This window comes from Hyperolius riggenbachi, chromosome 3 (genome assembly GCF_040937935.1).
Source record: "Hyperolius riggenbachi isolate aHypRig1 chromosome 3, aHypRig1.pri, whole genome shotgun sequence".
Lineage (NCBI taxonomy): Eukaryota > Metazoa > Chordata > Amphibia > Anura > Hyperoliidae > Hyperolius > Hyperolius riggenbachi.
In genome coordinates, this window is record NC_090648.1 from 68,241,313 (window position 1) to 68,360,589 (window position 119,277).

The 119,277-nt window shown below is 45.8% G+C and overlaps 2 protein-coding genes across 6 annotated transcripts in view; one reads left to right on the plus strand and one right to left on the minus strand.

Annotated features, from left to right (window-relative positions):
* YIPF2 (Yip1 domain family member 2) overlaps nucleotides 1–15,130 on the plus strand; it is an 18,984-nt gene extending 3,854 nt beyond the window's left edge. The window contains exons 3-8 of the mRNA XM_068274326.1: nucleotides 2,432–2,512; nucleotides 4,421–4,508; nucleotides 7,587–7,703; nucleotides 7,790–7,956; nucleotides 11,024–11,206; nucleotides 14,830–15,130. Coding sequence (XP_068130427.1) covers nucleotides 2,432–2,512; nucleotides 4,421–4,508; nucleotides 7,587–7,703; nucleotides 7,790–7,956; nucleotides 11,024–11,206; nucleotides 14,830–14,928 — 735 coding nt within the window. The 3' untranslated portion in view covers nucleotides 14,929–15,130. The remainder of the gene's footprint in view (nucleotides 1–2,431; nucleotides 2,513–4,420; nucleotides 4,509–7,586; nucleotides 7,704–7,789; nucleotides 7,957–11,023; nucleotides 11,207–14,829) is intronic.
* An 11,713-nt stretch (nucleotides 15,131–26,843) lies between these two features.
* Nucleotides 26,844–107,971, minus strand: CARM1 (coactivator associated arginine methyltransferase 1). 5 transcript variants are annotated; one of them, XM_068274329.1, is made up of 16 exons: nucleotides 107,799–107,971; nucleotides 81,974–82,096; nucleotides 78,833–78,939; nucleotides 75,693–75,797; nucleotides 75,496–75,606; nucleotides 73,369–73,546; nucleotides 69,423–69,513; nucleotides 68,669–68,750; nucleotides 68,482–68,567; nucleotides 64,127–64,216; nucleotides 60,810–60,947; nucleotides 60,632–60,721; nucleotides 57,036–57,148; nucleotides 54,273–54,350; nucleotides 44,895–44,963; nucleotides 38,074–39,153 (listed from the first exon to the last, which is right to left on the minus strand). In XM_068274329.1, exons 1-16 carry the CDS (start codon nucleotides 107,932–107,934, stop codon nucleotides 39,020–39,022), a joined length of 1,731 nt encoding a protein of 576 aa, XP_068130430.1. In that variant the 5' UTR covers nucleotides 107,935–107,971; the 3' UTR covers nucleotides 38,074–39,019. The 5 variants fall into 5 exon arrangements, with proteins under 5 accessions (XP_068130428.1, XP_068130431.1, XP_068130430.1 ...); XM_068274328.1 differs by having other exon boundaries at nucleotides 54,201–54,350; XM_068274327.1 differs by lacking the exons at nucleotides 38,074–39,153; nucleotides 44,895–44,963 and adding an exon at nucleotides 26,844–27,483.
* Nucleotides 107,972–119,277: the final 11,306 nt, after the last annotated feature.

Here is a 119,277-nt window from a genome sequence, read left to right on the forward strand (position 1 = left end):
GTAGTGTCTGAATCACACCAGTAACAAGCATGCAGCTAATCTTGTCAGATCTGACAATAATGTCAGAAACACCTGATCTGCTGCATGCTTGTTCTGGGGCTATGGCTGAAAGTATTAGAGGCAGAGGGTCAGCAGAGCTGCCAGGCAACTGGTATTGCTTAAAAGGAAATAAACATGGTAGCCTCTAAATACCTCTCTCTTCAGTTGTCCTTTAACCACTTGACGACCAGCTAACGCCGATCGGCGTAAACTGGTCGTCTGCGGGTTACCATGGAAACGGCCGCTCGATCGAGCGGCCTTTCCATGTCAGTTCACGGAGGGTGTCTCCGTGAACAGCCGGAGAGCCGCCGATCGCGGCTCGCCGGCAAAATGTAAACACGCGGGGAAGAAATCCCCGCTGTTTACATCATACGGCGCTGCTGCGCAGCAGCGCCGTAAGGCAGATCGGCGATCCCCGGCCGGGGATCGCCGGCATCTGATAGGCGGAAGCCTATCCTTCAATGCGCAGGACGGAACTCCGTCCTGCGCATTACGGAGAGAGGGAGGGAGGTAAGGAGGCAGAGGGCGTAAATGGCTGCGGAGGGGGGCTTTGAGGAGCCCCCCCCCCCCGCAAAACGCAGATGGCCGGCGGCGATCAGACCCCCCCCGGCAGGACATCCCCCTAGTGGGGAAAAAGGGTGGGGGGAAGTCTGATCGCCCTGGCATAATACTGATCTGTGCTGCGGGCTGGAGAGCCCACGCAGCACAGATCAGCCAATACAGCCCTGGTCGGCAAGTGGTTAATATATATGGACGGTTATTGGCCTCAATTCACTAAGATCATGCTGGAGATCAGGGAAGAGAAAACTTACCTCCACACAGTCAGAGAGTTATCTTATCTCTTCATTCCTTAAGTTACCTCCTCTGTAGTTATTTTCACACGCAGTTAATTAACAGCCTGTCTTTAACTTTAGAATTCTGGAGTTATTTTAAGGATCGAAGAGTTAACTTAAAGACGGAAGAGATAACTTTAGGTTTGCCTGAGGTAAAATGTTTCCTGAATACTACATGCCTCATCACCATGGTGATAACTCTAGAAACGTTATTAAAGGGTAACTGAAGAGAGGTATGTAGAAGCTGCCATGTTTATTTCCTTATAAGCAATGCCAGTTGCCTGGCAGCCCTGCTGACCCTCTGCCTCTAATACTTTCAGCCATAGACCCCGAGCAAGCATGCAGCAGATCAGGTGTTTCTGCCATTATTGTCAGATTTGGCAGATTAGCTGCATGCTTTTTTCTTGTGCTTTTCAGACACTTCTACAGCCAAACAGGCCAGCAGGGCTGCTGGGGAACTGGTATTGTTTAAAAGGAAATACATATGGCAGCCTCCATAGTCTTCTCACTTCAGTTGTCCTTTAAAGACAGGAGATAAGCTTAGTGAATTGAGGCAGGTACAACTGCCTACTATAATGTGTTGCAGCTAGCCAGCTCTCACATAAAGGCAACCTGCCAATATCAGCAGGATATAGGCGTCATAAAATACCGTACATCTGTTCTACTTTCTTAGCCACACCCTTTATCTTTTTTGCTTTGTACTTTTATATTTGACATTTTACAATGTTCTCTGACTATTATACATCTCTAGATAATTATCTAGCCTGTATATGGGTGTTCCCCTGACATCAGTGTCCGCCACAACTGGAGAATCCTCAGTCAATGATTATTGTATCTTAGTGGGTCTCCTGCTCGTCCTTCCTCTTACCTCTTTCATAGGCAGGACAGGCTGCTCATCAGAGAGTCTGGTAGAGGGGGGGGGGTGATTATGAGTAAACTGACCACAATGATGGATGTTCAGTTGGTTTGTCAATCAGTGATCAGGAAAGACTGTTCTGTGGAAGAGAGGACTGGAGTGTGAACAGGGGGGGGGGGGGGGGGGTTTCAGCAAGCCAGATATTTAGAGACACCTGAGCGACCACAGAGCGCGTTGCTCGCTCCTTCTGAGCTCTGTCATTAAAGTGGAGATGCGCACACATCGGTGCATGCAATCTCCTGCAAAACCCTGCCCCAGGACTGTACGCCATTTGATGTTAGGCCGTCCTGGGGCTGCCCCCGCGCTCTCGCCCATTGGCGTTAGGCGGACGTTAAGTTGTTAATTGGCTTCCCCCTAAATTGGCCCTACACTATGATACATACACTACACGATACATACATACGACTATGGTAGGGATTCGATTGTGAGACCCTCTGAGGGACAGTTAATGACATGACAATATACTCTGTACAGCGCTGCGTAATATGTCGGCACTACATAAATACTAAAATAAATAGCCTCCTATTGTCCATCGATCACTAGTGATTGAGGGTTGTGCCTCTCTAAATAGAGGACTCTGGTTACTGTTGCTATAACATTGCCGCACACTGCCAGACCCACCATTTCTCTTCTCTCATTCCAGCTCCTCGCTCCAGAGAAGAAACCTTCTGGATTCTGGACTTTCCAGTACTATCAAGACCTCTTTGATGTAGACACTTACCAGGTAATGGGGAAAGAGCAACTTGCTAATTTAAGAGGTTGGTTATGGGTTCAGTATAGCGTTACCATTATCAGTCCACTTGTCTGTTGTGGGACTTGGAGCCCCCCCCCCCCCTCCTCTCCCCAGCTCACTAAATTGTAATCCCTTCACCTAAAGCAAAGAAATGGGGAGGGTTTACTGAGTATAATTCATATCCTTTCAATCAGTGCTAAGCCGGGGCCCAAGTTCAGTTTTTGCCACCTGAGTGGTATTCATGCAGGAGGGGGCAGCTGTCAAGTGACTTCTACATGGAGGCAACATAGGGGTATAGCGGGCTCAGAGTGAGGGATGTGGTTTGGACTACCCAGTGTCCAAACAGGAACCTAATTAATATTGAGTGGAAACCTCAGAGTTGGACCTTTCTTCTTGTGATGGTCCTGTTGGATTATCCTTCACATGAACCCTGTTAGCTTATTCTCCCCATATACACTACTGGCTTATCCTCCCTACAGTGGTTTGCAAAAGTATTTGGCCCCCTTGAAGTTTTCCACATTTTGTCACATTACTGCCACAGACATGCATCAATTTTATTGGAATGCCACGTGAAAGTCCAATACAAAGTGGTGTACATGTGAGAAGTGGACCGAAAACCATACATGATTCCAAACATTTTTACAAATGACTGCAAAGTAGGGTGTGCGTAATTATTCAGCCCCCTTTGGTATGAGTGCAGTCGGTTGCCCATAGACATTGCCTGATGAGTGCTAATGACTAAATAGAGTGCATCTGTGTGTAATCTAATGTCCGTACAAATACAGCTGCTCTGTGACGGCCTCAGAGATTGTCTAAGAGAATATTGGGAGCAACAACACCATGGAGTCCAAAGAACACACCAGACAGGTCAGGGGTAAAGTTATTGAGAAATTTTAAAGCAGGCTTGGGCTACAAAAAGGTTTCCAAAGCCTTGAACATCTCACGGAGCACTGTTCAAGCGATCATTCCGAAATGGAAGGAGTATGGCACAACTGTAAACCTACCAAGACAAGGCCGTCCACCTAAAAACCATCCCCACTGTCAAATGTGGTGGTGGCAGCATCATGCTCTGGGGGTGCTACTCTTCAGCAGGGACAGGGAAGCTAGTCAGAGTTGATGGGAAGATGGATGGAGCCAAATACAGGGCAATCTTGAAAGAAAACCTCTTGAAGTCTGCAAAAGACTTGAGACTGGGGCAGAGGTTCACCTTCCAGCAGGACAACAACCCTAAACATAAAGCCAGGGCAACAATGGAATGGTTTAAAACAAAACATATCCATGTGTTAGAATGGCCCAGTCAAAGTCCAGATCTAAATCCAATCGAGAATCTGTGGCAAGATCTGAAAACTGCTGTTCACAAACGCTGTCCATCTAATCTGACTGAGCTGGAGCGGTTTTGCAAAGAAGAATGGGCAAGGATTCCAGTCTCTAGATGTGCAAAGCTGGTAGAGACATACCCTAAAAGACTGGCAGCTGTAATTGCAGCAAAAGGTGCTTCTACAAAGTATTGACTTCTACAAAGTATTGACGCTGAATAATTACGCACACCCCACTTTGCAGTTATTTTATTTTTTGTAATGTTTGGAATCATGTATGATTTTCATTCCACTTCTCACATGTGCACCACTTTATTGGTCTTTCACGTGGAATTCCAATAAAATTAATTCATGTTTGTGGCAGTAATATGACAGAATGTGGAAAACTTCAAGGGGGCCGAATACTTTTGCAAGCCACTGTATATTCCCAGGTCGGGCACATACATGTGTGACGCTTCCAGGCCTGCAGTGCCCAGCTCTGCTCTGACAGGAAGTGCTGCTCTAGATGTAGCCCAGGAAGATGAGCTTCAGCTTGCTTTTTGAGAACTGTCAGGAAATCTATAATTACTCTCTTTTCCTTTAGGTGCTGGACAGGATCCGAGCTTCCTTTATCCCCATTCCTGGGAGAAACTTTGTCCGGCATCATCTGCGAAACAATCCAGATCTTTATGGTAGGTTGGACACCTGCTGGCTGAGGTGTACTGTACTGTTGTCTCGCTCTCACAATTGGATCAGCCGCTGTCATTAGATGCAGCAGTATTACAGCTACAAGGAGGATGACGCCTTCTGTCCTATTACATGAAAGCCCTGGTTTACACTCCCAGATTTTATATTTTTAGTAAAGATGGGTAAGGGACCATGTCATTACACAATTTCATATCTTTATTGTAAGATTGCAGAGAGAAACAATATTGCATCATAATGTATATGTTTCAAGATGGTGGCAATCTGACAATTATACAATATGTGTAGCGCATATAATGTCTAATAAAATAGTATATATATATATATATATATATATATATATATATATATATATATATATATATATATATATATATATATATATATATATATATATATATATATATATATATATATATATATATATATATATATATATATATATATATATATATACATGAAACATTGGTCGGGTACATGGCATTTAGTGGGTCATCACCCTATATGGTTACGATATGGTACAGTTCAGGGTCTGGTCTTAAGTATAATATATTTTGCAGTCCTTGAATATCAGCATATTGGATCCAAGGATCCCACGTCAATCTGTCACACATCGTGGCCAACATGCGTTCATATAGCAATAGTCTGTGGATCACGGGTGTAAGGGTTGGTTTGGTCCATTGAGAGGCAAGATATGATTTGGCTGCCATGACTATAAATTGAAGTAGCCTATGAACTGTGTATTTAATACCCTCTTTTTTTTATGGCCCAGAAGGATGCACAGTTTCATATTTGATGCAGCTTGTCCCAGGGCTGTGGAGTCGGTCCAAAAATCCACCGACTCCGACTCCTCAGTTTAAGATTCCTCCGACTCCGACTCCTAATTTGCATATTACAATTTTGTTGATTAAAAGTATGTAACATGAAATTCGTCTCTTAACTGCCAACGCTTAGGAATTTTACAAGACAACTGAAGTGAGAAGGATATGTAGACTAGTATATTTATTCCCTTTAGACTAAAACTAATCCTTGGTAAGAGTACTTGTAAAAGGTACAACCGGAACAAAGAACATCTATCAGACCCTAGGCAATGTAAGTGTGGGTACATGTAAGAATGATGTGCAGGTACTCTGCAGGGGAATGAGGAGATTGTAAACAGACAACACCTCTGTGTTCAATGTGCACAGCATTCTCAGTGGATTCCCTGCAGCTCTGTGGGGAGTGCATATGTAGAGTATAGTACTACTGTGTAACAAAGTAAACCTGAGACAGATGAAATAAAGTTTTATACATACCTGGGGCTTCCTCCAGCCGCCTTCAGGATAATCAGTCCCTCGCTGTCCTCCTCCACCACCTGGATCTTCTGCTATGAGTCCAGGTACTTGAGCCAGTCAGGCGTAGTGCGCATGCACACACTCCGCCGCCAGGAGCATACTACACATGTGCAGCACTATTGTGCAGGTGCAGAATGTTCCTGGCGGTGGGAGCGGCATGCGGCCGGACTGCGCTGACTGGCTGAATTACCAGGACTCATAGCAGAAGATTCGGGTGGTGGAGGACAGCGAGGGACTGATTAGCCTGAAGGGGGCTGGAGGAAGCCCCAGGTATGTATAAAACTTTACTTTTCATCCGTCTCAGTTACCCTTTAATTTGTAGTCACCAAACCAAATTTTAATAACATATCAAATTATTTGATTTCATGAGCAAAGGGAGTGCATACATTTGCATAAATCAGCATCAATGCAGAATTATCTCCATCTCGTTGACCATCTCTATTAGTGACACAGCTACACATCAGGCTTTATTCTTACAGCATAGATGTTATTTAGTATATATAAGAGATTCCTGTGTACACATCATATATACAGTCACAATCAGATATGTATATCTGACCTTAAAAATACGGGGACTGCTTTATTGAAGCAGCACAAGTAACTAATTTTGATTGGTTTATTTCATTTTTGTGGACAAAGCACAGCTATTACTGTATATATACTGTATATATACATTATTTTTAATGACTATTATCTGAGAAATAGAACATTTTATCATATTTTCTATTTTAATTACAGTTACAAATTCATTAGGAGTCGGTGCATTTTTTTCCGACTCCGACTCCAGGCACCCACAATTGCCCGACTCCACGACTCCGACTCCACGACTCCGACTCCACAGCCCTGGCTTGTCCAGAGACATTCCCTCTAGAAAAGTCAGTCATGTGACCCAGACAGCCATTCAAAAAGGCTTGTAGCTGCAAGGAGATTGGGTGTTCCCTAGCTAGGCAGTCATTCCCATTGCTAAGAACAGAGATGCCTCCACTCCCCCCTGATGCTTACAGGTCAGCGTTGTGTGGACAGTATTATAGCTACACCAGATTGGTATCATTCATTTCTTACTAGCAGAGGAAACAAGCTGGGTCAGGATATCAGTGCTGCTATGGAAAGACTGACTGGCGCCCCCTACCTGTCTACTTTATATGGCTATTGATGGTGTAGGGCAGGGATGTCAAACCGGTCCTATGAGGGCCGAGGTCCTCACACATTTTTGACCCAGATCAAAATAATTAATGGGTCTGAATCAGGAAAGGTGTGGTCCATCAGGTAGAACACATTTCTCCGTCCATCCTAAACACTGGCATGGATCTGGCCCTCCAGGCCGGGAGTTTGACACCTGTGGTGTAGGGGGAGGAGTCTGGCCAGCTGTTTTTCCATTAAAATTGTTCTGGCGTCTCAACAGAAAATGAGCTACAGAATGCAGCCAATCAGGTTATTTCACAATAGTAAAACATCCAGATGTGCAATGCACAAAACACTGCATTGCTGATTAACACAGACTTACTTTCATATACATTAAAAGAAATAGGAGGCTTAACTAGGGCATTAACCTGACCCTGTATCAAGAGGGATGGGCAGCAGGTGCGCACAGACTTTCAATAGATGTCAAGGTGAAATCTGGAAGTCCAGGAATGACAGTATTGTGATTGGATCTGCATTGAAGCTCTCCTCGGTCACTGTTTGCCTGAATTGTCACCTCTGCCATTGTTCAGCATGTCCATCTCTTTGCAGGGCCTTTCTGGATCTGTGCCACGCTGGTGATCACCGTGGCCGTGGTGGGGAATCTGGCTACCTTTATCCAGGAACATGACAAGCGCGAGTACAATTACAGCCCGCAGTTCCATAAGGGTGAATGTCGCTATTGTGTGTGTGACTTGGTGTCTCCTCCACTCTCAGAGGACAGCATGGCTGACGTCTTCCATTCTCCATTACAGTGACTGTTGCTGGGATTGCCATATACAGCTATGCATGGCTGGTGCCTCTGGCTCTATGGGGGGTTCTGCAGTGGAGGAAAGGAGTAAGCCAAACCGTTGGAACCTTCACCTTCATGGAGACCGTGTGTGTTTATGGCTACTCTCTGTCCGCATACATTCCTTCCACAGTGAGTATGGCCTGATGCCGCGGTAGGTAGAATCTATGCCGCATCTGCAGCTCTCAAGTTCTGATGTGTGGTAGCTTGTATGCCACAGCTTACCGCTGTCCCGGGCAGATCGCTGTGACGGCAGGCTCGGCTATCATATCACAGCTGAGCTACCTTGTCTTGGTAAGGAGCCAGTTTCATTGGCTTCTTACTAGGTGATCACTGTGAGCCAATCACTGTGATCAAAAATCGGCTGCATGAAAAAGGCTTTGGTCCTTCAAGAGACTGAGATGAGTGCAGTTTTTTACTTACCCGGGGCTTCTTCCAGCCCCATAAGCAGGGATGTGTCCCTCGCTGTTCTCAGCGCCGCTGTTGTCACGCAGTCAACCCGCGGTAAGCGGCTCAGTCAGACTCAGTCTGACTGATGTCAGCCGGGCCCCTCTGTGCTTGCGCAGAAGGTCTGCCGCTGATGTCACTGAGCCGCTTACTGCGGCTGAATGGGGCATCGTAGGAGGATGGCAAGGAACACAGCCATGCTTAAAGAGGATCTGTAACGTCAAAACATCCCCTGGGGGGCACTCAACTCGGGTGGGGGAAGCCTCCGGATCCTAATGAGGCTTCCCACACCGTCCTCGGTCCCTCAGGGGTCTCGCTGCAGCCCTCCGTGCAAGATGACGTCAATATTTACCTTCCCGGCTCCTGCGCAGGCGCTCTGACGGCTGTCGACTCCGAAGTAGGCGGAAATACCCGATCGCCGTCGGGTCTGCTCTTCTGCGCAGGCGCAAGTTTCCGGCGCAGTGTTTTATGGCTGTAATTACTTATCAGTGAGGGTTATGCCATAGTCTGACCCAGTTTGACCCGGACAGAAACTATCACTTACATACCTGATATTTAACTCTTTCAGGCACAGAAAACAAAACAAAAAAAGAACACAGCCTAGTTATGTGTGTACTTGGCACTGTACATACACGTCTATCTCATCATGTCACCTCGGGTATCCTTTAACCTCTAGCTGACTGCGTCACACTGATGGGTGTGGCCATGGCAACATCCCTAGGACCTCCTAACGCCGATCAGCGTAAGGTCCCGCGGGCCGGTTTTGCAGGAGATCTCTGCTTGAATGACTGAGTTCCGCTCCGTCATCCGACTCCCAGAGGAGATCGCCGCTAGGAGACTGTTAGATGGCGAAACCGCCATCTAATTAGTCTGTACAGCACTGCGATCCATGGCAACGCTGTACTGGGGACAGCCGTGCGACGCGGCTTCCCCCCTGGGGGAGACAGACGTGATTGGCTGTCATAGGCTGAAGCCTATGACAGCAGATCATGGGGATTGACTGGTGGGCCTAGGGAAAAAAATAACAAAGGGAAAAATGTATTAGAAAAATAATACATTTGTGAAAAAAAGCTCTGTTGGTGGGGAGAAAAGGAGGGGAGGGGATCACTTGTGTGCTGACATGTACGGCGCTGCAGTGGCTTATTAAGTGAAAAATGGCCTGGTCTTTATGTGGGTTTAACACTGCGGTCCTCAAGTGGTTAAAGTAAACCGGTGAGATCCACAGGAAGAAAAACTCTGATAGTCTCCTCTGTAGAGGAAAGTCTCTGGATACTCCACTGGCTCCCCCTCGACCCATCCAGTGCGGAGACACTCTGGAAGTTTGCGGCCCATCCCACCCTGGACGCTCTGCGCAGGATGCTTTGTGTCTGCACTGTAGCACAGAGTCACTCGGGCTCAGCGGAAAAAGCCATGCCCGACTGGCTCTGTGGTGCAGCGCATGGCCTCCTGATGGGAGTGCGGGAGCACGCACTGGCAGACAAAGCCCTTATAGAAGTGGTTCGAGGGAAAGAGGGACTGCACAGAAGTGCGGCTCACGTACCACAATGGATTCCACTCATCCATTGCAGATTGACAAGTGTGAATGGCTCTGATATATAAAATAGGACCTGTCGGTTTTGCGATGAGCGAAGTACGAACAAAAAAATTTCCATTCTCGGCTTAAAGGGACACTTAAGCCAGAAAAAAATGAGTTTTACTCACCTGGGGCTTCTACCAGCCCCCTGCAGCAGTCCTGTGCCCTCGCAGCCACTCACTAATCCTCTGGTCCCCGCTGCCAGCTAGTTTCGTTTTTGCCGACAGGCCCGTCAGGACTGGCGATGCGTAGCTTTGTCCGCATTCCCGACTGTAATTAGCGCTATTGTACGCGTTGCCGCATTACACACGCATAGATATGCGGCAATGCGTATTTTGGTACGCGTTGCGTCCCGCAATAGCGCTAATTACAGTCGGGAATGCGGAGAAAGATACGTGTGGCCAGTCCTGACGGGCCTGTCGGCAAAAACGAAACTAGCTGGCAGAGGGGAACCAGAGGATTAGTGAGTGGCTGCGAGGGCACAGGACTGCTGCAGGGGGCTGGTAGAAGCCCCAGGTGAGTAAAACTCTTTTTTTTTTTTTTTTTTTTTTTTTTTTTTCCTGGCTTAACCTGCCTGGCGTTCTATTAAGATCGCCAGAGAGGCTGCGGGAGGGTTTTTTTTTAATAAAAAAAACAACTATTTCATGCAGCCAACTGAAAGTTGGCTGCATGAAAGCCCACTAGAGGGCGCTCCGGAGGCGATCTTCTGATCGCCTCCGGCGGCAAGAAATAACACGGAAGGCCGCAATGAGCGGCCTTCCGTGTTTCGCTTACCTCGGAGTGACGTCATGGACGTCAGCCGCCTCCGATCCAGCCCTTAGCGCTGGCCGGAACTTTTTGTTCCGGCTACGCTGGGCTCAGGCGGCTGGGGGGGACCCTCTTTCGACCACTGCATGCGGCGGATCGCCGCACTGCAGCGGCGATCAGGCAGCACACGCGGCTGGCAAAGTGCCGGCTGCGTGTGCTGCTTTTTATTTCAGCCAAATCGGCCCAGCAGGGCCTGAGCGGCAGGCTCCGGCGGTACTGGACGAGCTGAGCTCGTCCAGACCGCCCAGCAGGTTAAGGTTCACTTGAAGTGGGAACAGAGCCTTAGTCCTGTAACTATATTCTCTATTCTTTTTGTTAATCCTGATTATTGGGGGTGAATGGCTGTAACTATACTCTGTATTCTCTCCACAGCTACTTTGTGTATTCCCAAATGAGATATTCCGCTGGATCATTCTCCTGCTGGCCATGTGCCTCTCCGCCATGGTCCTTGTCCTGGCTTTCTGGCCGCACGTCAGGAAGGACAACAAGATGATGGCTATAGGCATAGTGACGAGCATGGTGCTGCTGCATGTGCTGCTGGCTGTGGGCTGCAAGGTGCGTATATCTGCAGAAAAGGGCTGGGGGCTCATTGCACCGCCACTGGCGGGAGGTTTGCTTTACATATGCAGTATAATCTGATTATAGTAATCACTAAGGGCTGGTGCACACCAAGAGCGGTTCTGAGAGTTTTTAAAAATGCTTGCGGGTTGAAAAGTGCTTGGCTAATGTATTTCAATGGGCTGGTGCACACCAGAGCGGCTCGTTTTTCCCCAAACGCAAACTCTGGTCCTGCAGCATTTTTGCTGATTTGAGGCGTTTCTGCCTCAATGTTACGTATAGGAAAGTGGAAAACCGCTCTGAAAAACGCTAGATCAGAGCGGTTTTCTAAGCGGTTTTGTTACAGTAGCTGTTCAGTTACAGCTTTACTGTAACAAAATATAAAAAATGCTACACAAACGCACCACAAAACACTAGGCATGTGTAGAAAATCTCTCTAAACATGCCTAGAATCTCTGAAAAACTGCGTCAAAAACCGCTAGCATTTGCGGATATGCAAGAGGTTTTTGGTGTGCACTGGCCCTAAAGGACCAGGAAAAGTGTTTTACTAGATCAGAAATTGTCCTAGCAATGGCCCAGCATGCCCTGGTACATTCTCTGCTGCAAAGGACCAACTCTGTCATCTCATTGGATGTACAGTACAAGCACTTGCACATTTGGTGGACTACAAGGTTATGTATACCTTAGGGCTGCATAGCCAGGCTGGACAAATTGCTGGTACAGTATATAGGGCTCTTTAAAAATTGCAGCCATCACTGAATAGAGGCAGCCACTCACTTCCTGTGAGGAAGGGACTTGCAGCACATATCCTGCAAAACTTTCTGCTCACACTAAGGCCTAGTGCACACCAGAGCGGTTCTGCTGCGGTTTGCGATCCGCTTGCGGGTACGGATCTGCTAGGGTAATGTATTTCAATGGGCTGGTGCACACCAGAGCGGGAGGCGTTTTGCAGAAACGCATACTCCCGGGCTGCTGCAGATTTTGGATTGCGGATGCGTTTCTGCCTCAATGTTAAGTATAGGAAAACCGCAAACCGCTCTGAAAAACGGCACTTCAGAGCGGTTTGCCAGGCGGTTTTTGTTACAGTAGCTGTTCAGTAACAGCTTTACTGTAACAATACATGAAATCTACTACACCAAAAACGCTTCACAAAACCGCAAAATGCTAGCTGAAACGCTGCAGAAAAATAAGAAAAAGCGTTTCAAAATCTGCTAGCATTTTGCGGATCTGCTAGCGGTTTTTGGTGTGCACCAGGCCTTAGAGTCAATCTTGAAGCCTCTCTTAAAAATGCAGCCAATCGTGATAAGCCACTTGTATCTTTAATGCGAGTAGCTCAAATACCTCTGTGGGCGGGACTTAGCACTCTCCTCTCCACTCTCCTTAGTTTTGCAGTGAGTAGGCCCACTCTAAACTGCACTTCTAGTGACAGTAGCCTGTATTGCACTCCACACGATACCGGGAGTGTCACTGCTAACATAGGAAGAGATACCTGGGAGTGCGTACAATCCTGTGGGAGAGCTGTGATGATACTTTTATCGGTGACTGCAAAGTGGAATTGGAACCCCTCATCCTCTTGTTTATATTTCCATTATTCCTCAATTTCCCCAGGCTGCTTATTGTACTGTATACCCAGCTCCGGTGCCATTCTTCGTGTCTTACAAATGTTATCAGGCATCAATTCGCTTGCAACCAGCCTGAAGAGAGCAGCTGACCATGGGTTTCTCACTGACATGTGACGCATGCTCTGCCCACTGACATGTGACGCATGCTCTGCCCACTGACATGTGACGCATGCTCTGCCCACTGACATGTGACGCATGCTCTGCCCACTGACATGTGACGCATGCTCTGCCCACTGACATGTGACGCATGCTCCGCCCACTGTTACTATAACCAGTCAGCATCACGTAGGGGCCAAAAAACGTTTACTGTAACAGAAGTTTTATTAGAGTTTACTATACCAGGAGTTGCTCCCATAGACTTATAATGGAGATTGGCCGGGACCTGGAGAGGTAGTTTACTATACCCAAATGTTTACTATATCAGAGTTAATTATAATGAGATTATACTGTTCACATATTTGCACTGCTCTAACTTACAGTCCTGCTGGAAGCATTTGGGAATACTGGATGTGCATCCCTCTCCACTGTGTTGTAAGAGGCCATGCAGCACACCTCATTGTGACTTGGCAGCCAAGCAAGCCTGCATGTCTCTACAGCGCTGCCAGTGGGATCCAACCCCCAGAACTGTAGCTCTAATAAAAGCCCCTTTATTGCACCTGTAGGGGAAAAAGTGCCCTAAATACATACTTACCTCAGTAGAAAGCTAATCCAGTGGCTTCCCCCGTTTCCCTCCACTTCGCTGTTCCAGCACTGAGACCCTCTGAAGCTGTTCCGCAGGGGCTATCCCATCCGCGATCCAGCACGGCCGCACTGCACAGGCATAGGACAGCTCGCGCCAGGGCAGTAGCACGAGGCCGCTAGTGCCTGGCTGTTTCCATTGTGTGTCAGTGCCGGCACCAATTGTCAGTGCGCCTGTGCAGACGGGCGGTGGAGCACAGTGGCAGGGGATGAAACGATGGAGCGGATATGCAGAGCCGGCCTTAGAGTACGCGGGGCCTGGGGCGAGCGTCATATGCGGGGCCTAGAGGCATAAGTGAAGGCCATGTACTGTACCACCACAGTCACGGGCTTGTCCACCTCTAAAGCAGTATGCCTTATTATTGTTTAAAAACTTGTTAAAGGCTCCTAAACCAACCAATACAGGAACAATTACAATACATAATGTAATCAAACTGTACCTATCCCTAGCTCCCCATGAAACCTAGCACCAATCCCCAGCCAGTCTGGAAGCTCCAATCTGAGCCCCCTCTCTCTCCAGTCCATGCTTGACTGACCTAAATGCCCCTGGGGCCCTCAGGCTGAGGCTCTTGCACGTTACCTTAATCTGACATTTGGCAAGCTTCATGTCAGTGCAGAAATTTATTACAAAAATGCAAACAGCATAGTACAGTAAAGCATGCTGAAGACGAAAACCTAAGCAATAAAAGGGAGGTTGGTGCAAAGTATAACGTGTAAAACAAAATAGGAAAATCTGAGTATTTGTAAATGACACACTGCTCAGAAAACAAACAGCTAGACTTCTGTAGACCTTTCCTTCACCACCACCAAAATGAGCATGGTATGGCGGGCATGACATGCGGGGCCCTCTTCATGTGCGGGGTCTGGGGCGATCGCCCCACTTGCCACCCCCAAAGGCCGCCTCTGGGATATGCAACGGAGTGAGGCCTGAGCCAATGGGCTTTTACTGCACCATTCTACAGCCGCTCCTGTGTGAACTGGAGTATTAGTGTATTTGGGGTATACACATTCAGGATACATTTTACCAGGAATTATGTTTTGTGATTGTTTCGGGTAAAAGTGCACCTGTGATCTGTCCTAGCGGCACATTTAACCCTATCGAGAGGGAGGGTGAGGAGTCCCGCTGTAGCTGACGGTTTCATCCAACTCGGCAGTCCATAAATGATTGTTTAAGGTGACCGTAATCTCTCCTGTATGTAGCTAAGGTGTTGCCTTGGAGACACTGCACTGTGTCTAATAATGTTGTTCTGTCTCTCACAGGCATACTTTTTCCAGACTGTAGAAGCAGGAAGAACAGACCCCTCTCTTATCACTCCCACAACGAAGTCTCAGATTACACAGAAGCATACAGCGGCATAATGACTGGGGAAGGCGCTGCGTGTAGATCCTGCCAGCCTGTTGTAGGGCACTGTGTACACCACAGCAGGGGGAGGATTATGGGCCGAACAGGCCCTGCTCTGCACTCATCACATTCCCATCTTTATTTTCATTGGTCCAGATGATTTACTGATGTAGATAATTTAAGGTTTGGATAATAAAGAATATTCTTTTTCTCTTTTAACTCTTTAGCAGCCAATTTATTTAGAGGCTTGAAAGTGCTCTAGGCCAATTTATTTTAGCACATTATTTTAATGTATTTGTTACATGCCTATCTACTGGGTGGGGATACCTATCTAAATGTGCCCCCCCCCCCCCATATGTAAAAATGCTCTGGTCCTTAACATTCTTCAAACACACCTCGGGTTCTTTTTATCTGCATACAGAGGCTGGATCTGCCTATACAGCCCAGCCTCTGTTGCTATCCCAAACCCCACTAAGGTCCCCCTGCACTCTGCAATCCTGAATAAATCACAGCTGTGCTGTGAGGCTGTGTTTACATCTGTAGTGTCAGTTTCAGCTGTTCCCCCGCCTCCTGCATAGCTCCGGTCCCTGCCCCCGTCCCTTCTCTCCAATCAGCAGGGAGGGAAGGGATGCAGGCGGGGACTGGAGTTCTGCAGGAGGCGGGGAGAGCAGCAGACTGACACTATAGAGATAAACAGCCAGCTCTGACAAGCTGTTTGTCAGCAGCGTGGCTGTGATTTATGAGGGATTGCAGAGTGCAGGGGGACCTTAGGGGGGTTTGGGATAGCAACAGAGGCTGGGCTGTATAGGCAGATCCAGCCTCTGTATGCAGATAACATTCTTCAAACCCACCTCGGGTTCTCTTTAAAGAGACTGTACTAAAAAAAAGTGCCCCAGGGGGCTACTTAACTCAGGAGGGGGAGGCCTCTGGATCCTTTCGCGGCTTCCCCTGTCCTCCGTCCCTCGGCGGTCTCACTCTGGTCCTCGCAATGCATAGCCTACAATTTGTCAGGCTGTGCAATATTTACCTTTCCTAGCTCCAGTGGGGGCGTTGTTGCGGCTCTCGTCTCAGAAATAGGTGGAAATAGCTGATCCCAGTTGGGTCCGCTCTGTGGAGGCGACTTGCGCAGTAGAGCGGAGGCAACTAGGATCAGCTATTTCCGAGCTGCTACTGCGACTGAGATGGAGCTGGGAAGGTAAATATTTACATGGCCGCCGTTCGTGGACCTCTAGCGAGACCACCATGGGATGGAGGACTCCCGAGGTGAGTACCCTCAGGGTTTTTTTTTTTTTTTCTAATACATTCTCTTTAACCACTTGCCGACCAGGGGAATTTTCACTGATCGGTGCTGCGTGGGCTCTACAGCCCGCAGCACCGATCAGGAGTGCAGCAGGGCGATCAGACTGCCCCCCTTTTTTCCCCACTAGGGGGATGTCCTGCTGGGGGGGTCTGATCGCCGCCGGCCATTAGTGGGTAGCGGGGGGGGGGGGCTCCTCAAAGCCCCCCTCCGCAGCGTTTTGTGCGCTCCCTCCCTCCCCTTACCTCCCTCTCCCTTCCTGGGCTGTGCAGGACGGATATCCGTCCTGCGCATTGTGGGATAGGCTTCAGCCTATCATATGCCGGCGATCCCCGGCCAATCAGAGGCCGGGGATCGCCGATCTGCCTTACGGCGCTGCTGCGCAGCAGCGTCGTATCATGTAAACAGCGGGGATTTCTTCCCCGCCTGTTTACATTTTGCCGGCGAGCCGCTATCGGCGGCTCTCCGGCTGTTCACGGAGACACCCTCCGTGAACTGACATGGAAAGGCCGCTCGATCGAGCGGCCGTTTTCCATGGTAACCCGCAGACGACCAGTTTAGGCCAATCGGCGTTTGTCGTCAAGAGGTTAAGGGGGGGGTTATGCTACCGGTCCCCAGGAGGTTAGGTCATGGTGTCGCTGACTGAACATGAGATTGGCTAGCCACGAACTGGCTACTTCCAACACTGTTCCATTGTGGAGAATCCAGGGGTGTTTTTCTTTTCTAACTATTTGGACAATTTTGCCGTTATGAGACTTTTTTGTTTGGGCTATACAGGAGCCAACAAGGAGAAGTAGCAAAAAACTCCCAAGTATTTCACCTGAATCTCCTTTATGGGGTAATGCTGCTTATCCTCGACCTCTTTGATTTGCCTAGCCCTGGTTTCTGGTCTATGACAGGAGTTACTAATGTGTCCCATGTCACCTCAGACCAGGGGCGTTGCTAGGGTCCAAAGAGATCCAGGGCACTTTTGGGCACCTCAGCTGGAAAATGGGTGTAACCACTCACCAGAATGTGGGTGTGATCATGGGTGGAGCCAAATTTACCTGATCTATGGGGCTAGCAATGCCCCTGCCTCAGACACTCAATGCTTGATTTCTATTGATGAACTTTCTCTTAGTTACCAGGGGCCCAGCTCTGCCTTTCTTAGGGCATTCCAACTCAGATATTGCCTGAATGCCCAATTGGGTAACACCGATCTGCCCATCCCTCCCTGATAAGAGTCCTGCAAACTCATGAAATTAACCCTTGAGCCCCCATTTATACACTCACTTATTGAATAAAAAAAAAAAATCAAAGGACAAATGACAGGTATACTCAAGTGGGGCCAATCTAATATTTTTATTGATAAGGACATCTTCCTGTCAGTTAAAATTTCCTCACATATAGCACACAATACTTATTCAACTGTATATTCTTCACCAAGCCTATTGGACAGCTGTTACTATGAAGAACAGACAGCTGCGTGAGGATCAGATTGCTTTAAAACGTGTTGGAGTGATGCCAATTTCGTACATTTAATTTGGCATTGTCCACTGGTTGCCTCCTTTTGGAACCAAGTTGTGTTTCATCTCTCCCAGTATCTCAGTCCCTCACAAACAGTAAGGCCTAGTGCACACCGGAGCGTTTCCGCTGCGGTTTGCGATCTGCTTGCGGGTGCGGATCCGCTAGAGTAATGTATTTCAATGGGCTCGTGCACACCAGAGCGGGAGGCGTTTTGCAGAAACGCATACTCCCGGGCTGCTGCAGATTTTGGATTGCGGATGCGTTTCAGCCTCAATGTTAAGTATAGGAAAACCGCAAACCGCTCTGAAAAACGGCACTTCAGAGCGGTTTGCCAGGTGTTTTTTGTTACAGTAGCTGTTCAGTAACAGCTTTACTGTAACAATACATGAAATCTACTACACCAAAACCGCTACACAAAACCGCAAAACGCTAGCTGAAACGCTGCAGAAAAATAAGAAAAAGCGTTTCAAAATCTGCTAGTATTTTGCGGATCTGCTAGCGGTTTTTGGTGTGCACCGGCCCTCTGTTCTGTATGTTTGGGGTTATGGATGAGGGCCAGCACTATTTGCATCAGACTGGCCAAAATTATGGGACCCAGTAACGGAGATACAGGTGGCTGAGGATGGCGGCGTGGGAGCAATTCGTGCGCATGGGGCTGGAAGAAGCCTCAGGTAGATTTACATCTTTTATTACATCTGTTTTCCTTTAATCCCACATACGCAATTCCTCTACTCTTCTTCAGAGGATACTGAAAGATTGAATCCTACACTCTTTATTCACTAATTGTCTGTACCCTGAAAAGCTGTTAATTTTTGCATAATAAACAACAACAAAAAAATTACCTATAAACTTCACACTATTCTCAGCTCCCACAAAGACCTCTAACGGGTTTTTTTTGTTTTTAAAGGAGAACTTCAGCCTAAACAAACATACTGTCATCAAGTTACATTAGTTATGTTAAGTAGAATAGATAGGTAATATCTCTTACCCACCCTGTTTTAAAAGAACAGGCAAATGTTTGTGATTCATGGGGGCTGCCATCTTTTTGGTTGAAAGGAGGTGACAAGGAGCAGGAGACAGTTCCAACTGTCCTGTGTCCTGATTACCCCTCCCAGCTGCACACGCTAGGCTTCAAATGTCAAATTCAGATTGTAAAAAAAAAAAAAAAAATTGCACCAAAATAGCAGAACGAGAACAACATCAGAAATCCCATCATGCTTTGCACAGCATCAAGGGACAAAAGCCCGGGCAGTTTTCTTCTGTGCAGCTAAAAATGAGGCTTGTATAAGAGAAACAATGTTCTGATGCTGTGAAACTGATAAAGAAACACCAAGCGGTTTCAGTGCTGCTGAGTCAATTTTTAGTCCGGAGGTTCACTTTAAGCACACCTAAAGTGAGAGGAATAGAGGCTGACATTTATTTCATTTTGCAATGCAAATTGCCTGGTTGTCTTGCCAATCCTGAGGCTAGGTTCACAGTGGAACGGCATAATGACCGATCTGTAGCACACTGCAATGCACCACTTATATGGCTAACCTTAGCACTCCAGCTGTGGTGGGACTACAAGTCCCATGAGGCATTGCAGTACTCTGACAGCTCTAAGCATAACTCGGGGAGGCAAAGGCATTATGGGATTTGTTCAAAGAGTGTATGGTCTGCCAGCACTACAAGACTTAAAGGGATACTGTAGGGGGATCGGGGGAAAATGAGCTGAACTTACCCGGGGCTTCTAATGGTCCCCCGCAGACATCCTGTGTTGGTGCAGCCACTCACCGATGCTCCGGCCCCGCCTCCAGTTCACTTCTGGAATTTCTGACTTTAAAGTCAGAAAACCACTGCACCTGCACGCCCGTGTCCTCGATCCCGCTGATGTCTTCAAGAGCAAACAGCGCAGGCCCAGTATGGTCTGTGTCTGAGCAGTACACTCCTGGTGACATCAGCGGGAGCGAGGACACGGGCGTGCAGGCGCAGTGGTTTTCTGACTTTAAAGTCAAATTCCAGAAGTGAACTGGAGGCGGGGCCGGAGCATCGGTGAGTGGCTGCGCCAACACAGGATATCTGCGGGGGACCATTAGAAGCCCCGGGTAAGTTCAGCTCATTTTCCCCCAACCCCCCTACAGTATCCCTTTAAGCCCCATACACACAAACAGCGTTTTTTATGCAGCACAATTGTTGAACAACTTTTGTTGTGAAACAAGTTGATACAGCTAAAAAAGTCTTGGTATTGTTCAAAAAGCTGATAAGAAGTCAATCCAACTGTTAAAATGACTTTTTATCAGCTTTTTGAACAATAGCAAAAGACTTTTTTTTTAGCTGTGTCAACTTGTTTCACAACAAAAGTTGTTCAACAATTGTGCTGCATAAAAAGACTGCTGTTGAACGTGTGTATGGGGCTGTACAGTACTTTAATTGACAAATGAGATATGAGAAGGCTAATTCAGAGGCGGGAGAAGACATCCAGACACCACCTTTATTAGAATTACTGCACGCTCGGGGGTGTAGCAATAGGGGGTGCAGAGGTAGCGACCGCATCGGGGCCCTATAGGACCCTTCATCAACTGCAGTATTTGCTCTCCATTGGTCCTGTGCTCATAATAATCACTTCTATAAATGCATTCAATAGTGGTAATCATTAAACTGCTCCCCATCACCTTCTTGCACCTCTGACACTGTAGTTGCCATTGGCAGGTTATGGTGTGCAGTATCAATTATTATGTATTGAGTGTTTGGAGGGCCACATTGTAAAGCTTGAATCAGGTTCCACAGTTCCATAGCTACGCTACTGTGCATGCTCATGATGTTAGCAGCTGATATAAGGCATGGATCAATGAGGGAAGAAACAAGTTCCATTAGGCACTGCAGATGGTTCAAATTTATTCAAAGTTCAAATATCGTGTGAACCACAATGTGTAAATTCCTTTCATTCAAAGGTAGGTGCATAAGTCATAAGCAAACAGCTTGTGCCAAGATGACAAAGTAAATATTTCTGAATAAGATAGATGTCCTACCATATCAGAGGCGGGTGGTGGTGGGTGCAGGGCAAAGAGGGTAGGCTGCACGGCAGTGCTTCTTCTAAGGCTGATCCACAGCGACCTTGAAAACGAACTGAATGTTGTGTTCCTTCTTGGCGGTATGGACAAGCTCAGCTCGTCCATGACCGCTGCTGTGCACCGCTCTGGCCCTACTGGGCCGATTTGCAGATTTAAAAAAAAAACAAAAAACATGCAGCTAGCACTTTGATAGCTGCGTGTTGTACGCGATTGCCGCCGCGTAATAGCCCCCCCCTGCCCGCGCAGCCTGGCCAATCAGTGCCAGGCAGCGCTGAGGGGTGGATCAGGACTCCCTATGATGTCATCGCGATCGTCACCATGGCGACGGGGGAAGCCCTAAAGTTCAGAACGGGATTTCTGGATGGGCTTGATCGCCGGCGGCGATCGGAGGGGTGGAGATGCCGCATGGAGGGGGGAATTATGTAGCTAGCGCTAGGCTAGCTACAGGATTTAAAAAAAAAAAATTTCAAAAAACACTGCTGTGCAGCCACCCTGGCGATCTTAATAGAACGCCAAGGGGGTTAATGAAGCCCTGTGTAAGAATCGGGATGAACTCCTTTTTAGAGATCGCAGCGGTTTTGAGCTACATCCCATTGGTAAGCTGCTATTCAAAAGTTTCTATACTGATAGGTGGATTTAACAGTCATATAATTCCCCATCAGGCAGGTTAGTGTCTAGCTGCTGGGATCGGTTGTGGGATATGTGCGCGTTTTATCTCGTATATACTGTCTGATATGTGCACTGTGATTTTGTATGTTGTCTGCTGTTTCGGCCATAACAAGGCCTTTGTCAAGTTGCAGTCTGTCGTTGCGATTGGATGACAGAATAAAGTAATTGCGCTACACTACTCTCTTTGTGGTTCCGGTGTTTGAAGATATTTACTGTTGTGACCCCTTGGTACTGGGGTGTGACCGTGGCACACTTTGTCTTCTGGAAGCCAACATTGGTGGTCCTGGGCTTGTGTTTTTTTTTTTTTTGCTGTGCAGCCACCATGGCGATCTTAATAGAACGCCAGGGTGGTTAATGAAGCCCTATGTAAGAATCGGGATAAACTCCTTTTTAGAGATCGCAAGCCAAAACGCAGTGATAAGATTGCCGTTACTTTCAACTCCACGCACATAGCTAACATTGTACGAGCTGTGATTGAGAAGAATTGGTCAATACTGATAGGGACCCCATCCTGAAATCCCTGTTGCCACCTAACCCCCCCCCCCCCCCGCGGCATTCAGACGTACACCCACCGTTGGTGACTATGTCAGCAGGAGTGAGAGCACTCAGAGTTCCACAGAGAAATGGTTACTGAAATGTCAGACAAAGAGAAACCACAGGTGTCAGTTATACTCCCTCTGCCAATTGATGCAATCCAGTACCCTCTGCTATGGTAGGACATCTTATTCAGAAATATTGACATTGTCATCTTAGCATGAGTTGTTTGCTTATGACTTATGCATCTACCTTTGAATGAAAGGAATTAACACGTTGTGGTTCACACTATATTTGAACCAACTGCAGTTTACTGTCAGATCGATTATTTCCAACATATCCAATCTAATTTCCGATCATTTTATCTGTCAAATTGCATTGTGTGTACCTAGCATTAGAAGGCTTGGAACCTTACATACAAGTTTATCTCAAATTACACATCACTTTAGATACTCTTTAGAGCAGAGTTCTCCAACCCTGTCGTCATGGCCCACCAACAGTACATGGCTTGCAGGAAACCAAAAACATGCAAAGGTGAGGTCATGTGTGTCTCAGCAGAGCTGATTAACTGCCTTTGTGAATTTCCACAAAACATGTACTGTTGCTGGGCCTTGAGGACAGGGTTGGGGAAAACTGCTTAAGGCCCCATTCACACTAGAGCATTTTGCCAGCGATTTTGGCAAACCGCTCAAGCACTAGTGCTTTAATACCCATATGGACCCGTTTTTACTTGGGCTATTTGCGTTAATCACCGGCAATTAACACAAATCGCCAAACGCAAATGCGTAGCCTGCACCATTTTCAGGCATTTCCCGGCGATCATACATGATTCCAAAGATTTTTTTAAAAATAACTGCAAAGTGGGGTGTGCATAATTATTCAGCCCCCTTTGGTCTGAGTGCAGTCAGTTGCCCATAGACATTGCCTGATGAGTGCTAATAACTAGAGTGCCCCTGTGTGTAATTTAATGTCAGTATAAATACAGCTGCTCTGTGACAGCCTCAGAGGTTGTCTAAGAGAATCTTAGGAGCAACAACACCATGAAGTCCAAAGAACACACCAGACAGGTCAGGGATAAAGTTATTGAGAAATTTAAAGCAGGCTTAGGCTACAATAAGATTTCCAAAGCCTTGAACATCCCACGGAGTACTGTTCAAACGATCATTCAGAAATGGAAGGAGTATGACAACTGTAAACCTACCAAGATAAGGCCATCCACCTAAACTCACAGGCTAAACAAGGAGAGCGCTGATCAGAAATGCAGTCAAAAGGCCAATGGTGACTGGACAAGCTGCAGAGATCTACAGCTCAGGTGGGAGAATCTGTCCATAGGACAACTATTAGTGGTGCACTGCACAAAGTTGGCCTTTATGGAAGACTGTTAACCTCCCTGGGGGTAAGCCCGAGCTGAGCTCGGGCTATGCCGCACAGGATTTCTCCAGCCCTGGTGGGGCGATTTGGCCCATTCAAAGTGCTGTGCGCGCAGCCAGCACTTTGCTAGCCGCGCGCACAGCTTGATCGCCGCCGCTCTGCGGCGATCGCCCGCACGCAGCGGCGAAAGAGGCCCCCCCCCCCCCCTCGCCAGAGCCCTGCGCTGCCCAGACCAACGAGTTCCGGGCAGCGCTATGGGCTGGATCGGTTGCGCCTGACATCAGGACGTCGGCTGACATCCATGACGTCATTCCGATCGTCGCCATGGCGACAGAAGCCAAACAGGGGAACGCGTTATATACGCACTCCCGTTTGCTATTAGTGCCGGCGACGATCGCACTAGAGGGACACATGCGCCCTCTAGTGGTGTTTCATGTAACTACCACTCTGGTAGCTTTACATGAAAAAAAAAAAAAAAAAAAAAAAAAAAAAGATTTTTGCCGATTTGAAAAAAAAAAAATTAACCGCCAGGGAGGTTAAGAATAAAGCCATTAACAGAAAAGCATAAGAAGTCCCATTTGCAGTTTGCCACAAGCTATGTGGAAAACATGTGGAAGAAGGTGCTCTGGTCAGATGAGACCAAAATGGAACTTTTTGGCCAAAATGCAAACCGCTGTGGCGGAAAACTTACACTGCACATCACTCTGAACACCCCATCCCCCTCTCAAATATGGTGGTGGCAGCATTATGCTCTGGGGGTGCATCTCTTCAGCAGGGACAGGGAAGCTGGTCAGAGTTGATGGGAAGATGGATGGAGCCAAATACAGGGCAATCTTGGAAGAAAACCTCTTGGAGTTTGCAAAAGACATGAGACTGGGGCAGAGGTTCACCTTCCAGCAGGACAACGACCCTAAGCGTAAAGCCAGGGCAACAATGGAATGATTTAAAACAAAACATATCTGTGTTAGAATGGCCCAGTCAAAGTCCAGATCTAAATCCAATCGAGAATCTGTGGCAAAATCTGCAAACAAACGCTGTCCATCTAATCTGACTGAGCAGGAGCCGTTTTGCAAAGAAGAATAGGCAAAGATTTCAGTATCTAGATGTGCAAAGCTGGTAGAGACATACCCTAAAAAGACTGGCAACTGTAATTGCAGCAAAAGGTGGTTCTACACAGTATTGACTCAGGGGGCTGCATAATTACGCACAACCCACTTTGCAGTTATTTATTTTTTAAAAATGTTTGGAATGATGTATGATTTTCATTCCACTTCTCACATGTACACCACTTTGTATTGGTCTGTCACGTGGAATTCCAATAAAATTGATGCATGTTTGTGGCAGTAATGTGACAAAATGTGGAAACCTTCAAGGGAGCCGAATACTTTTGCAAGCCACTGTAGGCTTTAAACCATTAACGTTACACCGCTCAGGAGGTTTTGCAACCTCAGAGTCCCCCAGTATAATTTTAACAGATCGCACATTTGTAAAACCTTTAGCTAGCCCATGTGGCTGGCGTCCCCCCCCCCCCCCCCCCGATAATAAATTACCCAGCCTAGATCCAGCAATCAGCACAGCCTGCCCCAAGCAGCTCCGCTCTTCTCTATGGGGAGGATCATACATGACATCATGCGCAGGTCCGATCCTCCCCATAGAGAGGACCGGAGATGTGCAGGGAGGTTGTGCAATCGCTGGATCCAGGAGCAATCAGGGGGATGCCGGCCACATGTACTAGCTAGCCTAGTGCTAGCTAAAGATTTTACAAGCATGCGATCTGTTAAAATAATACTGGGGGAATCCTGGGGCCAGCGAGCGGTATACAGTGTCGGGCATACCGCTAAGGAGGTTAAGCATAGAATAAAAGAAATACAGTTCTTTAGTTAAGTTAAAAAAAACCACTAACACCGGCTGAGCATTGAAGCAGACTCCCCTTCTGCGAATGATTTGTCCCAATAGAGCTAAATCCTACACACAGTTAATTAAAGCTTTTGCCTCTGATATTTAACAGAAAAATAGGAAAATGTTTACACAGCTACTTAGATATTATTTGTACATTGTCATTGTATAACACTTGGGTATTGATAGTATTCATTTATCGAGACACTGAAGCAAAAAAAAAGATATAATGAATTGGTTGTGTAGTACATATAATGGCTAGAAGTTTAGTAGTAAAGAAAGTATTCTTTTTTTATTTTTAGCTATATAGTGTGTTTTTTTTTTTATAACATCACATCATTCTCTAATATTTGCAGTTTACACACTACTTAACATTCCACTTTTTTTACAGAGCAGTCTTGTGAACTATTGACCTGTCCTCTGGCGAGAAAAACAAAATACAGTCCCAGACAGTTGACATACCAAGCTTCAGAAGACCGAACTCTCTGGTGGAGCTCAATGGCTTTTTTGCGTAGATAACAACTGGAGTTTATTAACTCTTCCTGTATTGGAAACAATATTAGACTTGTGTCTCTGCTCCTAATGTTTTATTTCTTAGCCGTACTACACATACACATCATATCTTTTTTCCGCTTCAGTGTCTCTTTACAAATCCAAACTTATCATTTAGCTTCTGAATGAAGAAGCTTGAACTTTTAACCCTTCCAGTAACTTGCAAAAATATTTATCCCCATTAGTTTCATGTTGTGTTTGCTTTAACCACTTAAGGGCCCACAGGCTTTACCCCCCCCCCCCCCCCCCCCCCCCCGTGGCCAGGCTATTTTTTCACAAATTAGGCCACTGCAGCTTTAAGGGCTCACTGCAGGGCCGTACAACTCAGCACTCAAGTATCCCCCCTTTCTGCCCACCAACAGATCTTTCTGTTGGTGGGGTCTGATCCCTGGTGGCATGTTAGTTTATCATATTTTAAATACATTTTACTTTTTTTCATATTTTTTTTTTTTTTTTACCAGCCTGCCGGCCTTCCCCCCGCCAGCCAATCACTGTGATCAGCTGTCATAGGCATTAGCCTATGACAGCCGATCGCGCCTGTGGGTCCCAGCTTGCCGCTGTACGGCAGTTTCACCGTCTAACAGTCGGCGCGATCTCCTGCAAAACACGCCCCCATGACTGCACGCAGATTGGCATTAGGTGGTCCTGGGGCTGCCGCCACATCCATGCCAATTTGTTGTCAAAAGGTTAAACAAGGATGAAATTTGAATTCCATACAACTAAGGACATACATGAAAAACAGCATCGGGAAGGAAGTTTGGGCGTAGTGTGAAGCCAAAAAACAGCTCACTGCTCCTGCAAAAGTCGCTGTGGCGTTAATTACCATTTCCTCTTTAGGCCGCCACGGGGAATTACGCTGTTTTTAATGTAATTTGGGCTAAGTCTTTTGACGGCACCCAAATTACTGTCTGATCGCAGCTATAACTAGAATTTATATTACGGCCTATGATGGCACAAGGTGCACCAAAATTTCCCTGCGCCACTTTGCACGGTTTTGAAGTAAAGGACAAACATACATACACATCGCACAATAGGACTCAAAACACCACACATGAAAAAAAATCCCTCCCAATTTTATTGAACACTACAGGCAGAGTTAAGAACAGCAGCTGTGTTAGCAATGGTTTCCTATGTGTCTTTCCATATTACCCCTGACAATCCATCAGTCTACCATCCCACAGAGGACATAGAGAACATGTCAGATTTCTAACAACTGGATCTTGTATTGGAAAATTTAGTTCCTCTGGGGAGGGAGACAAAACAAAAAAACAAAACAAAAACCTAGTTAAAGGGAAGGAAGAGGACGATGAGAAAATATTAAGCAGGGAGGTAAAAAGAAGAGCTAGAAAACACGCACACAGCCCTAATACTATAGGAAATCCCGCCAGAGAACAGGGAGCTTCTCCAAAATAAAAAAAAATAAAAGGACGGACATTCATTACATGCTCTGACCACTTTGCAGCAAAGTGATAAAAACAGAGGTAGAAGGATGGGAGATGGCGAGGAGATAAAGTCCAGCATAACGGAATCTGGCGACAACTCGAAGTCTGTCCAAGTCCAGCAAGTGAATTCACATTTACATCTGCACATCCCGGCCCTCTGTCTGCGGACAGGTCCAGCTCCGGCCGCCGCCACAGTGACAGAGAGGAGAACAGGGGCCATCAGACTCGGCTTAGTGCTCTGAACATCAAAATGAGCTGCGGATTAAACACAAAACAACAAAAGACAACTTTTCATCAATATCAGTTTCCTGAGCAGATAGCGGGTCATCCAGCAAAGGGTATTCCAGTGGCCTGTTTTTTTCTTTTTAAGCAACCACCCGAGAAAACGGGATATTTGAAAGGCTAAAGGTGGCCACTAACTGTCCAATTTCTAGCAAAAAAATCATTCGAGCAATCAGAAATTCTGATCGGATTGGTTGTAAATCTCAGTTGACGGGCACAATCAATTATAAAAATAGTCGTCCAATTGGATTTTCGTCAAATCAAAATTTGGATTTTCTTGTTGGTTGTGATAGGAAGCAAAGATTGCTTCATTGATGGTGTAAATAAACGATTCTTCCGATAAGAATTTTCTGATTGCTCGAACGATTTTTAACTAGAAATTGGATCATTAGTGGCCACCTTTAGATGGCCAAGTCCCCTGCCCTGGTTACAAAACTGCCTCAATAAATACTGGTTTCTTTGGGACTGGCCAACCACCCGAAACGCTGAGAAGTACAGAATGACCACTTGTGCTCCTCAGAGGCTGGTGGTGTTATTTCAACATAACCCAAGTGGCGAGAAGCCTTCTGCAGCTGTGGGGGGAGGAGGAGAACGTGAGATGACCTCACAGAGAAGGTAAGAAAGCCCTTTATTGTCGATACATCTCTCCAGAAGTGATCAGCACACTCCCTGCTCTAATCAATTCATCAGTAAAGTCTCCACATTGTTATTTCACAAGTGGATGGACGATCATCTTATATTACAATATTCATACTTAAACAAAACTTAATAAATAACTTACACATACTTTGTCACGTTGATACGCGGAGTCAGTCCGCCCACCCCAGGTTCAGTTCTGCTGGTCTCCAACATTTGTTTTTGCGAGGAAAGCAGAGAAACAAAATAACCCCATTCATGCTATGCTTGTACAAGTCATTTAAAGAACCACTATAGCGAAACAAATGTAACATTTAAAATGCATAATTTCTTCCAGCGCAAAATGCACTCTAAATTACTTTTTTCCTGTGTTGCTGTCGCTTACAGTAGACTGTAAAAAGCTGACAGATTTTGGACTAACCCATCTCCTCATGGGGGATTCTCAGTATTACCTTTATTCTTTACAAAAGCACTCACTGGAAAGGGTCTATACATAAACGTCCACAAGCTTCCCTTCTCGGTTCCACACTATATTTTGGCAGTTGAAAGAAAGAAAGAAAGAAAGAAAAAAAAACTGCCGTTCAGTAAGGGCTAGAACCCACAGGAGCGCTTTTGGCAGCGTTTTGGCAGCACTGCGATACGCTAGCAGTTTGCCAAAACACTGGGCTAATAATGGATGGGGCAACTTCCACAGGAGCGTTTGCGTTTCCCAGAAACGCAAACGCAAGACCTGCAGCATTTTGGGAGCGTAGGCGCTTCAATGTAAAGTATTGAAACGCTAGCAGAAACGCTCAGCAAAACCTAAACTGAGCGGTTTTGATAGCGTTTTGCTGTTAAGCACACTGTAACAAAATGAAAAATAATTCACAGGACCAATCAGGATAAAAACGCAAAACGCAAAACGCTAGGCACCCGCTGGGGAAAAAAATACAATGTTGCAAAACACGACCAAAAACGCGCATGAATCCGCTTGCAAACCGCTCAGACAAAACGCTAGCGGTTGCGTTTTGCGTTTGCGGTTTTCAGTGGGTTCCAGGCCTAAGTGCTTTTGTAAATAAATATCAAAGAATCACCCATGAGGAGGTGGCTTAGTACAAAACTTGTCAGATTTTCACTACCTTTATAAATGACTAACATTGGAAAAATGTAATTTGCAGTATGAGAATTATACATTTTATATGTATGCATTCTAAATTAACATTTTTAGTGATGTCATTTAAAGGACTTCTGAGGCAAAGTTAAAAATCTATTTTTTTTACTCACCTGGGGCATCTTCCAGTCTCTCGCCACAGCTCTGGCGTCCCCACTGGCCACCTGCAATGATGGTGACCCGCCAGCAGGGTCAGCCCTCTGCGCCTGCCAGCACGTCCACGTCATCTGCCACGTACTGCGCCTGTGCACAACTACAGAAGAGCCGACCCCACCGGCGGGTCGCAATCATTGCGGGGCAGCTAGCGGGGACACCAAAGAGGACCAGAGCTGCTCGGGGCTGGCAGAAGCCCCAGGTGAGTAAAATAAAGATTTTGAACTTTCGCCTCGGAAGTCCTTTAAGTATCGAACCAGAAATATTTTAGCTATGGGAGGAGTTAGACTGTAGATACAATGAATTCTCACTACAATGACAAACTACCGCCCTGATTAATCATGCAATATATTTTTGTGTTACTGTTCTTGTCCCCATACAAGTAAAAACTGTAGACTAAAAATACCGTTCAGTGGATTTACTGTGGCTTGAGAACTTCCAGGTTAGATCAAATTTGGGCTTTTTATTATTAGTAAAGGTTTACAGCCCTCTCCTGAGTAAGGCCTCGTTCACATCATACGCGCTTCCGTGCGCATTTGGAAGCGCGTATGATGTGCTGAAACGCAGGAACGGCAGAAGGGCATAGACAGCCCATCTACCGTTCACATCTACTGTGCTGCACAGCAGTACGATGCACCAGGTAGCGCTTGCGTACTGCTGCCTGCATTCTGCCCGCAAGCGCAGAGCTGATCCCATCACTGTCAATGGATGGGATCAGCGGCGCAGATGGCGTGCGATTGTACGCGCTGCGTTCCGATCGCACGGCCATCTGCACTGAAGAGATGTGAACGAAGCCTAATATTAGAATATAATGATGGGCCACTGAAAGGTTTGTGAATAAGATGTAGTATTTGCAGCCATGTGCAACACCCACAGTTAGAAATTCCTGGACAACCTAGCTTTATTTTAACCACTTCAGCCTACAGTGTTGGTTCACCTTATGCATCTGAGCAACTTTCACTTCCCATTCATTCGCCAATAACTTTATCACTATTTATCACACTGAAATTAATATCCATCTTGTTTTTTCCACCATAATTTAGGATTTTTTTGGGTGGTACATTTTGCTAAGAATTATTTTATTCTAAATCCATTTTAACAGGAAGATTAAGAAAGAAATGGAAACAATTTATTTCTCAGTTTTCATCCATTACAGCTTTAAAATAATACATGCTACCATAATTAAAACCTATGTATTTTATTTGCCCCAGTTATTACACAATTTAAATTATGTCCCTATCACAATGTGGCGCCAATATTTTATTTGGAAATAAAGAAGCATTTTTTCAGTTTTGTGTCCATCACTATTTACAAGCTTATAATTTAAAAAATGTTTGCAATATACCATATTCACATGCATATTAAAGAGTTAAGACCCTTAGGTAACCATTTATAAGTTTTTGTTTTTTGAATTGTAATTTTCTTCATTAATTTTATTTGGGTAATTTTTGGTGAGGGAGGTAAGCAGTTAGTTTAAAACGTAATAATGTGGATTTATTTTATTTAAAAAGATGTATATACCGTATTTTTCGGACTATAAGACGCACTTTTTCTCCCCCAAAAGTGGGGGGAAAAAAGTCACTGCGTCTTATAGTCCGAATGTAGCAATTTTACCAATGTAGGGGCTTCCATTCTTTGTGCTGTAGTGATGTCCGCGGTGGTAAGGCAGCAGCAGCGCGATGCTAAGTGTTTCTGATTCACACCCGCTTAAAGAATACTTGACCTGACTAATCGGTAGCCGGGCTGATCCACCACCCCAGTGGGGAGGCAGCTGAATCAGCGCGATCCGAGTGTTTACTAAGCGGCATAGCAGCAGTCGCTGTGATGATAGGAAATGCTGCTCCTGGTTGGGATCTTCTAGTCTGATCAGCGCGACCCCGCAAAGAAGGACAATACAACTTCAGCCGCTATAGCGGCAGAGTCCTCATAGACTTCCGTACTGCATTGTTTACTCGTGTCATCACATGACCTAGCGCACGTGCGCCATGGGTCATGAAAGGGCGCCAGTAAACAATGCAGTACGGAAGGACTCTGCCGCTATAGCGGCTGAAGATGTATTGCCCTTCTCTGCGGGGTCGCGCTGGTCAGACTAGAAGATCCCAGCCAGGAGCAGCATTTCCGATCATCACAGCGACTGCTGCTATGCCGCTTAGTAAACACTCGGATCGCGCCGATTCAGCTGCCTCCCCACCGGGGATGCCAGGATTACAGTCAGGTCACGTATTCTTTAAGCAGGTGTGAATCAGAAACACTTAGCATCGCGCTGCTGCTGCTTTACCTCCGCGGACATCACTACTGATCGGTTGATGCAGGGAGCAGTTGTGGCAGGGATGAAGAGTCACTGAGCGTGAGCCCCGTGTAGACACCTAACCACCTATGTGGGTGGTCACAACGCAGCTCCATTTTACAGAGAGAAGCCCCACATGCAGCAACACTGACACAGGCTCACTCTTCCCAGAGGCAGAGATACTGATCTGTCAGGAGGACACCTGCTGAGCATCTTTGCAGATCCCCAGGATACCTGCAGGACTAGGAAAATACCCATAGCCTATGTCCCTGGCTGGAGAGGGACAAAGCACTTCCACTGACTCATAAGGGCAAGTCAGCAACACCCTGAGGTGAGATTACTCCACAGAGAGGCTTGCCAGCATTGCTTTGAGAGTGTGCTCTCTCCCATTTTGTTTCATCCCCTCCCCCACCCTGTGTAAATAGAATTTTAGCACTTCTAGTGGCACACACAAAGCAGCACCAGGGACCTTCAACTGTCCACCATTTACTTACTACCATCCATCCAGATTGCTCCTCCTATGGTTCTAGGAGTATCATATACTTTACAGTATATTGGATACCTTGTTCTACCACTCCTGGACCATGGACGCACCTAGGTTCAGTATTCTTTTTTTTCCCCCTGGTTTTTGCCCCCTAAACCTAGGTGCGTCTTATAGTCCGGAGCGTCTTATAGTCCGAAAAATACGGTAGATGTAGTTTGACTATTTGGCCACAAGATGGCCACAGTGAGGTTTTTTTTTTGCCCTGCTCACTTCCAGGAAGCATAGAGGAGGGGAAACTTTTTTTCTTTTTTTACCAGAAAGACCACAGAGACTGATAAAAAGCCGTAGGTTTTTCTCCCAAGGACTTAGATCAATTAATGGAAACAATGTTCCCATTCATTGATCTCGGGGCTAATGGAAGGCGGCGGGAGCGCACGCGATCACACACGGTGCAGCGGCAGCAGGGCAGGGTATCTGGACGGATATATCCGTCCAGATAGACTGAAGTGGTGAAAAGCTCTCATTGTGGGTGTGGTCTCATGACTGCAGTCATACAACCTTACTAACCTCTCAGCAACTCTTACTATATTCTGAAATGGCTCGGGTAAGGGTTGCAAACTTTTTCAGCCTAGCAGAATACACTTAAAGTGGATCCGAGATGAACTTTTACTCATTGCATAATTGTGGTCCTTTCCTATTGTTTATAGGCCATTCCTCAAGTCAAATACGTTTTTGTTTTAATACTCTAATTCCCTATAAACTGAAGAAGCCTCTCCCACAGGTTTTCAGAGAGCCTTGGCAGTAGCAAGGGCTCATGGGAGCTCAGTCTAGGCAGGAGGAGGCGGGGGGGGGTGTATTACTAGCCAGAGATTCCAGAGGCAGAGGAGAGGAGGGAGGAGGAGGGGGGGGGGGGATTAGGTTTTTTTCCGAGGCTGAGTGCTGTGTGTAATGTTTACGAACATGGCTGCTGTCATTGCATCACAGGAAGAAATAATCTTATTCTATTAAAGCGGTTTTCAGCTAGTTTTGCTGTGTAAACTATCTAAACTTTAGATAAGATGTATAGACAAGTTACTTGTTATAGTTTTTCATCTCGGATCCGCTTTAAGAAAAAATGAAATCCTTTCTAGGTTTGCTGGATCAGTTATGTTATCCAGCCTTTGTAAAGTCAACACATTTGTACAGGAGGCTGCTAGCAAGTAAACATTCATACCGTTACTATGCTGACACTGTAAACAAGGGTAATTTTTCAATTGATCATATACAAATGAAAAACTAGTATAATGGTATGCAAACTTGTCTCTCATAGTCCACTGAGGGAGAACATGCGGGTGGGGCTCAGGGTGTCCAGGGAACCAAGCCAAAACAGGAAGGAGGAGGAGCCACAGCCAGACTACCTAGCAGCTGTGTCCAGCAGCAGTGATACAATCGTTCAGATTTGTACCCTAGCACAAATCACTGTACTGACCGTCACTTCAGGAAGTCAGTCCTGCAACAAGAGCAGCACTGTACAAAAACATCTCCCCTGGCAGGAGCAGAAGAAAGTTCCTGGAACTGCAGGTAGAGTGGATGCTGGTGTTCCCCAACTGTTGGTAAATACACACAGTGCTTACAAATTACACTAAAGCCTCAGACATAAGCCACATTGTGGGGGCCGCCTCTGCTGAGAATCTAGCGTGCATCTTCCCCCACAGTAGCAGAAGCCTCCCGACATCTCTACAGCACTCAGCCCTAAACTGTTGCACAAGGGACCAAGTCGCAATCACTGCAGACAGTAACTATGCGGCTGGTGGGACGGCTTGCGGCAGCTTGTTTAGCCGATGCAAACTGTTTAGGGTGCAGAGTAGAAAAAGCTTCAGCATCGGTTCCTAGTGTTTCATTGCCGCATTGCATTAGAATCCCTTAGGAGGATTCTAAGGAGGTATGCCTGACAGTGTCATGCATACCGCTAAGGAGGTTAAGAGGGTTTAACGCAGTAAATTATGGGGAATTAGCAGCAACTACTACCATACAGTATCACGACAGCAGCAGTATAGGAAAATGGACCGGCCATAATCAGCTCATACTGTTTATAGAGCACTGGTATCTTACAATGGGGCCAAGATCAAGCACACTTGTATTGCACTACTGTACTTTATTTCTTTCATTGACACCTAGTCTAAATAGTGGTGATAAGCTAAGCTGCCACAGGCACTGCAAGAGACTACAGAGGATCTGCAACTAACATTGCCCCCCCCCCCCCCCCTTGCGCCTCTGGTGAGGCTTCCCCCATCCTCCTAAGCCTCAGTGATCCAGCACTGGCTCCCCCGAAACAAGGTTGTCCGCTGTGGGGCAGTGCTGCCTGCAATATTTTCCTACCCAGATTCTGTGCAGGTGCACTAGCACAGCTTTCTGATCAGGCTCAGGCAGAAATAGCCAAGCTTGATCTGGTCCAGTCTACTGCACAGGTGCGGCTCGCCTGCACAGTGGAGCGGACCCGATTGGAAGCAGCTATTTCCGCCTAGACCAGGCATGTGCAAACTTGGCCCTCCAGCTGTTGAGGAACTACAAATCCCACAATGCATTGCAGGAGTCTGACAGCCACAGTCATGACTCATAAAGGCAAATGCATGGTGGGACTTGTAGTTCCTTAACAGCTGGAGGGCCAAGTTTGCCCATGCCTGGCCTAGACCTTATCTGAAAGCCACTGCTGCACCTGCCCTGGATCGCGGTAGGTAAATATTTACATCACCGATGTCCGTGGACTGCCAGCGCTGGATCCTGGAAGGTGAGGAGGATCCTAATGGAGGCCTTCCTCTTGGAGGTAAGTATCCCACAGGGCGGGGTTTTTTTTTTTTTTTAGTTACAGGTCCTGTAAGTATTTTGCTGTCTCTCACCACACTATAAAATTTGCCACACAAGAGGAAATTTCCTTTGAGGAGCGTAATAGCCTCTGTCAGTACACCAGCATAAGTCACATCACAGTGCGTTGTGTCAACCTACACTGTCATATATTTACTAGTATGCCGAGTTATCTTAAAGTGGATCCGAGATAAACTTTTACTCATTGCATAATTGGGTTCCTTTCCTATTGTTTTATTGGGCATTCCTCAAGCCAAATACTTTTTTTTAATACTCTTAGTCCCTATAAACTAAACAAGCCTCACCCACAGGTTTTCAGAGAGCCAAGGCATTTTCAGACAGTAGCAAGGGCTCATGGGAGCTCAGTCTGTGCAAGGGGGAGGGGGGGGGGGGGGGAGTGATTACTAGCCAGAGATTTCATAGGCGGAGGGGAGGAGGGCGATTAGGTTTTTTTCACAGGCTGAGTACTGAAGATGCAGATAAGCCCGCATGTGTGTAATGTTTACAAACAACATGGCTGCTGTCATTGTATCATAGGAATAAATAATCATAATCTATTGAAGCTGTTTGCAGCTAGATTTGCTGTGTAAACTATCTAAACTTTAGATAAGATATATAGACAAGTTACTTGTTAGTTTTTCATCTCGGATCCGCTTTAATAGTCAAGGAATGAATCCTAGCCAAACGAGCGCTCATTCTTAAATTAATACGAATGTGCATTCTTATTTTCAAATATGCACTTTCCAGTAGACCTATATTTTGCAACAGAATGTCTCCACATGTGGGGCAGCCAAAGTTAAATAGCAGCTGCTCACAGCAAGCACAGGTTTGCTTTTGATGGATAAAAAGCATGCCTCAATCCAGTGTAGCCCTGTCCTGCAATAATGCTGACGGATGACTTGCCTACTCTATTGGCTGACAGGAAATGATTTGCAGTCTAGCTTTCTCTGCTCGCTCAAGCTTGCCACTCACACTAATCATGCTAAAAGCACACCGAGAATTTTGAGCGATTCGGGCAAAAATAGCACTGGAAATTTGGCCGCAATGTGAATTCTGGCTATAGTGATGCTCAGACAGTAATTTGAGTGCCGTAAAAAAAACTGAGCCAAATTACAGTCAAAACTAATTAGGCTGCCAGCAAGTTCACGGTGGCCCAGGGGGCTTCACCCTGAGCCCAAATTTCCCAGCGCCTTAATTACATGTATGCATGGAGCAGCCTGAGCTGCAGTACCCAGTCTCCTCTATTGTGTATGCTTAGATCAGTGGCAGGAAGCAAGCTTGAGTGAGCAGAGAATGTTACACTGCAATTTCCTATTAGCCAAAGGATTCAGCAATAGCAGAATCACCACAGGGCTCCATTAGTACATGGCCAAAAATAAAAGATGTAGGCTCTCTTTTTGTTTACTGTAATAGGTAAACCTTTGATTGCAGTGATCAGGTCCCGATTCAGTTTGGCTGCCTCACATATGGAGTTACTTATCAGGTTGCAGGCACAGTTTAAGGTACCCACACTCTGTTCAACAAACGACTACTTCTCAGATTCAAATCACTTTGATCGACGCTGCATTAAATCTTCTATTACACTCAGAAGTGATCGCCCTGGATAGATTTTGATGATCTGGTTGATCGAAGCAGGTTGGTGCATCTCTACCCAATTTCATCCAAATAGGTAAATCTACGGCGTAGGGCCAGGTTTGATTCTACTAGGACTCTGGGATTTAGGCTTTGTACACATGAGCCAGTGATCAAATGGATACATAATCTGATTTAAAAAAAATAAATAATCAGACTGTCCTATAAGCCCTAATATGAGAAACTAGTGAACATCATGCATGGCTCACATAAGCAAGTAACCATAACAATTCGTTTTGTGTAGCAGCGGCAGGAAACTACACAAAGCTAAAGAGGAACTCCACATCAGATGGGAAGCTTAATCTGCATACACTTGCTTGGCATTCATGTTCAACTGATCTGGGGGAAATTCATACTAATAAAATATCCTGATGGTTACGTTGGCCAGGGACCTGACTACGTTCACAAAGTATTAAAGGATACCTGTAGCCACCTATAAAAAGTTATGTACTCGCCTGAGAGGGAAGGTTCTGGATCCAAGAGCCTTCCCCACCGCCTCTGTCTTCTTCTGAAATTTCCCCTCGGCTGGGTCTTCAGGTCTCCTCAGAAGGCTTTGGAGCTATTCAGGTCTCTGAGTATTTCCCAAGAAGAGTGGATCTGTACTGTGCTCGCATGTGCGCGGTACGGAGACTTGGGTACTTTTGAGAAGACTTGAAGGTTTCTTCAACATTCAAGTCAGACCACTGAAACGGGGGACGAGGGGATGCAGAGAGCAGGTAAGTGGATCTTAGAGCCTTCCCTCTTAGGCGAGTGGCTACAGGAATCCTTTAGTATTCTCAGCTCGTACTCTGTAACCTGCTAGAGCTCAGACACGCAATTCACCAGCTCCGGAGTGTGAATAACATTATTACCAGAGCCTGCAGTGAAGCGTTATGTAAACAGCTGCAGACCTCAGTTCCTACAGGTTATGCACACTCAGGAGCACCACGCCACGAGGCATGACCTCCTGCAGGTCACAGGGTAGCAGCTGTCAGGACTTGGGAGGATAGCGAGGCAAGACCTCCTGCAGGTCACAGGGCAGCAGCTGTCAGGACTTGGAGGATATCAGAGACGTGAATCTCTTCCACCTACTCAGTCATTTTCAAACACACCACGATTACACAAGGGAGTCCATATCATGGCGGAGCCCTTACAGTAGCACTTTAAGAATTAAGGTTAAACATTCTTGAATTAGTCTAAATGAGTAGCTCCGCTTAAGCATAATAAAAAAAAGAAAGAAAGAAGTAAAAAATCATTGCGATGTCAATACTTATAAGAAAGGATGGGCTGAACCGATTGACAAGTAGCTGACGTTACACCGATTTCCTCCTCTACTGACCTGGGGTGACAGCATACAGTGCTTCGCTGCTAAAACTTATTTACAATTTTGACATTCCCAACTTGTCACAAAACCTTCCTTTTAATTTTTGAGATTAAAAACTGTAATTTTCAACAAAATTACAGCGAGACAGACAGGCTCCCTTTCTTTTTTCTTCTTCCAAAAATTCCCCACCACTGGGAATTGAACATGCAATGTTTTAACGCCAGGGGGGGCGACAGTACACAAACAGACGAGGCCCAATGGTTCCAGAGTCCAGATTGACGACATTGGAAACGCTACGGCGGATCTGAGGTCGAGGCGAATCCAGTATTGGTCAATGGCGAATCTGCTTCCCAGAGAGGACGAAAAACAGCAGCTGCGAGTAAACGAATAAAAGAATTCCCCAAGCGAGGGATCGTCCTATGCCCACTTTCCATGAGAGAGAAAAATAAAGGGCCAACGTAATTCCATGGATGAAGCACAGTGCTAGAATAACTGCCTCTACCCATTCTCCCTGCCCTAAATAAAAAGACGCTAATTCACAGCAATGCCCGGCGGGGCCTCTAGACAGGAGGAGGAGTCCACATAAGACATCTGTGCAGGCGCGCAATACATTATCTGCTTTCCTTGGTAATACACAGGCTGGGGCCTGTCACTTAAGTAAATTCCTTTTTTTTGGACAATGCATGAAATTTTTTTTTTTGTTTTACTATTTCTTAAAAAAAAAAAATGTACAAGTCCATTCTCAAGAAAGCAAAGTGCCCTACTTTGCTGTTATGGTACAAATGGTAGTGGGGGAACGAAAGGGGCGGTGGGAGAGAGGGGGCGGAGCTAACAGAGGAGTGGGAGGCAATGAGGAACGGATGTCTGTTTAAGATTCAGCAAAGAGGTGAATAGGCAGCAGACCACTCTGCAGCATTTGGTATTCCTGTTGCTGTCAGTTTTGGGTTGGAAAGGGGGTGGGGCTAGATGAAAGGTGGGAAGGGGAGGAGCAGCTGAGGTTACATGGGGAGGAGTGGGCGGATTTTAGCTCCCGTAATGCATTGTGTTGGTGTTGATAGACATGGGAGAGGCCATAGAAATGGCTGGGCCACCCATGGTGAACTGGTTAACAGCATAGTGGCTGGTGGCGTTGGAACCAGCTTGTCCTGAGCCCGATCCTAGAAAACAAAAAGACGAGACATTTTTATCATATATAGATATCACAGTTAAGTGGTATGTCGATATTAAAGCAAATCTGAAGTGGCTTAGAAAAGGCAAAAAAAAAAAAAAAAAAAAAAGGGACACCGGTTGGCACTGTCACATTTTTGTCCATGTGTCTTGACCCCTCCCAGTAACTCCTGGCCAATCATAAGGACTGAGTGCGCAGAATGAGTGAGAAAGTTACATGCATATACAAAGTTTTGCTTCCGGCAATCTGCGTGTACAAGATTCACATTACAGTGACCACTAAGTGTGCATTACCACAACCCGCGGATCGTAGTCTAAAGGCAGGCGTTATGCAATCTGCAAGCGTGTTTCCCCACTGCAGGTCCATAATAGCAAACCCACAGTAGCTAGGCCTGAACGATTTTAAGAAAAAATTGAATTGCGTGATTTCTGCCTGAAATTGCAATTTCGATTCACGATTTCCTTCAAATCAAGCTTTGTTCCCCCTCTATCCCCGTGTCTTTCTTTGTGCCCCTTTGCGCCTTCTCTGGGTCTCCATCTTGCCCCTATTGTGTCTGTGCCCGCTGTTTCTGTGCCCCCTCTGCATCTCTCTTTGTGCCCACTGTCTCTCTGTGCATCCTCTGTCCTCCAAGTTGTATCAGTTCTGGACATAGACTGGCATCACCGGACTCGTGCTTGAAGCTGTCTACTTAGCCTCCTGCAGGCTCTAATGCACGGAATTCTTCCTGTGTATTATGAGACATACAGGAACTCAGAGTTTTGGCAAGCAAAAGAGCCAGCAGAGGGCGATAGTGGACGGACAGCGTTTCGACTTGTGCAGAAAGTATGTCCAACACTGAGGGCCGCATGCGCCAAGAATTTGGGGAAGTTTAAAGCCACTTCTTCAAACTTCCCCATGTGGAAATGACGTGATTACGATAATTGCAGCTTTGACGATTCTGAAATTGTGATCTTGGTGATCATGATTTCAGTTTAAATTCGATTCATCTTTCAGGCCTAACCTTCGGAGTGCCATTTTTTTTTAAAACCACTTCAGATTTACTTAAAAACAAACCTGACTCAGATCTGGCATAGAAAGTAAAGGTGTGTGTGTGTGTGAGAGACAGTGTGTGTGTGTGTGTGTGTGTGAGACAGTGTGTGAGACAGTGTGTGTGTGTGTGTGAGACAGTGTGTGTGTGTGTGTGTGTGTGTGTGTGTGTGTGTGTGTGTGTGTGTGTGTGTGTGTGTGTGTGAGACAGTGTGTGTGTGTGTGTGTGTGTGACAGTGTGTGTGTGTGTGTGACAGTGAGTGTGTGTGTGTGTGTGTGTGTGACAGTGAGTGTGTGTGTGTGTGTGTGTGTGACAGTGAGTGTGTGTGTGTGTGTGTGTGTGTGACAGTGAGTGTGTGTGTGTGTGTGTGTGTGTGTGACAGTGAGTGTGTGTGTGTGTGTGTGTGTGTGTGTGTGACAGTGTGTGTGTGTGACAGTGTGTGTGTGTGACAGTGTGTGTGTGTGACAGTGTGTGTGTGTGACAGTGTGTGTGTGTGACAGTGTGTGTGTGTGACAGTGTGTGTGTGTGACAGTGTGTGTGTGTGACAGTGTGTGTGTGTGACAGTGTGTGTGTGTGACAGTGTGTGTGTGTGACAGTGTGTGTGTGTGACAGTGAGTGTGTGTGACAGTGAGTGTGTGTGACAGTGAGTGTGTGTGACAGTGAGTGTGTGTGACAGTGAGTGTGTGTGACAGTGAGTGTGTGTGTGTGTGTGTGACAGTGTGTGTGTGTGTGACAGTGTGTGTGTGAGTGTGTGCGACAGTGTGTGTGAGTGTGTGACAGTGTGTGTGAGTGTGTGTGACACAGTGTGTGTGAGTGTGTGCGACAGTGTGTGTGAGTGTGTGCGACAGTGTGTGTGAGTGTGTGCGACAGTGTGTGTGAGTGTGTGCGACAGTGTGTGTGAGTGTGTGACACAGTGTGTGTGAGTGTGTGTGACACAGTGTGTGTGAGTGTGTGTGACACAGTGTGTGTGAGTGTGTGTGACACAGTGTGTGTGAGTGTGTGTGACACAGTGTGTGTGACAGTGTGTGTGAGTGTGTGTGAGTGTGTGTGTGAGTGAGATAGTATGTGTGAGTGAGATAGTATGTGTGAGTGAGATAGTATGTGTGAGTGAGATAGTATGTGTGAGTGAGATAGTATGTGTGAGTGAGATAGTATGTGTGAGTGAGATAGTATGTGTGAGTGAGATAGTATGTGTGAGTGAGATAGTATGTGTGAGTGAGATAGTATGTGTGTGAGAGATAGTATGTGTGTGAGAGATAGTGTGTGTGTGAGAGATAGTGTGTGTGTGAGAGATTGTGTGTGTGTGTGTGTGTGTGTGTGTGTGTGTGTGTGTGTGTGTGTGTGTGTGTGTGTGTGTGTGTGTGTGTGTGTGTGTGTGTGTGTGTGTGTGTGTGTGTGTGTGTGAGAGAGAGAGAGAGAGAGTGTGTGTGTGTGTGAGACAGTGTGTGTGTGTGTGTGTGTGTGACAGTGTGTGTGTGTGTGTGTGTGTGTGTGTGTGTGTGTGTGTGTGTGTGTGACAGTGAGTGTGTGTGTGTGTGTGTGTGTGAGACAGTGAGTGTGTGTGACAGTGAGTGTGTGTGACAGTGAGTGTGTGTGACAGTGAGTGTGTGTGACAGTGAGTGTGTGTGACAGTGAGTGTGTGTGACAGTGAGTGTGTGTGACAGTGAGTGTGTGTGACAGTGAGTGTGTGTGACAGTGAGTGTGTGTGTGTGTGTGACAGTGTGTGACAGTGTGTGTGTGTGTGACAGTGTGTGTGTGTGTGTGTGTGTGACAGTGTGTGTGTGACAGTGTGTGTGTGACAGTGTGTGTGAGTGTGTGTGACAGTGTGTGTGAGTGTGTGTGACAGTGTGTGTGAGTGTGTGTGACAGTGTGTGTGAGTGTGTGTGACAGTGTGTGTGAGTGTGTGTGACAGTGTGTGTGAGTGTGTGTGACAGTGTGTGTGAGTGTGTGTGACAGTGTGTGTGAGTGTGTGTGACAGTGTGTGTGAGTGTGTGTGACAGTGTGTGTGACAGTGTGTGTGACAGTGTGTGTGACAGTGTGTGTGACAGTGTGTGTGAGTGAGATAGTATGTGTGAGTGAGATAGTATGTGTGAGTGAGATAGTATGTGTGAGTGAGATAGTATGTGTGAGTGAGATAGTATGTGTGAGTGAGATAGTATGTGTGAGTGAGATAGTATGTGTGTGTGAGATAGTATGTGTGTGTGAGATAGTGTGTGTGAGATAGTGTGTGTGAGAGATAGTGTGTGTGTGTGTGTGAGAGAGATAGTGTGTGTGTGTGAGATGGTGTGTGTGAGAGATAGTGTGTGTGTGAGAGATAGTGTGTGTGTGAGAGATAGTGTGTGTGTGAGAGATAGTGTGTGTGTGAGAGATAGTGTGTGTGTGAGAGATAGTGTGTGTGTGAGAGATAGTGTGTGTGTGAGAGATAGTGTGTGTGTGTGTGTGAGATAGTGTGTGTGTGTGTGTGAGATAGTGTGTGTGTGTGTGAGATAGTGTGTGTGTGTGTGAGATAGTGTGTGTGTGTGTGAGATTGTGTGTGTGTGTGTGTGTGAGATTGTGTGTGTGTGTGTGTGTGTGAGATTGTGTGTGTGTGTGTGTGTGAGATTGTGTGTGTGTGTGTGTGTGTGAGAGATAGTGTGTGTGTGTGAGAGATAGTGTGTGTGTGAGAGAGAGATAGTGTGTGTGTGTGAGAGAGATAGTGTGTGTGTGTGAGAGATAGTGTGTGTGTGAGAGATAGTGTGTGTGTGTGAGAGAGATAGTGTGTGTGTGTGAGAGAGATAGTGTGTGTGTGAGAGATAGTGTGTGTGTGTGAGAGAGATAGTGTGTGTGTGAGAGATAGTGTGTGTGTGTGAGAGATAGTGTGTGTGTGTGAGAGATAGTGTGTGTGTGTGAGAGATAGTGTGTGTGTGTGAGAGATAGTGTGTGTGTGTGAGAGATAGTGTGTGTGTGTGAGAGATAGTGTGTGTGTGTGAGAGATAGTGTGTGTGTGTGAGAGATAGTGTGTGTGTGTGAGAGATAGTGTGTGTGTGAGAGATAGTGTGTGTGTGAGAGATAGTGTGTGTGTGAGATAGTGTGTGTGTGTGTGTGTGTGAGATAGTGTGTGTGTGTGTGTGTGAGATAGTGTGTGTGTGTGTGTGTGTGTGTGTGTGAGATAGTGTGTGTGTGTGTGTGTGTGTGTGAGATAGTGTGTGATAGTGTGAGATAGTGTGTGATAGTGTGAGTGTGTGTGATAGTGTGAGTGTGTGTGATAGTGTGAGTGTGTGTGTGATAGTGTGTGTGTGTGATAGTGTGTGATAGTGTGTGATAGTGTGTGATAGTGAGTGTGTGTGTGTGTGTGTGTGTGTGTGTGTGTGTGTGTGTGTGTGTGTGTGTGTTTTACATGGGAGAATATCAATGTGTTGCAGATATGACTACTTCATGTATATTTTAAGGTAATTTAGTGCAGCTAGAAAATCTATCAAATGCAGCAGAGGTTGCAAATGACTATCCATTTTCAAACGGTGCAATATTACCATTACCAATTGGAGGGCTTGTGGCACTGGATTACATTTGGCTCTTATTGAAATGCATTTTTTTTCTCCCGAGTTTTCTCCTGGGAGATACTTTTTCATCTTCTCTTTAGTTTTTCAGCACTCTGCAATTGAAGTACTAAAAAGTAGGTGAACAAGTACTATCAAAACTATTTTGAGTATTTCCCTGCTTCTTGGTGGCTCAAAATGTATTTTATGTACCAAGTGTGTAAATAAGACCCTGTAGAAGACTCAGAAGAAAACAAATGAATAGGAGCCCAAGTGCCTGTGTGAGGAGGTCCCCTTTTTGTGCATCTCAGGAAACAGGCGAGACCAATTTAAGACCATGAGGTCTTAAGTAGGGACGAGTGAACTTTCTTACGAAAAGCAAGATTGTCCTGCAGTATTAGGAAGATTGTCCTGCAGTATTAGGAAGATTGTCCTGCAGTATTAGGAAGATTGTCCTGCAGTATTAGGAAGATTGTCCTGCAGTATTAGGAAGATTGTCCTGCAGTATTAGGAAGATTGTCCTGCAGTATTAGGAAGATTGTCCTGCAGTATTTGGGAGCAGAGACCTGTACATCCCTGGGTTAACACACCCAAGCCTCCCTTCCGATGAGTTCTATGCTGCGCTCCATCTTCTTCCACTTCCTCCTTCAGAGCGGATGCTCCGGCTTAGAAGGCAGAAGTGTAAAAAGGTGGAGCGCAGCATAGAACTCAGAGGGGAGGCAGTGGATTAGGACAGTTATCACTGCAATACTCTCCTGCTTTCTGCAAGAATGTTCTCGCTCATCCTCAGTCTTATGTATGGACAGGTGCAGGATCAATTTGAAAAGTTAGTTTACACTACAGCAGGATGGCTTCCAGAATTTGTAATGCTAAATTTTGGGTTAGAGGGTTGTACGCTACTTATCAATGCCATCACCCATTCCAGAATAATAGTCTACCAAGGGGGTGGGATCAAAAAATAAAGCAAACAGCTTGTTTGGGTTCCCTGAAGTCTTTGCATTAGAAAAGCAGTGGAGAGATGAATTTGGCTTATTTCAGTAATCAGCATCTCGGAGGCTGATGACAGCCCCGACATGCGGCTTATACAGCAGGTAAGGCCTGTGTGTTGGTGGCCATCCTAGGCTTAAGATCCTACTTGCCCAGATCTGAGTCAGGGTTGCTCTTGGAGATGAAGCTGAGGAGACTCACCTTGGACGATGCCCGTACTCATGATGGAGCCCATTCTGGAGTGTGTGTGATTTACAATTCCCGTGTTAGCTGCAAGGAAATGGGGGGAGGAGGTGGGAGTGGAGACGGGACAGTTATAGGAAACATTGCCTACATACAATTCTCTACAGTATTCTAATCAAAAGTGGGGATATTAGTGATGCCCAGAGGACAGTCAGCAGCAAACACAGGGATGTTGCCCACGGCAACCACCAGACTGACAGGTCTGCACTGCCGCTCACAATGCAGACACAGCCAGCCCCAACCTACGGCTGTTCAGACACAGCTTCACACAAGTTGTTCATCAGTGTAGCTCCAGTCAATTTTCATCCTGGATAAATTTCAAACCTCTCAGGTCATTATTGCTGTCAGAGTCTCAGTTGGAGAGATTTCCCCTCAGCTCTGGTCCCAAGGAAAGGGTCAGAAAGAGGATGTGAGGAGAATCAGCGCTTGTGTAGTTGAGGTGAGCCAGGGAGAAAGTCCATAGGGAAATTCCACTAACGTGATTGGGTGGAAAGCACCCTCTCAAACTGCTGGGTTTCAAATAGGTTGCAGAAACTATTCAGCCAATGAGAATGCTTCAAGTTGTAGCTGTTGCTGTGATTGGAGGACTGTTCCCTATGGACTTTGTTGGCTTACTTCTACCATACTAGCTTCAGGGGATCTCTCTGAAATTGAGAGGTGTACAACAGCAACAAACAGTGTCACAAAGTAGTCCTGCCATGTTTTCATAAAGCAATTCTGTTCACCTGACAGAAAATTTAACCCCAAGAGGGACACAGACAGAAATAAGGAAAAAATATTTGACTAGAGCACCACAGATTGCTTTGGAGCATTGGTTGCTATGTGCAACACCACATTAAACAAATGCATTTAAAACAGATAAAACAAAATATGACAGAGGGATGACACTGGCCATTAGGTTTTGCGTCAGCAACCTTCTCTTCTGGCTTAGGCTGGCATTAGGCAGATCTCGTCCTTTCTCAGGACACTATTCTGCCTGCATTCCTTCCGATCACAGATCTAACTATTCACTTCTGGCAATGACCCCAAAATAGCTGAAGAAATATTCCAGTGTGACCTGAAACCGTTGTATATTTCACACCATCTTAAAAGCCTTGTACACAGGCACCCCCAATAATCATTAACCCAATAGCAACTTCAATAGAGCTATCCCGTTTGAGGTTAGGAGCAGTGCACTTATCTCAGTCAGCAGAACCTGTTGTGCTGTAAATTCTTAGAACTCTTTAATCTCTCTCTACCGAGCAAAAAAATATAGAAACTGAAAGCAGAAGTCAGTTATTCTCACACTGCCCCCTAGTGACAAGTGGCTAAAAATACACATTACAGCAGTACTAATTAGAAGCGGGTAATGTAACAAATAATAAAAAAAAAGTGCTAAAATAAATTAACCTGGAACACTAGCAAACCTCTAAATTGGCTGCTAAAGGATTAAAGAGTACTTGAAGCAAATCAAAGTTCCTAAAGCTTATGGTGAGTGCTCCCATAAGTTTAACCACCTTCCGGTGGAGTGCACATTGCGGCAGCAGCACTGCTTGAGTTGGGCGTCAGGTGGTGCTGCTAGCAGTAAAATATTGGTAATTTAAATATTTTTTTTAAAATGTAGTCTACCTGGCATCCATTTTAAGCGCCTAAACCTACCCCCCCCCCCCCCAAATGAATGCCTAAACCAAACCTCACCCCAGTGCCCAATCAACCCCTAGTTTTAGCAGATTCGCTACAACTATTTAGCCGATAAACTACTGTTCGCATCGGGCGCCTAATTTACTGCTTGGGTGCCTGATTATACATTTAACAAAGGCATCAAATTAGGGGTTTGTTGTGCAGACAAGTTTCTTGCAGCAGTTGTGTTCATACAATGGACCATTGCGAAACGCGTAGCTCTATCCATTAGTAGACATTACTAATCAAAGGATGCTGGTTATAGCTTTTTTTTCTCAGAATTTATCCTTCCATGCTTAGAGGTCATCCTTTGCTCCTGCCAATTATCTCATGTCTGTGTGATGCCAGCCTAAGCCAGAGCTCCCCCGATTACCACTTTACACATATTGTATTGTGGACACACCTCTATGTACTCACAGTGCTGACAGAACACTTTGTGCAGGCAGAAGGGAACTAAAACCCTCCCAGCAGGAAGGACGTCTGCTATGGATAGGGTCATTTCAGACAGCAATATACTGTGTGTGGGAAGGATTATGGGTATAGCAGAGGGGCTTCAACAGGTGACTGAAGTGCACACTGAAAATATGAAAAGCTTCATAAGCAGAGTGAACACTGAGCTACACTGGATAATTACTATGGGCGCTACGACTGACAGGAGAAAGTCCTCCAGTATCGGGAGAAAGTACCTCCCCTTTGTCCTTTCAAGCTTCCCTATTAGGTCCTTTAATTGTGATGGACTGCATCACTGACCTACAGGGAAGCTAAATTACACAGGAGTACTGCTGACACTTCTAATGTGCAGTGCAGACCTTCCCTCACTATCCATGAGACCTCTATAAATATGACATGAACCCCAACGACTCCAAGGACAGAAAAAAACAAAACCTATGAATATGAAGAGAGTACTCGCTCTTCCAATACCAGTAATATTATTTGTTATTTTGCCCTGGATGGAGAGATGTGCTTAAAGAGAAACTCCAACCAAGAATTGAACTTTTTCCCAATCAGTAGCTGATACCCCATTTTACATGAGAAAGACAATGATTTTCACAAACAGACCATCAGGGGGCGCTGTGTGACTGATTTTGTGCTGAAACCCCTCCCACAAGAGGCTCTGAAGACCGCGGTACTGCTGGCAAACAGCTACAATGTAACAATGTTCAGAGACAGGAAATAGCTGTTATTAGCTGTCTAACAGCCAGAGCAGCTAGAAACAGCTAAATAACCTGCCCACAGTAACAATGTCACCATGTAATAAATGTCAGAATGTTAATCTGGGAGAGGAAAGATTTTACAATGAGCAAACACTGACTAAATCATTTATACATAATTATGGTAAAAAATGAAGCACTTTTTTTACTACATTATTTTCACTGGAGTTCCTCTTTAAATGCTGTCAGGACAGGAACAGAGGGAAACGTTAGGCCCTTCCTCTAAGGGAACAGTGAGGGTCAGAAGTAGATCCATTCTGCTCCAAAGTTGTGATCTGTCAGCAACATGTGACTTGTGCTTATAAGAGGGATACCACTATAGCACGCTATCTAGCTAGGACTGGTCATGTGACAGCTGTATGGGTGGCTTGTTTCTTCATCAGTGCAGCTAACCCATTCACCAGTAACCTCTAACACCTGTCTGTACTAAGTGAACATTCACAAAATAACTGCTTATACAATAAACAGGGAGGGAAGTGCAATGGGCGTTATGTACGCAAAGTGTCTTTTGAAAACTAGAAGCGTTCTAATGCTTTCAGCTAATTGGCTGCTGTAGGTCTAAAGCTTGGTACACGCGAAAAAAATTCTCATCCGATTGACGGGATCAAACCGATTATTTCAGACATATTCGTTAGGCTCCCGATCGATAACGGGATCGATTGTGGGAGGGTATCAGAAATAAGACCCCGCTATCGATCAGCAGCAGTTTGGACATGTACACAAGATGCAACTTCCTGTCAGATGACCAATGGATCTGACAGGAAATTGCATTGTGTGCACCCTGCATAAAAGGTTGGGTACACATCATGCAATTTTCACTTCAGATCCTATTTTTGATCGAGAAAATAATCAGATCTGGGGGTAAAAAGCCAAAATACAGCCCACCGATTGCCAGCGACTGTTTCTTGATTGGAAGCCGATCGGACATGCTGAAAATTATCAAAATACTGGATATTGTTCCATGCGTTTGTCCTTTTAAATTTCGATCAATATCCAATTATAAAAATTGGAATTTGGGGGAAAAAATTGCATATGTGCGTACACTGGATTTCTTCTTATACATCGATTGATGTCAGAGCTAATTATCTATTGGATCACTCGCTTAAATAGGATCTGGAATGGAATTTGCATGGTGCGTTCACCAGGCCGAAAGCCTGGTACAAACATAGGAGGCATGTCGCTTAGCGGTCAGCAGGACTTCACATACTTTAAAGAGGAGCAGAATGGCGCCCTCTGCAGGTGGAAACTAACCAGCCACCATCTACGCAGTGTGGCGAAAGATCTCTTTCTCATGTAGAGCTACAGGCAGCACAGAGTATAATTTGTTTCAGACACTTTGATAAATATGGCCCAATGCTGGCGTTCCACTCCTATGCATACAAAACATTCCTGATCACAATTATGTCCCACCAACAGAATAGTGCCCCACTGCATCATGTACTGCCATAATCACACGTGTCTAACACAAGCCCATCACCCAACAGAAAACCCAGGAATGACCCGGTGACCCGTAACTTCTCCTAGAACAGTTCTGAGTGTTAGTCGCATGTAGAGGTTAATGAGAGTCAGTAAGAAGGAGGAGTAAAGAATGCCATCTAGAATATTCACTATTAAATGGAGGTTACAATTTTTTTTGGGGTTTATTTTGTGGTCCATGATCCCCTTACAGCTTCTATTGACCTCTACGCTTTCCCATTTATAGTTCACTGACCAGGAGAGTGCTTTTAAGTACTTACCAGACGCAGATAATGATAAAGAGCCTGGGGAGAGAGGAGGTAAGCTAGCTCTGTCCACTGGAAACAAGTCAGTAACTAGATAAAGTCTGGGGCCTGTTTAGATGCTGCCACTAGGTGGTAAAGGTTTGCAGCCCTGCCCGAGTGATATCAGAACGTCTAACTCTAAAAGGTTATGGAATTAGCATTTGCAAAACTACAGCCACAGCAAGGTTTCCTTTAAAGGAGCACTATCAGGAAAGACTGCGAAACTTAAAATACATTTAAAGAGAACTAGAGACAAAGCACCCTCATGTATTTTACCATATATGTCAATGGGAACATGACAGTAAACACCTACCCTGCTTTCTGTTTCATTCTTATCTGCTAAATCTGCCTGTTATCAGCTCTGATAAGAATCCCAAACTGAGCATTCAGTCTAACTTTTCCCAGAATGATTATAGCAGTCTTCTGTGATGTCTGTTCAAGCCCAAGTCCGCCCCCTTGTGGCTCTGATTTCCTGCTATATATCCTCGTAGCAGGAATGCAGAGCCAGTAGGGGACGGACTTGGTCTTGAAAAGACATCACAGAAGACTGACTCAGCTATACTCATTCTGGACAAAGCTAGACTGAATGCTCAGTTGGGGATTCTTATAAGAGCTGATAACGGGCAGATTTAGCAGAGAAGAATAAAACAAAGAGCAGAGTAGGCGTTTACTGTCATGTTCCCATTGATATACATGGTAAAATATGAGGGTGCTTTGTCTCTAGTTCTCTTTAAACACATTAGACAACACTTAACATAAAAGGCTCCAATAGTAAGCCTCATATGGAAAATCCGGTAACGTGATTGGGTGGATGGCACCCTCTCGAACTGCTAAGTTTCAGATAGGTTGTAGTAAACTACACCCACACCATTTGGCTAATCACAACGCTTTATGCTGTATCGGGCGCCGTGATTGAAGGACAGTTCCCTATGAGGTTTCCTGCTTCATCCCCTAAGCTAGACTAGCACCAAGTCAAATGTGCTTCAAATTACTTTTTTTTCACCTCTATATTGCAGTCACTTCCAGTAAGCAGTAGAAATCTGACTGGTTGCGGTCCATCTGCTCATGTGGGATTCTGTTTTATTCTTTACAAAAGCACTACTTGGACAGAATCTATAAAAAAGATGCCATCTGGCCTTATTTGAACACAGCCCTGGATTGAGCAACTGCCATTCAAGTAAGTGCTTTTGAAAGGAAACCATTGAGAATTCCCCATGAGGAGACGGACTAGTCCACAAAAGGCAGCTTTAATAAATTTCTACCACCTACTGTGACAGCAACATAGGAAAAATAATAAAGTGCTGTTTACTCTGGGACAAATGTACATACTGGCGCTTTGAGTCCGCAAGGAGAAAAGCGCAATATAAATGTTATTTGTCTTGTCTTGTCTACTTACATCCAAAAACATGCAAATGAGTATGTTGTATGTATATACTTTTTTTTTAACTCCGACATCCTTTAACATCGCACAGTGTGGATTTATTGAATAAAGCTCTTTCTGCCTGTGAGCACATGACTGAAAACCTTTCACCGACTTTTTGGCAATCCTCCCTATCTTCCAATCTGACCCAGGTAAGGGATGCAAACCTTTGGCACCGATAGTCTTGGTAAATTAAGCTTGTACACACGTTAGCTGAATATCTGTGAAAATGAGCAATGTGCAACGAGACTGATAATCGGGAGGAGCACGTCGGGTAAACTATATCATGCACACACTACAAATGAGTGCAGATTCGTCTGACGGCGATGTGCGCACAGCTGGAAATGGCAATAGATGGAAGCCACGCTGAAATTATGCGGCGGATGTAAACAGATTGAAACTTACATAGATGGACGCATATTTTGTAAATGGCCGCACACGAAGAGGTCATACAGAAATTCCCGCTGAAATCTCCCCATTGCTGTACACATCTACAGACCAGACAGGCCTTCCACCCACATGTACACATTATTCCCGGGGTTGCACACATTCTTTTCATGCAGCCGCAACTTGCAGGTATGTGATGGTTTTTGTACACAGTCAAGTGACCTGCTGAGTGGATCAGTCAAAGTGGCAGAGATCCATCACTTAGGAGTACAGTAAGGGGTGGAAAAAAAAAAGTTAAACTTATTTGACTTCTAATGGTCCCCCTCAGACGTCCTGTGGCGGGACATAATCCTCTGGGGTCCCCTGCCGCCGGCTCACTTCCGGAATTTTTAAGTCACAAACGCCTGCGCGGCTGCGTTCTTGCTCCTGCCGATGTCACCGGGATAGAGGACGTGGCCGTACAGGCGCAGTGGTTAGTGAGCCGGCGGCAGGGGACCAGAGGATTGTTATGTCCCAGTGGAGGCACAGGATGTCTGCAGGGATTCCATTAGAAGCTCCAGGTACGTTTAACTTTTATTTTGTCCCCTTTAATATAATTGGTCATTCATTTTCACAGATGTGTGCACAAAGCTTAGATTTAAATGTGCTTCAGAAAAACTATATTCTGCCCTTCTCCCATTACAGCGAGGTCAAATCCTCACCAGAGTGGCTAGTGTGTAGCAGAACTTATGGAGAACACGTGACCAGTTTGAGGTGATTTTTTTAGGATCTGATTGGCTGGTCATTATGTGTTGCTATGTTTCCTTTGTAGGGTAAAAAGGAAGTGATCACAGAAAATCAGAGCCCTTGCTGGTGTGTAGCAGAGTTCTGCTACACACCAGCAAGTTCTGGCAAAGATTAAGTCTGGCACCCACTGAATCACTAAAATGCATGCATCTTCAACTTTTAACTTCCAGAGCATAACAACTCAAAACATTTCAAAATAACTATCTTCCCTTTAAAGTAACCTCCACCTAATATTCACTTAAAGGCTAATCCTACTTAAAATTTAAGGGTTGGATTTATTACTTGCTGTGCTGATATTTCTGGGTTCCTTACTCACTGAAGGGTCCGAGACCCTCATATCTCCCACCAACCCTTTTATGTGTGAAATCTGGAGTTAAAATGGCTGCTGCCAGTGCTACCAGTTAATACAGATGTGCAGATCCAGACTAGAACAATTCAATCTGGAGCACTAGAAAAGCTAACAGGTGATCACATAGAAACCAAACAAACTGAAATAGGGGACTGTTGTACGGACTTTGCCTTTAAGTCTCTAGAAGAATTCTTCCATGGATCAGGTACAAGATGCAAGGCTGTTTAGTGACTGGCGTAAAAGATAACTGGACTGTCAACTCATTTTAGGCTTTCAAAATGAATGCAGGATGGAAAATAAAGTGTTTTATATAAGTAATATGAAATATCCCATATGCATATTTCTCATGTACCCGGTATATCCAGCAGGTGGCATGCTCCCTCGCCAACCATTACAGCACCTACTTTGCTTTGTGGCGGCAATTTGTAAAACCAGCAAAAATATTTTTCTGCCTGACATGGAAAGACTCCCTTTTCCAGGTACTCTGATCTCACAAGCAGTAAGTTGAGAAAATAAGTTTTAGTTATGTTTGGCAGCATACAGTACATAGGAAATATTCATAGGCATATATGTTTTTGTATACAGAAAATATGTATACTGAATATAATAAAGATAATAAATGAAAAACCCTTTACATTCCCTTTAAAATGAGTACACCACATTCAGAAATTCCAGCATTCAACTGAGGACTGCAGGTGGTCTTGAGATAGCAGCCTGCTGTGCCTCCCTCCTACCACTAGAGGCTGCTGTTGGGAGACAGAATACCAGAAAGCTGTACTCCCAAAAACAGCCTCTAGTGTCCAAAAGGACTGGGAAGGGGCTGCTGGTTAATGAGATGCTAATGCTGCTGTCTTGCTTGCAAACTGAATGCAAATTGTATGCAGCGTGGAAATGGACCAATAGAAATGCATCCCCAAGCAACATACAATTTACATTAAATTTGCATGCAAGACTAAATTTAAAGTATTAAAACATCTCATTGACCATCGGTGCCGCTTACCTGCGGTCTCATTCACAACCTAAGCGTATTCCTAGTTCATTTTGAAAACCTAAAAATGCGTACATTTAAACACGTTTGAAATCTGATTTATCCACCGATCCAAAATGGAGTTATTTAAACAAACTAGCTGTTAACTAGCTGGCAGCTAGTTAATTAACGAGCTCGGTTTCCAATTTGTGGAAGATTGCATGGAAACTCGGGTTTCAAGCTCATCTCCAGCTGACTGCAGTTATATTTACCGGCAATCACTAGACAGCAGTTAATGAGTTAGCATCTGAGTTTATGATGTATCGGCACGGTTAACTCAGTCGTTCAGTGGTGGGTTTTTAGTGATGTTTTGGAGGTTCGGTGTTGAAATGAGAATTTTATGGCCAGAATATAATGAAAGGCTGACGATTTCATGCAGCATTCTAATACTGGGGGGAAATAAGGTGACATTCGGTGATGTTGCCATGAAGAGGAGGTGTTATTAGGTTAGTGCTTGAAGAATGCAAATGAATGATATTGAGTGAAAGCGTGCGAGTTAAACTGCCTGTAGGGGGAGCTAGAGAACCATAAACCCTATACCCTTCTTGTTATCTACTAGCCTTCAGAGAGAAAGAGAGCGAGAGAGAGAACTGGCTGACAGGCCTAAGGCAGTGTGAGGGGAGAGGGGAAAAGCAGTTATGAGAGAATGGAGATTATGGTATTACTGGAGGATCCGTGTGTCAGGTCTCGGGGCTCCGGATGCAGTGACGCAGAAAACGAGGCTGCAGACTGCTCACCTAGAGGGATGAGGTTACTGTGGCTGACGCCTGAGCTTCCGGCTATAACACTGCTGAGATCATACGCCGTGGGCATGCCTGGCAAACAAGAGGCTGACCATTAGAATACATGCAACATTATCTCTCTGCTTAACAACCAAACAAGATATTCACAAGCAGGCAAGCTGGTGGGAGGAGCTGGATGTGCAGTGCCCTCCCCCTCTTCTTACATCGCTATGGCGAAAGTCATTTACATCAAGCTTGTGAGAATTGTATGACACTAGTACAGACACTGCTAGACCGGAGATCCTCAGAATGGCAACGCTGCCAACAGTTGGGCACCAAAAGGAAAAGCATGGCTTCAACTGAATTTAGACTTACAATACTGCCTTCTAGTGCCTGGATGATTGTTCACATTTATTTCTGTGTGCCTTGGGAGACCCTGCAGCCCAGATTATTACTTCATACCAACATTAGCCTAAAGACACCGACAGAAGCACACAGAGGCATGTCACTGCGCACAGGACATGCCTATGTGTCTTATAAAGATTTTTTAAAAACCGCCTTGGGTTCTCTTTCAGAGAAATACATTTGTTGAGAGTTGAGGTACACTACTGTGTCTCCTAGGTAATTACGCTTTCCAGTGCTCCACTCCAATTGACAGACCTGAGCACTAAGGAACCTTTATATCCTGAAGGCATAGAGCACCAAGCTATGTACATGGGGCTCTACAGACTATGCACATCTATAGCTATCCACACAGGAGTCCACTGAAGTACAAGAGCAACATAGAACCTATAGGAAGTGCATGGAGTGATCTTAACACAAAACCTATAGGAAAGAGAAGGACCGCCTTGTGGTAGGGTACTTCCTGGGCACACAGAAATAAGTTGGTGGAAAATAGGCACTCACAGGCATGAGGGCGTTTACACTATTGGTGGCAGTATTGTTACTTTTGTGACGTAACCTATTCAAGTAACCGAGACAAGACAACTATCGCCTAAGGTATCCTTACACTGTTAGATCATTAACAGATCAAATAAATAGACTGCAACCAAAACCGATGAAAGCCAACTGAGCACCTGGGATTTTTTTTTAAACTAACCTCATAATAGTGTGCCATGAGTTGGGACGGGAGTTGGGACGGGCGTTGGGGGGGGGGGGGGGGGGGGGGCAACAATTCCCTACGGGGGTGCTGCTCCTTTGCACCAAACCCCCCCACATGGCATCCTCCATATTCGCCACAGAAAGCCCAAACTGTGCCGCATTTTCATTTTTCCAGTGGTTTCATTGGACCCTGCTGCAATGCATGTTGGGGGATGTAATCCCCTCTCCTCACAGCCACGGTCTACATGTCCCAGCAGGCATTGCAGCTGAAGTGTGCTCGACTTTGCTGGTGGTGGGACACAGAAGTGCAGCCCCCCCCCATAAAGGAAGGACGTGCACCACAACCCCTGACCCCATCTAACAGCACACCATTTCAAACCTCACTCGTGGAGAGGCTCATTTTAAAAATAAAATTTTATCCCAGGTGCTCAGTTGCCTCTATAAACAGACTTCTCTATATAAATTTCCAGAAGCATAGAGTGCGTCTGGTGCAAGACTGGCGCCTTCACTTTACACTGCAAGGAGTTTAAATCGTTCTGAAATTTGATCAGATTTCAGCTAAAACCTTATAGCCAAGCACACACGACACAATTTTCTGTTAGATTTTCCTGCCAAATCGACTTTTTCCAACATGTCTGATCTTAATTTCAAATGATTTTCCGATCCATTGCCGTTCACTTCGATAGAAAATCGATCGAAATTAAGATCCGACATGTTGAAAAAAAAAAACACATCGATCTGGCAGATAAATCTAACAGAAAATTGTATTGTGTATACCTCACATTACCGAATGTCAGGTGTTTGCATGTGGTAATCCAGGCAAATAATCATAATTGTATCAATGGTTCTCCCTGATCTGCTAAAAATCTAACAGTGTAATGCAGGTATCAGAAGGATCAAAATGATCAAATGCTCTACCGTGTCCAGAAATATAGGATGCTTCTTCATGAAAATTACCTCAGGAAAGTGGATTATGTGAAAGTAAACCAGAGACGAGGGGAGGATTTTTGCTTACCTGGAGGTTCTTCCAGTCCGCGCTGTTCGCCGTGGTAGAGTGGCGGAATACGAAGCATGCTCAGCCCAAGCTGCATGCCTCCTCCATTGCACGCCTGTTGCCGGGGGCACTTTGCGCTTGGCTATGGAAAAACACTCAAGCTGGTGTGTGGCGTGGGCTGTACATGAGCAGTAGTCCGCGACTTTACAATGGCAGACAGCGGCGGAAGTACCTGGAGAACGCCGAGTGAGCTGACAGACTACAGGGGGCTGAAAGAAGCTCCAAGTAAAACTCCTGTGGTTTCTATCGTCTCAGGTACACTTTATAGCAAATGTAAATTTTTAGCTAAGGCAGTGATCTGCAAACTTGGCTCTCCAGCTGTTAAGGAACTACAAGTCCCACAATGCATTGCGGGAGTGACAGCCACAATCATGAATCATAAAGGCAAATGCATTGTGGGACTTGTAGTTCCTTAAGAGCTGGAGAGCAAAGTTTGCAGATCACTGAGCTAAGGAATAACAAAAAAACAAAATCAAGACTGTTTCCTGTAACAACCATTTTCATATCCCTCATGTGGGCAGGACAAAAGAAGGGAGCTGACTGGTTACTACAGCAACAGGAGTGGATCTTTAGTGTTGCTGCTGATAAGAGGGCCAACGTGGGTGTGACGCCCTTTCACTCACCTCCCATGGCCATCCCTGTGTTCATGTTGTACGCCCCCGCTGTGTTCCACATGTTCTCAGAGGGAGAGGTGTAGTGTGAACCAGGGGGAGGGGACGGCGTAGTGCCAGTGTACCTGGAAGAAAGACACCATGATGAATGACCTTGCTACTGGGTGCCAGGTGACAGCCCAGTAACACACCCTATCTGTAGCATAGTAAAGGGAATGTAAAGCGTTTTCTTTTATAGTCTTTCAATAAAAAACAAACAACAAATACTACCCACAGTTATTTCCGATTTACCATGTGCAGCCAGCAGGAGTCAGCTCTGGCATATCCAGACCACCTTCCATGTCCGTTCACATTACTGCGGTGAGATCAGATGACCTAACATTGCAGACATATTACGCATACACAAAAGCCGCCTCCTCCCCTCCTGGGACAGGTCCCGATTACTGGTCCAGAGGGTGCCTCCAAGCATACAGCCAGTGCTGAGCTAACACTACAGAAAACCCAGTAGTCACAGTATTAAAGTGAATCTCTATGCTAGGAAGGAATACCACCATTAACTCTCCCTCCCCCCCCCCCCCCCCCCCAACGCATCTTTAAAGTGGACTCTTGATCAGGACAGAAGAAAAATAGAGAAATGCACCCTGTATGTAGTGTTTAGCCTGTCTAATCCTCCCTCATCTGTGACTAATCACAACTGTAGTTTGATCTCTCAGCTGTCTGGCAGAGCAAAGATCTGAGTTCAGGACCACTTTAACAGCAATTACAGCATTACCTACTCGGTCACACTCCTACCACACTTCAGTACACTGCCTACACCCTGCAACCAGGTACTCAATCAGCTGTAGTATTCTTCAGGTGGCAGATACATACATATGCCACTTCCTATGGCTGCATCTATACACATAGGTGGCTGTGCATAGATTAGGATAAAGTGAGTAGCATACTGTCTTACGGCACAGCTTGCCTAGTACAGATACTGCTGCTGGAAGAATGATGTAACTCGGTGAGTACCTGGGCAATGGCTAGCTCATGTACTGAAGTTTGGCAGGAGGGTGGCCAAGTGGGAGTGGCATAGTAGACCGCTGATTCCCACATAAGACTACAATTTTACTTTAAAAGCCCCAGTTCAGTCTCCCATTATATGCATGCATATTTTGTTCCTGTCATTTTACCCCTTCCAAAGACTCTCTGCAGCAGCACCAAGGAAAATGCTCTTTAAAGGGAACCTTAACTGTAAAAAAAAAAAAAGTTTGGCATCTACCAGCCCCCTGCAGCCATCCTGTGCCCTCATGGCTCCTCTGGTTCCCCGCTGCCAGCCAGTTTTGTTTTTGCTGACTGGGAGTCGGCAGGCCGCCATGCGTACGTTTTTACGCATCCCTGTTGGTGCAGGGAGCTATTACAGACATCAACAAGTTACATTTTACGCGTTACGGGTGTAATGCATAAAATTTTACGCATTACACCCGTAACGCGTAAAAATGTACTTGTTGATGTCACAATAGCTTCCTGCACCAGCAAAAACGTACGCATGAAACTAGCTGGCAGCGGGGGACCAGAGGAGCCATGAGTGACTGAGGGCACAGGATGGCTGCAGGGGGCTGGTAGATGCCCCGGGTAAGTAAAACTTTTTTTTTTTTTACAGTTAAGGTTCCCTTTAAAGTGTAGCAGAGATGGTTCGCTAGCGCTAATTTATACTTAACCAGCGCTTCCTCCAGCGCCATGAGCATCGTGGCCTCCCCTTGCTGCCATCCTTGGCCCCTCTGTTAAACCACTATGACTCCCGGTAATCCAGGCAGTCGGGGGGAGTACACCCCTCGTCGCTCTCCTTTCCCCTGGAGCATTCTGCGCCTGCGAAGTAGTACTGCGCAGGCCCAGGCAGCTTCAAAGGACATGAATGCAAGGGAAGGGGGGGGAGGGGGGGGTTGGATAGGGGTGACACGCGGCTGAGCTGCGCATGCGCAGGAGACCTCGACTAGCGGCAACTGACTGTATTGCCAGCAGTCATAGCTACAGAACAGAGGGGCCGAGGACGATGGCGAGGGACTCAGTGCTGCTCATGGGGCTGGAGGAAGCCCCAGCTACATATAAATTAAGCCTCGTGTACCATCTCTGGTACACTTTAAAGACAGTGCTAGAAAGCAGTGCTGAACAAAAGTTATAGTAGCCATGCACTGGGTTATTAGAGTCCATATCCTGTTCCATCAACATTCAGGTCCCTCTGTCCCACCAACGGAACCCCGCCCTCCATGCTGAATAAAGATTTCATGGCAACCACGCTGATGCAGTCCATGAGTGCATACTATGTGCAGATACTGGCAATGCTGCATTAAGTCTCTTAGTTTGTCAGAGACCGGTGAGGTAGGTGTGGCCTCAGCTGGGAAACAAGCCCATCATTCATAACCCCCCCCCCCCCCCTTTTCACATACAGCTACATGGACTTTGCACCCAAAACAGTCACTTCTCATCTTATCGGTGCACAGGGCTGGAGCCCGATGCAGGGAAAGGAAGGAGGAATGACCAGGCATGTGAGCAAGAAATGAATTTGGGCAATCTTAAAAAAATCTGTGCAAGTGAACAATTCTACGCATTAGGCCTTGTACACACGATGGATAAAAGTCTTTTGAAACAACCGATAAACCGCAGGTATCCCCGTATCGGAACACACACGGCCTTAAAACAATGCAGCTAAATGATAAACGACTAAACCGATATCACGTTTCCTGTCCGATCCAACTGTCGCATCAAATCTGGAGACTTGAGAAGTCGGCTGGTGTGTACGTTGTTCAAATGACACTGTTCTGGATCACGCGCGTATGTGTAGTGTGACACGTCACTTCTGCTTGTGAGCGCAGTATTTGGAATATTGATGTGTGTGTAAATAATGCCGTATAAACTACTTGTTTCCTTATGCTGGGTAACGTAGTTTCAGCAACATCGCTTATTTGCATCCGCCTGATTGGTGACTGCCAAGCTGGGGGCAGGCCAAAGCTAGGCAGGTGGAGGTTTCCGAAGACCTTCGACAGTCTTCGTAAACATGGGCGCCGCACTTCCAATGAGGGAGGCAGAGCGTCACTTGTGCCCTGCAGTCGGATCAGGAATTTATTGAACCCCGCAACCCCAATTTCATTCAGACAGAGCCGGTCATTACGGAATCTGTCAAATTTAACCTCAAGTACAAGTTAAATTCTCCAGCGACATCTGACGAATGTGTCGCTCGGTTCAAACGCCATTTCCTCCGTGTGTGTACAAGGCTTTACAGAGATCGCAAATCATTCACACAATCTACATGCATAAAACTGGAGACCAAGATGGGGCTTTAAAGCGTTTGTAAAGCTAATTCTCAAAAATATAATCGGAAAATAAAATGGAAAGCTTTTAAAAATGTCAGGAACAGCAAGGTGAAGTGTCAGAACTGTATGCATGTAAATAAATAATTTTACTACTGAGTTTATGAAAGAAACCAGAGGCAGTGCTTCCCCAGCCTGACTATCCCATACAATGTTCTCATCAACACCTGCAACGCAGCGACTGAAAAAAGCAGGCCATGCTGGACTTTGTAAATTAATTAAAAAGAAAAAAAACATCTTTGGAATTATCAGTATACGCACCTAAAGAATGGATTCTTCAGATCCAGAAGATTACTAGACTTGGATCCAGTCTGATCCACCTGAGCAACAATACTGATATCATAACTCTGCCTGGAAGTGAGAAACAGAAGTGTGTGAATCCGGAAGCAAGGGACGAAGAAGCAGGAACAGGAAGGGGAGGGGCAGCAGCAGCTCCCACCTTTTATTAGCAATTAGCATAACTGTCCCAGATAAGGTGTCTCCAGCTTTGGTGAAGAGAGGGGACTGCAGGAGGCAGCGGACCTGGTACCAGTGGGTGAGGGGTTCAGTAGGAGCTGTGGAAAGCCACACTGTCATTCTGAACGGAGAAAAAAAAAAACACTAAGAAAACATGCAACATCACATTTATTACAAACAGATGTACAAGCAAGAAAGTTTTTCTGTATATAAAATTACATAGACATGCATTACACTCCATCCAGAGAAAAATGAAAGTTGTAAATAGAATGAAACCCAACCATAGGTATGTAGCCAGGGCAGGGGGGCTGTGGCCTTTTCATCTGTGCAGACCAAGAGCTAAGGTGTGGCTAGTTGTGCTACAGAAAGAAGGAGCCAAGATCTGGCTAGCTGTGCAGCGAGTGAAGGAGCCAATGTCTGACTAGCTGTGCAGGCCAAGGAGCTGTTAACGTGTGGCTAGGAGTGCATGCCTAGTAAACTGAAAATGTGTGGCTAGCTGTACAGCCCGAAAAGCTGCTAAGGTGTGGCTAGCTGTGCAGCCCGAGAAACTGCTAAGGTGTGGCTAGCCGTGCAGCCCGAGAAACTGCTAAGGTGTGGCTAGCCGTGCAGCCCGAGAAACTGCTAAGGTGTGGCTAGCCGTGCAGCCCGAGAAACTGCTAAGGTGTGGCTAGCCGTGCAGCCCGAGAAACTGCTAAGGTGTGGCTAGCCGTGCAGCCCGAGAAACTGCTAAGGTGTGGCTAGCCGTGCAGCCCGAGAAACTGCTAAGGTGTGGCTAGCCGTGCAGCCCGAGAAACTGCTAAGGTGTGGCTAGCCGTGCAGCCCGAGAAACTGCTAAGGTGTGGCTAGCCGTGCAGCCCGAGAAACTGCTAAGGTGTGGCTAGCCGTGCAGCCCGAGAAACTGCTAAGGTGTGGCTAGCCGTGCAGCCCGAGAAACTGCTAAGGTGTGGCTAGCCGTGCAGCCCGAGAAACTGCTAAGGTGTGGCTAGCCGTGCAGCCCGAGAAACTGCTAAGGTGTGGCTAGCCGTGCAGCCCGAGAAACTGCTAAGGTGTGGCTAGCCGTGCAGCCCGAGAAACTGCTAAGGTGTGGCTAGCCGTGCAGCCCGAGAAACTGCTAAGGTGTGGCTAGCCGTGCAGCCCGAGAAACTGCTAAGGTGTGGCTAGCCGTGCAGCCCGAGAAACTGCTAAGGTGTGGCTAGCCGTGCAGCCCGAGAAACTGCTAAGGTGTGGCTAGCCGTGCAGCCCGAGAAACTGCTAAGGTGTGGCTAGCCGTGCAGCCCGAGAAACTGCTAAGGTGTGGCTAGCCGTGCAGCCCGAGAAACTGCTAAGGTGTGGCTAGCTGTGCAGCCCGAGAAACTGCTAAGGTGTGGCTAGCTGTGCAGCCCGAGAAAATGCTAAGGTGTGGCTAGCCATGCAGACCAAAAAACTGATAAGGTGTGCCAGAAAAGGGGCTAAACACAGAGCAACAATTTTTTAGCCAAAGAAGCAGTTTTAGGCCGGGTTTCCACTGCTGCGAATCCAGGCCGTTTCCCCGCCCACGGGTTCGGATGGATTTCAGCAGCCTATAGAAGTCTATGGGAGCCATCCGAATTCGTGGCCGGGGAAAAATCTGAGGCCCTGCAGCATAATTTCGTCCGTAGCTGTCCGAATCCCATAGCCGTGCATAGCACGGCTAGAGGGATTCGGCTGCGAGAGGCAACAGCTGTGCCGGCATCGCGTCTCGCAAGACGCATGCCGCCGCACAAATGGAAACCTAGCCTCAGGCTATATGGCTGTGCAGGAGAAGATGGGTTAAGGGGTAGGGTGTGTGTGTGTGTGTGTGTGTGTGTGTGTGTGTGTGTGTGTGTGTGTGTGTGTGTGTGTGTGTGTGTGTGTGTGTGTGTGTGTGTGTGTGTGTGTGTGTGTGTGTGTGTGTGTGTGTGTGTGTGAGAGAGAGAGTTAGTGTGTGTGTGTGTGTGTGTGTGTGAGAGTTAGTGTGTGTGTGTGTGTGAGAGTTAGTGTGTGTGTGAGAGTTAGTGTGTGTGTGTGTGTGAGAGTTAGTGTGTGTGTGTGAGAGTTAGTGTGTGTGTGTGTGTGTGAGAGAGTTGGTGTGTGTGTGTGTGAGAGTTGGTGTGTGTGTATGTGAGAGTTGGTGTGTGTGTGTGTGTGTGAGAGTTGGTGTGTGTGTGTGTGAGAGTTGGTGTGTGTGTGTGTGAGAGTTGGTGTGTGTGTGTGTGAGAGTTAGTGTGTGTGTGTGTGTGTGAGAGAGTTAGTGTGTGTGAGAGAGTTAGTGTGTGTGTGAGAGTTAGTGTGTGTGTGAGAGTTAGTGTGTGTGTGTGTGTGTGTGAGATAGTGTGTGTGTGTGTGTGTGAGATAGTGTGTGTGTGTGTGTGTGTGTGAGATAGTGTGTGTGTGTATGAGATAGTGTGTGTGTGTGTGTGTGTGTGTGTGTGTGAGATTGTGTGTGTGTGTGTGTGTGTGTGTGTGTGTGTGTGTGTGTGTGTGTGTGTGTGATTGTGTGTGTGTGTGTGTGTGAGATTGTGTGTGAGATTGTGTGTGTGTGTGTGTGTGTGTGTGTGTGTGAGATATTGTGTGTGTGTGTGTGTGTGGTGTGTGTGTGGTGTGTGTGGTGTGTGTGTAAAATGGCAAAGGTTGTACACCTGCATCATCTACAATCTTCATAAAATCTATATATTCAAAAGAAAACAAATTCCACACAATAGCTCTTCCATGGAATATATGACTAACAAGGGCAACGCACAGTGTTACTTCCGAAAGCCATAACACATTATTGCTATTGATTTATACATGAACGGACGCACCTGCGTGTGCACACTAACTGCAGGCTTTCAGCGGCGGTTGAGGTTTGTGCGCACACATGTACTTCCAGGTGTATGATTCTTTGGAGAATTGGGGGCTTACTGGTTGCAACATAATACAGAAGTGGTAGTGACTATATTATAGGTTATAGTGACAATTGTGCAATTAAGAAAAATGTACAACTTAAAAGACACAAAAAGGGAAAAAACCCTGTCCTTGTGAGCTTATAACCTAAAGGTAAGGGAGTAAAGAAGAGGTGGGGTAATGTAGAATGTTTTCAACCAGGATCGTTAGCTTAGATTATATTCAGGAGCACAGCTTGGCCAGAGGATGAAATTTGGAGTGGCGTGGGGTAAAAATCGTATGCACTTGTAGGCTTGAAGAGTAGCAGGTGTGTTTAAGAATGGCATTGCAAAGGAGGGGAGATGATCGGGAGAAATCCTGTATATGTGTATGAGAAGAGGACCGAAGAAGGTTATGTGCAGAGTTCTTGCCATGACTTACATTGAGCCAATGAATGCCACATCAAACCAGAATGCCAAGCCGTGTACTAGGCCAGAATGAAGCATGTGGAACATGAAGGGGATCTCTATCCTGTTGGAAAACAGACCAGATGGATGATATAACAGTATTCTCAATAAACAAACAACACTAGCAGACATTACATTTATCAATGCAGAAAGCAAGGCTGTAAAGTCACAGCAGTCAATCAGCAATCCTGGTGTCACAGACCTGCATCAGATTTTTAAATAGAACTGAGCATCAGAATAATAATAAAAAACAATAATCGTGTCCTTAAAGTGAACCTACAGACTAAAAATCTACTCGGCAGAACTGAAAAGGCTTGGTGTTTCTTTAACAGTTTCACAGCATCAGAACTTTGTTTTTCTTTCATTTTTAGCTGCACAGAAGCTAAGTGCTGCCCCATCAAAGAAAACTGCCCAGGTATTTTTCCCCTGATGCTGTGCAAAGCATGATGGGATTTCTGATGGTTTTCTCATTGCTTAGCAACTGGGAAGGGTGATCAGGACACAGGACAGTTAGAACTGTGTCTCATGCTCCCTATCACCTTTCAACCAAAAAGATGGCTGCCCCCATGAAATCACAAACACTTGCCTGTTCTTTTAAAACAGGGTGGGTAAGAGATTATATTACCTATCTATTTTAATCAACATAACTTATGTAACTTAATGACAGTATGTTTGTTTAAGCTGAAGTTCCTCTTTAAAGAGGAACTTTAACACAGGATTGAACTTCATCCCAATCAGCAGCTGATACCTCCTTTCCCATGAGAAATCCTCCTTTTCTCAAATAGATCATCAGGGAGATCTGCATGGCTGATATTGTGGTGAAACCCCTCCCACAGTGTGACGTCATGACCATGGCCCTGACTGTTTGCTGTCTGTGAACCTTGTTGCATGTGGGAAATAACTGCTTTTTCCCCAACTGCCAAGCAATATCTCCCCTCTGTGCATGGAACTCTCAGTAATGAACACTCCGTACAGATCACCTGGCAGGACTGAAGATGTCACCACCAAGGATACATTTCATTAAGGTTTGTGCCACAGGGTGCTACTCTTCTGACCCCTGGGTGGTACATATGCCGCTATCTCCACCCGATCGGCAACTTCTGCCAGCCTTTCAAATTCCTGGTGTCACTGCAATGCATGCTGGGATTTGTAGTCCATGGACAGGAGTAAAGAGCTGTACACACATCCACAGACTATCTTCCAGCAAGCTTTGCAGAGCACGAGCAAGATGGAGAAGATGGCACATCTCGTATGGGCAGGGGGGCCAGAGGAGCAGCACCCCGTGGGTAATGACGCCCCCCATGTTAGATACCATTATGAACCACCCTAACGGGAGTTTTGTTTAATAAAACTCGTGATTGTAAAAGGTTACCGCCATATGAAAGCTATGCTGACCTAAGTTTCTAAACAAGAGTTACTAGAGTTAAAGAAAAAAAAAAAAAATCTAAAGAATTTCTGGTGTGACCTTTACATATTTGCAAACTTGCTCTTCCAGCTTTTTCTAATTTTCCTCCCGCCACGCACGCTACTCTGCTGCTGACAGTCTGCACTTTGCCTACAAGCTGAGAAAAGCAGCGACCGCGCAGACATGTGAGGGTTCCTGCCAACATGGGATCGCAGTAGTTTGGCACGGGAAGCCATGTTTGTGAATGTAGCGAGTACGGCTGAAACTAGGTCAAGTGAGCATATAGTAGCTGCTGCCCTGTTAAAAATGTACTAACTTATTTTGGTTGTACAAATTCACATGTACGCTATATCCTTTTCAATTTGACCTCCATCATTTTTATCAATTTAAATTTTACCAATTTAACCAAAAAAACCCCCCCCCCAAAAATAAAGCTATTTGCATTACTGATCATGAACAGATGTCAACAGCCCCTACTCCATAAAAAAAAGCAAAAAAAAAAACCAACAACACTACTAGGCGGCACTGCAGAGTAAAGTTAAAGCGGATCCGAGATGAAAAACTAACTATAACAAGTAACTTGTCTATTTATCTTAGTTTACACAGCAAATCTAGCTGCAAACAGCTTCAACAGAAAATGATTATTTCTTCCTGTGATACAATGACAGCAGCCATGTTTGTAAATATTACACAGAGGCAGGCTTATCTGTATCCTGATCACTAAGCCTGTGAAAAAACCTAATCCCCCCTCCTCCCCTCTGCCTCTGAAATCAATGGCTAGTAACACCTCCTCCTCCTGCTGCCCAGACTGAGCTCCCATGAGCCCTTGCTACTGCCAAGGCTCTCTGAAAACCTGTGGGCACCAGGTTAGTTTATAGGGAGAGTATTAAAACAAAAACAAAAAAAGTATTTGGCTTGAGGAATGCCCTATAAACAATAGGAAAGGAACACAATTATGCAATGAGTAAAAGTTCATCTCGGATCAACTTTAAACTTCCCTGGGGCTTCTACGGGCCCCCCGCAGACGTCCTGTGCGCGCCAGGACAAAACAATCCCCCAACCCCCACCACGGCTCACTTCCGGCATTTGCGACTTTAATGTCACAAGCCACTACACGGATTTCGGTTTAACTTTTTTTTTTTTTTTTTTTTTAACTCTTACAGTAATCCTTAAAGATGTAATAAGACCCATGGCAGGGTTGTTACTTTTGTTCCCCGTTAAAGTCTTTCTGGTAAGCGGATGTCAAAGATAGGTCAAAAAAGGTGGCAGACGGGACCCTTGACTCCCACTAGGCCCCAGGCACCTGTCTAGGTTGCCTTGTGGATGATCCTGCTCTGTAAGGATCACATGGCACGATGGAGGCAGGAATTACTGGGGGGCTACAGTGTACAATTTAGCTAACTGCACTTTATAAATACCGTTATACCAGTAAACCTGAGTAAGCCCCTCGCATGCGCAGAAGAGTTGACTGGCGTAATTGAGCCACATTACCAGGACTAATTCGCGGAGAACGAAAGCACTCGGGAGGGAGGGCGAGGGACGCCTCAGTGCTCATGGGGCTGGGGGAAACCTTGGGTAAGTATAACATTTTCTTTTGAAATCTCACGTACAGGTTAACCTCCTTAGCGGTAATCACGACTTCAGCTCGGGGTGCAAAAAACAAGCCAGCAGCAGTAACCCCGAGCTGAACTTGTGGTAGCCGCCTGGAGGTCTATACAGGGAAATACGCGCAACAGGCTGTGTAACTCACCTCCCAAGGGATGCTGATGTTGGCCGCCATTCTTCCTCTCCTCTGAAGCTCTGCTTCCCCCTGGTGAGACAGCCAGCAATCTCGCTATAGGGTTACAGCGCCACCCGGAGGATGGAGGGAAAACTGCAGCGCTGGATCCCAGGGAGGTGAGTTAGTGCTGGGCTGCTGCCTAACTCTCTAGTAGCACGATTTTTTTTTCCAGGTTTTAGGATCTAAAAGCATGCAAAAAAAATTTCACTGCTTTTAGACCCTAAAATCCGGAAAGTATAATAACTCCAAGGGGGTTAAAAGAAGGCTAGTTTCACAAACAGAGCTTAAAGGGACACTTAAGCCAGAAAAAAAAAAAATGAGTTTTACTCACCTGGGGGTTCTACCAGCCCCCTGCAGCAGTCCTGTGCCCTCGCAGCCACTCACTAATCCTCTGGTCCCCCACCGCCAGCTAGTTCTGTTTTTGCAGACAGGACTGGCCATGCGTAGCTTTCTCCGCATTCCCGACTGTAATTAGCGCTACAAAGATACGCGTTGCTGCATTACCTACGCATAGATATGCGACAACGCGTATTTTTGTATGCGTTGCGGCCCGTAATAGCGTCAATTACAGTCGGGAATGCGGAGAAAGCTACGCGTGGTCGGGCCGGTCGGCAAAAACAAAACTAGCTGGCAGTGGAGGACCAGAGGATTAGTGAGTGGCTGCGAGGGCAGAGCACTGCTGCAGGGGGCTGGTAGAAGCCCCAGGTGAGTAAAACTTTTTTTCTGGCTTAAGTGTCCCTTTAAAATGGAACCAAACTCTTGCACAGCATGCAATGAAAAGTCTTTATTCCACATATAGTTGCTGAAGAAATCCACTGCTGTGTTTGTGTTAATTTTACCCAGATCCCATAGACTGCAGAAGCATAGCTGTGGCTCTCTCCCCATACAGTAAACACTAAGGCTTAACCCCTTCAGAGATCCTTGCAAAGTGTTCCTTTCAGTGCTCCCTAAAGTTCCAAACTTCAGGTTTTATTTAGAGTTCCATAAATTGGAATGAAGACTTTTTTGGTCCATAAAGGTCATCATGCTGTGGCTTATCTTTTACCGTTCAGTTCCATTTTAAATACAAATTACATCTGGAGTAATAAAACATTTTGAAAACCTTTCAAATGCAATTGCTTGTTATCCTGTACGTATGTGTTACCTGTGCAAATCTGTCTCTTTGGCATCCAAGAAATTCACGGTATATTTCACAGATTTGGCCATCAATATTCTGAGATCAAAGGTATCCTGAAAAAGATAAAATTTAAGATGTAAAGATTGAGGATGGTGATAATAAGAGGCGGTAGAAGAGACCCAAAAGCGATTGTAAAATCCACAGTATTACATACCACAACTGGCTGTTTAAAATATTCATCCACAGCTGCTCCACGCAGTGCTGAGAGATCAACGCCATGGAAAGAAGGCTGGTACCTGCACAGGAGGAAGGAGGAGCCATTAGTGAAAGGAGGGGCAGGCTCAGCACTCTGGCTGATACCTGCACAGAAGGACGGAGGAGGCATAAGTGAAAGCAGGAGGGGGCAGGCTCAGCACTCTGACCTGCACAGAAGGGAGGAGGCATTAGTGAAAAAGGGGGGCAAGCGCAGCACTCTGGCTGGTAACTGCGCAGGAGGAAGGAGGCAGTATTAGTGAAAGCAGAAAGGGGGGGGGGGGGGCAAGGCTCAGCACTGACTTGCACAAAAGGGAGGTGGTATTAGTGAAAGAAGGGGGGCAGGCGCAGAACTCTGGCTGGTACCTGCACAGGAGGAAGGAGGAGGTGTGAGTGAAAACAGGAGGGGGGCAGGCGCAGCACTCAGGCTGGTACCTGCCCAGGAGGAAGGAGGTGGCATTAGTGAGAGCAGGAGGGGGCAGGCTCAGCACTCTGACCTGCACAGAAGGGAGGAGGCATTAGTGAAAGCAGAAGGGGAAGGGGGGGGGGGGGGCAGGTGCAGCACTCTAGCTGGTACCTGCACATGAGACATTAGTGAAAGGAGAGAAGCAAGCGCAGCACTCTGGCTGGTACCTGCGCAGGAGGAAGGAGGCGGCATTAGTGAAAGCGGGAGATGGGCAGGCGCAGCATTCTGGGATCAATTTAGATAAACTCACCAGAAGTTGGCTTTTGTAAACTGTTCCATGTAAAGCTGCTCATCTGTGAAGGGTGCTAGGTGAACATCTCCAATTGTGGGAAACATATTACCTAGAGAGGATATAAGAAAAAAAAAGACAAACCTGAATCAGTGATGCAGCACGGTGGCGGAGTGCCCTTCAGCGCTGGGTCCCCAGTTCAAATCCCAGCCAGAGCTCTATCTGTATGCTGTTTGTATGTTCTCCCGATGTCTGCATGGGTTCCCTCTGGGCACTCCAGTTTCCTCACACATCCCAAGAAATTCAGATGATTTAATTGGCTTCCCTTTAAATTGCCCATGGACTACAATACACTAGACGATAAAGACAGACATGACTATGGCAGGGATTAGATTGTGAGCGCCTCTGAGGGACAGTTAAGTGATAAGACAATATACTTTGTACAGCGCTGCGGAAGATGTTGGCTCTTTATAAATACTAAATAAAATGCAGACTCTCTCTGGCCACTATGTGTTACTGCTGAAGAGAAACCAAGCAACCTTTATTCATTTCAATGAAAAGTTTATTTTCTACTACAAAGGGCAGAGCAGTGGCAAGCGATGTAAAAGTCAGTCTTGACTTTTCAGACTAAAGGGTGCCTGAAGCCTGTGGGTGCAGACAAGGGGGAGCAGACGTCTGCCTTGTAAGGGCAGCTTGTCATTTAAAGAGGACCTGAACTCAGAACTTTCTCTCTGCACTAAAAAAGATACGCAACAGCATAAAAACCTTAAAGGGATACTGTAGGGGTCGGGGAAAAATGAGTTGAACTTACCCGGGGCTTCTAACGGTCCCCGCAGACGTCCTGTGCCCGCGCAGCCACTCACCGATGCTCCGGCCCCGCCTCCGGTTCACTTATGGAATTTCAGACTTTAAAGTCTGAAAACCACTGCGCCTGCATTACCATGTCCTCAATCCCGCTGATGTCACCAGGAGCGAGGACACGGCAACGCTGGCGCAGTGGTTTTCAGACTTTAAAGTCTGAAATTCTAGAAGTGAACCGGAGGCGGAGCCGGAGCATTGGGGAGTGGCTGTGCGGGCACAGGATGTCTGCGGGGGACCATTAGAAGCTCCAGGTAAGTTCAACTCATTTTCCCCCGACCCCCCTACAGTGTCCCTTTAAAAGAAAAACATTTGTTACAGCTGATACAAATACTGCAATAAATCTGCAGAGTGTCTACTTAGCCATTTTAGCAGATGATACAAAATTACGCAGGATTAAAGAGAACCCGAGGTGGGATTTACCTATGCTAGTGGGGCACAGAGGCTGGTTGTGCACACTAAGACCAGCCTCCGTTGCCCCATGGTGTGCCTCCAGGACCCCCCTGCGCGCCGCTATACCCCCCGCAGTGCTGGCGACACGCAGCGCGTCGCCAGCACAATGTTTACCTATGCGCTGTCAGTCAGCGCCGCTCCCCCGCATCGGCGCTACCCGCCCGCGTCACTTCCCTCCAATCAGCAGGAGGGAAGGGACACGGGCGGGTAGCGCCGATGCGGAGGAGTGGCGCTGACAGACAGCGCCTAGGTAAACACTGTGCTTGCGACACGCTGCGTGTCGCCAGCACTGCTGGGGTATAGCGGCGCGCAGGGGGGTCCTGGAGGCACACCATGGGGCAACGGAGGCTGGTCTTAGTGTGCACAACCAGCCTCTGTGCCCCACTAGCATAAGTAAATCCCACCTCGGGTTCTCTTTAACACTAAGACTGATAGCGGCATATTACAACAGGACTTTGACAACATGGCTGTACAGGCAGACGTAGCAGATGAAATTTAATGTTGATAAATGTAAGGTCATGCACCTTGAACATACAAATGGTAGATCATCATATAAAATAAATGACATACAGCTGGGGGAACATCAGACTTGGAAAAGAAGGACACAGGAATACTGGTTAACCTGCCTGGCGTTTTGATTCCCGCGGCCGTAGGAGGGTTTTTTTTCCCCCAATTTTTTTTTTTTATTATCATGTAGCTAGCCTAGTGCTAGCTACACGATTCCCCCCTCCCTGCTCCCTCCCTCCGCTGGCATGAGAACCCATCCAGAAATCCCATTCAGAACGGGGATTTCCTTTAGGGCTTCACCCGTCGACGAACGGAGCGACGTCATCGACATCATGACGTCACAGGGAGTCCTGATCCACCCCATAGCGCAGCCTGGCGGGCGATTGGCCAGGCTGCGCAAGGGGGGGTGCCACTTTCGCGGCGGGTAGCGGCGGGTAGCGGCGCATCAGCGGCGATCAGGTAAGACACGCAGCTAGCAAAGTGCTAGCTGCACGTTTTTAAAAAACAAATAATCCAAAATAGCCCACCAGGGCCCGAGCAATCCACTGAGGCGTTACTGGACGAGCTGAGCTTGTCCGTAACGCCCAGGTGGTTAAGTTAGGTAATCTTAGACAATGCCAAGCAGCGGTAGCTAAAGCACATAAAAATTCTAGTATACTACTCCCTCAGTATAAATCACTTGTGAGGCCACATCTGGAGTATGAGATACAGCTTTGGGCACCACACTATGGAAAGGACATTGACCTTCCAGAATGGGTACAAAGATGGGCAACTAAATTAATCAGAGGGATGGAAGATCTCACTTACCAAGAAAGGTTGGACAAACTGGGCTTATTGAGCTTGGAAAAAAGGCAACAGAGGTGACCCAATTAACATGTATATATACGCATCAGAGGGCAATACTAAATCTTGGCAGATGTTTTGTCCCCAGGGTTGTACGACAGACAAGGGGACATGATTTGCATATGGAGGAAAAAAGTTTTTACTATCAATTTAGAAAGGGGTCCTTCACAGTGACAGTGATTCAAATCTGGAACATCTTACCTCAGGAAGTAGTTATGGCAATCTGAATGGACTTGGACAGATGTCTTTTTTAAGCAAGTAACTTGCTTACTGCTTTCATGGAAGCAGAGAAAAAGTTAAAATCCTGGTGTTTACATATTAGCTGGGTCTAAAGGTGCGTACACACATGCGACTATAGTCGTTTGTAACGATCGTTCCCCGATCTTTACCAACGACGATCGTTACAAAAAACGAACCACCGACTATTAAGGCAAACGACGAACGAGCCAAATCGCTACAAAAGAAGTTCTGTCTCGGCGGATTTTAACCAACGACGATCGTTTGCAAAAGTAGTACATCGTTGGAAACGATCGTTCGTACTAGGCTTGACATGCGCATTTCACTATTTCTCCATGGAACTTCTCATTTTTATGCGCAGGCGCAATAGTTGCTTTCTGTGATGTAACGTTCGTTCTAACGATCAGATCGTTACACACACACACACACACAAACTACCTTTACTTAGGTCGTTCTTTCATCAATTAAAAGTTCGTTCGTCGTTCTTAACGAACGATCGTTGTCGCATGTGTGTACGTAGCATTACATATTTTCTGTGCTGACAGCTAAGAGATCAAACTACAACTTGTGATAACTTAAAGATGAGGGGGAATTAAAAGGGCTGTTTTCTCTAAACCACACTGTGCATTTCACTCAGTTTTCCCTGTGACCTGTGCAAGAATTCAGGTCCACTTGGACCAGATCCAGACAGTGCTAGTGGAAATCTTCGCCCAGTTTACTGCCTCTGATCCCTGCCAGGGCATACATTTCAGTAGCCCGTCAATGCTAAAGAGATGGCCACTGTTGCGTGTGTATCAGAGGCATGCGTGTTCTTACACCAGCGAGTTGGGCACCGGGAGAGCCGAATGTCTGCTCTCCCTGCTGCCGCTAAACTCACTGGCGTCGGTAAATAAGTCATTACAAGTCATCATTACTCGGAGTCTACCGATCGCCGGAGCCCTAAAATTACTCTGAGACGTCCCACTCAGCATAAGCTTACTGCTATGGGGCGAGTGGTTTCGGCGCCTGGCGGTGAGTGCTGTGTGCCGAAACCAGCTGCATGTGCATCAGAGAGACTCTTGTGCCTTACCGTTGGGTTTCAGAAACTTCTTTGCATGCAGGTAGCTCTCCAGCATCCTCTCGTTGAACAGCATGTAGCCCATAGGCTCAGAGATGATTATATCCACCTGTTCAGGCAAGGCCACTTCCTCCACCTTCCCCGGAATCACAATAATGCGGTCCGTGAGATTATTACTCTTCACCAGAAGCTAGAAAAGAGCATAAGTGATCAGCAACAGAACATTCAGCTATGTGTAGTAAAAGCAACAAAAACATGCTGCTAATAGATCCTCAAGATGACAACAGATGCAGACAGCACAGGCGGAGAACCAGATACCATAGTATTGGCAGACACACCAAGCAGCCTGAAGAGCGCAGAAAGTGGAATGTAGTCATTCAGTATATATGTCAGCACCGACAGGCTCTCTGAATATCAGGAAACTCACTATATGCTCCTTTGCAAGTTAGGGCTGGTGCACACCAAGAGCTTTTCTGAGCGCTTTGAAAAGCGCTTGGCTAATGTATTTGAATGGGATGGATCACACCAGAGCGATGTGATTTTCTCCCAAACGCAAATGCCGGTCCTGCAGCATTTCTGCGGCATTTCTGCCTCAATGTTAAGTATAGGAAAGTGGAAAATCGCTCTGAAAAGCGCTAGATCAGAGCAATTTTCCAAGCGTTTTTGTTACAGAATCTGTTCAGTTACAGCTCTAATGCTACACAAAAACACTCCTAACATTGCAAGGCATGATTAGAAAATCGCTAGGCACAACCCTAGAATCGCCTAGAAAAATCACTTCAAAAAAGTGCTGAGCATTTGCGATTACGCTAGTGTTTTTTGGTGTGCACTGGCCTTTAGTCTAGGTTCCCATGAGAGCTGAAATCAATCCACGGATGGACTAGTCGACATCCTATGTTAAGCACAGGGTCTCTTAAGACATGTTCTGAGATGCCCGTTCCGGGCCAGGTTTGCTGTGGTGATGGATCGCTAAGTCCCATCCGGCACAATTTGTTCAGAAACAGGATGGAAGTCAGACGTGACAGACAGCATCAGGCTGTGGAGTCTGTGCAAAAATCCTCCAACTCCTTAGTTTACAATTCCACCGACTGACTTCTCTAATTTGCACACAACAATCTTCTTAATTAAGGAGAATCAGAGGCTATAGCAGGCGTTCCTGCAGGGCTTCCAGAACTGCCATTGGGCAGCTCTCCTCCCCCTGCTGCTCCCCCACCTCCCTGCATGCTGTGAAGGAGTTAATCACTCATTCCAGCCGTGTGACCCAGAGGTCACGAAAGTGAAAGTGGGCCATTGTGGCCCATAGGAGTGTCGGGAAGCGGCGGTTTGGGAAGCTACCTGATCCGCTCAGCCCCTCGTCATTTTCTCTCGCAGTTTACATGTATTAGGAGTCACAGCAGGTTTGTTTTCCGTCCCCCAACTCCAGATACAGATACATGGTAATTAGAGAGTAGGAGGGGACATCCACATCAACCATACTTGGGGGTCACGGAAATTCTTGGGGAATGTTTCCAGGGTTACAAAGCTATACTCGAACACTTGTAAAAAAAAAAATTAAAAAAAAAGATAATGAAATATATTTTTACGTGGCGCTGCAGATTTCCTGGCTACGCAAAAAAAAAAAAAAATCTGGTACAGCAAAAAATTAAAAATAAAAAAGTAGAAACTGAGGTAAAAACCCTTTACAAAAGGTAACCTGACCAGGCAGGTAGTAGTACTGCACAGCTCCACATAGCACAGTAATGAAGAGGGTATAACAAAACACTGTGTGAATTTTATTGGGCATATAAAAGGACGTGACGGAACTAGTAGGCAGATCAGGCTACAAGTACAGGCAGTCATGAAACCTTATCAGCTGTGCAGAATGAAGCGCGCTATAAGCAGTGAGCTCATCAGGCACCATCTGTATGTTGTAAACTCCAGTGCAGACATATGAAGCTTTCCTTGGCACACGGATCCTTATTTGCCTATCACATGCATAACAAACAGAGGCAGCTGGCTTGCCCATCTTCCTTTCAAGCTGCACTAGTGGCTAGGCAGACTCTATTGACTATTTATGGATCTTGCATAACATGTGCCCTTTGGAAGGAAATGAAGGCAGTTTTATTGCATTGACCCGTGCGTCATGTGATGTGCACTTACCTCTGCGTGCTGAGCCATGGTGCTCGCTTCCACGGCATACACTTTGCGAGCGCCAGCCTGGACAGCAAAGAAGGACAGGATCCCTGAGCCGCAGCCAACGTCTAACACAACCTAATGGACACAAAACAGACCAGAGTTAGTGGTGGATCCCCGTGACCCTATGAGAAATACACAGGCCAGGGAGCCAGACGGGTTACCTTGTCCTTGAAGTCCGTGTGATTCTGCAGGATAGCCCTCTGGTAGGTGCCAGTCCGCACATAATCCTGCATCATGTTCTGCTGCTGTGACAGGTAGCCATAAAACTGCAGGCAAAAACAAGAACACGTGATCGATATCGCTGCTCACGTCTAGCAGAACTCAGCGAAGAGCACGTGACTTGTCTGCTCATGTGACAGATAAGTAAGGCACCGATTTGCTGGCTATGATCATTTGCTAAAGCAGGAAGTGATCACAGCAGTTCAGGCGGCGCACACGAGCCCGCAGTTGTGCAGTATTGGGACATTGCTTGAAGATCTGTGAGTTAATAGATGGGCTCTCAATGGATCAGATTTCTTTTTACAGCACAACCCATAGCTAAAAGCGTTATTTTTAGTATTTATAGAGCCAACCTCTTCCACAGCGCTGCACAGAGTATATGGTCTTGTCACTAACTGTCCCTCAGAGGGGCTCACAGTCTAATCCTTACCATAGTCATATGTCTATGCATGTATCGTGTAGTGTATGTATTGGCTTCCCCCTAAAAATTGGACCTAGACTACAACTTATCTGATGTGGGAGGAAACCAGAGTACTCAGAGGAAACCCACACAAACAACATACAAACTACTTGCAGATAGTGCTCTGGCTGGGATACGAACCGGGGACTCAGAGCCGCAAGGCCAGATCGCTAACCGCTACACCACCGTGCTGTCGTGCAGCGCTCATGCCCATCCCCATGATGTAACAGATGAATGAGAGCAGCTTCTTTGCGCAGAAAGCTGCGATTTGTGTGTTCCAACGCCATTCCTTTACCAGCTAGCATTCACATTTCCGGGAATTTGTGCTACAGTAGCTCTTCCATAGGATCAGACCATACAAGCTAGCCTTCACTCCTCAAACATTAAAAGGGCAGTATAGCGAAAAATTGTAACATTTAAAATATGTGCAAACACAAATAAGTACAATTTTTCCAGAATAAAATGAGCAATAAATTACTTTCCTTCTATGTTGCTGCCACTTACAGCAGGTAGTAGAAATCTGACAGAAGCGACAGGTTTTGGACTAGTCCATCTCTTCATGGGGAATTCTCAGGGATTTATTTTCGAAAGCACTTAGTGAATGGCAGTTGCTCTGTCCAACTGACAAAAAACTGTGTAGGGAGCAGTGAAGCTGGCCAGCATCATTGTTTATTAAATCCTTTTTAGGGAATATCTTTATAAAGAATAAAAGCCTTGCTGAGAATCCCCTATGAAGAGATGGACTAGTCCAAACCTGTCAGATTTCTACTACCTACTGTAAGTGACAGCAACATGTGAGAAAAGTAATTTATGGCTCATTTTACTCCGTGGAAACGTACTTCTTGTTTGTTTATGTTTGCACATAAATTTTACATTTTACAATTTTTTGCCATAGTGCCCCTTTAAAGGGGACCTGAACTCTTGCACAGGACAGGAGTAAAAAAGAGAAATTCCCCCTCATTTGTGTCTAAACACAAGTTGTAATTTAATCTCCCATGTGTCACATGACTGCCTATAGCAGAGATGGCAGATAAGCTCATTTGAAAGCACAGGCTATAAACAATATGTCTGCTTCCATGAAAGCAGGAAGTAGAAATACTGCAGACTTATTTTAAGATTTGCATCAGCTGTAACAAAAATGTTTTTTTGATTAAATGTTATTATGCTGTTGTGTATCTCAGAGCAGAGAGGAGTTCTTAGTTCTGGTCCGCTTTAAAGTGAACCTGACAACAAAACCAAAAGAAAATACACTTACCTTTTGCTTCTTTCAGCCCCCTGTAGTCCATCAGCTCCCTCAGTGTCCATCCAGACCCCTCCGGTAAAAGTTCCCACCTGGACCAGTCGGAGAACTGGTACGCCCATGTCCACACAAGCTCAGTAGTGACTACTGGGGCTGACAATAAGAGAACAGAGGGTACCAGATGGACACCAATCGAGCTGACCGAGTACAGGGGGCTGGAAGAAGCCACAGGTAAGTGTATATCCTATTGCTTTGGTCATGGTAGGTTGACTTTAAAGAGAATCTGTACTCAAATTCTTACAATAAAAAGCTTACCATTCTATTCATTGGCTTGTAATTGCCAGTTTTAGGCAGTGTTTACAAACAAAAGACATGGCTGCGAACCAGAGTGTGATAGGCTGAGAGGAGCTCAGTCTGACTCACACAGAGCCTGCAGGGGACATGGAGAGGGTGTGTATAGCTTCTATCCTATCACAAGCAGAGCAGCACTTTCCAGCCTGAGCCCAACAAAGCCATCAGAGGAAAGAAGATTATATAACAGAGATAGTACAGCCACTGTGAAGCTAGGAAAGGCTGCAGTAAGACAGACCACATTAGAACAGGTATAGGAACTTATAGGATAGAAGAAATAAGGCTGAACATTTTGTTACAGAGTCTAAGCCTGGTACACACATCCCGCTTTGGCCAATTTTACCACTTCCATGTAGTAGGAGAGCTTTTCTTCACAATGTGTTCATAGTATTCAAAAACGGTTAGCCCTCATACTATATGGAGGTGGTAAAACTGGATGTGTACCAGGTTCTAAAGGTACGCTCAGCAAAACACCAAGTATGAAATCCAGTCTAGCAATGACTTCTTGCACCACTGAGCAATAAACATTATGCATAGGAATTAGGCCCCGATATCAGGTGAGGACGTTCTATGCACAAGCTTGTACAGACACATTGCTTGGCTATGGCTAAGCAGCATGCACTGTGGCACAGAAATGCAGGCATGGCACATGATAAAGCGACTTCCAGTAGACGGGTTAAGGAGAGGGAAACAATGTGCCTGGCCATCACTGTGGTTTATCTTAAAAGGAGATTTTGGGGGGGGGGGGGGGGGGGGGGGGGGTAGGGGAGGGCATTCTCAACTGAGATAGCCTTAAAGTCTGCCTTGGCTAACCTCCGACCAGTGTGTGCGAGGCTGAATAAATGTGATCAAATAAATCCATGTCAGTTTCCAGCCCTTCTGTGTTGTAAGCTGGGGAACTTGGATTTTTACACAGATGACAATTTGGGTCAAAAGCAAGTAGGATAGCTGTATGGACTATAAAGAGCAGGGAGATAAGTTTTTATTGGATGTTATTGCAGACTAATTCCAGTGATGAACTAGTGGAATACCTGGAAGTACTGCACAGCTGAGGATTCCTCTGTCCGCTCACTGAAAACACTTTTGTCTGAAGATGAACTCCGGCAGTTTTTGATTATGTTGTAAAAGGAACAGAAATCTGAAAGAGAAAGAACAGGCTCATATTTCACAGATGACATCACAATCTCTGTAGGCAAAGGTGCCACATTTAACTGATTACTCATGAATTTGGGTCTGTGTGCTGAGTTTGAAAAAAAAAAAAAAAAAATCTCTGTAGGCAAAGGTGGAAAAACTGGCCTGTTTAACCACTAGGTGGCACATACATATTAGCCATTTTATAACAAGCTTATAGTACTATCTTAACAGGGAATGGACTTTCTGTACTCCTATAGCACAGCACATTCAAGCATAAAGAACAATTCACACATCTGTTACTCAGCAAAGCTCACAACCTTTGGTTCATAACCACATTCCAGTCTTTATCACACTCAGTAAGCAGATGGACTCCTGCTCCCTTTAGTTGGTGTTCCTGGAGGCATCCTGTAGAATAATGAGCAGTACATGGCTGCCTTATGAGAAAGCTAAAATGGCCTTGCATAATGAAAGACATGACTGCACCCCATTTTAAAGATGACTAAAATTATACTTTAAAGTGGACCTGAACTGAGACCTCCTCTCTGCTCTAAAAGATACACAACAGCATAATAACCTTTAAACAAAAACATTTCTTTGTTACAGGTGATACAAATCCTAAAATAAATCAGCAGAGTTTCTACTTTCTGATTCATGGAGGCAGACATATTGTTTACAGCCTGTGCTTTCAAATGGGCTTATCTGCTCATCAGCCATAGGCAGTCATGTGAGACAGGGGAGAGATCAAATTACAACCTGTGATTAGACACAAATGAGGGGGAATTATACAGGCTAAACTATCTAAATACATGTAGGGTGCACTTCTCTCTGTTTTCCTTCTGTCCTGTGCAAGAGTTCAGGTCCACTTTAATGCAAATTTAAAGAGAACTCGAGGTGGGTCTGAAGAATGTTATCTGCATACAGAGGCTGGATCTGCCTATACAGCCCAGCCTCTGTTGCTATCCCAAACCCCCCTAAGGTCCCCCTGCACTCTGCAATCCCTCATAAATCACAGCCATGCTGCTGACACACAGCTTGTCAGAGCTGGCTGTGTTTATCTCTATAGTGTCAGTCTGCTTCTCTCCCCGCCTCCTGCAGAAATCCGGTCCACGCCTGCATCCCTTCCCGCTGACTGGAGGGAAGGGACGGGGGCAGGGACCGGAGCTATGCAGGAGGTGGGGGAGCAGCCGAGACTGACACTACAGATGTAAACACAGCCTCACAGCACGACTGTGATTTATGAGGGATTGCAGAGTGCAGGGGACCTTAGGGGGGTTTGGGATAGCAACAGAGGCTGGGCTGTATAGACAGATCCAGCCTCTGTATGCAGATAACATTCTTTAAACACACCTCGGGTTCTCTTTAAAAACAAATACATGAAGTTTAAAGGACAACTGAAGTCAGAGGGATCTGGAGGCTGCCATATTTATTGCCTTTTAAGCAATACCAATCGCCTGGCAGTCTTGCTGATCCTGTCTCCAAAGGTAGCTATACATCTAGCGATTTTGATTCAATCAACAAAGTGGTCAACTTTAGTGGGGCATCATCTTCAGTACAGTTGATTGAAAGTCAATGGACTAGTGACCCACACACACTACAAGCGATTCCTATGCAATTCACCTTCACTAATCGATCTGACCAATGTGTCTCCATGCTCTGAATGCAAAACTCGATCGAATATGTGAATAGTAGCGGATTCCTGAGCGATCGACACCTTGCACCCTGCTCCATCGAGTAAGCTGGTCGATTCGACATGATAGCCACTTTTCATTGATTGGGAATTCTGGAAAACTCAATTCTCTAGATTCCTTTGATTCGATAAAATTATCGAATCGAATGGTCGATTGTGCTGCAAAAATCGCTAGATGTATGGGCACCTAATACTTTCAGCTATAGACCCTGAACAAGCATGCAGCAGATCAGGTGTTTGACATTGTCAGATCTGACAAGATTAGCTGTATGCTTGTTTCTGGTGTCATTCAGACACTACTGCAGTCACATAGATCAGCAGGGCTGCCAGGCAACTGGTATGGTTTAAAATTAAATATGGCAGCCTCCATATTCTTCTCACTTCAGTTGTCCTTTAAAGCGTCCTGAGCACAAGAGGTTTTTGTTCATAATGAAGTGTGTTGTTGGGGGTTGGGGTGAGCCTCACTAATACTAAGCTACAGGGTGCTGCTCCTCGGGCTCCCAGCCTATACATGATGTGCCATCTTCTCCACCCGAACAGCAGCATTGTGCACAATGCATGCTGGGAGATGTAGTCCCTGGATACGTTCGAGCTGTACTCGCATATACAGACATCTCCCAACATGCAATGCAGTGCATGCAAGAGACCCTGACAGGAACTTAAAGAGGAATTTCAGTGAACATAATGTAATAAAAAAAAAAAAAAAAAAAAAAAAAAAAAAGGTTCTTCATTTTTACAATAATTATGTATAAATGATTGTCCTCTCCCTGATTTACATTCTGACATTTATCACATGGCGACTTTTACTGTTGGCAGGTGATGTCAGTGGAAGTAGCTGCTGCTTGGTTTTTTTTTGGCAGTTGGAAACATCTGTAAACCGCTATTTCCCACAATGCAAGGAGGTTCACAGACAGGAAACTGCAAGGACCATGGTCCTGACATCACACTGTGGGAAGGGTATCACCACAATCAGCCATACAGAGCCCCCTGATGATCTGTTTGAGAAAAGGAAAAGATTCCTCATGGGAAAGGGGGTATCAGCTACTGACTGGGATGAAGTTCAAATCTTGGTCATGGTTTCTCTTTAATGTAGCAGATGCTGCCAGTCAGGTGAAGAAGGCGGTGCATCCCATACAGACAAGGGGCCAGTGAAGCAGAACCCCCATAGGTAATTGGTGATGCTCCCCACAACCCCCCTTCCCCCATGGCACCCATCATTACAAACCTTTAAATAAATATACATTTCTGGTGCTCAGAACGTTTTTAATGGCTTCACTCCAAACATGACCAGTTTTATTGAGCTGTAAAACCTCAGACAAGCATGCACTCCCCAGCCAGAGGAAGAACCTACCTGCTGGTGTGGCGAACTGGACAAGGACACTGTTACACCCCAGGGTGACGATGAAGGACTGCTTGCCCACGCGGCTGCACTCAGTCTCCGAATTGACAGTACACTTAAACACGCACACATTTTCTGTGGAAAAAAAGGGGACAAAAAAAAAAAAAAAACCAGTTTAATCACCTGACATCTGTACAGCACCTTGCAGAAGGCTCTAGCCCAGTTTCAGAGATATTGTTAGCCAAATGTAAACCTCATATTTGTAGAGTAGCCCACCTGGCGTGTCATTTCTGAAAAGTACTAACCAGACAACTGCTTGCCAAGGTAATGCTTTCACCTCTACTCCCAGTGTTCTCAGTGCCTGCTGGGCTGACCATGTGACTTACCTAAGAGTTCCTCACAGCACAGCTGTACCTCATCACCCTGCCTGCAATGGGAGTCCATATCTCACTGCTCTTTTAAGCTGACCATACACTGGCCCGATTTGCGCCCGTTTCGACAGCAGATTCGATCACTGGGATCGAATCTGCTGCCAATCGTTCACGCTACACGCCAAATTTCGATCCATTTCGTCCGATCCCGTCGATCGCGCCGTGCGGAAAATAACCGTCGATCGCCCGCGGGTAAAGAGCGCATCGCTAGCGGCGTTCGGGTGCCCGACGACCGACGCAATAGTGCCCGCATACATTACCTGCTCCGCCGGCGCAACTCCAGTCTCCCGGTCACCGCTGCTCTGTCTGCGCTCTGGTCTCCAGGTCCGGCATGCCTCACTTCTAGCCCGGCAGGAAGTTTAAACAGTAGAGCGCCCTCTACTGTTTAAACTTCCAGCCGGGCTAGAAGAAGTGAGGCATGCCGGACCTGGAGACCAGAGCGCAGACAGAGCAGTGGTGACCGGGGAACTGGAGTCGCGCCGGCGGAGCAGGTAATGTATGCGGGCGGGGGCAGCAGCAGCACCACCACAACAGATTGTGAACGGTTTCAGGCTGAAATCGGTTCACAATCTGTTTGCAGTAAAGGTGGCCATACGATCCCTCTCTGATCAGATTCGATCAGATAGGGGTCTGTCTGTTGGTCGAATCTGATGGCAAATCGACTAGTGTATGGCCACCTTAATTCTCCCTTCTTTATACAAACACTGAGGAGGGTGTGGGAAGAATAAAGCTTTATAGCACACTGCAGGGAGGAATAAGAATTCTGCAGTGCTGGTCACAAAATCAATCTCAGCAGCACAGGGAAGAAGTGGGAAAAGTCAGTTGATCAGCTCTACTGTCACAGTGAAAGACTAGCTGGTTCCTCATTCTAGGTTGTCCCTGACTACCTCAAGTGAGTGATGGAAAAATAAGAGGAGTTTGGACTACAGGCCACAGATCTCTCAGGCAAGCAGCATCTGACCTTAACACAGGTAAGAGTAATGACCAACCAGGTAAGAATTCTTTGCACATAATTTCACAAAAATATGCTAACGCATACTGCTAACACAACGCCTTTTTCTTTTTTCTGTACAGATGGGCAGATCTCTAAGTGACCTTATCATTCCAATTGATTTCCTGTTGGGTAACCAATTGAAAGGGAATGCTAGATCAACGTGTATAAATGCACAATGGCTACTCCAACGATTTATAGTGAAAAGCCTTTCACACCTACTTGGCAGAACCAGCTCATATAACTGCAAAGGCGGCAACACCCTTCCCCCCTCAAATAATAATTGGGCGCAGACTACAATAGGAATACACAACAGTGACTGCCTAGGGTAGTGTGAGCTCCTTGAGGGATAGTTAGTGACATGAGCAAATACACTATATAAAAATCCTACATAAGAAGTCACAACTTATAACATAATTGCTTATCAAAAACTGATAAAATGGTCATGGTTTCTCACAGGGCTGTGAAGTCGGTACAAAAATCTTCCGACTCCAACTCAAGACTCCTCAGTTTCTGAAACCACGACTCCGGGTACCCAAAATTGCTCAGACTCCGACTCCTTAGTCTAATACTTAACAGGGCTGTGGATTTTGTACAAAAATCATGCGACTCCGACTCCAACTCCGATTCCGGGTGCCCAAAATTGCCCCGACTCCAACTCCACAGCCCTGGTTTCTCATCAGTCAGCAGAAAAAAAATCTCTGATCAACGGACAACCCAAATAGTTATTACTGGATCAAATGAACACTGGCTTGCATGGACAAGCCCTAAAAAAATTGAGCTGACCTGTATTTTTTTTAACAGTATTTTCTGAAGCACCAGTGATGCAATCCATTCACCTGCCTAGCCAGGAGCCATTGTGATCTGTAGGTGCTTTTAGATAATTGGGTAGGACAGCCAGTGACGAGACTGTATACATTACTGTATGTAAAGTGCTGTGGAAGAGGTCAGCGCTATATAAATACACAATAACAGAACCACATCCAGCTGTCTTATGCCTGGTACACAGCATGCAATTTCCTGTCAGGTAGACGTGTCAAATCTATTATTTCCTACCAGGGATGTGGATTTGGATCAAAAATCATCCGACTCAGTTTATGAAACCACAGACTCCAACTCCAGGTACCCAAAATTGCTCCGACTCCACAGCCATGTTCCTGACAGGTCAGATCTAATTTCTGATTATTTTTCTGAACGGTTTTGTGATCGGAAAATCGATCAGAAAAACAATTGGGAATTAGAGGCGACCTGTCAAAACCATCGATTCGACCCATGTGACAGGAAATTGCATGGGGTGTACCAGGCATTATACCTCTTCAGTAACAAGGATTAAAACTGAATGTCCACCGGCAGATGCGGCCAGATGGATCAGGGATCACCGCTGCCGAACGATCGTTTCCTGATCCATCTGGCCGCACCTACAAGCATCATTTGTGGTGGCAACGATTTACACGATTGCAGCGAATGTGTGCAAGTCAAGGAAGATCAGAACAATCCTCAACAGCTTGACCAGACCCGGTCGTTCAAAATCGAACAATCACTGTGGGTGTTGGGCGTCAGTCAACATGCTGCAATGAGCAGAACTGTAGATACTTTTTAAAGACACGGTTTCACTTTCAGCAGCCGTCTGGTCCCACACGATCCTCCATTCTTCCGCTGCTGCTCCGTTCCGTACCTCGACTTGTAAGTTGAGGCCAGAGCAGCCCTGCCAAGCGTATCTTTTCTTCGCGTTCCCCTCTGCAATAGCGGGAAACGTGAAGAAAGGATACGCGTGGCCAGAGCCTGGCGGCGAAACCGAAAGTAGCTGGCACAACAGAGGCTCGTGGAGTACCGGCGTGGGACAGGGTGGCTGCTGGGGGCTTGCGGAAGCACCAGGTAAGTGAAACAGTGTGTTGAAAAAGTATTTACCGTTCTGCTTTAATTGATGTTACACAATATCGTGTAAAAATAGTTTGTCGCACAAAATCATTCAGTGGGTATGGGCCTTTATAGAAAAGCTGCGTAAACATTGCTGTATGACGGCAAATAGAGGACAAGAAGGTGGGACAACATTAAAGTGCCATATCAGGACCAGGCTAGGACAGGCTCCTCACACAACAGAGCCCGGCCTGCTGCAGCATCTGTGTCGGGTTATAAAGAGCCTCCAGCATAGGCTATGGCTGCAGCGGTTATCTGCTTTTACCATACACAGAGACAAAGGACAGATTTCCATTCATTTCCATAACAAAGGTGGCTTCATCATCACCCAGGCTGGAGAGAGTCATTAGTCTCATGGGGCACATTGAAGAGAAACCTTTTGTGAGAGAACTACAAAATCCCAGCAAGGGGTTACTTTCCATTGCCAGGCTTGTGACAATAAGATGAAGCCCCCCCCCCCCCACACACACACACACACACACACACACACATACAGATCCCCCTCAAATCCTGGCCTGCCTGGAGTGACAATGGGCAGACAGGGAACAAAGTGAATTTCTAGGAAGCCTTGGGGGGGTGCAGCTTACCCATACCGAGAAATATCTACATTTGTAAGGGACAAAGGAGCCAGGCCTGCAAGCAGCTCAGTACAGTACAGGGCTATAGAGGGCTCTCTACAAAGCACAGGCCTGTGGGACTGCAATCTGACTATGTGCCAGAAGTGCTGCATTAAGCAGGCTAAATACATAAAGCCATTTCACCTTGTACAAGAAGAGATCAGATATTCAGCGCCTGAGTGCTGCTTCGCATGTGAAACCTCCGGGTCAGAGGAGTCACGCTTCTCATGTCTGGCTTTACTCAACACATATCCCATCACTCTTCATTACACAGACAATACTCAAACTGCTGCAAGTGGCCATTAAAAACAACACCCACCATACACAAGAGATCACACTTAAGGTGGCCACACACAATACAATAAAATGATCAGATTTTACGGCAATTCGATAAAAACGATCGTATCTCCCGCAAAAATCGAAAGCTTTTTTTCATTCGACTGAAAAATCCGATTGGATTTCCCGTTTTATTTGATTTTTATCGATCCGGAATGCCAGATATTTTTCTTCAATCTTTCTAAAGATTGTATGGTGTGTGTTAGGGCTGGTTCACACGGGCGTCTGCTGAGCTTTTGCTTGGCATTGCGTTCAAACGCCAGCGTTTAAAAGCTAGCTTTTGAAGGCTTTTGAAAAGCGTTCAAGGCTAGCAGTTCTGGTCTCTGCTATTGTTTCCTGGCGTTTACTGCCTCTGAAAGCAGCATGTTGCTTTTGAGACTAGACGCAACGCTGGGATCTACTGCCAGGCTTTCATGAAAGCCTGCAAAAGCCAGCTCTAAACGCTCCCATTCACTTGCATGGGATGGCAGTAGATCCCAAAAAACGCTGCGTCTGAAACGCTGCGTTAAACGCCACAAAAACGCCCGTCTGAACCAGCCCTTAGATTGTCAGTTATCAATATACACACCCTAGCAATTTTTTCAGAGACTTTCCAATCGTTTTTATCATAATTGGGGGAAAAATTGAACACACCTGTGTGGTACATTGTTCATATTTTTGAAATGTTACAGTCAGTCAGAAAAATTGATAGCAATTCTTAAATTGAACAGATATTTAAAAAAAATTTATGGTGTGTGTGGCCACCTTTAAACTATTAGGGCTCGTTTCCACTATCGCGAATCCGCATACGTCCAACGCATGCGGATTCGCACATGTAATGCAAGTGGATGGGCCTGTTTCAACTGTAGCGTTGTTGAGGTGCGTTTTCTCAACGGTGAAAAAACGCACAAAAGAGACGCAGAATTCGCCTGCGAGTGGAATGCATGCGAATCGCATGCAATGTATTTAATAGGGAAATCGCATGTGTTTTCCCCATGCGTTTTTGCCGCGAATTCGCATAGGTACCAATGTAAATTCACACAGGCAGTGACATGGTTAAAATTGCATATACCCTCACCTATGCGAATTTGCATGCAAATTCGCGGCAAAAACACATGGGGAATCGCATCCGCATGCGATTTCATCAGCGGTGGAATCCAGGCGATTCCGCACCGCAATAGTGGAAACGAGCTCTTAAAGTAGATCTGAACTCTTGCACAGGGCTGAAAACATAGAAAAGCACCCTGTATGTATTTAGAGAGTTTAGCCTGTCTAATGCCCCTTCATCTGTGACTAATCACAACTGTATTTTATCTCAGCTGTGTCACCTGGATGCCTTGGCAGAGCAGCTAATTTGAAAACACAGGATGTTAACTCTATGCCTGCTTTCATGAAAACAGGAAGCAGACACTGCAGATTTATTGAAGGATTTGCATCAGCTGAAACAAAGTAACGTTTTCTTTAAACGCTTATATGTTGTTGCTTATCTCAGAGCAGAGAGGAACTACGTGCAACTAAGGTCACCAGAAACAATCACTGTTTACGGTAGCCTTTAGCTGTAGAAATGCTGCTCAGCTATTGGGATGTTCTGCTGTATGGAGAGGGGAGACAAGTGGAAGGGAACTGCCAGTGCCAGTATAAAACAAATCAGATGTGTTCTTCCAGCCCTTGGAAACCCTTAAAGAGAAACCGAGGTGTTTAAAGAATGTTATCTGCATACAGAGGCTGGATCTGCCTATACAGCCCAGCCTCTGTTGCTATCCCAAACCCCATTAAGGTCCCCCTGCACTCTGCAATCCCTCATAAATCACAGCCGTGCTGTGAGGCTGTGTTTACATCTGTAGTGTCAGTCTCGGCTGCTCCCCCTCCTCCTGCATAGCTCTGGTCCCTGCCCCCATCCCTTCCCTCCAATCAGCAGGGAGGGGAGGGATGCAGGCGGGGACTGGAGTTCTGCAGGAGGCGGGGAGAGCAGCAGACTGACACTTTAGAGATAAACACAGCCAGCTCTGACAAGCTGTTTGTCAGCAGCGTGGCTGTGATTTATGAGGGATTGCAGAGTGCAGGGCGACCTTAGGGGGGTTTGGGATAGCAACAGAGGCTGGGCTGTATAGGCAGATCCAGCCTCTGTATGCAGATATTATTCAAACCCACCTCGGGTTCTCTTTAAAGTGAACCAGAGACAAAGCCCCCTCATGTATTTCACTATATATATATATCAGAGGGAACATTAGAGAAAACACCTACCCTGCTCTGTTTCATTCTTCTCTGCTCAGCCTGCTTATCAGCCCTGATAAAATCCCCGACTGAGCATTCAGTCTGGCTTTGTTCAGAAATCATTATAGCCGAGGCTGTCTTCTCTGATGTCTTTTCAAGCCCAAGCCTGCCCTCTTGTGGCTCTGGTTTAATGACTCCACTATAATGATTCCTGAGCAAAGCCAGACAAAGCTGTGCAAAGCTGTGAGGCTGTGTTTACATCTGTAGTGTCAGTCTCAGCTGCTCCCCCTCCTCCTGGTCCCTGACTGAACATTCAGTTCAGTCAGGGATTTTATCAGGGCTGATTAGAAGCAGGCCAAACAGAGAAGAATGAAACAGAGCGCAGGGTAGGTGTTTTCTCTCATGTTCCCACTGATATATATATGGTAAAATACATGAGGGTGCTTTATCTCTGGTTCACTTTAAAGTAATCCCGAGACAAAGCATGGGTTCAACAGAAGATCCTGACCTGAATAAAGGGAAACCTAACGTCCTTATTGAGGCTTCCCTCTGTGGTCTGAAGGCAAATCATCAGGACCGTCCAGCTTATCTTCCTGGGTGATGGCCGCATGGGCCACCGCATGGGCCAGTCCACGCATGTGTAGTAGCCACATGAGCTCGCAGCTCCAGCTTACTGCGCATGTGCGGACGGGTTTGCACAGCCACGAGCCAGGAAGATAAGTTGCGCAGCCCCAATATGATTCACGACAATGCCTTGCTGCTAATCTTCGGAGGGTTGCGCTCAGCGGCGGAGAAAGCAGAGCAGCAAGGGAAGCCTCAATAAGATCCTGAGGCATCCCTCGAGGCAAGTATCTCAATTTGTACCTGAGCTTCGACTCAGGTATACTTTCAACACCAGAACACACTTGGAAAAGGCACCCAGAATAATCACAATTGTTTTGGGCAACCCAAGGCTATGTACACACATCAAATTATTTTCAGCTGAGATTCTGGGCTGACTTTCAAACACACGCACCACTTGCTTATAGGCTAGCAATGCGGAGGAGAGATGATGTGCGGCACTCAACAAAAGGGATTCTGTGTGTGGTGAGCAGAAGGCCTAGGAGCTCAGGGGTCACTCAGCCGTCGGACATCCCTGTCCAGCCTCATTAACACATTTCGGAACGCGTGGCTTAAGTCCCTCCAGCATGTAGTCCCTTCACCTTGCAGAAAAAGGACACTACCTTTTCTACCAGGGCTGTGGAGTCGGTACAAAAATCATTAGACTCCTAAGTTTATGAAATCACCGACTCCAGGTACCCTAAATTGCTCCAACTCCTTAAATTTTTACGAAGGCTATGGATTTGGTTCAAAAATACAGCTCACAGTACACCCGAAGTGAGTTATATGGTAGCTGCCATATTTAATTACTTCTAAACAATACCAGTTGCCTGGCTGTCCTGCTGATCTATTTGGCTGCAGTAGTTTGTGAATCACACACCTGAAACAAGCATGAGGCTAATTTGGTCAAAAACACCAGATCTGCTGCATGCTTGTTCAGGGTCTATGGCTTAAAGCAGTGGTTCTCAAACTTTTTTTGGGTGGGGGCGCCCTTGATGGCTTTAAAAAATTTTCAAGGCATCCCCTTGGCATAAACTACCGAAATGCCGTTATGACCATTATTACACAACTACCCCTGCCCCCTAGTGTTGATTATTAGGCAGAATCCCCGCTCCAAGTAGTCAATGACTGACCACTCCCCTCCTGGCAGAAACCCCCCTCCAAATAGTCAGTGACGACCACATTAGTCAGCAACCCCTGAATGAACATGACAAGGATAAAAAGTCAATCTTGTAGAGCACAGACATTTTCCCCACAGGAAGACTGCAGTTAGCAACGCCTCCTTTAATCATACAGCATCACCTCAGCACACCCTCCAGGAACCTTGTTAGCTGGGCAACCATTTCCTTACCTATCCAGGCTAAGGCGCACTGATCTGTTGCTTCACCCGGTTTCCACTGATGTCCAACTTCAACCACGGCTGCCAGGACTAAAGGTTAGCTGGCAGGTAATGCAGCCGCATTGTTTATCAATGTGCGGTTGCATTACCTGATGGCAATGCACAAAGGATGGGGATGCATGCCGAGGCACCCAGTTTGAGAACCCCTGGCTTAAAGTATTACAGGCAGAGGATCAGCAGGGCAGCCAGGCAACTGGTATTGTTTAAGAGGAAAATATGGCATCCTCCATATGCCTCTCGATTCAGGTCCCCTTTCATGCCTGGTACACACCATGCAATGTTCCATCAGAACGACAGGTGGAATCGATAAGTTCCGACAGGTCCGATCAGGTTTCCAATTGTTTTTCTGACCGATTACGTCTGTACAAAATTGATCTTGATTGGACCGGTCGGAAATTATCTATTTGACTTAATAATCTTACAGGAAATTGCACAGTGTGTAACAGGCATAAGACCATGATCTGCTCACAGAGGGCTGGTGCACACCAGAGCGGTTCTGAAGCGGTTTTTAAAACACTTGCAGGTGGAAAACCGCTTGGCTAATGAAAGCGAATGGGATGGTGCACACCAGAGTGGTTCGTTTTTCCCACAAACGCAAACTCGGGGGCTGCAGCATTTTTTAGATTTCTGAGGTGTTTCTGCCTCAATGTTTAAGTACAGGAAAGTGGAAAACCGCTCTGAAAAACGCTAGGCATGTTTAGAAAACGTCTCTAAACATGCCTAGAATCGCTCTGAATTCTGCTTCAAAAGCATCTAGCATTTTGCAGATCTGCTAGAGGTTTTTGGTGTGCACTGGGCCAGAGAGCTATTGAGACATCATTGGTGTGAAGCCTGGATGGACAGGTGCCCATCTGCACAAAGGAATTTTTGAACTTTTGTTTCAAAAGCAATTCCTATCATGTACACTTACAGGAAACCTGAAGTGAAAATAAACTTGAGATAATGTATTTTATGTTTAGTACAGCTAAAAAACAAAAACAGCAGCAAAGAAAAAAGAGTCATTGTTTTCTAGTGAAAACTTCAGTTATCTATGCAAAAGAGCTTCTCCTGTTTTCTGAATAACTTAAAGAAAACCCCTCGGGGGTACTTACCTCGGGAGGGGGAAGCCTCAGGATCCTACTGAGGCTTCCCCAATCCTACTCCGTCCCATGGTGGTCTCGCTGGGCCCCTCTGAACGGCGGCCATGTAAATATTTACCTTCCCTGCTCCAGCACCAGTAGTTGCTCTCGGCTCGGGATCAGGCAGAAGTAGCCAATTGGGATTGGTTATTTCCGCCTTAGCCCATCAGAGAGCCGCAACTGCACCTGCACTGGGGAAGGTAAATGACAAAATTGTCGCCTGTGCCCAGTGAGACCGCCGTGGGACAGAGGATGGGGAAGCCTCATTAGGATCCAGAGGCTTTCCCCTCACAAGGTAAGTACCCACCAGGGGCACTTTTTCTGTTACAGAGTCTCTTTAAAGGGAACCTTAACTGAGAAGGATATGGATGTTTCCTTTTAAAATAATACCAGTTGCCTGACTGTCCTGCTGATCCTGTGTCTCTAATACTTTTAGCCACAGCCCCTTAACAAGCATGCAGATCAGGTGCTCTGACTGAAATCAGGCTGGATTAGCTGCATGCTTGTTTCAGGTGTGTGATTCAGCCAAATGCTGGGCATACATGGTCGAGATCGACCCCTGCCGCATCCCCGCTCATCGATCCTTGCACGTCCCCGCCGGCGGTCCTTATCAGCCACTCGATTCCCTGCCATTGTCCGCCGGCGGGAATCGAGTGGGCGGGGGTCGAGCGGCTTGATCGGGCCAGTTGAATATTATCAGCTGGTCGATACACGGTACAGAAATGTACCGTGTATCCCCAGCATAATACTATTAGCCATAGCCCCTGAACAAGCATGCAGCAGATCAGGTGTTTCAGACTTTAAAGTCAGATCTGACAAGACTAGCTGCATGCTTGTTTCTGGTGTTATTCAGATACTACTGCAGAGAAATAGATCAGCAGGGCTGCCAGGCAACTGGTATTGATTAAAAGGAAATAAATATGGCAGCCTCCATATACCTCTTACTTCAGTTCACCTTTAAAAGGAAACATCCATATCCATTTAAAGCAGAGATGTCAAACCGGTCCTATGAGGGCCGAGATCCTCACACATTTTTGATACAGCTCAAATTAATTGATGGGTCTGAATCAGGAAAGGTGCGGTCCATCAGGTAGAACACATTCCTCTCTTTCTCAGTCCCTCCTAAACACTGGCATGGATCTGGCCCTCCAGGCCTGGAGTTCCACACCTGTGCTTTAATGGTTCATAAGGTTCCCTTTAAACAGCAAAGAAACCGTGAGAGATAGCTTGAGATAAGGAAAGATCGAAAGGTCATTATTTCTGCTGTATTGTAGATTAAAAACAGAGTGTGGTTTCTAAACTGCAAATATCACAGAATGATGCAACGCTCTATAAAAAAAAAATCTATATAAAGTATGGGACTTTATATAGATTATTTTTCTTTTTTCTTTGGGCTACATCATAAAAATTTTTGTCCGATTCAATCAGACATGTCCGATCGGGATCAGATTTGAATCAATTTGCCATTGCAAAACAATGGCACATTGAATCTAATCTTGATCGGACATGTCGGACTAAAGGCCCATACACACGTCGGATTTCCACGAACGACGGGTCGTTTGAACGTCCCGTCGTTCACCCGCTAAATCGGGCGTGTGTACAGACTATAGTCGAATCGAACAAAAAAAAAATTGTATGGTGAAGACGGGGCTTAAAGAGTAACTGTCAGGCTGCAGAAGCTAATTTAAACCTCTATTCTCCTGTGTTAAACAGTTTAGAAGGAAGCTCAAAAGCCATTAGTGAAGATAAACATTTCAGTTACCTTTGATGTGTGCTTATCTTAACCTCTGTTATAGACCCATAAAGACGCAAGCCGCAGCTAAACTGCAAAGCATTCTGGGGCCCTCCCCTCGGCTGCTAATGAGACGGTACAGCAGCTTGTGTAATCAGTCCAGAGCGAAGCACTGATAAATCTCCGGGCAGACTACACTGCAGGAGTCAGCTATTGTTCCTAGCCACATGGCTCATTAATATTCACTGCACACCGTGTTGTTCAAGAACGAGTGTATCTGTGATCAGAAGCAGGCAGGACATGACGACACATTTGGCTTCACAAACATGGAGCCTGCCATGAGCTGTCAGGAGCATCTATCTCTGCATATACTATATACAAATTCTGTGAAATCCAAACGTGGACAGTGAAATGCATATGTAATGTAAGTACAGCCAATCTTTAGCTACTGATATATGTGTTTATTTTCTCTGAGACCCTATACCTAACAGCTCCTCTTTAAAGGAATACTATCGATGTATGCATTTATTTTTAAATGCTGTATGTTGTAGCACACATTAGGGCAAGTACTAGGAGCAATTTGATTCCTCACACAGCTGTTCCTCTCAGCTGTAAAATCCTCCAACTGACTTCAGTGTTGGATACAAAATGTATCTAATACTGAGCTCCCAGAGGACTAGACCAGGTCTCTGCAAAGGGGAGTTGCTATCAACTCCTCAGTTTATTGTTTAATTATCACCTTGCTGAAAGAATCTTGTTGATATGGTGGTAAGGGGTTAAAGAGGAACTGTAATGGCAAAACGTCCCCTGGGGGGTACTCACCTCGGGTGGGGGAAGCCTCCGGATCCTAATGATGCTCCCCACGCCGTCCTGCGTCCCTCGGGGGTCTCGCTGCAGCCCTCCGTACAGCCGTGACGTAATATTTACCTTCCTGGCTCCTGCGCAGGCGCTCTGATGGCTGTCGGCTCCGAAGTAGGCGGAAATACCCGATCGCCGTCGGGTCCGCTCTACTGCGCAGGCGCAAGTCTCCGGCGCCTGCGCAGTAGAGCGGACCCGACGGAGATCGGGTATTTCCGTCTATTCCCGAGCCGAATGCAGCCACAGCGCCCCCGCTGGAGCCAGCAAAAGGTAAATATTGAAATTACAGTCGGGCCTGTCGCCGGCTGTTCAGAGGGCTGCAGCGAGACCCCCGTGGGACGCAGGACGGCGTGGGAAGCCTCATTAGGATCCGGAGGCTTCCCCCACCCGAGGTGAGTACCCCCCAGGGGATCTTTTTAAAGTTACAGAGTCTCTTTAAAGATTCTAGCAATGTGTGTTTATCTTTGCTTCTCTTTACTGATAAAGATACTAATAATGCTAATTGTAGACAGTGGTCTGCCCCTCTCAGCAGATTGTAAAGTGGATGCAGCCTGGAGTGAATCACCTCAAGCAGGCAGCCAGTCTGAGTGTAAACACATACTAGTGTTATAGCTTGTTACATTCCAGCAATATTACAGCTCATTTAGTTACCTGTTACCACCTCAGATCCGCCTATTTCTCCTCATGCTGTGAGTGACACAGTGAAATATATTTGTGAGCTGTGTGACAAGCAGCAGGGTGACCCAAACTACTATGAGCTGTGTGAGAAATGAATTTTTAAGCAGGGATAGTGAGAGAGAGACCTGGGTGAATAAATAAAGTGCCCCTAGCACTAGTGGTAATGTGTACACTAAGGGCTGGTTCAGACGGACGTTTGGAGGCGTCGCGTTCATTGGCGTCGCGGTGGCAATGCGTTCGGGCTTTCAGCAGCGTTCGCGTTAAGTTCGGATGCGGCCGCGTTTTTTCTTCCCCTAGGGGGACATTACCCGTCGCGGTTAACCGCCCCTGGAAGCAGCATGTAGCTTCCAGGGGCTCCTTGAACGCCAGTGAAAATCGGGACCCGAGCGCCGCGTTCGTGTAAACGCGCGTAAAAGCTTGGTACAAACGCTCCCATTCACTTGAATGGGAGCGCTTAACGCCAAGTCCTGAACGCTGGCGGTAAATGCTGCACAAGCGTCCGTCTAAACCAGCCCTAATAGAGTATTAAAAAAAAAAAAAAGTCGTTTCAATCGATAGTATTCCTTTAACTGAACATAAAAATATGAGACTTCATTGCTACTAATGTTCTATTCATTATCCGTACTACGCATACAATTCATTATATCATGTTTATTTTTTTTACTTCAGGTTTTAATTATTGTTTTTAAAACTCAGCCTTATTTTGTTTTTGGATTTAGCTGGACTTTAGCCCCTGTGACAGACAGGTTTCATGTAGATAAACTAGCACAAAGGTGACACTCTAAGCTTTCACTTTTCTAATGAAGTCAGGTGTGGCAGCTCCCAAATACTACCTGGACCCCTTCCAGCTGGCCTCCCAGCTACAGCAGCGCTGCTGAGAAAGGTGTCATGTTCAGAAATCAGAACTGCTGACCTGCACTGGTGCGCGAGACACACGGAGGACAATAAACCCGGAACAAGCAATTCTAGGTGGCAGATTTCTGCCAAACCACCACCCAGCTGTCCGTACACAGCAGACACAGGAAGGTGCCTCTCCACATTGGAAGTCTGGGAAGGAAACAGGAAGCGCGTTTGTTTGTTCCACTGCAATTTGGCTTTTCCGTTCTATCCAGGTCTCGAGTCCTTCGTGACAGATACACTGAGGGGTGGTAGGTAACAGCAGAAAGCACAGATCACCAGCGGAAACTGGAGCTGGATAGCAACATTTTGCCTTAAAGTGTAACTGTCGGGCATAAAATCAAAAATCAATTCTTTATTTTTATCTGGTAAACAAGTAATAAGGATGCTAATCAAGCAATCCAAAAGTTAATATCACTATTACTTTTCTTGTTGATAAATGATCAGTCCCCAGTTTACCTGACTCTTATTTGGTACACAAAAAGGAAGTTGCAGGGCATGCTGGGTTGTCATTTTTTGCTTCTGTACATTAGTTAAGTCTGAGGGGAAATAAAGAAGCAAAAAAAAAAAAAAAAAAAAAAGACAACCCAGCATGCCTTGCAACTTCCTTTGTGGGGCAATGTACCAAATAAGAGTCAGGTTATAAACAAGAAAAGTAATAGAGATATTAACTTTTGAAATGCCTGGTTAGCATCCATATTACTTGTTTACCAGATAAAACTAAAGAATTGATTTTTTTATTCTATGCCCGACAGTTACACTTTAAAGGGAACCTAAACTGAGAGGGATATGGATGTTTCCTTTTAAACAATACCAGTTGCCGGCAGTCCTGCTGATCTCTTTGGCTGTAGTAGTGGCTGAATCACACACCTGAAACAAGCATGCAGCTAATCCAGTCTGACTTCAGTCAGAGCACATGATCTGCATGCTTGTTCAGGGGCTGTGGCTAAACGTATTAGAGACACAGGATCAGCAGGACTGCCAGGCAACTGGTATTGCTTAAAATGAAATACATATTTATTGCATTTATAAAGCGCCAACATATTACGCAGCGCTGGACATTAGTTTAGGTTACAGACAATATTTAGGGGTGACATACAGCAATATGATAATACAGGAATACAAGAAAAACCAGATCACACAGCACAGTATGAGTACAAGGTAATGCTTAGTCAGTCACTGGAGGGGAGCATGGAGATTAGGCAAGTTAGGTTCACTCAAATGCATAGCATGGGTTCACAGTAATGGAGGTGCATGATCAGGTAGGACACAAGAGGAGGACCCTGCCCAAAGGCTTACAATCTAGAGGGAGAGATATGGCAGCCTATATCTCTCTAGCTTCAGTTATACTGTAAAATGGTTCATTAATCCTCATGCTGGTGTCCATCTTAGCTTCTGTCAGCCCTGAACCTTACTGCTCAAGTCCAGGTACAAGGAAAACAAAGTAAACCTGATATCTGTGCTGCCTATAGCCGCAACTGCTGCCAGCACCCAAGTGACCTGCTTTGGCCTCAACACCCTTTATGTGTACCCGAAATGGTGTTGGGTGGAAAATTCACACATACCTGGACCTTTCTCCAGCCTCCTTCAGACCTTCGTCAGACCTTCGTCTCCCACCCAGACTTGAGCTTCCTTTAAACTTTTAAGGGCACCTAAAGTGCGAGTTATATGGAAGCTGCCATATTTGCCTGGCTATGCTGCAGATCCTCTGCCTCTAATACTTTTAGCCATCAACCCTGAACAAGCATGCAGCAGATCAGGTGTTTCTGACATTGTCAGATCTGACAATATTCCCTTCATGCTTGTTTCTGGTGTGATTCAGACACTGCTGGTATTGTTTAACCACTTCCCTGACCAGAACAATTTTCACATATCAGTGCTGCACCCATTCGACAATAACTTTATTACTACTTATACCTAAATGATGATATTTTCTGTCACTATTTTGATTTTACAAGTCTTATTTTGGTACAGAACATGTGAAAATAAAATTGCTTTTGCTTACGTTTGTGGCCAAAAAGAATATACAAGACATGGACCTCAACCCTAAAATCTATTCTACTGCTTACCACAGTTACAATGTTACCACGTCTCGTAGTTTTTCTAAAAAACTTAAGTTTGATAATAATTTTGAAAATTACTTTTTATGTTGGATTGAATTTATCCCTACCCTTTTTTTTCTTTATTTTATGCGACTTGGCTCCAAGCTTTATAGGAGTGATCAGGCTAATATTACCAAAATAAGCGCTACTTACCCAGGGCTTCCTCCAGCCCCCAGCATGTTCCTCGCCGCAGCTCTCCCCGCAGCCGGTCACCGCAGCTCCCTCCCAGTCCCCGGCGATGTACTGCGCATGCGCGAGCGGCGCTGTCAATCACAGACACGTGGACCGGAGCGGACTGCGCCTGCAGGGAGCTTGGGGCTGGAGGAAGCCCCCGGTAAGTAGCGCTTATTTTGGTAATATTAGCCTGATAACCCCTAAAACACACCAAAATGTATTCTACAACTTGCCATGGTAAAAATGATACATGTGCCTGATTTAGCAACAGAATGGTGGTGCACTCTTCACAACTACACTGGGGGAGATCAGAATACAACTTGTGATTACAGGTAGTCCCCGGTTAACGAATGAGATAGGGACTGTAGGTTCATTCTTAACCTGAATCTGTTATTAAAGGACAACTGAAGAGAGAGGTATATGGAGGCTGCCATGTTTATTTCCTTTTAAGCTATACCAGTTGCCTGGCAGCTCTGCTGATCCTCTGCCTCTAATACTATTAGCCATAGCCCCTGAACAAGCATGCAGCAGATCAGGTGTTTCAGACTTTAAAGTCAGATCTGACAAGACTAGCTGCATGCTTGTTTCTGGTGTTATTCAGGTACTACTGCAAAGAAATAGACCAGCAGGGCTGCCAGGCAACTGGTATTGATTAAAAGGAACTAAATATGGCAGCCTCTGCATACCTCTTACTTCAGTTCCCCTTTAAGTCAGAACATTGTGCCATCTCTGTCCCCTGTACCTCCAGTGTCCCCCTCTGTGTCACATCTGCCCTCTGTACCTGTTTATACAAGTTTAAAAGCCTTTTTTTTTAAAAAAAAATCTATTTTCTCAAAAACTACAAGTCCAATTTGAAACAAACATTTTATTTGACTTGTTCCCATGGAAACAGAGAATCCATGCCGTTCATATTGGCAGGTCGTCGGTAAGTCGGGGACTACCTATATACACAAATGAGGGGGAATTAGACAGGCAAAACTCTCTAAATACATACAGGAAGCATTTCTCTGTTTTCCTTCTGGCTTGTGCAAAAGTTCAGGTCTCCTTCAAAGCAGGGCTGTGGAGTCGGTACAAAAATCTCCCGACTCCAACTCCGACTCCTCAGTTTATGAAACCACGACGGACTCCAACTCCGGGTACCCAAAATGGCTCCGACTCCTTAGTTTAATTCCTTAACAGGGCTGTGGATTTTGTACAAAAATCATCTGACTCCTCAGTTTATGAGAGTGCCCAAAATTCCCCCGACTCCGAAGCCCTGCTTTAACCTGCCTGGCGTTCTATTAAGATCGCCAGGCTGGCGACCGGACGTTTGTTTTTTTTAATAAAAAAAAAAAAAATATTTCATGCAGCCATCTGAAAGTTGGCTGCATGAAAGCCCACTAGAGGGCGCTCCTAATCCATACTTCTGATCGCCTCCGGCAATCAGAAGTAACAAGAAGGGCCGCGATGAGCCATGGCGACGAGCGGAGTGACGTCATGGACGTCAGCCGCCTCAGATCCAGCCCTTAGCGCTAGCCGGAACTGTTTGGTCCGGCTGCGCTGGGCTCGGGCGGCTGGGGGGACCCTCTTTCGCCGCTACACGCGGCACATTGCCGAGCTGTGGCGGCGATCAGGTAGCACACGCGGCTGGCAAAGTGCCGGCTGCGTGTGCTCCTTTTTATTTCAGGGCCTGAGCGGCACCCTCCTGCATCTCTGGACGAGCTCAGCTCGTCCAGAACGCTCAGGAGGTTAAAGGAAACCAGTAGTGAAAGGGAAAAAAAAAAAAAAGTTTAACTTACCTGGGGTTTCTACCGACCCCCTGCAGACATGTGTCCGCACCAGGACAAAGCCATCCTACGGTCCCACGCAGCAGCTCACTTTTGTTTCCTTCAGTCAACTGCCACAGTTGCCAGTAGCAACCTGCGCCGCCATACGAAACTGTCTCCAACTGTGCCTGCGCAGGACACTACTGGCGACGTGAGCTTGAGTGAGGACACGTTCCTACCACGGCCACGCAGACGCAGTATACTTGTAAGTCTGGAGTAAGGCAAGTGAGTCGTGGCGGGAGACCGGAGGATCTTTGCGCACCAGCGGGGGCACAGGACGTCTGCAGGGAGCCGGTAGAAGCCCCAGGTAAGTTAAACTGTTTTTTTTCCCCCTCATTACAGGTTCCCTTTAAGACTTATAATGGCGTGTGGAAATAAAGACTGTAGTTCGGCTTTAAGGCAGTGGTAGAGCAACTCTGATATCTAGGTAGTCAAGACTCCTCGGAAAATGACAGCAGGCGCCTAACTTGTGTTTTTCAATAAAACCCCTCAATTGCGCTGGCTAATAAAACCTTCCTGCTGGTTCCTGGATTGGACAGACAGGCTCTGGGACTACACACTGTCCACCCCTGGCCTAAAGACATGAACACTGGAAATTTCCACAATGAATCATGCCTGTAAAGTTCTTATTTAAACAGATATTAGTAAAAGCAAATTAAGTGAAAGTCAGCTTTTCTTAAACTGTCTTCCATTCTAGAGGTCTCATCTCTATCCAAAGTGGATTGCTGAAATCAAAAGAATAATACTAGACATGTACAATATATGCATCACAGAGCAATAGAAGGTGTTCAGATGAACCACATTTTCCCACAGATTCTTTGACTTTTTTCAACTGCAATTTTTAGTACTGGGACATTTTAACAGAGTAAAGGCCCATACACACACCCAACCGCCTGATTTTGGTTTGTTGGACTACAATCAGGTGCATGTAAATGACTACACGAGCGACTTACAGGCAGTTTGCTCGATCCATCCAGTGAATCAACTCCCAACTGCTATGGTGCCCATACAGTGGTACAGTAAAAACGTTTAATTTTCCCGTTTATTCGTCCAAAACTATCGAATGAAAGTTTAAAAGAATCTTTTTTCGATCAAGAAAAACACACAATTATCCTGTTTTTTTCAATAAAAATCCAATCTGACACGTTGTAAAAATCTTTATATTCGATCTAACGGAATAATTAAACTAATTCATCTAATCAAAAAAATTAAAAAAACACTGTACCATGTATGGGCACCTTAAAGGACACCCGAGGCAAAAATAAAACTAATGAAATAAACAATTGTATCTATCTTCCTTCTTTTAAAAATGACTTAAGATATTCCAGTTTTATTTTATGTTTAAATCTACTTTTATTGTTTTTGTTCAATGACGCATCCATTTAAGTATGCCAGAGCTAAAATATATGAACTATTGACCCTTTTCATCTTTTTCCTGCTCTCAGAAGCCATTTTCTGCTAGAAAAATGTTTTATAGTTGGACTTTATCAGTCAGGGTCACTTCCTGTCAGAGTCGGGACTGAGTCAGCCAATTACATACCTGATATTTAAGTCTTTCAGGCAGAGAAAAAAAAAAAAAAAAGGAACAGCGTAGTTATCTGTGTGCTTGGCACTGTACATACTCATGTCTATAGGTGCGTACACACGCACTACAGCAGCCAACGACGGGTCCGTCGGCACCTCCCGCTGGGCGGGTTTTCAGCAGACTGTAGTGCATGTGTACGCACTGTCGGCGGACTGATAAGGCTGTTCCTGAACGATCCGCCTTATCAGTCCGCCGACAGTGCGTACACATGCACTACAGTCTGCTGAAAATCCGCCCAGCGGGAGGTGCCGACGGATCCGTCGTTGGCTGCTGTACTGCGCGTGTACACACCTTATCTCATGTCACCTCGGGTATCTGTCGTGCTGTCCGTTTTCATTGCATGCGTAATATGTTGATGAGGCAGTCAATTAGTGCACAGAAAATACAAGTTGTGTAAACGGTTTGTTGTGGTGTCAGGCGTGCACTTTATTGGACGTGTGTGTACCTTAAAGAGAATCTGTAACATCAAAATGTCCCCTGGTGGGGTACTCACCTCGGGAAGGGGAAGCATCAGGATCCTAACGAGGCTTCCCACGCCGTCCTCCGTCCCTTGGGGGCCTCGCTGCAGCCCTCCGTACAGCGGCGACGTAAATATTTACCTTCCCGGCTCCTGCGCAGGCGCTCTGACGGCTCCGAAGTAGGCGGAAATACCCGATCGCCGTCGGGTCTGCTCTACTGCGCAGGCGCAAGTCTCCGGCGCCTGCACAGTAGAGCGGACCCGACTGAGATCTGGTATTTCCGTCTATTCCCGAGCCGAAAGCAGGTACAGCGCCCCCGCTGGAGCCAGCAAATGTAAATATTGAATTGACAGTCGGGTCTGTCGGCGGCTGTTCGGAGGGCTGCAGCGAGACCCCCGTGGGACAGAGGACGGCGTGGGAAGCCTCATTAGGATCCGGAGGCTTCCCCCACCCGAGGTGAGTACCCCCCCCAGGGGATATTTTCGATGTTATAGAGTCTCTTTAAAGCACAACTGTTACTAGAAGCATATGGAGGCTGCCATATTTATTTACTTACCAGTTGACTAGCTGTCCTGCTGATCATTTGCCACTAATACATTTAGCCATAGACCCTGAACAAGCATGTGTTCCTGACATTGTCATATCTGACAATACATGCATGTTTGTTCCTGGTGTGATCCAGACACTACTGCAGCCAAACAGACCAGCAGGTCTGCCAGGTAACTGGTGTTTAACCTCCCTAGCGTTCAATTTCCCTAGGATTTCTGTGCAAAAAGTGATCAAATTAATTTTTTGTAACTTTTTTCCCTGTAACTTGCCAAAATATGTCAAGCAAAGGTCACCACCATGCACTTCCTCCTTCCAGCTTGAAGGAGGAAGTTGAGCAGGGAGGCTTGCAACGCGACCAACAGGACCCATGCAAGCTATTTGGAGTGCAGGGGGGGACGCGCACTTATGGGTAAATAACCCCTTCACTCTCTGCCGCACACCTGAGCTAATTGAAGCTCATTTAAATCATGACTGAGGGCTGGTGCACACCAAAACCCGCTAGCAGATCCGCAAAACGCTAGCAGATTTTTAAACGCTTTTTTTTATTTTTATGAGGCGTTTTGCGGATTGCTGCTGCGGTTTTCAGTATAGTAGATTTCATATATTGTTACAGTAAAGCTGTTACTGGACAGCTTCTGTAACAAAAACGCCTGCAAAACCGCTCTGAAGTGCCGTTTTTCAGAGCGGTTTGCGTTTTTCCTATACTTAACATTGAGGCAGAAACGCATCCGCAATCCAAAAAATGCCTCACCCAGGCATTTTTCGTTTCTGCAAAACGCCTGCCGCTCTGGTGTGCACCACCCCATTGAGATACATTGACCAAGCAGATCCGCAGCCGCAAGCGGATCTGAAAACGCCCAAAAAGCCGCTCGGTGTGCACCAGCCCTGACTCGTTAATACTCGTGAGAGCATCTCTGCTAGCAACGGGGAATTTTCATTGGTTAAACATGAACCGATGAGAATTCTCTGTTGCTGAGGATTCCCACTGGTCTATTGCAGCACAATGGAGAATCCCCATGCCTCTGGGCTCTTCAGAATGGACCGGGCAGCGGTGATGGACAGCGAGCCGTGCTAGTAGGACGTCATGACGGCGACTAGCCTAATGAGAGCGGACAGTGTCCATTCTAATAGGCTAGCATTGGACACATTTTCCCGTCCAGTTCAGGAAAAAGTGTCAAATCCAGACTCTTTCTTTCCATGCAACACGGATCCGTATGTGATCCGTGTTTTTGCCCCATCTACCCCGCTAGCCAGCAGCCTTACCTACCTAACACACTAGTCCAACTCACTAGCCACCAGCTTGTCCTACCTACCCACAGCACCAGTCTGACCTACATTTGACATTGGGGTAATGGTTTCTGCATTTGACATTTTTGAGTAATGGTTTCTACATTGGACATCTGGTGTAATGGAAATGCCGCCTTATTATAGATCTGCTTTTTGGGGGAAACCGTATAATTACCTTTATGGACAATTTGCCTAGCTGCGTTTTGGGAAGGGGGGAATTCTGGGGAGAACTCTGAAACCACAGATGCCTGAAGTGAATAATACAGTATCAATAAAATGGCACCGGTAAAGGGGTGAAACATTACAAGAGAACAAGATGGAAGAGCATTCAAGCTGCAGCGGTTTCATTGCATGCCCAGACCCCCAGCCTCTCCTATACAAGTACCTCCTGGACCATCAACAATAGGAAAAGAGCCAATGGGTCAGCATCACAATAAATGAGCTCTATTATTTCTTCAATGCATAAACAATAAGCTGATAACATTAACAGCGTAGCAGGAATCCTACCGAATTAAAGGCAGCCATACCCTGGTAGATTGCCAACAGATCGACCAACAGCTAGATCCCTCTGTGACCGAATCCGATCAGAGAGGGATCTAATGGCTGCCCATACACTGCACACAGATTTTGAATCAATTTCAGCATGAAATCGATTCACAATCCGTGGAGCTGCAACCTTCCGCCCAGTGTACTCCCCTGGCCAGCAGCAATACATTACCTGTCGGCCGGCGCGAGTCCCTGGGTCCGTGCTGTCCCTTTCCCTGGGTGGCCTTCTTCATCTTCACTTCCTGTCCCATCCTGTGAGGAGGGGACATTCAAACAGTAGCGCGCCCTCTACTGTTTGAACTTCCTCTGGTCACAGGTCGGGACAGGAAGTGAAGATGAAGAAGGCCAGCTGGAGAAAGTGTCAGCACGGAACAGGGGACTCATGCTGGCGGAACAGGTGAGATTATTTCTGCGTCAGTTGTCGCTGAATGGAACGCCGGCAACAACGCGCTCCCGACCAGCCGGCGATCTAGCTACATTTTCTGCCTGGACAGATCGACGGAATCGGACGATTTCGGTTAGAAATCAGTCCGCGTTTACGTAATTGATTTCACAGCAGATTCGATGATGTGATGAAATCTGCTACCGACGGGAAATTGAGTAAATGTATGGGCACCTTAAGATCTGTATAGTGCTATTACCCTGTTGGTTTCAAAGCGCTCAAGAGATGCAGCCACTAAGGGGAAGTCTTGCCCAAGGTACTGACCCCGGCCAGGATTTGAACCCTAGTCTCATGTCAAAGACGGTGCCCTTAAAGAGGAACTCCAGTGAAAATAATGTAATAAAAATTACTTCATTTTTACAATAATTATGTATAAATGATTTAGTCAGTGTTTGCCCATTGTAAAAGCTTTCCTCACCCTGATTTACATTTATCACATGGTGACATTTTTACTGCTGGTAGGTCATGTCACTGGAAGTAGCTGCTGCTTGCTTTTTTGGTGGCTGCAAACAGCTGTAAACAGTTATTTCCCACAATGCAACAAGGTTCACAGACAGGAAACTGCCAGGACCATGGTCCTGACATCACACTGTGGGAGGGGTTTCACCACAATATGAGCCATACAGACCCCCCCCCCCCCCCCCCCCCCCCGATGATCAGTTTGTGAAAAGGAAAATATTTCTCATGGGAAAGGGGGTATCAGCTACTGATTGGGATGAAGTTTAATTCTTGGTTACGGTTTCTCTATAAACAGTTTATTTTATCAGCTGTCTGCTGTTTATTTTTTAAATGAAATAAGTTAATTTTTTATTTTTACAGTGGTGCTGACCCATTGGATTTTTTTTTTTAAAAAAAAGAGACCCTGAAGCAAAATGTTCTGCAAAAGTTAGACAGCTCCTCTGAAAGAGGGAAGCCTCTGGTTAGTTAGCTTAGTTAGGAAGTTAGCTTCCTATAACCTCCTTGACCTCGCCACTCCAGCAGTGGGACTCCCTGGACAATTTTGGCAAGGCTTATTGAATATATTCTTATGGCTGCGCTACAGTCCGTGTACGAGCACAGCTGCACTGCACAGGTGCAAGCTTAGCCGCTTGTGCAGATTTTTGCACTGTGCACAAGCAGCTTCATGCTACTGCAGAGGCACAAGTATGGTACGCGCACTTGTGCAGTGCAGCTGAAGTACACAGTGAGGAGCACAGCTTCAAGGAAGAAAAGGGACCCAGATGCTCCTGTCTACTGAGGTAAGGTACGCAACAAAGCATTGTGAATGGCCAAATAGTGTGGGCTGAGTTTATTACAACCTATCTGAAAGCTAGCTGTTGATTGTACTAAAAAAAAAAAAAAAGTCTTGCCTATCCAATTAGTATAACGGAAAATTGGATACTTACCTGCCGGCAATTTTCCTTTCCAGATGTCTCCATGGCAGCACGATAGGGTTAAGTCCCTGCTGCCATGGAGACATATGGAAAGGCTTGTAGGTGCCTGAAGTAGGTGACTATTATTATTCTGCAGGCATATAAATTCCTGGGTGTGTCTTTACCACATTCCAGCCAATTAATACTCAAGAGTTTCTTTTTCTATAAAGAAAAATTACATAACTAAAAAAACGTCCAGCAACAAGTGTCTCAGTTTTCTTTGGACAGCAATAAAGAATGTCCTGCTTTGCCACGGTAAGCGAATTGAATGGCAGCATTCCATGGGCACACCTGTTTATACAGGGTGATTGGAGCAATCTGGACACCAGTTAAGGTTGCCACACATGATACAATAAAATGGCCCAATTTAACAGCAATTCAATAAAAAAGTAAAAACATCTTTTTCATTCATTCGGGAAATCTGTAACAAACTTCCCATTTTTTCTCCAATACAGTATAAGTCAATCAAGAGCGGTGGATTTTTTTCTGATACATTTTTGGGAAACTGAATGTTGTAGGGTAGACTCATTTTCTTAAAGTAAACTTTAGAGCTAAATTAAATTCAGAAAGGGCGCCTAATGTGTGTTTGGGGAGCTATGCGGATCCTTACTGCACCTCTCATGCTCCAGCGTCTCCTTCCGTTCTCTGTCATTATTTCAATTCCTCCTCTTCCTGGTCGGCGAACTCTGACCTGGACATACTATGCTGCGCAATATGTCCACTAGTTCACCTTGTCACCACACTCCCCAGCAATGCCATATGACGTCAGTGCGATCACATGGTGGCAAGGCAGCCTAGCGTACATACTGGGCAGGATGTCCAAGTTGGAGGTCAATGAACCCACCAACCAGGAAGAGGAGGAATTGAATACCGGAAAACAGAGGGAGACGCCAAAGCACGAGAGGTGCAGTAAGGATCCCCACAGCTCCCCATACACGCATTAGGCATCCTTTTTGAATTTAATTTAACACTAAGGTATATTTTAGGGGCTGCAGTTTCCCCCCAGACAAAACCCTGCCATACGAAACAATGGTGCCGCCAGCCTAATCGCTTGCGCTAGCAATTCGCCTGACATCGCCATCCCTTTCGGTGCGAATTTCATAGCCGTGCATGGCACAGCTGATGGGATTCGTCTGTATCCGCACACCAGAAAGTGCCGCCACGCGTCTTGCAGCAGCGTGCGGCACAAGTGAAAACAGGCTCTCGATGGTTAGACCCAGGCAATTTTGTCAGCATTTATATATTTGTGAATAATTAAGGGGGGGGAGGAATGAACACAAGCGTGCAACACATTGGTCAGATTTTTCAAATGTTACAATCAGAAAAGTTGTTTGGGATTCTTGAATTACATTTTTTTTAAATTGTATGGTGTGTGGGGTCACCTTTATGGTGGCCACTAATGATCCAATCTTTATTACCCAATCTTATTTCTATATCATATAAGGTACTGCCTAAATTATCCATTCAATATATTTACTCAATTTACCCTTCTACTACATAGATTTGGTAAAATTGGATGAAAGAGATTGGATCATTAGTGGCCACCTATAGTTACAACTGGGAGACAGTGAGCCCCTCCAGGAAGAGACAACCCTACAAAGCCGGGGTCTCTGGCTGGGAATCTGCAGGAGGCTCCAGCACTATGCACTGCGGTCTATGGCGCAATGCCTGAGCCCCTGGCCTCTCCCATCCCTCCCAATGTACACCTACCATTATAGAGCGCGATGTCCCCGCCCCCCCGGGCCTCCAGCCGCAGCTCCCTCTGCTCCGCGTGTCTCTGGATCTCCCCGTTCGCGTCCCCGATACTCAGGAGCCGCACGCCGGGAAACACCGACACCGCCGCCATCTTTCCAGAGGCGGGCACAAGGCTCGGCGCGGGGAGTTATGGGTGGAGGGAGGGGACTGGGACTGAATACGGCGACACGCAGCGGCCAGGAGGAGGGGAGCTGACGTCATGCAATGGAAAATACGGGTCGATTGCACGGGTGACATCTTGTGGCCGTTTAGGATATCACATCTTGTCGATTAACAGTAGAAGCTTTGTCTCGGACAGGAGAGCGCGGGGGACATCGTGCGGCCAGACTTGACATCACACCATGGAGTTACACAGTGGTTCTTTTGTATCAGGGAACCGAACTAGACCATGATCCTCCCAATTAACTTTACTCCCAGATGTTTAGATAGATAGATAGATAGATAGATAGATAGATAGATAGATAGATAGATAGATAGATAGATAGATAGATAGATAGATAGATAGATAGATAGATAGATAGATAGATAGATAGATAGATAGATAGATAGATAGATAGATAGATAGATAGATAGATAGATAGATAGATAGATAGATAGATTAGATAGATAGATAGATAGATAGATAGATAGATAGATAGATAGATAGATAGATGTTTCTATTTAATCTACAAAATACTATTTCAGCAAGAAACAAGTGGAAAGTACTAAAATGGTTAGAGAGGTGGTATCACACTATTATTTATTTACTTATTTATAAAGCGCCAACATATTACGCAGTGCTGGACATTAGTTAAGGTTACAGACAATATTTAGGGGTGACATACAGCAATATGACAATACAGAAATACAACAAAGACCAGATCATGCAGCACAGTATGAGTACAAGGTAATGTTTAGTCACTGGATGGGAGCATGGAGATTAGGCAAGTCGAGTTCACTCAATTACATAGCATGGTTGCATGGTAATGGAGGTGCATGATCAGGTAGGAGACACAAGGAGGAGGACCCTAACCGAAGGTTTACAATCTTAAGTTATTTGTAACAATTGAAAACTACAAGCTTGCTTGATGGGACCTGAAAAAGCAGTTTATTGATCAAGTGAGAAAATATCTCCTATGAGCAGTGACATAGCAATAGGGGATGCAGAGGTAGCGACCCCACCAGGGCCCCTGGCCTGGACCAGAGGGGCCCAGTAGGGGCCCTTTTTAAACTGCTTTATTAGCCCTTTATTGGTGCTATGCTGGTTATGATCACCTTTGTATGTGCTTTGGTTAGTTGTAACCATTTATAGACTGTTCTTCTCCTCCCCACCTCTCTGCACCTCTCTGACACTGCACATGTCCTTGGCAGGTTTTGGTGCTCCATACTGATTGTTATGCAGAGAGCACTTAAAGGCAGGGCTGGTTCTCTCATGAAGCAAACTGAAACACTTGCATCAGACGCAGAGATTACAGGGGCAGCATGTTTGTACTTTACACTTAAAGCATGCAGTGAGAGTAGGAAGAGAAGTGAGAGGAGAGTGACTGAGGTGAAGCTTGTTGTGCTGTGTGAGGAGTCTGACAGTGAGCGAGGAGGGGGAGGCAAGAGAGGAGTAGTGTTTCATTTGGCTTGCATAGCAGAAGGGAGGAGGTGGCACTGCTCTCCTGACTGAGGAGGAATAGAGGACAGCCGACTGGCTGAGGGTGGGCAGTTTGATTGTCACAGACTCGCAGTAAGCCTGCAAGTTTGGCATTGTGATGAGCTGCAGCGTGTCATGTCTCAAGTTGTTGCATATACTCCCTTGCTGACTGGAAACATCAAATGAAGCAGAATAACTTGTCTACTGCGGTGTGATCATCCCAAATCGGGAAAGGGGGGGGGGGGGGCGCATTCTCATAAGTTTGCCTCAGGCAGAAAAAAGTCTAGGACCGGCCCTGCTTAAGGGGACCCAATGTAAAACTTGCACTGGGGCCCACAGCTCCTAAGCTACGCTACTACCTGTGAGAAAACTCAGGAGAAAAGTTAATTGAATTAGATCCTGAATTTCCACATTGCAGTGAGATTGAAAAAAAAGAAACAGATGGAGGATTTAATAGGCCAATATAAATTCTTTCCTTAGGTCAGTGCAGGCTTGTTAGGGGGATTATTTTGCTCATCACATCACTGCAAACCGAGGTTGAATTTATGAAAAGTTGTCTGGTGGTGCAGGTAGGTTGGCAAACAAACTATAATAGAGAGAGGGTTGGCTAGTTTAGTAGTGCTCCGGTCATGTGATAGCAGTCAGGTGTACACATACCTGCAATTTTTCATAAATCCAGGACAATCTAGATCAGGCTTGCCCAACATTTGGACTATTGACCAGAAACTGCCCTGTCAGCCTGCTCTTCTTGGACTTTTTGCTTCCAGCCAGCTCACTGCTCCGCCCCCTGGCTGCAGATCCTCCTTGGGTTCCATCACTGCTCCCCTTCTTTCTATTTTGGCAGCTGTTGTACTTACTTGTGGCCTCACCTTCTTCATGGGATGGCCAATCAATAAAGAGAATTTTCCTCAGGAATTTCACAATATCCTCTTACCCAACACTGGTGGACAGTCAAGTGTGATTGTAAGTAAAATGGGGCTTTAAAGAGAACCAGAGACGAAGCACCCTCATGTATTTTACCTTATAAATCAGTGGGAACATGACAGTAAACACCTAATCTGCTCTTTGTTTCATTGTTCTCTGTTTAGGGCTCTTTCACATTAGCGCAGACTTTCTGCGTTAACGCAAACTGAAGCCGTTTGCGTTAACCAAGGTAAGATGAAAGTCCATAGACTTTCATTTTACCTTTCACACTCGACGCTGCGTTTCGATGCGTTGCGGTTCCGACGCACCCGGGCGCAGTTTTTCCTCCAACGCACCCGCGAGCCGGCGTTTTCCGTCGGGTTTAATTACCAGCTACCGCCGCTGATTGCGTCGCACCGCAGATACCCGACGACACGCCGCAGGCAGACAATGCGTGCAGGAGAACGGCTCCTGTTCGCGTTGTCTGATGTGAAAGAGCCCTTAATCTTATCACCACTGCTAAGGATCCCCGACTGAGCATTCAGTCTGGCTTTGCTACTGAATGATTATAGCTGAGTCTGTCTTCTCTGGTGTCCTTTCAAGCCCAAGCCTGCCCTCTTGTGGCTCTGCTATAATGACTCAGCTATAATCATTCCCGGCAAAGCCAGACTGCATGCTCAGTCGGGGATTCTTATCACAGCTGATAACAGACACTTTTAGCAGTGAGGATGAAATGGAGAGCAGGGTAGGTGTTTTCTCTAATGTTCCCACTGATATATATGGTAAAATACATGAGGGTGCTTCTTCTCTGGTTCACTTTAAGCAGAAATGCATCAGGAGCAGGATCATCCACCAGGCAACCTAGGCAGGTGCTTGGGGCCTAGTGGGCATCAAGGGGACCACCTGCCACCTTCTCTGACCTCACTCCCCACTTCAGCTTACAAAATGGACCACAAATGGGCCCCAAGTCTACCACATCTTAATCCACCTCTGCGTACATGTTGTCAGGTCACAGAGCAGAGAGCTATGACACTTTACACTGGGGGGTGTGAGGCAGCAGCAGGATGATTTGTAATAGATTTCCTGCTGAAATCTATTGCAGATCGCTTGACAGTGTGTGGGTAGGTGACAGATCCGAATCTGATCAGAGAGGGCTCTATCTGATGCTTGATCTGGGCAAAAATTGAGTAACGTATGACCAGCTTGAAACATCTTTCCAATCAGCACTTTATTTTCATACCATTTAGCCCCAGTTTATAAACACATCATAAGTTAAAGGGAAGCTACTGAACAAAGTAAATATTCCAGACACAGATGACTGCATGATGATGTGTTTGGTTGAGCAACAGCTGTGTATTGCCAGGAAACCACAAACACACTGATTTCAAATAAGAGGAAGAGCAAGGCTAAGCTTGCGTAATACGTTGTTTACTGGTGAACGTGTTGTGCAATTACTACTCTTGTACAGAAGGAATTATTGGTCCCCCTTACTTTACTCTTTCATTTCTGTCGCATCTCTGCCCATAGCAACCAGTGGATCCCCAGGCATAGTAAAGCAGATATCCTGGTAACCCGTATCCACTGCCTTCTAAAGCAAACATGAAGTGACAATAAACTGATGAGAGTGACAATCGTGTCTATAGTCCTACTCCTAAATAAGGTGTTTCTGGAATTCCATAATCTTATTTTGTATATAATGGTACATGAATGAAGGTGGGTCTTTTTATATTCTTCAGCTCCCAAACAGACAAATCTTGAACTTTATTCCTAACTGTTCCTTGCACTCAGAGGTTTTCTTAAAGCCAATGGAAACCTAAAAAAAAACAAAAAAAACCCACAACAACAACAGATAATTACCTAAGGAGAAGGAAAGCTCTTGGTTTTATAGAACCTTCCCGCTCCTCTCACTGTCCCCTCCTTTCAGTGCTGCCACTCCCAGTAGCAGTATTCAACTGATCGGATGAATACTGCTCTCTGCCACCGCAGGAAGCTTTAGAAGTCTTCAGGAGCCTGAGTGCTCCTAAAGACAGACGGCTCCATACTGCGCCTGTGCTAGCGCCCTCTGTCTCGCGCTCACGCATGTGCAGTACAGAGCTGCCCATCTCTGGGAGCACTCGGGCTCCTGGACACTTTAGAAGCTTCCTGTGGCGCAGGTTTGAAAGGGGGTGACCGCTGGAACGCAGGAACCGTGAGAGGAACAGGAAGGCTCTATAGGACCCAGAGCCTTCCCTCTCCTTAGGTATCTGTTTGTTTTTATTTTTTAGGTTCCCATTAGCTTTAAAGAGACACTGAAGCGAAAAAAAAATTATGATATTATGATTTGTATGTGTAGTACAGCTAAGAAATAAAACATTAAGATCAGATACATCAGTTTAATTGTTTCCAGTACAGGAAGAGTTAAGAAACTCCAGTTGTTATCTCTATGCAAACAAGCCATTAACTCTCGGACTAAGTCTTAGTCTGGAGAGGGCTGTTATGTGACTTTTATTATCTCAACTGTAAGTGAACTATTTACTTTTTCTCTGCTAGAGGAGAGATCATTACTTCACAGACTGCTCTGAAAGACTCATTTTGAATGCTGAGTGTTGTGTAATCTGCACATATTATAGAATGATGCAATGTTAGAAAAAACACTATATACCTGAAAATAAAAGTATGAGAATATTTTCTTTGCTGCTAATCTTCGAGTAATTATTCATAGTACACAACCAATTCACTATATCATATTTTTTTCGCTTCAGTGTCTCATACACATGATCTACTGTATGTGAGTCACCCTTTACAACAGTTGCTTCATCATGCATTGGTGTGTTTACGTCCTGAACGGACACATTTCTCACTTATAGCTAAGGAGTGGGTACTGTTCAGTGGAAAGGGAATGAGTAAGCGGATTTTGGCGGGGAGGGGTAAGCGACTGTACAATGCGCTTGTTTGCAGGAACACGTCGAATCACTAAAAGACACCATAGGACAGCTGTACACATGCTAGATTCTTGGCTAAGACCACACAGAACAAGCAATCAAGTTTTTTCTAGAGTTTGTAGGAACCCAAAGCCATACAGGAGTTTTAATATCAGTGAAAGTTACGCTAGGGTGCAACTGCAGAGAAACTTTTGTTTAAGGGCCTAGATTCTTAACCCTTATAATGATAATGAAAAATGGAACACAGCCTAGTTCTTTGTAGGAATGGGACTGTATATACATGTTTATTCCATCATGCCACATGTCACTTCAGGTCAGGGGTGTAACTAGACTTAATAGGGCCCCTTGTAAAAATAATAGCATAGGACCCCCTTGGTCCCCCAAACCCCATAGGGGTCACATGATCGGGAGCCGGCGAATGGCAGCAGAGAGTGGTCTGCTGAGAAGCGGCAACTGGAAGCAGGAGAAAATGACATACGCTCCTGCAGACGTTTTTTGTGAGTGAACAGGGAGGTTTTTTTGCTAATTGGCAGCACTTGCGGTTGGGGAGAGGGAGGTGAAGAGGCCCCCAAAATCCTCTGGCCCCCCCGAGATAGCAGAGGTCACAGGGGTGATTGTTACGCCCATGCTTAAAATACTTTTTAAACTTGGCAGAATAATAATAAAAAGTCCATCTTAGGGCTGGTGCACACCTAAAAGCGCTAGCGGAATCGCAAACGCTTAGCGTTTTTAGAAGTGATTGTTCTAAGTGATTCTAGGCATGTGCCTAGTGATTTTCTAGGTATGCCGTGGAGAATTTTGGTGTAGCATTTTTTTTGTGCAGTAGAGCTGGAAGTGTACAGCTTTTGTAAAACAAAAAAAAACAAAAAAAAAAAAACCCACTTGGAAAATTGCTCTGTTATAGCGCATTTTAGAGCAATTTTCCACTTTCCTATACTTAACATTGAGGCTGAATCGCCTCAGAAATGCTGCGTTTGTGTTTGGGGAAAAATCAAATAGCTCTGGTGTGATCCCTCCCATTCAAATACATTAGTCAAGTGCTTTTCAAAGCGCTAGCGTTTTAAAAAGCATTCAGAAGCGCTCTAGGGGTTTGATTCACTAAACCGTGATAACTCAAATATCACACCTTATTAAAAGATATCACACCTTATCAAAGTGAACACACCTTATCAAAGTGAACACACCTTATCAGAGTAGCAAAGCGAGTGCTACAAATTTATGCCTGCTAATTGGCAATGACACTCGTCCTGCCCTGAGCCCCTGCGGGTTCGCAGCGCTCACTATGCTACTCTGATAAGACGTGTTAACTTTGATAAGGTGTGATATCTTTGATAAGGTGTGATATTTTTTCATAAGGTGTGATATTTGCGTTATCACGGTTTAGTAAATCAAGCCCCTAGGTGTGCACCAGCCCTTAGAAAGGAACTTTTTTTTTTTAAAGAGATTTTTTTATTGAAATTTTTCAACATAGAAACAAAACAGCTCCCAAAGAGGAGCATAACACAAACATAAGGAGAAAACAACAAAAATAACATAGGTGGGTTACAGTCCAGGCATCAATAGTTAAATTGAAAGTGTCGCAGAATACCGTAGGTATTATACAGAGGCATATAATAATAACAGCTCATATAAGACCATAAAATAGAAACAGATAACATAATGTATGTTTCAAGAGCAACATGAAAACAAGACCAGAAACTCCCGTTAAATTGGATCTTATGATTATTCAGGATCAGATGGGTATTTATTGAACAATATCTTGAACTGAGACATTAATGTCTAGATTAGGTATAGTTGTATCTGAAGAATCTACCCATTTAGACCAAATTCGGTTAAACTTATTAGGTTGATGGCGGGATTGGTGTCAGCTTATGAAGAGGCAAAGCTTGGTTCACCATTCTCTTCCAATCAGTGAGGCCTGGTACCATCTTTTGTTTCCAGTGTAGGACTAGCGATCTCCTGACATAGAATAGTAGGATTTGAAGGAGTTGTTTTTCCCGTCTACTACATGTAATATTATCTTGTAATATACCCAGCATGCAAGATTTAAACGTGAAGACTTCAGGTAAGTCCAGAGTGTCTCTGAGAAAGTGAGTTACCGATTTCCAGTAGCTATTCATTGAGGGCAGAACCATACACAGTGCAAAAAGTCTGCCAGTTCTTGATCACATTTTAAACAGCAACCATTGTGTAGAGAGCTCATTCTCTTTAAGCGAACAGGGGACAGATAGGCCTGATGGAACCATTTCAGATTAATTAATCTGTAATGCGAGGCAATAACTGATTTATAATAAGAACCAAGGGCTCTACAGCATTAGCAAACAGCAGGGGAGAGAGCGGGCACCCCTGCCGCGTGCCACGCTCAATAAGTTAACTCTTATTTTAGCCTTAGGGGAGCTATATAGAATACCAAACCATTTCCGAAAACCAGGACCAAACCCAAACCACTCCAGGACAGCTATAACATATGGCCATTCAATTGAGTCGAAAGCTTTGTTAGCATCAAGTGATAAAATCACTCTAGTCCCAGCGTTTAGATGAGGATATTGAATGTTGGTTAACCTCCTTAGCGGTAATCCCGAGTCAGGCTCGGGATGGAAAGCCGCAGAACAGGGTGGTAATCCTGAGTGAGTTTCATGCAGGAGCTGCTGTAGACCTCTCTGAGGTATGCTTGTCTTCTTGTTTTTAGGGTCTAAAAGCTTGTGAAAAAATTACATGGCTTTTAGACCCTAAATCTGGACATATTCATAACGTTAGGGGGAGGGGTTAAAAGTCTTCTAATATTTAGTAAAAAGGGGAAAAAAACAGATCAATACATTGTAAAAGTGAGAAGTTAAAAAGTAGAAGACAAATCAATAAATGATTGATATCCGCCATGCAATTTGTTCATATTGTTTGATCCACAATCAGCCCGCACTTTATCATCTTTACTACTGGCAGACATGAAAAAAAACAGACAACACCAACTGCCATTATCTATAACCACACCCCCTACATTTTGGAGAGAGTCCCTCTGGGCACCAAATCCCTTTGTCCCTCTTTGTCCCTCTTTCATCCTTATTTCTCCCTCTTTCAGGACTGATGTACAAATCTGTGTAAACAATTCAAGATACTGTGTCTGGGCAGCGAGGTGGCGTAGTGGTTAGCGCTCTTGCCTTGCAGCGCTGGGTCCCTGGTTCGAATCCCAGCCAGGTCAACATCTGCAAGGAGTTTGTATGTTCTCCCCGTGTCTGTGTGGGTTTCCTCCGGGCACTCCAGTTTCCTCCCACATTCCAAAAACATACAGATAAGTTAATTGGCTTCCCCCTAAATTGGCCCTAGACTATGATACATACACTACACGATACATACATAGACATATGAATATGGTAGGGATTAGATTGTGAGCCCCTCTGAGGGACAACTAGTGACAAGACAATATACTCTATACAGCGCTGTGTAAGATGTTGGCGCTATATAAATACTTAAAATAAATAATACATAAACATATGTATTATTCTACTGAAAAATATGTTTTATTGACTCTAAATATTATTTTCATCTTTTGAATTGATATATTTCTTATTTACAAATGTTAATATGAAGGCAAACTAATGAAGGAACCAGTGTGGTCTGAATAATAAAACTACATATAAATATGATACTATAGAGGTGTGAATAGAGGTGTGGCAGGGGAATCAATTACAACTTTAATTGAATGATTTAGCTTACATTTAATTTCTTGTTTTAATAAATATATGTGGACCAAATAGCAAACTCAGAGCAAAGCTGCCATTCCAGTCACCAATAGTCTGCACTGTATGGTATATGCTTACTACATACTATAAGTCTCAATCCTGTCATTACTGAAAATGACTGTTAAATCAGATTATTCCGTTAGGTTAGGTATAACCATTACCCTCCTCATTGCTTCCAGTCACTGATCAGCTAGTCATGTGACTCTCCTCACAGCAGGATAGAGAGCCTTTTTTTTTTTTTTTTTTGCCAAGTCTTCTGCTATTTATGCTTAAAGTAAAAGCTGAAGGGGAAAAAAAGTCCCGATTTGGGTTCCTACCTTGAAAGAGGGACACCTCTGGATCCTCCTGAAGAATTCCCCCTGTTGCCATCCTCCTTGTCATGCCAGTGCTGAGACCCTAGAAGCCAGTCGACAAGGCTTTGTCAATAGAGCGTGCCCGCACTGCACAGGCAGCTTGCGCCTGCACACTAGCACTCGTCCAAGTGCCGGCTCTCTGCTACTGGGAGGCGCGAGCCATGGGTGCCTGCACGATCACGATCAGCAATCCGACAAGCTCTTTTCGGATTTCTTCTGGTGGTCGGCATGGCAACAGTGGGGGCCAGGAAGATGTGGGAAGCCTCTGCAGGATCCTGAGGGTTCCCTCTTCTTCGACAAGTATCTACCTTTTTTCCCTTATTCACCTTAGGTACATTTATTTATTTATTGTATTTATAAAGAGCTAACATACTACGCAGCGCTGGACATTAGTTAAGGTTACAGACAATATTTAGGGGTGACATACAGCAATAAGACGATACAGGAATACAAGAAAGACCAGATCACACAGCACAGTATGAGTACAAGGTAATGCTTAGTCAGTCACTGGATGGGAGCATGGAGATTAGGAAAGTCAAGTTCACTCAAGAGTTCACTCAGATCCATAGGATGGGTGTATGGTGATGGAGGTGCGTGAGCAGGTAGGAGACATAAGGAGGAGAACCATGCCAAAAGGCTTACAATCTAGGGGGAGAGGTAGGGACACGAAAGGTAGGGGACCAGAGTTCAGCTGTGGGTTTAGAGCACTAGTGTGTGTGTGTGTGTGGGGGGGGGTAGGCCAGAGTCAAAAGGTGAGTTATGAGGGCCTTCTTGTAGATGTTAAAGGAGGGGGAAACCATAATGGGGGGGAGGTAGGGAGTGCCATAGTGTTGGAGCAGCTCTTGAGAAGTCCGGGAGGCGTGCATGGGATTGGGTGATGCGGGGGGGCAGTTAGGACAAGTTTATTGGAGGAGCAGAGTGAGCAGCTAAGGAATGTACCTCTGGGTAAGATTGGAAATGTAGGTTGGGCAGATTTTGTGGACAGATTTGTGGGCCAGACACAGTATCTTGAATCTGATTCTGGACTGGATAGGAAGCCAGTGGAGGGATTCACAGAGGGGAGCTGCTGTGGTGGAGGAGTGGATCATTCTGGCTGCCGCATTCATGACGGACTGCAGAAGGGCAATTCGGGTCATAGGGATACCAAACAGAAGGGCGTTGCATTAGTCAAGGCATAAAATTATGAGGGCATGGATGAGGAGTTTGGTGGTGGCAGAGGTCAGGAAAGGGCGGATCTTGTAGATGTTACAGAGGTGGAAGTTGCAGGACTTTGTGAGGTTTTGGATGTGGGGAGTGAAGGAGAGTGCGGAGTCCAGGGTGACACCCAGACAGCGGGCTTGAGAGGTAGGGTGAATGGTAGTGTGGTTAACCGTGACATTCACATCTGGGAGGGTCAGGGATGACCGGGGTGGGAAGATCATAAATTCCGTTTTGACCTGATTTAGTTTAAGGAACCTAGCTGACATCCAGGGGGAGATGGCTGATAGGCAGGAGGAGACCTTGTCCATGGTAGTGGTGGATAGGTCAGGGGTGTGGAGGTAGATCTGGGTGTCATCTGCATACAGATGATAGTTAAAACCCATGGAGGAGCTAACCTTGCTAATTGAGGATGTGTATAGGGAGAACAGTAGGGGGCCAAAGACCAAGCCTTGGGGGACTCCTACCGAGAGGTGGTTGGGGTGAGATACATTGTAATATCCATGCAATAGATGATTGGCAGTAGGTTCCTCTGTTTCCCAGCCCACTAGTTCATGAAGACCACATTGAAAAGATAAACTATACAGGATTATAAACAATTATAGAGACATATGCAAAACATTGATTGAGAGTGCTATGGTATCATATGAAGCCGTTAGGAAGGATTGTTTTCCTGATAGCACGGATGGTTTAAGTAGCATGGGG

Excerpts from the sequence above, each read along its gene's own strand:
- CARM1 (XM_068274327.1), bottom strand. The coding sequence starts at position 107,934 with ATGGCGGCGGTGTCGGTGTTTCCCGGCGTGCGGCTCCTGAGTATCGGG. Across the intron at positions 82,097-107,798 it reads GGACATCGCGCTCTATAATG|AAAATGTGTGCGTGTTTAAG; the intron begins GTAGGTGTACAT and ends TTTTTTCCACAG. Across the intron at positions 60,722-60,809 it reads ATGCTAATTGCTAATAAAAG|GCAGAGTTATGATATCAGTA; the intron begins GTGGGAGCTGCT and ends TCTCACTTCCAG.